Consider the following 121678-nt stretch of genomic DNA (forward strand, 5'->3'; position numbering starts at 1 on the left):
CATAACTCCCCACTCCTCAGACCTGGCAGTGATGTCAAAGCAGAGCACGGCTGCAGTAATACTACTGCCAAATTAGTGCTGAGCCAGAGAGATATAATCAAATTCTAGGTGATCAATTCATTCTCAAAGACAGTGAGAGACCAAAGGGAAACTCATATTTTTTGATTGCTAAAAATGTTTAGAAGTTATTTTACTGACATTTCAGAATGACAAATGTGGCTATAACCTGATAAAGTAATAACTACCGAAGTTCTCAAAGGGCCAGATGGATGAATTTAGGAGTTGTTTTTGGCATGTATCCAGATATGAAATCTATTTACAATTTTACTTTTTCTTTATCCTTGACTGCATGAAATGCTTCTTTGTTGCATGTCAGCCTGTTGTCCTCAACTGTCAACAGCTCAGTGGCCACAAGCAGAGTAAGAAAACTGAGCTCCACAGGAACAGCAGGCCCACAATGGAGATCATTTTGGGTGCTGCCAGTGAATAACCCTCAGAAACACACACTCTTCCTTACAGTTTTACAGGCAACTGACTGCCCAAGGACCTGGCAAGAGTATTTTCTTCTCCCTGGTCAGCTTCTCTACTGCTTTTGCTCTGCTCTCCCTGGTCTCTGGAGCCACCAGTCAGGCTCAGGGGCTGGAAGAGATGGCCTTTGACCTCACTGGCAGTCAGGAGGGCACCACCATTTTCATTTTCTGCCATTTATTTTAATTCTGGAAGTTATACATGCTATCTCTAAGTTCTTGTACCATTGTCATTAATTCAGAATTTTGGTCTGTAGTCCTAATTACATGAGTTTGATGTATCTTTTGAAAAGAGAAATTCATAGATGAGTTACATTTTCAGAGCAAAATTTTGGTCTTGAATTCTACTTACTATTACTCATTTTAATCCCTGTTTTATTTGAGGGTTTTTTATAAAACTTCTAACAACTAGTTTTGAAAAGCTTTGGTAGTGTCAAGTATGTCTACAACTCTGCTATCTGGCAACTTAATGGAAAATACATCAGGAAAATCTGAGATGAGCAGTCAGTGACAGATCACCCATATTGAGCATTACAGTGCTGGCTGATGGACTTCAATGGAATTCACATCAGGCCCTAAATGCTTGTATGCTCTTGGAAATATTTTTCATTCAATGCTAGGAGATTAAGTACAGATAAAGTAGTAAATATAAAATATTATTTTTTGAACAGTGATGAAATAATCATCTGAGGTAAAATGTCTGTTATGAGAAAAGAAATCACACCTAATAAAAAAAGGACTTTATTTTCTTCTGAGATATAACACAGAAGGAAAAAAAAGAGTATTTGGTTCTGCTTATACAGCTTTCTTCTAGCAGACTATGAGTTTATATGAAAATTCAATTCAAAGATTCCTACTGCATTGGTGAAAGAAGCTGAAATCAAAGTAGGAAAGGTCTAGTTTCTATTCCCAGTTTTGTCACAGAATTTTGCTTAGCCTTCAGCTTTTTTTTCTTTCTGTTAGTCATGCTGGTTTTTGAAAAGGGAGACTAAAGGAGTTTCATTATTTGAGGAGAAAAGGATCAAACATTTGTAAGACGTGGAGAGTATATTTGGGATGCCCTCTACAGAAAAAGATAAAATTACTGAAAGGAGTTGATTTTTATTCTACTTATACCAGTTTTGCAATGATACCAATCTCCCGATTTTAATGGAGTTACATATGTCAAGAAGTCAGTTTAGATGAACTTTTAGATGAACATACCTTGAATTATACATCTTTATAGGGAAACAAGAAATGGCTGTGTGAAGATTTATCATGCAATGTACACATTTATCTTGCTTATCTTTTGTTTTTACAGTCAGAAATTCTTTGCCCTGGAAAGCCCTCAAATATAAAATGCAAAGCCAGCATATAATAATCAGATGACCAAGCAGAAACTGAAATATGATAATCTGATGACCAAACAGCAACAGAAATAAGTTAATGATATGGGATGAAACTGCTCCTATAAGGAGGAACCAAGACACATTGCAGAACTGAGCAGAGTAAGGGAGAGTAGAGGGAGAGATAATGAAATTATTCCTTCATTCCTTCCATATAGACCATTATCAGGCCAATGGGAAAAGCATGTTTGTCAGTCTTTTATATGAGTCCCCTGGTTCCCGGAGCAAGAGTCCCCCTGTCCCAGCCACCACTTATCTCAAAGCATCCAAGAATTCCACACTCTCTTCTGTACAATTCCTCTGGATGGCTCACCTTTTGCAGAGCTACACAAAATTTCTAGTTTGGCCTTGCATTCGCCCATGTTCTGGGGACACAGCCATTTTCAAAAACAGGAATGTGCAGTGAAGTAACAAACTGCTTTCCTCTCCCTGTGTTTTTCCTGGCTGACATGCAGGTGATACCTATGTGTGGTAATTCACCCTCATTTCCCATTGCCTTCAACAGCAGCAACATATATTATCCAAGAGTCTATTTCTGGCACCTACAACCTAAGGCAGATTTCCAAAAGACTGGGCGTGACTGATGGATTCTTTAACCATGCTGATCTGGAATTGCTGGGAAGCTGATTCTTTGAAAATAGTCATTTGTGGGTCTGCTGTAACTGCTGGTCTTAACCTTGTCCAGGAAGACTTTTGGGCCAGGGTCAGAGGATCTGGTGCCTGGGAGGTGTGAGCAGGGATAGAAGCAACTTTCCACTCTTGCCCTGATATGCTGAGTGCTGCTGTATCTCCTGGGAGAAAGGAGAGGAATCACTGCAGCAGCTTTGCTGCTCCCAGAAATTCTTCTCAAGAAACAGTGGCATCCTTCAGATGGTTAGCCAAGCATTAGGACTGGGCTGAAAGATTAATGCTATCTATGTAGGCAGGCCTAGGCTTGAGAGAAATATCTTGTCTTTGCTAGAGTTAAGCAACAGCATACTTGCTACTCCTGAGACTTGGTCATTTTGCATAATACTGCAATAAACTTTCTGGGTACTTGCACATATCATGAAAAAAAACCCCTCTCTGTAGGAATATATTCTGACCAACCCTGCCTCTGACTTGTAAGAGAGTAGTTACATAGCAATAAGAATGATGGTTGATTCCTATGTGGAGATAAATTGTAAGTTTACCTGGGGCGAAATCATGTACATTCAATGGAAATAATTAGTCATTGCTAATTAGGATAAGTGCCATGCACCTCATCCTTAAATAACCTTCTAAATAGCTAAATTGTGCCTGTTTCAGCTTCCTCTGAGAGGGATCCCAGTGTAAGATATGTATGTAATGCATGGTTAGCCTATGCATATGGGGTTAAGGTCTTCTCTCTTCTCCCCAGTTAACATTTTGCTGTGGAAAAGTTTGCTTATTTCATTCTTTCATTTGTTTTCTTATTTCAGTTATTTTTCAAGCTATGCTAAGCTTTGCTTTTCACTTTAGTAGTTTCTGAAATACTCATCAATGGTCCCTCAAAAAGCTAACCTGTGTTCTGAGCCCATCAAAGGATGCCATTTCTGGCAGGGTGGAGCTGTACCTGAGCAAACTTGCTGCTGCCTTGGGTACTCAATTACATGGCATTGTTGCATCAGGGTATCCTGTGCAGAAAGTTCGGTGGGATAGGGCATCCATGTTCTTGGCATTTTCTTAGCTTTCCAGTCGTTCTCATGTTCTGTTTCCAGGAACTGATTTACCATGGTTACTGGTAAAGCTTTTGTAATTACAGTTTAGATTGAGCCAACAGTAGCAAAGTCTCTGATCTTTTTCTCCTTTTAGAGCCCTGGGTGCTGGCATCATTCTGGCTGTGTGATGGGAAAAAGACTTTAAATATTTGATATCCAGAAAAAAGTCGTTTACTTAATCTTTGCTTTGCAAATAACTCTTATTTGCCCTGTTTAATCTTTACCAGTGGACATTTACTTAATACTAGAAAGTGAATGAATGAGGGAAGAAGCACTGTGAAAGGAAAGTCCAGCACAGTAAGTACCACACTATACTTTCTTAGAAGTCTTTGAATATATGCTGTGTGTGATCCCTGCTATTTACTGCTAAGATTAATTTGTTTTGTACAGTAATTGGAAATTATTTTAGCTTCTGAAAGCATTTTCTGAATGTTTGAAACAAAATTCATTCATTGATCCGGCTCCTAGCTATAGTGACAGGATGACAGGGATTTGAAGTCCAAAATGAATATCCAACAATCAGTACCAAGATGAAGAACAAAACCTTGTCTCTGCTCCCAGAGGAATAAATTTAGTCAGAATCTCAATGTCCCAACTATTCCAGGCTGATGCAGGGCTAATGAGAGTAGCTTCATTTCTGTCTAGTGTGCTCAAAGACCAGGCTACTTGCAGTCAAGTGGCCTGCAAGAAAAATAAGTCTCTCTCAAAGGCAGATTTGGGGAATTACGAAATTAATTGTTACCAGAACAAAATTAATTATCGAGAGCTAGAATGCCTTTTTTTTCCCAAGTCAGTGTTTATACCTAGCATTTTAGACATGCTGAGCATAGCTCCCATACTCAGCACTTCAACAGCTTGTATCTCCACGTTTTCATAATGGGCATCCAGAAAAGGGATAATAAAATAAAAACTCCCCATAATGAGTCTGGTGCAAGACCTGAACCTGACATTAGACACACACCCTGAGGCAGATTTGGGGCAGAATCTCATTCTCCAGAATAAGTATACAGCTGCTATGAACAGTATTTAGACCATCTCTATTTCCCTAAGGGCTGCTTCTTGCTTCATGGGTTTGAGTTTCTGTCATTTGAGATAATTTAGATGAGGCACTATATGGAGAGCATTCTTCTCCAATATGTCACAGGATTCTTCCCCCAAAAGGACAGAAGAGAGACTGTGGGGTTATGTAGAATTTGCTTATGCCAATTGACGGAAAAGAAAAGTTGTCATATTACATATACACAGCAAGGCAGATTCCACTGAAGCTTTTCCTAAGCTCTTGAGTCTTGAGCTTTGCAACTTTATGGATAGCTGATGTGCAATATAGAGTGTCAAAAAACTTTCTCGATTTAGCCTCAATTTGCTGAAACACTTAAGGTAAAATCTGGAAATAATATAGGTCTTGAGTCAGAGTTGTTATGTAAGAGGCAGAAATATATAAACAGTTTAAGGGCTGATAATTTAGGTGGATTTTATACACTGCCTTAACTATCTGCAATTCTTGAAAACCAAAGTCATAACAGGATCATGGGTACCACAAAAACATATTAGCAAAAGTTGGTCCCTCGCCAAAGTACTCACCAGATAGATGGATGCAAATACATGAATTCAGCCATGTACCCCAAGGCACTTAGGAATGCACTGAGGCCATGCTAGTCAGAAGCAAGAACTATTTCACACATAATACCTCTGGAAAGCTGATTCTTCCCTGGTAATACCTCGTTATTGTCTTATTTCCTTTGCTCCTTGGTCACAAACTAAGAGAACTGACTAGAAATAAACTGTAGGCCAGAGGCTGAGTAGAAGAGTATTTCCAAAAAGAATAGTAATTCTAATGACTGACATCTGAAAATCAGTGTCTAGAATACAAAATCTTTTTATCCACTAAAGAAAAATTTCTCTAGATCTAAAAGCTGCCCTGTTCTTTCTTAACAGAACTGTTCAGGACAATGAAGACTGCATTGTATTTGTGTTTGCTGCTTCTTGGACTTCAAGTCCAGGGTGAAGAGCAGGAAAAACAAATACACCATTCCCCAGAAGACCAGTCCCAGGCTGATTATGAAAACTTGCCTCATGTAAAGCTGGCTCCCAGCAATGCTGACTTTGCATTTAAGCTTTACAAGCAGATCAGTGATGAGGTGGGCAACGGGAACATTTTCTTCTCTCCTTTGAGTATCTCCACTGCCTTTGCAATACTCACCCTGGGGGCCAGATCAAACACGCTCAGAGAGCTGCAGAAAGGCCTTGCCTTCAACCTGACACGGATGGAGGAGCATGAGATCCATGAGGGATTTCAGCACGTCCTCCAGCTGCTGAACGACCCTCACCGAGAAGACCAACTGAACATGGGCAATGCCCTCTTCATAGATAACAAAGTGGAATTGCTTCAAAACTTTTTGGATCGTGTCACAAATTTTTATTATGCTGAACCTGTTTCTAGTAACTTCCAGAATCTTCCACAGGCTATAAAGGAAATCAATATGTATGTGGAAACAAAAACACATGGCAAAATTGTTGATTTAGTCAAAGATCTTGATTCAGAAACCATGATGGTTCTCATTAACTACGTTTTCTTTAAAGGTGAGTGACAGACATGGGTAGCAACTATACAAATAAACTCTGGAAGTTCTAAGAAACAAAACTTTTTCACATTGTGAACACATAATCTAATTTAAAACACATCTTCATGTTCTTAAATTACACAGGAAAATATCTGAAAGACAGGTGTGAAGAATCATTTTCTATATGAGAAATTTTTAAAAAATGAAAAATTAACAGAACCAGCAGAAGTACTGTCCAATGCCATATAAATTTTAAACCAGGTTCAGAGCTGAAGATACTCAGAACTTATTTGTTGAAAGGCACAGGTATTTGGCTGTGCAGGACATGGTCAAACACAGATGACACTTGCATGAAAGGCTTATTAGCTTGAAGCTTGTATAATTGGAGTCTGTGAAAGGTTTATCATTATCTGAACAGGCAAAGATTCATCTCTTTTCCACTGCAAGCTTCAACTTGTGGGATTTTTATTAAAACCATTGAAAACAGGTTAAGCTTCTTTCCATGACCAGGCAACAAGAATCCTTAAATTGAGATAGGCTTGTTGCTGTCTCTACAGTTCAAGTATATTATTTTAAGCATCAGTTAATGTGACATGCCTTTATTAGTCCCTTTTTTATTCAATTCTATACTCATTCTTTTTTTTCAAAGGTGCCTGGGAAAGACCTTTCAACAGTTTAAACACTAGAGATGATGACTTCTTTTTGGATGCCAAGAATTCTGTTAAGGTCAAAATGATGCATCAAAACAAGGTCTTTAATGTCCACAGGGATGAGAAATTGTCTTGCTGGGTAGTAGAAATTCCATACAAAGGAAATGTTACTTCATTGTTTGTTCTGCCTGATAAAGAGACAATGAAACAGGTGGAAGATGCTCTGCTAAAAGAAACGGTGTCTAACTGGTTGAGAGGACTTGAAAAAAGGTAATATTGTAATTGTGGCTTTGTTTAAATACTGAATGGGCTAAAACTACTCATCCAGGAAAGGTAAAGCTGAGGATACCATAATGAGTTGCTAAGTACAGTTCAGAAGCACTACCCAGCTTTTTTAACTCAGACAAGCTATCAAATTATTTCATATCAAAAAGGAACCCTCTCAGCTCCCCCAGACACAGCTCCCAGTTGGAGGATCCTGCACACGGGTAGATTGCCCTCAGGAACCTGCCTTCAGTAGGAGGAATCCAGTTAAAAAGAAAATACTACTTCTTTTTCTCCAGTCTGGATGATACTTTCCAGTCAGTCACTTTCATAAACCATCACTCTGCCCCTGCACCACGGATCAGCCTGTGGCTGGTGGGACAAGTACCTCAGTTTTTGCTTCTCTAACATGAGATTTATCACTGCCTTAGAAAGCCAAGCCTTAGCTTCATGGGTATTTGTGATGGATATATATCTGCAACAGATACAGCTTCAAGGGATCTTGCAATAACAAACTCACATTTTTATTTATTTTTTAAAAAGAAAAATCTACTTGGATCTTCCAAAATTCTCTATCTCCGGTTACTATAATGTTAAGAGCCTGTTTGAGAAAATGGGAGTGACTGAGGTGTTCAGTGATGAGGCTGATCTCTCTGGAGTGGCAAAAAATCTTCGTCTGAAGGTTTCCAAAGTAAGTATGCAAGCAGGGATGGTAATCAAGAGATTTTTCTGCCTTGTTTGTATGCAGGTTTAATCCTACAAATAGGCTGATCCTACCCCTGGAGTGTAGTCATTGTTTAATAGTGGTAATAAAGGAAGGAAAAGGTTAGGCATCAAATGGCTGTTGTTCCTACAGTTTAATATAAATTGTTTACTGCACAGTGATCCTACAAACTTAGCTGAAAGTCTCTGAAAAAGAAAACAACTAGAAAGCATAGCAGGAATAATTTCACAAAAAGCTGGTGTTAAAGCAGTAATGCATGACAAGAATCATAGTTACTACATAAGTCTGGGAATAGTTATTCTTATACCATGTATAAACCTTTCATTATTACATTGTCTGAGCACTTCAGAATGTATATGGACAACAGACTTGTGGGACAGGGATAGCCCCATTTCACAAGCAAGAAATAAGGAAACAGACAAACAAAATGATTTCTCTAGAGTCCCAAGGCGTATATGCCTTGTGTCATGAGGGAGGTGAGCCTTCCCTCTATCTCTCACTTGTGAGACTGCCTCTGGAGTTCAACACATCTGGGGCTCCCAAGGGACACATGGACACCCTGGAGCAGAGTGAGTCCAGAGGAGGGTGAGCAGCATGGCTGTGTGGCTGGAGCACTGGATATATGAGGAGAGGCTGGGAGAGCTGGAGCTGCCAGTCAGGAGAAGGGAGGGTGAACAGGGGGTTCTTAGCATTGTCTACAGATATTTATAGAAAGGTAGACACAAGATGGACACAGACTCTTCTTGCAGGTGAACTGTGATACATCAAGGGACTACAGACAAAAGATAGAAAATGGGATATTCGGATTGGGTTTTATGTTAAAAAATTCACCATGAGCGTCATCAAAAACTAGTATGGGTTACTTATGAAATTTCTGTCCTTTGAAATATTCAAATCCTGACTGGATTAAATCCTGAGTAACCTCATCTGGCGTCAGAGGTGACACAGTGCAGGAGGGTTGGTGGCATTCAATGGCCTCTAGAGGTCCTTCCATCATACGTTATTTGTGACTTCTCACATTCCTCCCTATGTCATGTGGAAACACCTGGATTGTAGATATGGGATTGATGCTTGGAAAGCCAAGTAAATTGGTGAAGGGTAAGCAGAGACTCATGACAGGAAATTTTAGATGTGCTGCAGACAATGAAGGAAGCAAACAGAGGGCTGTCCAAAACCAATGAAATAGCTCATGTGAATTCCTAAACATGAATTTGCTACACCTACCACAGAAAGTCCTGAAAAATCTTATCTGTGGGCTGTGTTAGATAAAGACACTCTATAAAGCTTGTCACTATTGTTTTTGCATAGAGAACTATTTTGCTAACACAGAAATTGATGCAAAATGAAAAATTTATTCTTTTGTTTTCAGTATTAGGGACAAAATTTACCCTGAGAAACAACAGGATAATAAATATCCTCTATTTTGCTCAGTGTCTGCAAGCAGGCATGTTTGACTCTTGACTGTTGAAGAAAACTTTTCCTGAACTCAGAGCAAACTTTGCTTGTCTTGGAAAGGCTGGACACTAGTATTTTTTCACACAAGTTCTACATTCATTCTACGTTTTCCTTTAAGAATTACCTTCCCCCAGTGTTAAAGCAAGCAAATTTTCCCCCAGCTGTTTCTCTCTCTTCTGCACCTAGATTATAATCTCTGTTTCCTTTCAGGCAATTCACAAGGCCACGGTGGATGTCAGAGAGAATGGCACAGAGGCTGCTGCAGTGACTGCGTTAGAAATTGTTCCAATGAGTCTACCATTTCCTCCTCCTCCTCACATCACCTACAACAGGCCCTTCTTGATGATGATTATTGACAAAACCACTGATGGCCTGCTCTTCCTGGGGAAAATTTTCAACCCAACTGCTCAGGAAAACTAGGCCAGAGCACTTAAACTCTCCAGTGCAGAGAGGAGAGCTTGTGCACATCCCAGGAATTTCTTTGCAAAGTAGAACTAGAACTGATCCGATGCATAATTAACAAAAAAATAAATAAATCTTCTGTCAAGTTCTTGTTTACTTTAAAGCAGACATTTGAGTGCAAGCATTATAGGCCATTTTTACAAAATTACTCAGCCCAAGTAGGCAGCCATAGGATCTTGAACAGACACACATTTTCTGTGTAGTTATCATGATGTCGGGGTTTTCTGTGTGCAGATACAATTTCCTGCTGTTGGTTGAGAAACTTCTTGTATCTCCCATTTCCTGTCCTCGCCTCACAAACCTCAAGTCTATCCCTTTCAGCCAGGGAACCCTTCTCTCCCTCCCTCTTGTTCCACCATGAATCCCAGGAGAAGTCTCCCTCCTCTTTGAAGTCCTTCCATGGGAATGGAAACAGAGACACAGAGTTGTTATACCTTTCCTCTCCCAGATGGTGGATGCTCCTTGGTACAGAATAATCCTTTTCCTTCTAGCTTGACAGCTGCCTTCTACCAGCTTTAAAACTTGCTCCCTTCTGCGCTTCTCATTATTTGCCCCAGAATAAGGGGCCCAACACTTCTGGCAAGGCAAGAATTTAGCTTTTGTGTCTGTGAAAGCTGCACATCATTGCACAAACTATCATCTTTAATAGTCTTGTGCATGCACAGTAAAGCACAGGATCCCTAGGAGAACCAAATGTGGCAAAACCCATCCTCTGGTTCCAGAAACTGGTGACTGCATCTGAAGGTCATGTCTCTGTTGTCCACATGCCAGCTGATCATATTGACCTCTATGTGCTCCAGCAAGCTCAGGCTGCTGAGTGCCTCCAAGAGGATTCTCTCCATGAAGCTGATGTTCAGGATGCAGAGAGGTGACTTGGGCACCTTCCTGAGTACTGCGTAGGCAGAAGCCAACATTACCAACAGCACCATGTGAAAGTCATGCTGCAGCAGGTTAATTTCATTAACTGGCAATTAAAAATAGAGTAGGATAGTAGTAAAGGCATAGCTGAAAACACCTTCCCCCCAACCCCTTCCTTCTGCCAGGCTCAATTTCACTCCTAACTCCTCAACTCCTCTCTCTGAGTGGTGCAGGAAAGCAGACACAGGGCCAGAGGAGTCAAGGTCCGTTTATAATGCTTCGTCTCTGCCACTCCTTCCTATTCCTGCTCTTCTGCTCCAGCATGACAGTGCTTCAGGAACTGCTCTGCCATGGGTCTTTCTGGCAGGATCCAATCTACCCGGAACAGACTGTTCCAGTGTGGTCTTTTCTCCATGGGGTTGCATGTCCTGCCAGGACTCTGCTCCAGGGCAGGCTGTCCACAAGCTGCAGCTTCCTTCTCAGCCGTATCCACTTGCTCTGGCATGGAGTCCTCAGGCAGCGTGGGCCTCTGCTCCACCCCAGTCCTCCACGGGCTGCCCCTAGGGACACAGCTGCCTCACCAGGGGCTTCTCCAGAGCCTGCAGGGAATCTCTGCTCCAGAGGCTGGAGCACCTCCTGCCTCTTCTCCTGCATTGATCTGAATGTCTGTGGGGCTGCTTCTCGCATTTGTTATTTTAGTCCTCCCTCTCACCCCTGCTACAAAATGTGTTTTCCTTTTTCTAAAATGCATTCCCCAGACTGAAGGGCTCAGATGGTGTGGTAGATCTGCTGGAACCCTCTGGAATGGGCTGGAACTGGTCATGTCCAGCACAGGACAGCCCTGACTTCTCCTCACAGAGGCTGCCCTGCAGCTCCCTCTGCCAGCACCTCTGCACAACCACCAGATACACAGAGCCCAGTCTTCAGCTGGGGTTCACAAGGGTAATGCCATTTAATGGATGAGTAGAACACTTTGATGGTGCTAATGAACTGCCAGCAGCTCCTTCAGAGTGTCCTCTCAGCTCCAACAGCTGGAGGGCACTTCTCCAGCACAGCCTGAGCTGAGCCTCAGGACAGCTCAGGACACTGCTCCTTGCCTGGGTATCCCACCTCAGCTCTGCCCTTCTCCTCAGGAGGAGCTGGAATCAAAGAGTCCACTGAAGGGGCCTGGGGCTCCCTGACACTGCTGGAGGGCTTTGGCCTCTGGCTAGGCTGGGTCAGAGCTGCTAAATGCTTCTGCAATGTGGTTTGGTTTGGGAGAGCCCTGGCAGGTCATGTGGTGGAGAGAAAACCATACCAGAGTGTGCAGTTTTGCAGTGAGAGATAATAAAGCCTTTCATGTGAGCAAGCACAGACCTTTCCACAGTCGTATGGGAAAAAAACCACCCAACCTCTAGCCAACCTATTCACACAGACCTAGACTTGCTTAATGCAAAATATTTTCTCTATAATCATCCCCTTATATCCCCCATCTCCAGAGTTTAAAGACAGAAAACTAGCAATGCTCCATGGAAAATCTGAGTCAGCCATACCTGTCTAACACATTTTCTCTCTCGGGAAAATAAAATCATTTCAGCATTGCTCGAAGGGGCAAACGTCTGCTGTTGGAGACAAGCCAAGGATTTTAGCTTTGCACAGGGCTGCCAAGCTACAAGTCTCTTCATCCACAGCTACTAATACAACTTGCTCAGTCATTGCTCCCCTGCTTTGGGAGTGGTGAGGTTTAGGAGAGCAGTTAACTGTGCACTACTTAAGACATTAAAGGCAAGGCAAGAAAAAAAGTAAACAGGAAACTGTTCATATTGCCTCATTTCTTCCCTTCCCCTCTGCCCAATTCTGCAAAATGAAACCCAGAAGCAATGCCAGTTTTATTGTTTACTAGTAAATACTAGATAAAAGAAATAAAAATATTTGTAAAAATTCTTAATTATCTTCTTAGATAATTAAGAGGGGAAGAGCAGCCCAGAGGAGATAATTAAGAACTGTGAGATTTTCTTATGGAAAATAGTGCAAGTTCACTTGGTGTCTAATGGGTTAAATGCATTTTTTTGAGGGTGGACAAATTATTTCAGCTGAGAGGATACTTCCCAGTTATGCTTTTGTAACTTCCCTGCAATTGCAAATAAGAACAATTTAAAAAAAAAGTTTTAAAAGGCAGACCAGTGATTTCTCAAATCAGCAGTTAAGTTCAAAGACTTTGTTGGAAACTTAGATGGGTTTTGGAAAGGAGCTTAAAGAATTGAAAGAGAACAGGAGTGTTGAGCTGATTTGTTTAGTTATTTTAACTCCATGGTGGAGCTAGGGGGAATGTAGCAAGAACATGATGATTTATCAGAAAAAGTGAAAGCTTTACAGATGTTCAGAAAATCTGCCTTAAAACCAAAGGCAACACATTGGCCCAGCTGTAGATTTCCTGAATCAGCTCTGGCTGAAACTGAAATGCTACTGAGAGGAAAACACATCACCCTGAGCCTAGGTAACTCCAGCAGACTGAGAAACTTCACGTTTTCAGGAGCAACATGGAAAGAAGTGGGAGTGTAAAATTTCTCTAGAGTGTAAGGAACCCTTGGCCACACTTCAATGTACCAACACTTCAGACACACTGACCCAAGGGACAGAAAATGTGGTGCCAGCACATGGAGTGGGCTGCCCATGTGTCGTGGCCTGGTGTTAACAGGGATAACTACCCTCACCTCAACCTCCACCAGCACAGCACCTACAGGTCACTAGCTAAACTCTCAAGGCTCTGCATTTTGATCCTTGATGACTTCCCTTGTTAACTAAAAAAGTCGCATCTACCCCTACCATACTGGAATATTGGGCATACAGGATGCATAATAAGGGGTAAAACTAGACTGCATTTACTTTGCAATGTTTGACCTCCATTTTGCACAGACAGGTCTCTCTGTGCCTTCATTAGTCATCTGTCTCTGATGTTTTTTGGTGTCAAGGCCCGACTTGAGAAAAAATGCATTTCTGAAGCATTTAAGAGACAGCAGTACTGTAGCTGCAGTCACAGGAGTCCTGACCTAAAACTCCCCACAGTCATCCCTAAGTGGAGATGGAGATTATCTGAGCAGTGTTTTTGTTTTGTATTTCCAAGCAGTCTGACCTGACATTCAGCAAAATTGAGGCTTTTGAGAAACATTAGGGAATGTTGTAGGCAGCAAGCTGTCATATTTGAAAAGTAACATATTGCACTTCAAAGTTATTGTGAACTGTCTTCATTTGTCTGAAATGCACGTATTGATGTAAGAACCATAAATATTCACCAAATCAGAAAAAGTCTGAAGCAAAACCACCACAATTTGCCCTTGGCTAACATAAAATAATATATTGAAAATGTACTACAACAGCTTGTTATGTTGAATTATTTTTCTGCTCTAGGTCTATTCAAGCCCCTCTTTTTCTTTTTTTTTTTTTTTTTAGGGTTAAAGTGCCTTCCAGTTTACTGAAGTATCACTTTTACAACTACCTTGAAAGGAAGGAAATGCATCTGGGGGTCTCAGTCCTATGCATTAAAGGAATTCCACAAGACTGTGGAGAAGGACAATGCCCTTCACTTCTCTTGGTTAGAGAACCAGGTACTGCTACCCCACTTGGCATGCATTATTTTAGTAAATCTGGAGCTCCTTGATGACTGAAAATTCAAGCAAAGAATTTCTCATGAGCCTTTGGGAGAACTGCCAGCTTAACCAATGTCTATTACATGCACAATCATGTGGATATTCTTGCCAGCTATATTTCTTTGAAGATGTGCCAGCACAGACAGTATTAAAGGGGCACATCAGGTTTTAGTCTTTTAACTCCTGCTAGCTCTGTTAATGTTTTCCATGGAAATTGTTAGTCCTCATTTGTAAATCTGTGAGTCCTTAGGCAAGTACATCACATTTACAGCAAAATTTTGCATGCCCACATGCTGTGTGGATGTCAATGGGAGCTGTAGCCAGCTGTATTGATTGTGTGTACTGCAGGTAGGATTGACTTTAGCATTTAAACATGGCCCTGAAACAGAAACAGAAAACCACAACTTCTGTCTAATTTAGAAATACAGCCGCTCCTTCCAAATCTGTGCAGGGTCCGTGGCACTCACTCATGCACAGTGCATTTACACTTTGTTCAACTCTTATTCAAGAATGAAGTGCCCAAAACTGAGCACTGTCTATTCTGTTCTGTGAGGGACCCTCTGCCCCCCTGAACATTCACCTTCAGACCTGAAAATTCAATACCTGAAGTGCTGTGGAAGTGTTGTGGAAGTCCAGAAAGTGGTCAAGCTGACCCTAATAGAGCAGTTGATATGGAAGAACAAGGTCCCCAAAAAAAGCAGATGGCTTTAGCTCAAGAGCGAGATGCAGATTTCCTTGCTGAGGCCCACATGTGCATATGGATGTGAAAGTGAGAAAGCAGTATCAGGATTTCTTCTCCCTGAGTGCATCCAATTTTGAGCAATTTAATTTCCCATCTTGCAGGCTGTTAGGTGTGAGAATTTTTGGTAGCCTGTAAGGGTTGTAGGTGGGGAGTAGGTTGTGTAAATGTCCTCTCATAACTTTTAAATTAGTTGGATGATATCAACAATTCCAAACTAAAAAAAACCCAACCACTTATCTTAAATAAAATTCTGAGTGCTGTCACTTTTCCATCTACGTCCCTATCTCTTGCACTCCCTGTGGTATTACAGAAGGAAAGTAAATTAGATAAAAGCTAAACATGAGCCAACTCTCTGACTCAGCCACTGAACCACATGTTGTAAGGATTCAGGGGAAGAATTCTCTGTTGTACCAAGAAAAGAGAGGGTTTATTAGTTTCTACAGGTTTCCAAAAATGAGACAGCTTGATCTGGAACTGATCTGAAACTCATACAAGGGCCTCAGCAAAATTACAGAACAACTAGAAAAATAATTTAGAAAACTTGCTTTCCTAAAACTGCAGACTTAAAGAAAATAATTTTCTATGCCTTTCACCAGAAATATTATTAGCTAGTAAAACTTTCAGAGCACCAGTAATTATGAGTACTGCTTGGTGAATCCAACAATCTGGTCCCAGGATAAATATGCCATTGCAGAAATAAGATTTCTGTGGTCAAGAAAACCCTAAAACAAACCTGGATAAACAGAGGTTCGTTGAATATTTCCTAATGATTCCTTTTTTTCTTTGTTTAGCTTCATTTTCCACTGTTTCTCAAAGGTCTCATGAACAAAGAATTTCATTATAAAATTACCCAGGATCATGGCAAAATATCAGTTAAAGCCCAAATGAAGACCAAACTAAGTAAATATTATAGTTAGCCTCATGAGCACTGAGTGGCTGCCTGCCTGGGTGGTGAAATCCCATAGACATAGTAAATCTCTTGTTTATCTTACAGAAATGAAAATGTAAGAGGAATAGAAGGCCCTTTGGAATTACATGCTATAAAAACTCAGAAAAAATTCATTGGAATACAAATTTTTATTGGTTGCTATGTTTACATACACTGGAGGCCAGAAGAGGACAAATGCCTTAACAATACAAATGTAGTCTGGTCCCTTGTTTTTCACACAATACTACAAGGGCAACACATCACTCACTCTTCTTGAAAAAAGCCCTTTTGCCTCTAAAGGTCTACTCTGAAAGGAAGAAGTTCTTCTTCCCTAGTTTTACTTCAAGTAAATGGCATATAATTACTGAATTGCCTATACAGAATGGAAGCTTTTTCTTCTGGAGTATTTCTCCCCTTGTGCTGTGACATCAAGGTTTACAATTCCCTCAAACGTGGTACTTCAGCATGTTGCAGAATTGGTGGGAAGGGGCAGGGTGAATCATCCTTTCAGCATTTTCCCCAGAGTGGTCATGTTCAAGGAGCCATTATACCCCAACTGAAATAAGACAATTTCCCTCTCTTCTTACCAGAACAGAGCCTGATAATTCCTACTCCACTATGGAAAAATATTAATCCCCCTACTTAACTCCTTCAACACTCTAAGGAGTCGTTTAATTGTGAAATAGTAGTGTGTGGGGGGAGTTGTGTTCAAGAGAGATTTTGAAAGAATAACAGAGAGATTATCTTAAAATAAGTTTGTGAATCAATGAATAAGGGGTGAAAAATAAAGTAATTGTCTGGCAGTACAAACTGAAATTATCATAATAGGTGAATAAAAAGTGTGAGTTGATCTCTTCATATGAAGTAGGAGACAATAGAAAAGTCAGAGTTTGGAAACAAAAATAAGCAATCACCAGTGCAGTAATCACAAAGAAAAGCCAGTGAAATCTTCAAAGGGTGAAAAAACCCTTGGGTCTGAAGGGGTAAAAATGTATTTCTGAAGCCCAGGCAATGTGCCCCTCATATTCTGTTGACTTACTCATTTTCTCAACAGCCTGGCTGCTCCCAGAGGCAGTGCTGGTCTGGGCCCCAGAGGGGCTGACACAGGCACAGAGGTCACCAGAGCAGCGAGCATCTACCGTGGTGGTCAGGGCTGGAAACACACGGCTCTGTGTGCTAGATCACACTGTTCAGACAGCTGAACTCACAATTCCTCCTGCACGTGGACACCCAGGTTTCCCAGTCACATACTGGATCACTCTAAATAACCACTCTGTGCTCTCCTAACACAGTGCCTGATTTAAAGCTCTTTGCATTGCACTTTGTTCTTAACCAGTAAGTACCATCCTGGCTAGCAGTTACTGTGTCTGCTCCTCTGGGCTGCTCTTCCCCAGCTGGTCTCCAAGAGTTTTTACCAGACCATGCACATAGTTTTGCTCTCTGGGAGCTCTGGGCTGTTTCCTTGTAGTCTTCATCATGCTAAGCCCTACAGGATATAGGAAGCAAAATTCTTAGGGATGCTTTTGAGTGGGCATAGATTAAGTAACTCTAGCAATATTCAGGGTACAAACACCTCCATCAATGTATCACTTAGAGGCTTCCTATTTAGCCTTAACTGCAGAGCATCTCATCATGACACCTTTGGCCTAAAGGCTTAATTAGTCTTAAAACCACAAACTAGGAAGTTGTTCAACACTCAGATAGAAAATAAAATAGGCGTGATTTGTTATTTGTGATCAACTTAGTGTCTGTCATTATGTTAATTCAAAGTACCACATAAATGATGGCTTCAACTTTGTCATTATTATTTTAATTAATCCTAATATTTCTCTATATTTGGAAATGTAACTGAGTGATATTATCTTTATAGTACTCAGACATGGGGAAGAGAATAAAAGTGACACAGCTTCAAAGGAGAGGTTGATTTTTCAAGCTGAAATGCAATTTAGAAAAGATGTCTCAAGAAGAAATGTTGCATTTGTAACATGCAACTTGCACTATAGTTTGTCAGGATTTATGAAGAAAACAACTTTATTTGATATGTCTGAACTTGGAGCCATGCTGCTGTTGGCTTTCCTCTGAAGACTTTGAATCAGAAAAGCAGGGGAAGGAAAGAATTTGCTACATGCTATCAGCCTTTTGCTGGAGAAGCTCTGTGAAAATCCCTTCACCCTTCATTTCTGGCATGAACCTTAGGAGACAGCAAGAAACAGCAGAGCCATTGGGACCCAGGAGCACTCAGTGTTATTTTTGTTCTCTTGTGCTGGCATGCAGCTGTGCCCAGAAGAGCAATGCCACTGCTTGCTCTACAGCTACTGTATAAACTTTATTTGCTGTTTAATGTATAACAGTGTGTTCACTGTGTAAGCCTGTTCAAACAATATAAAGACAGCACAAAAAGCAATAAAGGTCAGATGAATGTGATGGAGTCCTTCTGAAAGTGCCATGGATACCATTAGGTTTTAGTAGCTAAGGACATTAAACTCACATTAGCGATCTGTGTCACAGATTAATTCACTCAATTAATTAATTCATACCCAGCTGAAGTTCATTAGGGCAATGACAGTCTACTCTGTACAAAGAAGCTCTTTTTTATCCAGCTAAGAAGGCAGATTACTTTTCACTACCATGAAGATGATTTTTAAATTAAACTTTTAAAGCAATAAGGCAAATATGGATCACTGAACACAAATTATAGAAAGATATAGTATTTTTGGGAAGGTCTAATTCCCATCATTAGTAGATAACTAGGGTATCTAATTCTTTGGTACCCAGATGGCTTCCACAGACTTCAGCTGGTCAGAACAGAGGCATTCATGCAGCATGAAAAAGATCCAGGAAATCTCATATCAGAAATCCTGAACGGAGAATCAGAAAACTCAAAAGCAAATCTGCAGCTTCCAATGAATGGACATCCTACCTCTTGCTGATTTGGGGTCAGAGAGCAGGGGTCTGAGGGGCATGAAAGAGTTTGTGCCAATGTGGAAAATTATCATCAGGGCCTTTTCTGTGAAGGTGGGGAGGAAAAGGAGGGGTGGAGGGAAGATGGAAATGTTTAAGGGATAAAGATGCTTTGCCACCTCTGAGCCCATTTAACCCTTCCCAGGAAGATCATCTAACCTTCAGGGACAGCTCAGGTAAGGGAGGAGAGAGTTTCTTCCCCTGGGACACCTTCCTAAGGTTTCTGCTGCAGCTAAAGACTCCTGCCACAGTGCAACTTTCACCTGCTGCCTATCTGTCCAAAGTCACACACACAGATGCTCACACTGCTCTTCTTAAAACTTCCTTGTTGGGTTCAGACCCACCAGCTAAATCAATCTTCCTTCTGACCACATCTCCCAGCTCCCTTCTTATGCCCAGCTCAGAAGTGTCCGTCCTAAGACTCATCCTCTTCAGGATGAAAAAGAAAAAGTTGCTTAGCAATAACTGCATTTTTCTGGAAGAATGATGTATATAAATATCCACTTTCCACTCTCTTTTTTTTTCATCATGTATCATCTGAATTTCGGATCACAGGCTGAGAAGAACTGGGAGCATATGGTGGGATTCCTGACTGTATATAAACTCATGATACATACGGGGCACTGCCAAGACAAAGGTCTTGACAGATTCTATGATTGTTGCACTACTGGTAGCTGCTTCCTTTGCTGTTGCTATCTGATCACCTGTAGGTAACTTCCCATTTTGTGCAACTCCACATAACCCTTCTACTGCAGGAATTATTATCTACATTTGGACCCAGAGTCCTTCACAATCACCTTTGCCTAAAGAAGCTCCTATCCCCAACACCTGTGCAGTAGTGTGCTGACTGGTCAAAACATAGAATATCTAGATAGCTGATCTGCAAATATTAAAGAATAGAGAGAAAATAGAAAAGAACAGAGGGAGCCCTCACTGGCGTCACAACATGCCAGAACAAACACATGGAGTTCAAGGTGAAAAGTTTGACTTAGTGGTATCCTCAATACTTGTAAACAATACTAGAATGTTGCGCTTTGCAATTAATCCTTACATCTTGTGATTCTGGTGGGGAATAGAGTCCAGGTGAGCAAACACCACCTGCAGAAGAAAGAGGGGTTTGTAGCTGACCGGTCAGAAGGTTGCCAGGTAAGAAGGCTCAAGAGGTCCAACATGCTTCTACTACAAGGGCAAGGCAGCACTGCATGAATTACAGTTCCACTGGTCCTTCTCTTTCTCTTTGCTCACAACCAACTGCAGGAGCACTACCAGCTGGTTATTGCCAGGGATAAGATGGGAACTATAAAAAAAGTGTTATGTTTCATGTCTAAGGACAAAAAAGGATATAAATTACATGCTTTAGACACCTACAGGTTCCACACTGCAGTCCATCATCTTACAGGCTATCTCTGGTTTCTTGTTGGTTTTCTTCCATTTCAGTTTTACTGCAAATTTCCCTTCTTGATCCTAACCAGAAACACAGCATTCTTCCTGCACTGTTTTTTTACCAAATGTGAATTTAATTTATTGAGCAAACAACTGCACATTTCACATTACTAGATCACCTGCCTCTGCTTATATTGCCTGAATCCAAAAGACATGGGGCCTCCTCTGACTGAGGTGATTGATTTCTATCTTGTAGCTGGGACCAGCTTCTCTCTCACACCCATCAATATTGTTCTCCTTAAACACACCTGAAGATAATAGAAAAAAATACCCCAAAATGCTAATGGGTTTCATAAGAACACTATTAAAAATATTTCATAGCAATTGATTACTGCAATATTACATGCATCAATTGTGTCAACCATTCCTTGTACTTCCATGGCATTCAGGAGTTTCAGTCACCAGAAGCAGGACTCAGCTCAGCTGAAGTGAGTGTGCGTGGGATGGGAGCCTTTCCCTTGGAGGCAGGCTGGTGCCTGTACATAGTCCTCCACACCCTTCCTTAATTCCCACTGGTCTCATCCCCAAATCTGCTTCCGAGAGAATGAAACACCACACCAGAGCAGTTCTAACAACTAGTTTCAGATTTGCCCTTTGGATGAAAAACATTGTCAGAAAACCACTTTTCATTTTCTGAGTAAACGAGCTGAAAGATTCTCCAAGAGATCAGCAGGTTTTGTCTGATCCCAGCTGCAAAGCAGCAAATTACTGAGCTGAGGGAGGTATTGTAAAAGTCAGACAACATTTTAAAGAAGTTTCTAAAATACTGTTCCAGTTCAGAAACTATCAAAATTAAATGCTGTATTTTTTCACCTAAAAAGTATTAGGGAAGAAACTATTCAGCAGATTCAGCAAAAGCTTCAGAAGTTGCTCTGGGCAACCTGACATGTCTGGATGAAGATGAGTTTTGACATGAGTATTTCACCATGTTAGAGGCTCTTCCCTCTTCACCATGCAGCTGACCTTCCCCTAACTAGAAATTCTCTTTTGTAAAAAAAGAAAGGCAGGCAATATCTACATTATTTGCTATTCCTCAGGAATGATTATTTGTCCCTGATCTGGTTAACGTTTATCGTAGAGTCTGGGTTTATAACACTGTTCAACAGCTGAAATAATATAAACAGGATAGACTCTGTGCTTTGGAGAAAATTGACTAGAGCAGGAATAAATGTCTCCAAAATACAGCAATATTTAGAAACAGCTACTGAGCATCAGATCTTTCACAAACTGAAACCTTCAAAACCCCAAAACCCTGGCTTTTCCTTTGAGCTTGACATCTCCAGTCACCTCCATGGCCACCATCTCCCAAAAGCCAAGTGAGCTTCTGAGGAGTAATACAGAAGGTAGAAGTAAAAATAAAACCATACAAGTCTTCTCATCATAAGCAAAACAAGACTAGCAATGAAACTCATCATGAAAATGCGTTTTTACTGTGTAAGAGATGTTTCAAGTAATTTTTCTTCACCAAAAGTCATAGGGTAACTCCTGTCTGCTACTATCAGTGCACTATTTGGCCAGATTGTGTCGGATGTATCTGTACATGCCCAGGTTACTTGTGATGGTCAAGACTCGCTCGATGTGTTTGCTACATGTCCATGATCACCATCATGTAAATAATTGCAAAGTATACTCAATGTCAGCTAAAAACTGAGCTAAATCAGTGCTGAATTTGCACAGCTGTCTGTTTAAGTATTAGGAAATACAGAAATTCATATGGTACTGAAAAATACATCTCAAGACCCTCTGTGCAGATATCTTTATATTTTCCTTCAGGAAAAGCACCTTGTTGAAGAAAATGTTGGATATTGCTTCTTTCAAGTAAATGAATATCTGTGATTGGAAGTAACACTGAGGCCTCAGAGTTTTACCTCTGGAGAAATGTCATGTCAAATCACTGTCAGTGGAGCAGGACTCCACCAATCCCATCCCTCACCAAAAAGCACAGCACAGCCACCTGCATCCTGGCATTTCCTAATTGCAGGAGTTTGCAGTTAATGTGTGCTCCTGAGGGCCCTGGCATGTGACAGCCCTTCCAAGAGTTCCAGGTTTTATCACCCACAGTGTCCCATTTCTGAGGTGTCTAAGTGCCTAATAATCACTACATATGGAAGATGAGACCAAAAAATGATATTCTGGGGGTAAGAGAAGACAGTGCAAATGCTGGATCAATCAGCCTAACACACAAGAGATGGTAGACTTATGGGGTTCAAAATCAATGTTTTCCATCTGCTGGGTATTTGTGTGTCCCCAATTTCTGTAAATCTCCAATTTCCATAAATCTCCAATTTCCTAGCCATTTCAGAGAAATCTAAAGGTATCTGAGCAGAGGTGATGTGCTTTTTAAGGAGGATTTGAAAGCAGAAAGCATTTCCACATGACATGTACAGATGTTGATAACCCCTGAGCAGCTTCCAGAGTCTAAGTCTCTTATGGATCACATCTCACAGCTCAGGGCAAGAGGTCTGCAGACATTTTAAACCTGCAGAAACCTAGGACCTTCCTTCAGTGAAAGAAGGAACCATTACTAAATTAAAGATCTAACAGTGGGTATGTTCAGACCACATATTTTAGAGCACAGAAGCAACAGGTTCACTGAATCTTCCTCTTTCCTATGATTCTCCATAGGGATCCAATTGCAAAGAGACACAGAGAGGAAGGAGATTTGTCCACGTGAAAGGTAAAGAACTGTCACCATTTGTTCTCAGACGCACTCACATATATTTTGTATTCATGGCTCAAGAAAGAAGAACATAAATCTACTCAATAATAAATGTATGTGTTCAAGACAAATGAGTGTGTACTTGAACATTTTCCAAACTGTGTTTCCCTGTGCTGAAGGATTTTATCAGAGATAGCTCTCCCCACTGCAATCACACAACTTCATCTTGGGAGATGCTTTAGCTTGTCCTAAGAGAAGACAGCAACCAATCAGATTTGTTGAGACACTTGCAGTTAAGCTTTTTGCACACTTAGAAAGTAAATGGAATTAAATCCCAACTTCTTGAGCCCCCCCACTAAGGACACATCCAAAAACTTACCATCGTAACAGACATATGTGAAAGAAAATGGCCATATCAAATATTTCTTTCATAACAACTTTTTAAAGTAGCCCATTCAAGCTCACCTGTTCCAAGGTTCACCAGTTTCCACCTCTCCATCACGTAGGCTACAGAAAGTGTATCATTAGCAGGCCTGAATTACTGGCAGGTCTAGGGAAATCAAGGCAGCTACATGGATTCCTACTGGGATTCAGTCAGTACTGGGAACTGTCAAAGTCTCTGAGGAGGGGAGCCCAGTCCTGTGCAGTGCTGCAAGTCTGAGCCCAGGCAGCACCATGGAGGGGTGTGTGCCATGGCTGGGGCGTGCTGGGAGCACGGCAGATGGCCCACCAGATTTGTTTGTTCTCAGTGTGCATTTTGTGTGCTGTGCTCTGGCAGAGCCTGTGTCTGGGCAGCCAGGAGGGAGCCTGCCTGCTTCCCTGGTGCTGGCTGTGCTGGGGCATGCCTGAGGACCAGGGACAGGACACCTTCCCAGGAGATGAGTGTTTCAGGGAAAAGCCTCTGGACTCATGTGGTGAGAAGCAGAGGGGAGTTTCCCTGCACGATGAAATGCAAACCTGCAGTGCAACTGGAGACAGGGACTCCTGAGAATATGGTTTCACAGTAATTTCTTGCTAAAAAAGTTGAATAATTTATGTTGGAAGGCACCTCCAATGTTGGAAGGTCATCCAATCCCACCACCTGCTCACAGCAGCACCAGCTTGGAATCTAGCTCAGGTTGCTCCGGGCCATGTCCAGCAGGTTTTGGATGTCTTCAAGGACAGCAGTTTCATGGCCTCACACAGAGATGTGCCCTTGTATTTCACCTCCCTGTGAACACTCCTTTCCAGAGACCTCATTGGTGTTTCCCTTGCTACAGCTTGCATCCCACACCCTGCTCCCTAGCACTGAGCACCTCTGGCTCCATCTGCTCTCTAGCACAGCCTGTTATGTGGAAGAGAACAGCAAGTTCAGTCTCTCCCTTGGCCTTCTCTTCTCCAGGCTGGAAAAGATCTGTTCCTCCAGCCTCTCCCCATTGTCCTGGGCTCCAGCCCCCAGAAACCATCAGCCATCCTGGAAAGATGGAACGGATGCAGGGAGATGTCTCATCTCTGGCAGCAGCATCCTGTACTTTGGTCAGGTTAAAGCAACTGTGCAGCCCCAGACTAAGAGAAGGAAGCAGACTCCAAGCCAGATTTTGGAAGTGATAGAACATAACTCTCCTCAGGACCCAGAAGGTCTTGACTTCATTGCAGAAAGAAACTGATGCTGGACTGGCAATAAGGGAAGGGACTCACTGCAGGGGCCCAGGGGACAGTACTGCATGTGCCTTCCCTCACTGGAACTGGAATTCATGTACGAGCAAGACATTCCCCCTTGGAGTGAGCCCAGAACTACTGTGTGGGGCAGGCAGGCAAAGAAGAAGGAATTTGAAGGTGAAGGTCTGTGGTATTCTCACTTGGAAGCGCTGGAGAAGGCATTTGACACAAATGTACCAGATCTGTATTGGCACCTGTTCCAGCAGGTCACTACTGACCTGTTTCATGTAACCACGGGTGCCTTTCCTCTGGAAACACAGAGCTCCACAAATTAAATACAGCCTGGCTGGGGAGGGTGGGATGCAGCTTTCACCAGCTCCACGCTGACATTTACTCTCAGCACTCTCATAGGAAGGACTCTGTGCTCTCTGTACTCCAGAGGGCATCAGCAGAACAGCAACAACACATTGTGTTTTAAAATGGCTGTTAGGGAAATTAGTCAAATATTTAAAAATATGAAAGTGTTTCTCTACTACAGAAGTAAGCATACAGTTCTTCTAATTTAAATAATTAATTCTTTTTTACTACAGCCAGCCTGATTTCAAGGGAATTCATGCTGGATGACTTTTGTTAATGTTGTCAATTCACTAAAAAAAATGAAACAGTATTATTAAGATATTTCAATAATAATAATAATAATAATAATAATAATAAATTTAAAACTTTAGAGGAGCTTGGTGTTCTAAGTAATAAGACACCTAATATTGCAGACCAAGAGGATCAAATGGAAGGATTGCTATCTTTCAGAATACCAGAGCAGTGCCTATATGACCTTACTGCCTGCATATAAAGAGAGCTACAGGTTCCTATGCAACATATTCTGACATCAAATATTGAAACAGAGTCCCAGCAAATTTCAGGATGGCTTACATAATTGGATGAAACTGCTATATAGATGAGAAAAAAGAAAATAGGTATCACATTGGATATAACATTGGAGACTGATATAGATTACTTCATTTTCCCTCTTGCACTCCCATATGAATTTCAGCAGGTGAATGGCCTTCTGGTTGTAAGAATAAATTGCTCTTAAATAAAGTCATATTAAGTTGATTGGGTTTTCCTTCACTTTTTTTTTTGTAACTTTATTCATAGCTGAACTTTTGTGCTCTCATTTTTCTCTCACTATGTTACTCATCTTCAGTCTGAATATGTTTAAGGTAGCTTCTGTAAGCTGAGAGGCTATTGTTCATTTGTTTACAGAAAAACAGGCTTCATGTGCCCAGCTGCTTTTTTCAGTCACATTTGCTAGCAGTCTGGATCAAAACTTCTAATGAACTATTGTGCTTACCTTTGCACAGGTAAGAGGTAGAAGCCAGGAAGGAAAGGATTGGCAGAAGATCCAGCAGCTCTAAAAGCACAGAACCTTCCATGCTGTACCTACTGTAAGTTCACATGTGCAGGCATACAGGCTGGAGAAGAGAGGGGAAGAAATGCTTCCAGCCACTGCTAACCCCCGAGGAATGTCCCAGAGAAAAATCCTTGCAAAACTTTTATCCTGCTATTGTAAAGCTTTTCTTTTTGAAAGATTCCTTCTTCAACACTTCCTTAAGTGCACCACAATAAAAGGCATTCTTTTACAAGAAGTACATTGAGGTGGTTCAGCATGTCCAGAGAAAATCTGTTGATTTCTGGAGCTGGTGAAGGGTCTGGAGCACAAGTTTTATGAGGACCAGCTGGAGGAGCTAGGGTAGTTCATGCTGGGGAAAAGGAGGCTCAGGGAAGATCTAATCACTCTCCAGAACTACCTGAAAGGAAGTTGCATCAAGGTGGGTGCTGGTCTTTTCTCTCAAGTAACAAGTGACAGACAAACAGGCAATGGCCTCAAGTTGTTCCAGGACACGTTCAGATTGGATATTGGGAAAAATTTCTTCACCAAAAGGATTATGAGCACTGGAACAGGCTGCCCAGGGAAGTGGTGGCATTACCATCCTTGGAGGTATTTAACAACTGTGTCGATCTGGTCCTTAACCTCAACGTTTAGTATGGAGTTCTCAGTGCTGGGTTAATGGTTGGAATTTATAGTCTTGGATTTATTTACCAACCTAAATGATTCTATGAGGTACAGCACCTTTCCTCCTTGAATCCCCTACCTCCCAAGGGTGTGATCCTCCTGGATGGAAGGTGTTCACTGACCTGTGAGTTTTCCAAACCCTCAGTCATACCCACATCAGCACAGTTCCTGTGGCTGCCCCTCCCTGGGTGCTGCAGGAGCACACCCTCACAGGGGTCATGTAAAACACAGGTAGCCTGACCACATAAACCCAGCACTGTGTGGAAGCAATCTCTGGTGTCCTGGCCTGCCCTTCCCTGTCTGCCTTTGGCAGTGCTTGCACTTTGTGCCAGCCCACACTGTGAGTGCAAGGCAGCAGTTTGTCCTTCAATCCATTGCTGGACGAGGCATCAGGTGACACGACTCTGCCTGAGGTGTGCTGAGTGCCACAGGGTCCTGGATGCACATCCCTGCCATCATCCTGCCATCCCTACAGCAGCCCCCAGCCACTACAAATGTCAGTACTGCAGCCTTAACTTTAAAAGGGATGTCCCCAGAAACTGGTCCTTATTAATGGCAATGTGGGTAATTAAGAAATAGTGTATCATTTAAAACAAATATGCAAAAAAAAAATATTTAAAAGTCTGGTATACAGGAAGCAAAATACCTCATTGAAAAATACTGAATTGAGTTCTGGCTGCAGCATGCATCCACAGTTGTCTTTTCCTTTGACTCATGTCTACTATTATGTATATGTTTCATTTCACTCACTTCAGTTACTTCTACTGTATGAACTCATGCAGTTTACAGAAGTTAATGATGCATGTGAAGCATTTCCCAAAGTGAGTAGCTAGATTCCCATTAGGAGGATGTGTAGAAATGTGGGTGACTCTTACGAGTGTTCTAAGAAAAGGTCAGGTCTGGCCATGCATATACAGCAAAAACCAGGTGCCTGCCCAGAAAAATTGTCTTCACTGTTTACTCTTCACCATTCCTAAAGTAATAACGCTTGTCTGTCCTGGTTAATGTTTTCTAGAGGACGTTTTGCTTTCATAATGTTATTCAACTGTATAAATAAGAGAGGGAGCTGCAGAGTAGTCCTGGTGAAGACAGCAGGATCCTAGGGAGCTGCTGTAAGTAGTGATTTTTTTGCTTCCTAAAGAGACTTTAAAAGTGTCTCCTCTTGTTGAAGGCAATCAATTTTAAATCTTTTCTAGGGTTGTATCTTATACTGAAATTTGTCCTATATAATGAGGTTTTTATTGTGTCACCTGGATATAAAGGACATAGGCATCACAATTGAGGGAATGAGTTGCCTACACATTGTCAGGTTATTGGAAGAAGGATTGAAAATCTAAAAGCAGAGCAGAGTGTCTTGCCAGAAAGCGAGGTGGTCTCTGGAGCCAAGAAATCCTAAAAGGAGGACTTTCCCTCATGTACCTCCTGATTCATTAAGAGTCTGAGGATGGGTGCTTAGAACTCTTTTTTTAATATATTGGTGCTTCTTTTTAAGTAATTCTGGTTATTTTTATACTGAAGTTCTACAAAAAATACCATTGCTTAGGGAATGGTGTATCTAAAGTCTGCTTCTGTTTTAGACAATACATTATTGAGGTAATCATCAGGCCCATTGAGATGGAAGTGGAGAAATTGGTGATTTTCACATGTTCAGATCACAGTGAGGTCGAGGTTTTTAATGAGCCAGAAACCAGCCTGTGATCAGACGTACAGTGGAATGTAGAAACTGAGAACCTGGTTTGATCTGTTCTTGCAGAGAGAAGAAAATCTCCTCTATCCTAACCACTGCACTCATTCTTTTTTGTCTACTTTTTATTCTTTTGGCATCAGTTATGCTTCATCCCTGGGTGTGTGCAGTAACTCTGGTTCAACAGCAAATACTCATGGTGGCCTGGTAGAAGAGTGAGAGCTCATGTTCACCTGTTTCCAGGTAAAAGGAGCCTTAGAGGTGGGTGATGCCACTTTTTGGGTGAGTTCTCCAAAGCTAAGCTGGCTCAGAGAAGATAGAAAAAACACAAATCAGCCCTGAGAATGAACAGTCACATACATTTCTAAAGGATAATGTAAACTAGGCTTCCACATTTCTGCTGCAAAAGGAATTACTTTTAATGAAATATTCACTGTGGATGGATTCTCTGAACAGTCCAATTGCCTTGGCTTGTGTTTGCAATCTCCTCAGGGGCTCAGGCATAGAGGTATTGAAACTCTGAATGACAAGAGAAGAGAATGTCTAGATGATCACCTGGAACAGGCCTTGAACCTGTTCAGGTGCATATGATTAAATAAGTACAGCTTTCTGGCCAGGCAGGAAAGCACAGGTGAGTTTGTGGTGCTCCTTTGAGTAGTGGTCCTGGACCTATGAAGCTTCATGACCTCAGAGGCCTGACCTGGCTTCTGAGGTCATGTTCTCACACACAGTTATGGCTAGTCAAGTCTTTCTTTTGTGATTTTTTTTTGTGTGTTTGGGTGATTCTTTTTACAAGTCTCTAAATAGCTGATATTTAGTTCAGCATACACCACTGGTGGTTGTGGTGCTGTGACTTGACGTGCCTAGTGCCCCTACAGTGTTGCTTTCAGGAAACAAATTTCTCAGATTCCATTCTTCAGAAACAATCAGGAGGGAAGTAGCACCATCTGGTGAGCAAACAGCTTTTCTATTTATGCCTTCATATGTTTTTGAGTAGTAGAAATTTTCATGTTGCCTGAAATGAGATTATCAGTGAGGACCCCTTATGGGAGTAGTATGGGATGAATATTCATCTCCTGGAATATTGTATGGGACTCTAAAGGCAGAAAGTTTTCTCCAGAATCTTTTCAAATCATAGAGACAGAAATCAGCCCTAAAATGGACAAAATACCTATACCCATAAAGAAGCAAGTTCTGTCAGACAGAAAACTCAGTCCAGCCCATTCCCTGGTTTTCTGGTGGAATTATTCTAAGGTAACTTCAGCTAATCCCAGTCTTCTCCATTTTCTTTCTGAATTACATGGTAAGGAATATTGTGTGCTAGGGAAGAGGTAATATATTGAGCAAATGTTATCACCAAATCTATTACAGATAAATTGCTGCAAACACTGTCTTCCAAGTGCTGGCATGCTCTTGTATCATTGTCTGACTTGACTGAAAGCCCTTCTTTAAAGACACCTATTCTTGAACACCACAAAGAAAATGTCACTGTGTAACACACACAAAGAAAAGAGGCAGAGGTTAACGTGTTTCCTGCCAGGCTATTCAACAAGCCAGGCTAGATTTGGAACTAGAATTGAAGTGCTTTCCATTCCAACTGCCATGTTGATGGATAAACTGTTTTTTTTCTGGAAATTATAAAGGTCTTAAAGAGCTTTCTGCAAACTTAACTCCTCCAGTCTGGGAATTTCCTAAAGGCTTTACAGTACAGGTTCTCAGCCCTTTGCTTTTTAATAAATCATTAGCAACTATGCTCCATAGGAAAATCCATCAGTCTTTAGGACCATATGAGAATCTGCATCTTCTATTTCCTGCTGAAATGGTGTCGGTTGTCAATTTGTCAGTAGTTGATCACTTGCTAACCCAGAAGCCACAATAACGTGAAATGAAATAGTAAGTATCAAATATGAAATAAAAATGCATAATCATATTCTGAAGGTTGAGAAGGTGCAAATTTTATTATAAAAGTACCTTTAGGTTTCAAAACAGGGACTAATGAAGAGAACCACTTCTATCTTGAAAGCTTAAACAACAAAAAAAAGACCTCTACAAATCACAGCTGCTAAGTCTTTTATAATCTTATGCCTTTAAAACTAACCATTATCAAGATTTTTGTGAGGTCTGACTCATGAGTCTTGACTGTTTGTGATTGGCCAGTATTGAGTAACAGATGGATGATTCAGATTGTATTTAATTATCTGTGAATTCAGAGCTGTAATAAAATGAAATTAATTCCATGAAAGTACATAAATTAACCACAAAATGTGAACATGTTGTAACTACATAGAGAAAAAAATATCAGGATAGGGAAAATTACCTTCAAAAAACTGTAATTAATATTTTACAGAGTCCTTATAGCAAAACTATTCTATATCCTTTTTACCATAATTTTGAGATCAAGCCAGTTAAAATCTCTCTCTGCTTTGCATTCCAAATAAATATAATTGGCAGTTTGAGGCGTACATAGAAAAGCCAATCTATCACATGTCATATTTTGTAATAAATATTAAATGTGATGAGATAGAGAACAGGTGGTAACTTATGTTTAAAATGAAATGTTTCTCTTTTTTGGTATTCATGTTATTCTTAATAAATTATGACTGCAGCTGAGTAAATAGTTCATAGTAAATAATTTATCCACAGGCAACTTCTGAATCAGCCTGCTGGATATGTGGAAAAAGATTAGACTTAGCTCTGATGCTTTTGTTTGGGAGTTGATTTCTCTTCAAAGTCTGACTAATACACTGGCTCACTGATAGCAGTTCTAAAAACTCAGAACAGGAGCTCTTGTGTTGAGTTAAAAGTATCTAGATACATCAAGAATTATTTCAATGTCAAAATCAGAAGAGACCAAACTATAATTTAAAACTACTGTGTACAGTAATTGAAAATGTAGCTGCCAAGAACCCAACCCTTATAGTTCTTACACTTGTCAGTAATGCTGTTATTGCAAATAGGCCTGCTTTTTAAAATTACTTATAACAAACATATAAATGTTTGAATATTTGATTATAGCTTGAAAATGTTTTGTTGTTCTCATGAGTCTATCTGTAAGTGATATTGAACTACTAATACAAATTGCTCCCTCTGATGATACAGAGAAAGCAGGACCATAAGCACAGCACTTGCTGATGAGTCTCTCAAGTTGAGTCATGCCAGAGATGAAAGGTGCAATTGGTGTAACACGTCTCTCTGTGCACAATTTTAGCAAATCTGGCTCATTATCTCCTCAAACCCTGTGCAACTCTTGCACCATTTCTTTGCCCTAGATTCCTCCTCAGAAATGAGGCCTATTGGGACATTCATATCCCCATTTCCAAGGTCTCTTTTCAAGAGCTTATCCAGTGCAGAGTGTCAGCCCTGCAATGAAACGTGGCTACCACAGCCAAGTGTAACACATTGATAAACACTTTGCCCTTTGACCAGTGGAGCAGCTGATAAAAATAAGGCCTTGTTCTTTGTTAATGGCATTGACTGCTTCTGCTGTGCTGAAAATGAACCCTCTCCAACAGTTTTGTGTAAGAGACAGCACATTGTTTCAGGTTCTTATTTAAAATATTACATTATTTCTATTTAGAAAAAAACCCATCTATTCCTTAGAGAGGCAGGTGTTTATATCTGGTTTGCTATTGAAGAACAGCCCCCATTATTTGCCCTTTCTTTAAACCGGACACCTTATCAACCTGATCAAAAGTTTACTTAAAGACCTCCTGCCTGCCTGTTTGCTCAGAGTCTGTTTCCATGTAGCTACTGATTGCTGCTCACTTGCACAAATGTCCTCTTTCTCCCCTAAACAAGACACCAGACTTCTATGATGAAATTTTAAGGAATTATTCAGACCATTAGTGTCAAAAGCAGAGTTGCACCACAGCCTTTCAGCTATTAGCTAAGAGGTGTTTTGTGATGGGATATGCTCCATTCTCCAGCCTGCTGAGGGTGCTGTGTATTCAAATAATCCATGCTGAATTTTGTCTTTGCAGGTATTTAGGGTGGGGGTGGCAGAAAGAGTTGGCGGAGACTTGCCAGGAGGCCTGGGAAAATTTAAAAAAAAATTCTGGCAAGAATTGGAGAACATGGAAACTGAGGACAAAAGAAAGAGATAAGACTTTTCAATTCAGTGGTAATGACAGAATAACTCTTTCTACTCAATTAATTTACTTATCTCAGTAACATCATCTCCTATTTTTTTTTTCTTTAGGATTTTAATACAAGAACATGAAGACCACATTCTACCTAAGTTTGCTACTGGCTGGGTTTCACACTGTTGCCCACAGCCAGCTCCCACCCAGTGACCACAATGGACACGACCCAAATGACCCTAAACACCACATACATCACGGAGGTGAAGCGATGGCTTGCCTCAAACTTGTGCCAAACAATGCTGACTTTGCATTCCAGTTTTTTAGGGAGGTTACCCAGGAGGCACCGAATAAGAACATTTTCTTCTCCCCTGTGAGCATCTCCACTGCCTTTGCAATGCTGGCCCTTGGGGCCAGATCAGCCACACAGGCTCAGATCCTGGAAGGACTCGCCTTCAACACTACAGAGATTCAGGAGAAAGAGATACATGAAGGCTTCCACAACCTAATCCACATGCTGAACCATCCTGAGGGTGGAGTCCAGCTCAACATGGGCAATGCCATCTTTGTAACAGAGAAGCTGAAACTCCTAAAAGAGTTTTTAGATGATGCCAAAGCTCTGTACCAGCTGGAGGCTTTTGCAACTGACTTTAACAAACCCACAGAAGCTGAACAGCAGATCAATGATTATATAGAGAAGAAAACACATGGGAAAATTACTAATTTGGTCAAGGACATGGACCCACAAACTGTAATGCTTCTGGCTAGCTTTGTTTTCTTTAAAGGTAAGTCTCTCCTCTAGGGTTCACATTCTCACTATTCATGCTTATCAACAAATCTAATGTCACCTACCTCAACTAAAAACTGGTCTAGGGGAAGTTTCCAATGCTCCTTGCTGGGCCAGAAGATCCCCTAAAGGCATAGGGGAGGTGGTGGAGAGGTAACAGGAGGCAGGTAACGGGGAGGCAGCTGGAGGCCACACAGTCTTGTTTCTCTTTGTGACAGCTCTAGGAGCTCTGTTCAAAGCCACAGCCTTCCATGCAGCCTGAGCTGGTGTTCCTGGGTTTGACCATAACTCCAATTGTCCCATATTCTTCTAATTTTCAGTGAAGACACTGAGACTTACATATGATCTAATGCCTCTTTTTAAATTATGCATAATTCAATAGCCTAAATTACTACATACTCCTTTTTTTTTCCCCTGTCAGAGTCCTTTATACATGCACACTAACATTTATATATGGGAGAAGCTAGTGATGAATAGGGGAGAAAATTTTAAGGAACAAAGCAGAAACAATGGACATTTCTGAAGTGGGTTAGATGTGCCCTTAAGCCTGACATAACACCACTCAGATATGAGATCCTACATTATTTCATCTACAAATTGAGGCTTATGATTAAAGTCAATAGAACTTAATTGTATGAAGTATGTGAGTACACAGATGATGTTTACATAAAGGCCACTTAGATCTCCTAAACAGAAAAGCAGTGGTACGTACCAAAAAAACCCACCTAATTATTTAATTACTGGCATCTGAAACATAAATTGAAAGTGGAATACAATGCACTCTTTTGAACAGGTAAAAGGTCATTGCATTACTGTGATATACATTCTAAACTGAATTTGAAAATTCAGTATTTAACACATGGAGAAACAGGTGAATATTACTACTAGCTATAAAAAGTTTAGTCTATGATGAGATAGAAGATTGGATGTTCAGTTATATTCTCCTTCTCTCTATCAGGCAGCTGGGAAAAGCCTTTTAAAGCAGAGCATACTGAAGAAAGGGAGTTCTTTGTGGATGCTGAAACGACTGTGAAAGTCCCTATGATGTACCAGATGGGCACATTTGACTTCTACTTTGATGAGGAGCTGTCATGCACAGTGGTACGGCTGCACTATAATGGCAGTGCTACTGCATTTCTGGTTCTGCCAGCAAAAGGGAAAATGAAGCGGTTAGAGCAAATTCTGGACAAGGAAATCATCCAGAAATGGTCAGACCATCTCTTCCAGAGGTAATCTTCTGGCAGTCAGCTGTAGTGGCACCTAATTTATAGTATCTTTTTCTTTTTGGGGAATGCAAACACTGTGAGTGTGGTGATTCTGGGAACTGAGTGGGTTATTTTTGGCTCATGTGCCCTAGTTGTAAAAATCTTGCAGCTGGTTGGTATTTAACTATTCTTTTGTTGGTGGCTGAGTGACTTGCTGCTCTCCTAATCAGAGCAGAGACCATCCTATTCCTCTCTAAGGAACAGCAAGCCTAGATTGGTGTTTCTAAAATACTCCATGAACTGAGAGGAATGGTTGCAATTTTAAGCCAAATCTTCTTATGTCACTGATACACTGTGACTCAGGCATAAGTCTGAACCTTAAATAAAGCATAACTTACACAGTTTGTAGTAGTATTTACAGGTATGATATGTCCTACACAATTATCCTGCAGCATTCAGTTGTTAGAACAGGCAACTGATTAACTGTGGATGTCCTGATTTTCTGGCATTTTGTTTTGAAACTATAAATATCTAATGAGTTTCTGTTAGCTTCAACCATTGACACCAACATCAGCTAATGCATTTTACAACCTTGTTTGTCTGGGAGAGATTTCAGCAACAGTAGATGAGTAATATCAAGTTCATACATGCCTAATTTACCAAGCACTACACTGCCCTAATTCACAACTAATAAGGCTGTGCAGTTCACACCCATATATCTCAGTGCATCATCACAGAAATACCAACACAGTTAGTAAAAACATAATGGGTAGCAAACTGGATATGAGCTAATAATCTGATACCTCAGATATCAAAATTAAAATGTATCATTCTCAGCTGCAATATCAGGAAAACCCTTATCTAAATGAATTTGTGGTGCAAGGTCATTTAGGATCAATATAGGAATAAGCTCTTCATGAGAGAAACTGGGAGAACCAAATGGCAATTTTTGTTCTACTGTTTTGTTGCAAGACAGCAAAAAACTTAAGCTACCTAAAGGGTAATTGCTGCTGTGGGTGACTGAGGACCCCTACGCACAGTGTGAAAAGAAACCCAACAGAAATCACACTTAGCAGGGGCTGCCTACAGACAGCTCACAGTCAAAGGCAAACTTGATCATGGCCAGCCCAGAGGAGGAAGACAATTAGAGGACATGGAAACCAAATGTGCAGGCAGCAGGAAGCAGACCTTTCCTGGGGCCATGCCAAATGACCCAGTTATGCCAAAAATACTTATTTGATTCAAAACGCTGGGATTTGCCACACTTCTCCCCAGGCAGACTTTGTCAGGACTTCTCTTCAGCTCTTCACCTTCTTGAGCAACATATCCTTTGTCTCTGCCTGTAAAGAGGGGCTCTTGCTACTGTCGAGTGCTCTCAGATTTCCTGGAACAAAACACCAGATATATACTACTATGATTGCTGTTTTTATTACTAAGTATTTTAGTGCTTGTATCACCATGAAAAGCACCAGCAATTGAATTGGTGCGCACTGTACATTCAGGGTCCAAACCCCTGGAATTTGATGCTCATGGGAATTAAACAGATTTCTCACCATTGTTTATATTGCTGAAAAATCCTTCTCACCACCTTCCATGTTTCTCTTCCACCTAACAGCTTTATGAACCTCTACTTCCCCAAATTTTCTATTTCTGGGAGCTATGAAATAAGTAACACCCTAAGGAAGATGGGAATTGTGGATGTGTTCACCAACCAGGCAGATCTCTCTGGCATCACTGGCACCCCAGATCTGAAGGTTTCCAAAGTAAGTATTTTCCTTCTTTCACAAACATGCAGGAAAATCCATCAGTGGTAGCATCCAGAAACACCAGGTATATACAGCTCCCAGCTTCCCAACATGCCTGCAGCTGGGTCACCAGCTTACAAAAGGAGATTGGCTCTTGGTGGCACTGGAGATCAGATTAGATTTCTGCATGTCTGTTTTTTACCAAGAATGGTATTGGCCAAGATTTTTTGGGGCAGTATCTGAAACATGAGAGGAGCATCAACTCCCGATTCCTCAAGGAAAACCACTAATGCTCCCAGGCACAGCACAACCTGAACTTCTCACCCTGGAGGCTCAGTTTTGGAGGCACAGATACACAATTACAGGCGGAGCCTCTATTCTTCATCCAGTATTTTGGACTTTTTTTAGGAGATTTCCTTAGCTCCACCCTAACCCTCATTCAAGCAGCCATGACTACAACAATAGAGCTCTTCTGCCTCTACTCACTTTTCAGTGGATCCCCCAAAGCAGGGCTGCTTTAAAACTACTCTGATTAATTTCTCAAGAGGCTGTTGACTGCCCAGAGTGACTCTATTTTCTTTTTTCCTAGGTTGTCCACAAGGCTTCTCTGGATGTTGATGAGAAAGGTACTGAGGCAGCAGCAGCAACTGCTGTTGAAATAATGCCAATGGCTTTTCCTCCAACCATTGAATTCAGCCATCCCTTCCTCATGCTGATTTTTGACAGAGATACAAACAGTACACTCTTCATAGGAAAAATAGTTAACCCAACTATCACTAGCTGAAGTGACATGAATTTTGTTTACTACTACTAATTAAAGATGTGAAAATGCATGACATGATTTATTTCCATTTGTACCAGCTCACATATGGTTCTTTGTTGGTAACAGTTTTTATTTTATGTCATCATCAAAAACTATTGGTATTGACCATGACATTTGTTGAAGAGGAGGAAAGAAATTCTTTTAAGTTAAGTTCAGCTAGAAAATAATCCCTTTTTTACCTGGCTGAAAGACAAGGAAAGACCTAATCTTTGCCAGCATTTGGAAAGAAATGTTTATTTACCATGGAAGACCCCTCCTTAATACAAGGTAGTCAGCAGGTAAAATTATGAACATTATTGCAAACAAAGCAGAAGTGGTTGCAATTTACCAGAAGTAAATCTGAGATGAGAACAATGGGATCCACATTGCAGGATCACAGAAACCTGAAGCTTCTAATGGAGACAGCACTGGGAATGTGAAAAGCTGTCTTCAACAGTCTTCTGTACCAGAAACCTTTTATCATTCTTAGTATCAATCTAGAAGCAAATCTTCCTCACTATCTGGCAGCTTAAAAGGGAGCAGGAGGATCAAATTTGCCTTGAATCTGATGTTCACCACGTGTTACCAATTTCACAGATTTAGATGGAGTTACTGACTCCTCACATATGTATCCATAAGTGGTGAGAAGGAGGACGTAGCTGAATAGGAAGGTGAAGTATGTGGATCTCAATTACTCAAGCATACTGTCAGCCCAGATTTGTGAAAAACAGAAAAGGAGACTCTGGAAAACCAGACATCTTTCAAATGCTTTTGTCCTTTTACAGCCAAAAATGTAAGCAAGGAGCATGCAATAAGCAAATCATCTGACCCAGGTGGGGATGACAAGCACATAGGTAGAACATAGGGCAGCCTGAAGAGTGGCTGGGAACCACCTTCAATGGACTTGCCTTGGCAACTGGTATCAGAATGAGTACAATTGGGTCTGTTTTCCCTAAAGCTGTGGGGTTTGGGAAGAGATGAAATGGTGTCATGTCATTGCCAATGATGCTGGGAGCAGTCAAAGGCTTGGGAAGCAAACACAACCTCAGCAAGTTCTTGTGCACTCTGCGAAATTAAGAGAAAGCGTGATTTTATTAATGTGGTGCAAAGCTTGACTCCCCTATTGCAATCTAAAGAAAAGCCCCCTTTCTGCTCTGTGTTCCTAGTAAATACCCTCTGTTAACAGGATGCTTGAAGGTGTTTTTTGACTAAATAGTCTCAGTATAGAAGAATATATCAACAATCCATAGCATTGAAGGCAGAACTCACTTTGACAAAGATACAAGTACTTTTCTGGCACATTCCTCCATATTCCTCTATCTGTTTGGGTGCCTTTGTAGCCCAATGCCCACACAGCAGTAATTAATGAGGCCCCCCACCTGACTGCAGGCTTTTCATCTCCCTTAAATACAGTTGGAGGGCCCAGCCTCTGTGGGGTCAGTTTGAGCTCTTATCACTCCTACAACAGGCATCCAGTAAAACAACAGGAAAACCTTTAAGGGGTAGAGAGCTCAAAGAGGCGAGATCCTTAGTTATGAACTGAATTGCCTAGAGTTGCAGTTAAAAAATGGAAATAATTGATTTTAGTAGGGCGATCCTCAGTTTACATCAAGAAGGGTGGAAAAAACAGAGGTCACAGATGAATTAAGTATTCCTTGCTCCCTTGTAAAGCACTTTGAAGTGGATGGAGACATAAACATAGAAATACAGCATAGTAGGAGGAAAGTTGTCCCCATGTGGTTCTGGGAGAGAATTGAAGAGAATTTCCCACCTAAGCTCAACCAGCTTTTGCAGGCTGAGATTTCTTCCTTTCCTACCATCAGTGCCTTGGTGCCCTCACAGACATGCCCCCTTCACAAGCAGGATGCCGGAATTATGTTTCCTCACCTATTCCAGGCAGAAGAGCCCAGGGGGCAGTAGGAGGGAGGCTTCTCAGTTTGTGCTTCTCCTCTCACTGCATCTCTTACCCAATCCCTCCATGCCTGTGAAATGTTTCGGGGAGGTTTTGGGGCACAGAGCGGTGCCAGCCGCGGGAGGGGCGCTGGGGAGGGGCTCCCACGCGGGATTTCCTGCCCATCCATCGGTGCCCACGAGCCGTTTGCGAGACTCGCTTCATCAGGCAGTAGCTCCTGCTGCACTGGCAGCATGCTGTGATTTTCCACTGCAGGATTTGCCAGAGACAGTGCTAAGAAGAGGCAGGCACCACATGGAGCACAAAAGAGCAGCAGACAGCTTGCTCCCTGCCCACACCCGTGCTGTGCTGGAGGTGATGCGGCCCCTTCTCATCTCTCCCCCATCCACCAAGCCCTGCTCTCTTAATCCTGCTCTCGTCTGCAAGCAACAAAACAGGTTTTCCTCATTACACTCGCTCTTCCCATTTCCCCTCTGGACCAGCTCTTTTTCGCAGCCTCCCACTCTCCCTCCTGTAGTCCAGCATTGCTCTCTCCCACTCGCCACGCCGTTTGTTCACGCAGGACGGGAATGCTGCCAGCTCGGCCGCGGCCTGCTCCGCCAGCAGGTCCTCCTCTCCTTCCCAAAAAATGGAGGGAAGGAAGAAGCAGGGTTCCCTGCCTTCCACAAAACATCTCCAGGGCACTTTCAGCACAGTGAGGAAGGCTGAGCAGAAAGGCAGGGCCTCAGGTCACTAGGCTATTGGCATTTGCTGTGATGGGCAATGCAGGAATATAAATTAGCCAGAGACATCTCAGGGACAATTAATGACCAGGTTTGTTAGCCATTGAAACAGCTGATACAGCTGTAGAGTGTGAGAATGGAAGTGACAGCTGTGCCTGTGGTCATCCCAGGTTTGGGTGACCTGCCTGTCTCTTGGCCAGGTCTCAGTCCTGTTTCAGTGACTGCACCCCTCGGCAGCAGCCTCCAGGTGCTCCGGATAGCCCATCCCGAACCTGCATCAGCCTCTTGGGCTCTCACACTGTTTGTTGAAGCAGACATTCAGGGTTCTGCTCTTCTCTCACCATCACTGAGGCTGTACCTGGAGGAAGGGAACAAAAAGTCCCCTCACTTCCCACCCCACACCTTGCAGCCTCCCTCTGAAGAGGAGCCAAGGGAAAGATGCCCTATTTATGGAGCAGGCAGGTGCGATGTGAGAGCTCTTGCTCAGCAGGAGGAAAGACACGGGTCAATAAAACCTCTGACTTTGCAAATACAGCATTGTTGCTTCTTGTAACACAGTGGCCTGCTTTTTGTTAAACTAACAGCACAAGCCTTGATTCTTTGCACTTGCCAGGCTTTGCTTGGACCTGCCCAGGCCTGCCTGGGGTTTTGTTTTAGCTACTTTTTCTGTAACAGTAACTATCCAGCAATTAGGCACTATTACCCACTTTGTTCAAATATTTCTTTAGCTTTGGATGATTGTATACAGATTTTTATGTTACCAGGAGATATTAAGAACAAGGAGTTCTGCACAGAATGAAGTGTCTGTGGCCCTAGAATGAAAAATGAAGGCATACAGACATGGTGGGATGATAGCAGGGGACTGGAGAGTACAAGCAGAGGATGATGCTGGACACCACAGAGCTGAAATCATCTCACCAGTGCTCAGTCACTGATCATCAAACCTTTACAGACCTGGGAGCTGGGTGAAAACAGTTTGGGGCATAACTAGTAACTACAAGAATAGAGATTGAGAACACAATGTATGTGAAACACAGCACAGGGACAGCGTCCAAGTGTACTGTGGACCTGTGAAACACTGAAGAAAATCAAGGGGAAGAACAGGTAAGAAAATGTGCAACAGTGATCCCAAGCAGAGCACAGAGGTTACATCTGCTCCTTGTACTCCTCCTGGCAAGGATGTGGCCATCCCTTTCCTTAGGTTGGTGGTAGATAAAAAACTGATGTTTTGGAAAGAAAACACCCCCCCAAAACACCCCTTTGTAGTCAGTCAGTGAGCCCTGCCAAGTGCTTCAAACCTTGTGGATCAATGTCGGACAAAAAGCAAAAGTTGGTGCAAGAGGGGCAAGAGGAATCAGAGCCAGCCCTGGGTGGCAGCCCTGTTGTCCCCCAAAGACCCTGCCCTGGCCTGCCCTCCCACCAAGCCTGCTGCTGCCTGTTGGGCCACAGGACACTGGGCAGCAAGGCCATGAGCAGGGCTGGCAGAGGCCACATCACAGAGGGACAAGGGGACACCCCCAGGCAGGAGGCTGTGCCCAAGGACCTTCTGGGTGACCACTCTGTGGCCAACGGGCACAGAGCTCTGTCCAGGAGATCTGTCGACAGACAGAATTTCACACTGCTGTCCTTCTTAGTCCAGAAACCGATGAGAGCAGTACAACAGGCATCAGTAGGACTTCTTTTTCTGTGCCTCCTTATCTTATCTATTATGCTGATACTCTGTTATTCAGTCACTAGATGTTTAGCAACTTGACCAAAAGCACCTTTTTTTTTTTTTTTTTTTTTTTTTTTTTTTCCCCTGGATAGCTACAAGAAATAAGATGTCATCATCATTTATTCTGTTTTATCTTCAAGAGCTGAGCCAGTCAGCTACAGATTACTGGAAGGCATGAGCATGACTCTACCCATTGACAAAAGAAAGGAGCTGACTGAGAAGAGGTGAAATCACAGCTTAAAACTCTAGTAGGTTGCTTTCTTCATGGTTACACAGAAAAACTATTTTAAAACAATTCTTCAAGCTGTAAATGACTGGCAGTCCTGTGACAGCAACACAGAAGCTGCTGTGGCAAAACCCCTGTGTGCCCATTCACGTGTCAAGAGTTCCCAGCCTCTGACCAGAACTGATGCTGAGACATCCAGTGTTGTTGGTGCTGGGGCACTGAAAACAGCCAGCATTTCTAAGGACACATGGGAATGTGGTTGTGCATTTACTGGTTGTGGGAGACAAGCATGAGAATCTGGTTTTGTTTGTCATTGCTCCCTAGGCTATTTGGGTAACATTACAGCTTGATCTAGTTGTAGCCATTATTTTACGTCCCTGGGTTGGCTATGTTAATTTACACAGAGAAGCTATTTGCCTGGTAAATGGTACAGCTGAGAGATTATCAGACTACCTACTGTGTTGAAATAGCTGGCTTCAAAGCAGGGGAAATAACTGTTTAATCAATTTCACATGTTTGGCCACAGGTAAAAGTCTAGCATGACTTAATAATTGTATAACATTTAAAACTTTAACAAAAGCTTGGGGGATTTATTTTGTTTTATTTCATTTCATTTCATTTCTTGGTGGATTTAATTTTCAATATTCTCAAAATATATCCTCAATCCTTTATACAGTCATGGGGAAAAGACACACAACCGGGGTGGCTCTGCAGTGGAAATGAGCTCAGCCTGTCATGCTGGGCAGTGAGGGTGATGCCATCCCATGGAGCTCAGCAGCATCAGCCAAGAAAACCTGTCTGAATCAGCAGTCTTCCCAAACAGGCAGATTTTGTGTGCATGTTTCTTTGTCAAACTTGCATCCTTTGAAGAAAACAGAAGAAAAACTTCCTAATGATTCCAGACTTTAGTAAGATATAAATGCAAAGTTCAAGGATGTGTTTAAGCTGGTGGCTGCAGAAAAGCTCAGGCTCTTTGGATAGCACAGGAGGTCATCTCACTCTGCTTCTGCCCATGGCCATCATAATTGGCAGTGCTGGGGCTCAGCCTGGCCATGTGTGAGGACACTTGGGCAGAAAAAATGGGGGTATCCCTACAGGGGGGCTGATGATAAGCAGGAGTTGAGGTGAAAGGAGCCTTGGGGTTGTAGCTCTCAGCCTCACTGCCAGGCAGAGAGCCACTGACCATGATACAGAATGCCAGTGTCATCCACGGGGTGTCCATGAGTGTGCTGTCCTTCCTTGGGTAGGACAAGGGCATGAGGGGAAAGGAAAGATTTCCATGAAGCTGGAAGTTTGAAGTCAGGAATGTGTTTTTGCTGTCATAACTGTAGGGATGAACTTCCCTGCAGAAAAAACGCCAATTTCCAAAGGTGCCCTTTAACATGACACAAGGAAACCCCACAATTTTTAGGATATGACAGCCGAGATCACCTTATCACTGCAGAATCAAGAATAGACACTTGAAGACAGCCAGTGCATTTTGTTTCAGCTCAGCTCTGCCTACCATGTGTATCATGTTGTAACCCATGCAGGCCACATTTACCAACACAGGGCATATCTCCACAGCTCCCAAAGTGCATCAAGAAGAGATGAGTCTCAGACCTCATGCAGCTGGGGAAGTGAACAAAACCACACATCAAGATGGCACAAAATCTGGACATTTTTGAAATTACTAGGAGACTGTGATGACAGCACTTTATAATACAGATTTATCCCCAGTGCAAATGCATCACTGTTGAGATGATAAAAGCACACCACTGAGCAGTGCTGGGGCTGCTTGACATGCCAGCAGGGCTCCTGATGTGGGCTGTGCTCCAGCAAGGCATGCTGTCTTCTCAGATTCCTTCCCAAATCTGCTCTCAGGGTGACTGCAATTTGCCATTATTCCTAAGCAAACCCTGGCTAATGGACAGAGAGACACAGCCCAGGTCCTCCCAGCTCTGCATCAGTTTGCTTCAGTTCTGGAACTCTGGCTCAGGGTCCTATTTCTGTCCTGCAGATGTACCCACACACAGACACACTGGCACACACTGGCACACACTGATCTTTACTGTATGGTTTGGGGACATCAAAGTGTTAACCACTGTTAGTACAATTAAACCACATTACTCTAAAGGAGATGATGGCTAAGGTACTCAGAGCACAGAGTAGGTTCCATGAGAAAATGCTTTGCTAGCTTACACCTCTCTTTTCTGCTCTCTCAGGGCAAATTTAAGATAACGCTCATGTTTGCTTTGCAGTGAGCATGCTGACATTGCATTGTTCTTCCACCCCGACTCCCTGTTGCTTGATTTTAAACTAGGAGATAAAACTCTGGGCAAAGACTCCATTGCACAGCTCATTTTTCTTTTCAGCAGAGCTGAAAAGAGATGAGGCATTTGCATTTCATATGTGCTTAGGACAAAATTTCTAGCCTGGCTTCAACTCTTGCTTTTGCAACCTCATCTGTCAGAGCTTGTTTGCTTGCAGGCTCTCAGTGTCCTGCTGTGGACTGGCCTCATCAGCTGAATCTATCACAACTTCTTGAACTAGACCCGTTGTTACCAACATAAACTGCAGCATGTGCATAATTAATTACTGAAATGGTCCTTGCCTGAGCAAGGGCAGTTAAACCCAGAGCCTGCTCAGTGGAGTAATGGAGTTATGTCATGATAGCACTGTCTCATGGGGAGACTGTTTATGTCACCCCCCAGAGTGCATGAGCTGTACTGCTACAGGCACAGCTATATTGGTGTGATTGCTCCTACAGGGAGCCTCCCACTGGCTCAGCTCTCAGTGAGAACTCAAAACACCACGGCAGGTCTGGGCATGCCAAGAGTAAGAGCTGCTGGGCAAGTCAGCTGAGTATGGGAGTCACAGAGGGACAACAGCTAATCCTGTGATGCTAGGTAGCAGTGGAAGAGTGAGTTTTACAAGGCTTCACATGTTGAATTTTGGTCAAAAAGGCAGAAAGAGTTAAATCAATTTCCCAAAATTATATTCAGTGATGTGCTGAATCATTCCATCTTCCATTACACTAGATGCATACAAAACCAAGGTTCTGCTATCATCTAAAGGGTTGGTTTAAAATAATATGGTTTTAGATTGAAAATTTTCTGTACAGAAACTTTTGTTCTGACATAAGAAATCTTTATTTGTCATCTGCTGAAGAGTTTGAGAGTTTAAGCTCACCCAAGAAGTCACTCAAGCTACAACAGAAGTTCACACAAGGCTTTAGTAACACTTTCTCATCACAGTTCCACTGCATTATTTCCTCAGGTAAACAGCTCAATAATGTCAGTTAAAATTTACTGATGTAACAATAAAACATCCACACAAAAAGCACTGGTATTTTTTCTCCCCTTACTATAGGAACTTATATGTTCCTTTTGTATCTTTTATGTTCCATATGTATCTCATATATTTCTTTTTCATATGAAGAATATCAGTTCTCTGGTTTTGATCCTCTGCTTCGTGCTCCTGATCTGCTGCAGCCCATGGTGTTACACTTACCTGGGAGGAGCAATTTGATCTGGTACACAGCAGCAGGAGGCTGAGCATCTGAGCACATTGTCACACTCGATCCATGTTGCTCATACACAAGTCTAAGAAGGAGTTGAGACAGGATGTCTGCAGCAGGTAAAAGCAAAGATGCTTGCCAGATCAACCTATATGGAGTGCAGGCAGGGTGGGTTATCCTTGGGTCTGACCTCCCACAAGCATCACAGTAAAATGCAATGACTATATTCTGCATTTAGAATGGAGCATCTTTGTTTCCAAGCTTAGATCTTCCAACACCTACCATGGCTACCTTGTGCCTAAGCTGTAAGATAACTACAGTCAAGTGAAAGATACAGGTTTGGGTGGCAAGTGTATGAATCATGATTTTAAAAAGTCTGTTATCTTTCAGTCTCTTGTTAGAGTCCTCAATTCTTTGCTATTACTGCACTGTGTGTTCACAAGAGCACTTGTTTGCTTTTTGGTCAGAGAGAGCAAAGTCTTGTTAAATATAGCCACTTGCTCAATAATATGTAGCTGAAATATCATATTCACCCCACGCTTATCTTCTACTGAACAGAAATGTTGGCTGACAAGAAGTCTGACCACAGGACTGGCTGTCCTTTGGAAGGACAGTGACTGGAACTTGAAGACACCACTGCTCACTGAAGAAGAATGGGTGGTGGCTTGTAATTTAAGCCTCCTGTCAATGCAAATGCTTCCCTGCTCATTACAATGCCAAAAAGAAAAATGAATACCTCCATCAAAAGCAAATTATATGATGCAAAAATCTTGCATTCATTCTATAATCACATGCTGACCAAGGTTACTATCATTTACTATAGAGTGACTTCAGTGGGATCCAAAAATTGTTTCATTATATAGGGAGCAAAATAGGTGCTTTCAATCAAAAATGCCTAAGAAGGAACAAGTAAAGATGCTAGATGAGGCCTTCTGGGAGGTAAGAATGATGTCTTGGATGTGTTCAGTCACTTATTCTGATCTGGCCACAGCCCCAGGAAGTGTCTGAAGTAAAACTGCTCCCACACTAGAGATACCACTCTCTTTAAAGGAATATATAATACAGTGTATTATAGGCTTTTAAATGCTTCAGTTTGGCACAAAATCCTGACTGTAGGAGGCTAGGAATCTTTCCAAAAAAAGGCATAAAGAACAGTGCTGATACTGTAGTTGTGCCTGTAGCACAGAAAAGCAAGACTGACCCACAGCTGAATTGCCACCGGGGTCCTGACAGTGAAGTGCTTTGAGCTGACCCATGATTCACATCCTATGGGATCACAACTTTCTACTCCAAGTGACCCAGAGAGGTCCCTAGGAGACTGCATTGTCCATGCCAACCTCCTGGGAACACACTGGTACTAGCCAAGGAACAGACCTCGAACAGCCAGTTGTGTTTCATGGATTGGTGGAATCTTGGGCCAGGTTTTGAGTGCCTATAAGGTTACTTTTTCTGAGCTCTCTTTGATAAAGTCTCAGCTTTCTGCAACCTTGATTGTCATCCTTTTTTTCTCCTCCTTCCAGCTGTCCTATCACCCTATAGGAATGGATACTTATACAACAACTGTTAATTGTGATCATATCTCACTACTCTTTTTTAATCCCGGAAGTGAATATTAAGATTTTATCTACCTCTGACACATTGATGGCATTGATTTACCAGCATAAAAATAATTATCTGAAAGCAAATGTATTTTCACTTTTTTGGTACATACAAAGAGTTATCTGGCCTGCAGATTCAGTGAAACCTGGAAGTTATCCCATAACTTCTCTAGTGTGGATTATCTGATGTCTGGCAAAGATGAGCTCACCACTTCCTCCCACAGTACAGGCTGTAAAAATGTCTACCCTGGATCAGGTCATTCAGCTACATGAATTTGGTATGTTTCAGACCTTTATAATTTTGTCATGGTGGATGCAAAAAAGAATATTTTCAAAATACCTAAAATGCAATTGAGAGAAAGCAAGAGAGAGAGAGAGAATGAGATAAAGAAAATATAACCTAAATCTCAAAAAACCCAAGCAGAAAATTTATTGACTCAAAGTTCAGAATTGGATGGCATTTTAACCAGAAAATATCAGGAACTGGGAAGAGCAGTTCTGGGAAGAATAGTGGACTAAAAGAAGCCTCTCAAAAGAGCTTTAAACTTAGCACCCAATTTCCATCAGGACTGTAAGCAGTTAATACATTTGCTCCATTTGCCAATTTTTTTTTCCAATACAAATGATCTTCTACTAGCAATGTATGTGCATCCTTAAGAAGTTCCATTTCAAAGACGAGTAAGGTTGCTAAGAGACATTAGCGCCTAAATCAAGGAAGTGAAAAATTAACACCTCACATCTGGCACTGCCCACATATTAAATGCAACATTCTTATGAAACGTAAAGGCATATTTGAGTACTTTTACAGCTCATAGACAGAGGATGTTGTCCACTTAATTATTTATCTGTCTAAATAATTTTCCTTTTGAGAAAGAAAATGGAAATGTAGATACTGTTCATACTGTCTTCAAAATAGATCATAGATCTGTTACATAGATCACATAGATACTGTCTTTGAAAACATCAGGAAGGGCCTGGTCACAGACCAGCAAGTAGAAATGAGTAGAACCAGAGAGGCATGGACATGTCTTATTGAAGAACAGGTGGTGTAAAGTGCTGGAGCAGCTTAAATTAAGTGACCAAGTCCTGTATGAAAACTAATTCCTGCTGAAATACTCCATGAGAGCAGAGCCAGGTAGATATAAACTTTCTTGAGGAAGTAGTGTTGCTTATGAATCCATGCATCCTCCAACAGGAAGAGCACACTCAGTGCCAGGCCTGCACTGGTTGCTGCATTGATATTTCTGGTCAAATGGAAAAACCCCTGAGAAGCACAAGTACCCAAGCCCACAATGCAGAGCTCTTTGCCATCACTGGAAAATGCAGGTAGCACTAACTTGCACTCACTTGGTACTTAGTAATCCTCAGCACATTTCACAGGTGCCAGAGGGCACCTTTTGCACGTCTGCTACAGAGGCCACAATGCAGAGATTTCTTCATTACATCAGGTAATTGCTTCAGGCCAGACAGTCAAACATTGCAAGTCCCAGGGATTTAGATTGATTAACACAGCAGTAAGGAGATGCATGTGCAGTGCATGTAAATATAGAATGTGGATAAGAAATAGTGGACAAATATATAATTTTTCAAGTTCAGGTCATCAGAGGTTATTGATTGTAAAATTTTCTGCCATTCTGAAGGTGCAAGAAAAGGTTTTTTCCCCTTAGACATGCCAATCTCTTACACACTTTGTCATTCCTGCCTTTCGAGTTGAATTTTTTCCAGGAATTTAAAATAGATATGCACTTGCATTTCACATCTACTGGAGAAACTTTGAAATGCCCTCACTGGAGAACAGAAATATCTACCAGTGCCATTTTCTTAAGTTTGTGTCTCCTGCCTGCTCAAGTCCTGTCTCAATGACAAAAGCTTAGTAAGGCACAGGGAAGGGCAGCTGTCCAAACACACAGAATTATCCTTCTTCCCATCTGAGAACTAAAGGTTGTGATGACACCTGCTGGCTCCATGGGGACTCAACAAACACCAGCCAGCCCCTTCTAGAGCTCTTCAATACTTGCAGGTAAAAATGGAGGATAAATAAATAATTGTGAATTAATACTTTTCATTGCTTCAAGTCAGAAAATTACAGGAAACAAGGCTAGGCTAACTTTAAAAGGTCATTTACTCCATTTCCTGGAAAAAAACAGGGTTTGTGCTACTTCCATCACACATCATAGATGACTGTTTCACTCTTTACTGAAAATTGATAGTACTTCTCTGGACACAGTGTTACAGTGTTTCATCATTTTTGCATTTCCTATAAAAGATTCCACAGTAAGATGTGTTATTAACAGACAATTATACTTTCATTTGTGTGTTCAAAGACAGTTAGACAGCACTTGACTGTGAGGTTTAAAGCATAATGGAGATACTTCTGCCCTATTTATGAGCTACTACAGCTTTACTGCTCTGTCCACCTTGCACAGTAGTACACGCATCCCACCCAGGGTGACATGCAGGAATAGGTGCCCTCCAAAGAGGCTTTCACTACAGGAATCCTGTCACATGAACAGTGGCATAATTGTACAGAAGAGGTCAAGCTTATGAACAGCCTGTGGGCCTGGAGCCACAGCTGCATCCTGATGACTTCAATTATTATTGTGTTTCTTGGAGTGGGAGAAGCAGCAGCCACCTTGATGAATCAGCTCATTAACAAACTATGTTCAGAAGACTGTATAAGGAGCTGTTTTATAGCTGTTGGAGCATGTTAGTTTATGTGTTATGAGTAATTTCACAGTGAGACTTCAGAAGAACAGATCCCTGCAAACCATCCATTCCCTGCACTATTCCTGGGATTTTGTTTAGTCTAAGAAATGTGGAAGAGGTTAGGTCACATTCAGCCTACATATTTTCCTGAACTGACACTTTTTACTTTCTCATCGGTCTCTAGAATGGTTAGTATTTCTGACTGATTTCACCTAGATCCCTCAAGACAGTTGCAAATACCCTGTGTCTGCCCTTGAGAACCACATGGGTAGCCACTAGCTGGGACAGAAATTTGCAGGGCCTTGAGTGATATGTATCTGTTTAGTTACTACCTTGTTTGAGCAAGGCAAGAAATTCAGTTCCAAAAAGTCTCTCACTGGGAAGCTGGTACAGACAAGTAATTAAACCACCTGTCTCCTTCCTGGAACCTGCTCTCAGTAGTGCAATCATGCCCACCATATCTCATAGCCCACTTTGAATCTCAGCTGTGGTCGAGTTACAAGCTGCTAAAATGGGTCATGGAATGTGGAACAGAGGCATTACACAGTCAAGAACTATTGCTGTTCCAAGGAGATCATAACTGGGAGGAATCACACTCAGCACAGGGAATCTAAGCCCCCAGACCCCCAATATTAGGATGACTGGTTTCTTCGTGGTCACAGAAGGTTTCCTAAAACTGACTGAGGAAATTAAGTAAGAGGAAGAGCAGTCACTGAAATAGCAGTGTTGCCAGCCCCACAAGAACTGCAAAAGGAAGAATTCTGTCTTATAACACAAACTCTCTGACTATTTGGAACAAGCAGCTGAATCTGCCTCTGCAATATCTACCCCCAGGTACTCAGGAGTCACAGGGCTTTGTCAAACAGATTGGTGAGAACCTGGACTACATCATCACCGCCAAGTTTTTCAGAGCTGAAAATGCATCCAAAAACAGTTGTCTATTAGAGAACAGTCTTTAACTCAGCTGCTGCCCAGCCTCAGCACTGGCACAAGCTCCCAGCAGAGACACGACTGGGCAGCAGTGCACTTGTATTGGCCTTGCTTGTTCTGGTTTCAGAGGTGGTTCTGTCCTGAACTGTGGAAAAGTGCAATTCCGCCAGACTCACACACTGGCAATCCTCTCCCAGTAAATCGCTCTGAGCATGTATAGTTTAGCAGAGTGTTGCCCATATGTTGTGTGGAGTTTAACTGCTCAGAAAGCTCTGTTGAATCCAAAGGGCAACTGACAATATAAATAGGAGTTGGTGGGAGGAATACATTACTCCTGATAGTGCATAGTGGATACACTCAGCAAGGTGTTACCTGGCATAAAAACCTAGCTAGGGCTTTGTGAGTAACTAGAGAGGAAGACAATTTTCTCAGATCTCTGTACACAGCCAATACATCTCATAACAGCCTGCTTTTTCCTCTGGGTAAAACAGGATTGATACGGGCTTTGTGGTCCAGCAAAGATTTAGCCTAGAGATTCAAAGACTTTAAGATTTCTTCAAACTCTCTTTTCAGTACCATCTATAAACTATCTTAACCTTTTGAATATTGAACATCAATATTGAGTCTCTCAGCCTCCAGCAGTGACCAGCATGTGTCAGCATCCTGGTGTGAGGAGGAAGAGGCTTGTTTGCTACTCTCATTGCAAATAACTGCTGATTTTGCTGAGCACAAAAGCTGGGATCTGCGTCCATCAGGTTTTCCTTGTGTTTTCTTTTGGGCCACAACCACAGCATCACGGCCTCCAGTAGACACAGAGATTCAGAGGCACACCACATTAATGCAGCTTTCTTCAACCATGTCAGATGCAAATGTCTTCCATGTGATAAGAAGACATTTGAATTTGAAATCCAACTGAATTAACCACAAATACATAAAGAATAGGAAATAGAGAAAAAAAGTCAAATCACATGGACAGAGAACAGAAGTTCTGAAGTCACTGGGGCATCCACAGTAGAGCTTTTTCATGTTTAGGGACTAGAGTGCCTGACATTACAGGGCCTTCAGTTCATAACCCCATCTTATTTTCCCATGTTCTGTAATACACTGCCTCCACTGGGGGCTTATTATGACTGGCATTACTTCTAAAAGGAAGAATATTTAAAATTAATTTAAACAAACTAGATTTTAAGAAGCTAGAGCCTGTGACCCCTCTGTTGAACTCCTTAAAAGCATAAACCCCACAACTGCCCTCCAGTATGGTATGCTTGCAACAAGGATACAGATCTGGTTAGACAACAGAGGGGCTACATTCAGTTCTTAAGCCCTTCCTAATGAAATCTTGCATCTTGTAAGCAAACACACTTATAGAAGCAATACGCATCAGCAACAAACAAAAGCCTTGTTTAAACTGAGTTCTGGATGCCCTAATTCTTTATGGGATTTCTAAAATATCTAATACATCCACTTAGACTGCATGTAGCATTTATTTTTTTCATTTCAGTGGAAAATTAGAGACTAGCACCCTTATCTCACAGTTGAAAGCCAAACTATTTTTCTTTTAGAATCCAAATCAAAATTAAGTGTTCTATTTCATTTGGGAGTATTTTTGAAAACAATTTAGGAGCATGAGGGGAAGATAGGGAATTCCAAGTGTATGTTTTATCTGGAATTAGGCCAACAATCAAAACAGTGAAGAGTTTAGACTATCCCACACTAGAGGAATTGTTGAATGAACTATCTGTCTTAAAGAATGTGTCTTGCCCAACTAATAAGGCTCAAGACCCAAATCAGTTGAAGCAAGACCAAATAAAAATTCAAAAAATTTATTAATGCCTCCCATAGCTCTGTATAACTTTTGCAGGGGTATCAGCTTGGCCCACTTTGTATTTTATGGGAGAACATCCCTCTATGGTTATCAGGCAGCTGATGTCAGCAGACTGATATGTTACTGAATACCTGGCATGCTCTTCAAAGAGGGAGTGGAGCCCTGGCCTCTCCTCTCAAAGCGTGGCCAAATTGCAGGGCAAGGGAGCTGGTAACACCCCTACCAATGTTCTGTACCTTCTCCCTCTCTCCCTGCCTCGTGCTCCCCCTGCCTTGGTGAATATTGACATTTTCTTTTATGTAAGGGGGTAATTTAAGCAGGATTCAATACTCTATTGAGTAGCTCAGAGCCTGCCTGAAAAATAATTCTCATGAGCTATTGGATGTAGGGGCCATATCCTGATAGGGTGCTGAGGGGCTAAATGCAAAGAATTTGCTGTTCTCTTGTTTCTCATGAAAGACAGGACATATTTACTGGAATATAACCCTCCCTTATTATGCCATTTATAGGAAACACGTATTCAGTGTTTATAAAGCAGTTAATTTATAACAGACAAAACCACATTATCTGTCATTGGAAGAGCAAATATTTGTTCAAAAACTTCTAAATGGGAGAGACATCTTCATCTCATTTTTAAACATAACTGACTGAGAAACGTAACAGAAGAGCTACCTAACAGGTAAGATAAGATTTATATGAAGAATTTAGATTGTAAAGGAAAGATTATTACATCTTTTATTTATATATATATATATAATGCAATTTTACATATTTATCAGTGATTCTCTTGATGTGATGTTTTAAATGGTTGTAGACCTTAATCAGCTTCTAATGGATTTTTGTGTTGCTATAAAGCTTTCAGAAAAAAAAAGGCATTTGCACAAGCAGCTTTTTTCTTTGATATTGATATTACTAGAAATAAATATTTCTTAAAATGAAAATAATGTTCACTTTGCTCTAACACGCATTTATTAATGAACTGTCTGCTCTACAAATAAAGTGAGTTGTCTAAAATTAACAATAAGCTTCACTCAGGTCTAAAAATACAAGTCTATAATATACATAAACTCTACTTTATTGTTCCCAGAACTGCTTTTCCTATAGTTCTAGAGGACATGCTCTATTTCTAACTAGTAAAGGTGAATGATACAGCTGCTTTAATGTTAACTTTAAATGTTTGCAATCTCAGATTTGCAGTGATTACTTAGTGCAACTGCAAGGTTTTTATTCCCACATTCTTTGCACCCATATCAGTAGCAGATGTGTATGTGTTTGCCTGAGGATTCAGGAATGTTTTCTTGAGTGTTGAATAGTTTGTGATAAACCTGTAAAGAAGAGCTCCTGCGTTTGTCCTGCCCTTTCTGTCCAAAACCTCTCTGTGCTGGGAAGGCAGGGCCCTCTGGAAGGCAGCAGTGCTTTGCCCAATCTGTCCCTTCCCATCTCCTGGGGGAAGCTGGTGGCCACTGGAGCCAAGTCTGTCCCCAGCCCCCTGAGAGAGATGCAGCAGTGACGTCTGCCAAATGCAGCGCTGTGTGCAAGAATTGCACCCTGCCCAGAAAAGATGAGGAAGGGCTTGTGCTCTGCAATACCTGGTGAGCAGTTAGGCCTGATGCTGCATTTAGAGGAGGAACTGCTGCTGCAGAAAATCCTTTCCCTGTGATTGAATATGATCAAAAGCAAAATTTTCCAATCCCTGCCTCTTCGCTAGAGCTGACACTGCAGTGTCCAAGGATGCTTCTTCAAAGTAGGGATGACTCCCAGAGGAAAGAATCTCCTTCTTTGCTGCCAGGGCAGGTGCAGCACTGCGGCAGGAACAGGATCTCTGTGCCTGTGCTTCCTCCACAGAAGTGGGTCGCTACATAAGCAGAAGGAATGCTCAGCAGTTCCTGCACTAGCTCTGAACTGCACTGCTTCAGCCTGCCAGGGGACAGTGAGTATCCCAGCACTCCAGGTGTCACAGGCACTGCCTGACCAGCAAGGCAGGAGCTGAAGTCAAGTCATCCCCTTCCCTACTCCAATCCTGAAAATCCAGACACTGGGAATCTCATTTAAAAAAATCAAGGGTTAATGGGAAAGAAAAATAAATTTTAAAATATTCACAACATGTTTGCTGCATATTTTGCTCTGTTCTCTGTCTGCCATGCACTCGAGAGCAGGCATAACATTCATCGAATTCACTGCCTCCCCATTAAGTCATGACAGCCCATCTGTGTTGCAGCAAGTACAGAACGTGACCTATTATCTCAAAAGAAAATAGCACACCACCTGACTGCCAAAAGCACCTCGTGACTTGGCACCCAAATGCCTCAGTACTCACATCAACATACCTTTTCAGGACTAACTCCCACAGCCTGAATCAGCCAACTGTGAAATTCAGCTGAACTCTGAATAAACCGGATAAAACCAGCTTTTCCATATGCCAAATCACAAATTATACAATGACCGTAATTTGCTGTTACAGATCCTTAGCTTAAAAGGAGTAGTTAACAATTGCCACGTGATTCTAGACTTTTGAATCCCTTACTACTTTATTGAGGGACCATATAATCCAGTTTTTAATCTCATTTATCCCTTTGCCCACTGCTATACAAAGGGAATCTGTGCAGGTTTGGTGGTCTTGAACATTCCATTTAATTTATAATGGGAAAATGCATCTCCAAAGATAGTAGCCATTACAAATTTTTTCATAAGGTGCAATTCAATACTGCTGTATGGGAGAAAATTCATATATTGATTTATGGAAAAATGGATGATAATAATATTTCCACTTTATGCTTGCAAAGTGTATTTCATTTGCAAATTTACACAATGTCTGATGCTAAGGTTTGCCTAAGGTGTCCTGTAAGATCTGCCTGGTCTTCTCTGAATATTTTGGAGCGTATACCCTGAAGATGCAGAAAGACCACTTCATTACATCTATGACCTTCTGCATTGTAAATGGAAGAATAAACTAAAAAGTCATTTTGTTGTCTTTCTTTTTTGCTAGGGAAAAAAACATCTCTAAAGAGCTCATTATTGGATGCCAATATGAAAACAGGAATCTACATACTTCTCTTAAGTGGAATATGTTTTGAATTCATTCAGGCTGGTATCAAACCTAAATTTCCAAAGGAGGAAAAAGAGAGTAATTTCTTGGAAAGATATAACATCAGTATTTCCAAAGAGTGGTACCATCACAAAAATATCTCTAAGCCTTTTGAACACCAAGGTTTTGAAGACCAAGGTCTTGAAGACTTCACTCTTCACAACTTCACTGAAAAGACTGCAAATTTCGGATTTAACCTCTACAGAAAAATTGCAATGACACATGATAACAATGTAATCATCTCTCCATTTTCTGTGTCAGCTCTCATGAGTGTCTATATGATGGCAGCCAAAGGAGAAACACACAGACAAATTGTAAAAGGTCTAAACCTCCATGCTGTGAAGGACAGAGTGGATCACCAACATTTACCAGCTCTGTTTAAACAACTGATAGGTAACATCACAATGAATGAAGAATTTCTCCTCATGCAAGGTGTTCTTTCTTTTATTCAAAAGGACTTCAGACTCAAAGAGTCCTTCCTGAATTTATCTAAGCAGTACTTTGATATGGAATTCCTGAAAGTGGACTTTGAAAACTTAACACAGGCAAAATTTTTCATCAATCAAAACATTAACAAAATGACCAAAGGAAAAATCCCAGGGCTTTTTGAAGAGCTGGACCGCCATAATAAACTGGTGCTTGTGGACTACATTTTCTTTAAAGGTAATTGCTGTTTTTATTTTGCAGAATAATTATTTATTAGGAGAATCAAGACTCTAACTTAAGCTACATTAGGGGGAGTTTCAGTGAATTTAGATGTCCTGTTTTCTCTATATCTTTGTCTAAGATGACTTTTTTCTATTAAGCTCATTTATTAGGAAATTATTTTTCATTATAGGAAACCACAACTCTTCTATGCTTTTTCCACACAATGAGTCTCAAAGAGAACCAAAAACCCTGTATCAAACTATCTCAGTCCATCTCCAAATTATCCCTCTTTATGACATGAAACAATGTTTTATTTTCATTCACCCATTAAAATGAAAAAATCTTAATCACAATAGTCTTAAATGCTGAATACTGGGCATAAAATCATGGACTGATTTAACATAGTAAACAAAATCATTGAAACAAAAATAATTTCTCTATTTCCATCAAGAATCATCTGCCCCAGAGGAACCCAAGTGCCCTATTATTTTACCTTACAGAGGGAGGGAAAGAAATACTAGTGATGGGCAGAAACCATTCCATGGAGAAGTCAGGGAATCCCCATTCGAAATATTGGATAATTAAATTAAATACAGGATACTGAACAGCTGATAGAGAATTTCAGAGAAGATTACATGTTAGGAAAGGTCAGATGCTCACCAGGCACTGATAAAACAAAGATAACATAAATTCTGAACTTGAGTGGCAACTAACCAGGCTTAGAAAAATATTTCCCTTCTTTCTGTGCAAATGAAGTAGTTTATTTTGTGGATTACTTTGGGTTTTTTTCTGTAAAAAAATTCATATACAATAAACATAAAATATAATGAAATTGTCATCCACTTATCCCAAACACAACTGACAGCCACTTCGACTATATTCAGAAATTATCCTATAGCTTTTTTAACTTTTTAGATAATTTTTCTGAACAAATCTAAACATATATAATTATTTAATTTTTTTTCTTTCCTTAGGCAAGTGGGTCTATCCATTTAATTCCAAATTCACGGAAATTGAGACTTTCCACATAAACAAATACAGAAGCGTACAGGTACCCATGATGTTCAAGTCAGACAAAATTAATTCCACTTTTGATGAGAACTTAAGATGCACTGTGATAAAGATACCTTACAAAGGGAATGCCCACATGCTGATTGTTATCCCAGAAAAAGAGGGAGACTACATTTCAATTGAAGACCATTTGACTACAGAGCTTGTGGAATCCTGGCTTGGAAACATGAAAACCAGGTATTTCTTTGACACCCATGGGGCCCTAATGTTTTTGATGTCTACTGCAGCAGAGCAACAAAACCCAGCAAAGTTCAGCTGGTCTTCCTAAGTCTTTTCCCATGGTAGCATCTCTGTGGCAAGAGGTATCTACAGAGTAGAGGTCCTTTAATGGCCTATGCACAGCCCAAGTGGCATGTGAAAGTTTTGACTCAAGAGGCAACAAAACTTTGGCTTATCTCAGTTAAAAATGTCTCTCTCTGTGAGAGAAGGCATGAGTTTTTCCATATTCTTCCTTAGGTCTTCTATCTCCTTAAATTTAGTACTGCCAAGCAAAAACCACTATAAATCTAGACATTTATTAAACATTTCTTACCAGGGGAAACCCAGAGGAAATTTATAAATTTGAATATAAACATGTAAACCCCGATGATTCCTGTGAAATGTAGTTCCTGAAGTGAAAATTCTTTTCACCAGTCAATAAATGAGTGTGTCATCCTGGTATCAGGACACTGTAACTGCTGGTGGAAGTATTTATCTAGAGAAGGAAATTATTTCTAGCATCACTGGCAGCCAAGAGGTTAGAAATTATTTTCTGCCAACCTAAATGCCAGGAGAGACTCTCCAGTTTTTGGCCCTTCTTTTTCTGTGTAAAGCTTAATTCCTGAGTAGTGTGCATTTCAGCAGTCAAGTGACTGTTTGCATTGATTTTTTTTTTTTAACAGAAAAGTGGATATTTCATTTCCAAAGTTTAAACTAGAACAAAAATACAAAATGAAGAAACTGCTTCAAAGTCTTGGAATTAAAAAGCTCTTTACACGTTCAGCAGATCTTACTCATCTGACAGATGATGAGTATGTAGCAGTTTCACAGGTAAGCACTAAAATTATTTGCTGTTTGGATTATGATAGTATATAAACAGCCCAGCCAAGATGGTCATATAAATGTATAGGGACATTAATAACAAAGCACCTCATCTGCCAGGTATGTGCAATCTACACATCTTAATCAGGATGGATCCCACTTCAAGTATGAGGTGTGTAGGGGAAAGGGGTAGTGACATCTCATAGGCACTCAACACCTCCCAAAGCTAACCCATTACAAGAGAAAAGCTCTGCCTCCAGAGGAATATGGTTGGCAGGGAATGAGCACAATTTCACAAAAACTGTGAACAAGAAAGACTATGTAAATGACAGTGAAATGGCAAAAGCCAGGGCAAGGAAGGACATTCAAGGAAAGAACTCCTCATACACAGTCCAGAGACTTCTCAAAAAATAAAGAACCAAAAAGGTAACAGTGAGGAAGAGAAGTCAAAGCTCTCCTGTTTTTCCCTCTATACACTATTGAAGAGAAAAAACAGAATCTCACAGGAAAGGACTGGCACAATATAGTTGCACTCCAACCCATACAGATGTTCCACTTTGTATGCTGAAACTTTCAAAGAACCTTTAAGCAGGTAAAGGCAAGGGCAGTGAATGGCCAAGAAGACAGGAACACAGCCCCATGTAAAAAGAGGAGCAGGAAGAGAGACTTTGCACCACTGTTTAAGGGAGGGCACAGATGAAATTCAGAAGACTGATGGAAAACAGAGGAAGAATGAGAAGCAGAAGAGTATGGAAGACAAAGGATTTGTCAATCACATCAATATCATGAGGTCTATGTGACCAGGGATGTCTTATGAAAAAGAAAGGTAGTCTACAAGAAGAAAAATTTGCTGAAAATAGAAAATTAAAATGCATGGTCAAAGAAAGGAGATGAAAAGACAAAACACACAGAGATACTTGTGCCCACAAGATTGGAGTGTGTGGAACAAGATGAAAAGCAATGAATTCTAAATACAAATTCATACATTATAACAAAAGTTAAAAAAAATCTGAAACAAGATTAATTTATAAACAAGATCTAAATAAAATTACTCTGGCACAGGATTTAAAAATGTAGCTTTATAAACTTATGTAAGGAAGTTGTAGCATGCAACTGCTCGTGGTTGTGGAGGGTTGTATGGCACACACAATCCAGGACCACAACTCCAGGAGAGGCTTCCCACGATCACAGAATGGTTAAGGTTGGAAGGGACCTCTGGAGGTCACCTGGTCCAACTCCTCTGCTCAAGCAAGGTCACCTTGAGCAAGTTTCTGAGGTCCATGTCCAGACAGCTTTTATATTTTTTTTTTAATATCTCCAAAGAGGAAGAATCCACAGTGTGCCAGTGCTCAGTCAGCCTCACATGAAAAAGCATTTCCCAGTGTTCAGAGGGAACCTCCTCTGTTGAAACCTCCTGTGTTTCAGTTGGTGCCCACTGCCTCTGGTGCTGTCACTGGGCACCACTGACGAGCCTGGCTCACCTTCTTTGCAGGATCCCTTTGGGTACTTGTACCCTACGAGAAAGAATCCTTCTGGTGCTGCTCTCACAAGTCTCCCCACACCAAATCCTTATGGAAGCCTTTGTGATTAGCCAATTAACAGGGTGGGATAATAAACACTTCTCTACAAGTTTCAAAAACTCTCACGCTTGAGCTACAGGTTTTCAAAATTGCAGTGGCTTAACAAAACAACCTTTCTGGGAAGATGTAACATCCCAAGAATAAATATTTAATGGATAAAATTGCAGTGATTTTTGGTTTGGTATGAACTATTTCACTGTTGGGAAATGGCAATCTGCAGCACTTTTCTCCCTTCCTCTTGATCACGTAACTTTCATGCTGATTCTCAGCAGTTAACTCTATTGTGTTATGAAAAAATCACACTTTAACAGGAACTGCTAACTGATATTAGAAGCAATATGTGCATCAGCTACAAAGTGCCAGAGGAGCATTCTGTCCCTGGGAATTGTGAAAGACAAAAATATTATTTAATAATATGTAGCAGAAACCTCAACACTGGTGAAGTCCTTCAACTGTTTTCACATAAGTAATTCCTAGAATTAGGAGTTCAGAAGCTGTAAATCCACTAGATGACCAGGTAGTTCACCAGTACAGACACTAACACAGCAGAAGCACTCATAGGTATAAGCAGGCAGAAAGAACAAAAAGGAAAAGATGACAAAATGAAAAATATTCTGCCAGGCTGCAATTTCATTAGGAGTGGAAAATATTCAAACCAATCCAGGACTGTACCTCATTGCTCTACATATTTAGTCTGTGCTACCAAAAGTACAAAGAAGAAATATACAGGGGAAAAAACAATGATTGGTACATTTCCCTAAGCTCTCACAACATTAGCTGCCAATGACATATGCAGGCAGTCAGTGTTTGTGACTGGTGAAAACACATTTCCTACAATTGAGAAACGCCTTTGCACAGTTAGGTGTCAAAGAGGGGCACTCTACACAAATGCAATTGCTGTTTCATGCAAAAACTCCAATCTCCAAGTGAGATCTATGCTCAGAAATGTGGAAAAGTGCAATGACCCCTGTACTGGCATCCACACTGTGAGCCTTGTGGGCATAGTGGTTGTGCTGTCTCCTCTACCCGTCTAACAGAGGTAACTGCACTGAGCTGTTCATTTTAATCCTTAACAGAAGCCTACTTCAACTAAATGCCTCCAGCTGGAAAAATACTCTTCATGTTAGTATTTACTTCTGTCACATACTTATTTCTGCCTTGCATTTCAGGTTGTCCAAAATGCAGTTATTGAAGTGGATGAAGAAGGAACTGAGGCTGCAGCAGCAAGTGGCTCAGAAATAACTGCATTCACAGTGCCTCCTGTCATCAAAGTGGACCGGCCATTCCTCTTCATGATTTTTGAAGAAACTTTTAAAACATTACTGTTCATTGGCAGGGTGGTTGATCCAACAGAAAGGTGAATAAAGGTAACAGTTTCTATTCTTTGGTATGTAAGAAGCTTTATTTTTAATAATTTATTTTATAATAAAAAGACACTGAAATATGAAATGTGAAAACATGTTCTGTCTCTCCTAGCTAGCACTAGGTCACATCCTAGCAATATTTTATTAATGCCACACAACAAGCTAACTTCATTAAGACTCAAAACAACAAAATTGTGACTTGTAAAATCTACCTCCGGTAAAAGACAACCTAACAACAACAGAAGTAAAATTACAAAAATCAGTATTTTAGTGATAAATCTGAAAACCCCAGACATTCAAATGCCAAAATATTCAGGAAGCTCACTGCCAAACACTGCATATACCTCAATGCTATCTTCTGTTACAAAGAAACTGAAGAGCCCAGTGACCTCAACGTTAGCAGAATTTTGCCAGTTATAAGAACAGAAGCAGTATCAAGGCCTAAAAGAGAATTTATAAGCTTTGTGTAGAGATCTTTATTTTATTACTGTAGAAAATAAGTCTGTCATGAAGTCTACCTTGTGTGACCTCTTTCAAAGCATTTATGCAGACTGTCAAATCACCTTATTTTCTCAGAGTACATGCTGTGCCTTAAAATTTAATTCTTTGAATTAAAAACAAAATAGTTCTGAAAAACAGGTATTCTGATTTTGGAAAATCCTGCCTGTACTATTTCATAGCACAAAGCTAGCCCTCTCCTAACCCCAGAATTTCTACCTGTAGTATCACCTAGACACCAGGGTGAACTATGTAACAGGACTCTATAACTGAAATAAAGCAGACTTTGGTAGGAAAAAACATACCTGCATTAAAGTGGAATAAATCTTTTCACAGAGTTGATCCTAAAATCCAAAAGGTGTTGCAAAGATGTTTCAGAAAAATATTTCAGAAATATTTTCAGAAAACTATTTCCATGATCTAACCACAATTTCCTTTATTCAAGTAGAGCAGAATGCATCCAACAGAATGACAGGATCTTAAGATTTAATAGATTTTAATTAGCAGAGTCCTATATATAAAGTACAAAACAATGCAAAAAGCTACTTTTTGGTTTATGTAACTAACAGATGTCAGCATTATTCTGCTTGCTCATACAACCTTCACAAAATAATTGCCCAAAAAGGAGCAGAAGACTTTTCAAAATCATTTGGCAAGGAACTTCACAGGTGTCTATCAGTACACATTCACAGATACCTCTGCTAGAGGAGATACAGAAGATACATTATGGGATAAAGCTGGTAAATCTCAAAAAATCCCCTCAGTTACCCTTTGGTGTCTGCCCACAGCAGCCCAGACACTGATGTACCCCACCCACACAAGGACTTAGGAGGCAGGCTCTGCTATCTGACTAGACTACGAAGGTGCATCTAAGCTAACTCCAGACTGCACTACAAATGTACCCAGAAAGAGAATCACTCCCTCCTGCCACCGATCTATATGAAAACCAACAAATGCCACTGCACAGTTGACCTTCAGCTGTTGTTCCAGAGCTACAGCTGACCAGCAGGTACAAACAGTGCTCTGAAGGGTTCAAATGCATTGGTGCTGTTTAACAGAACTAACCCAGAAGTAAGTGGCCCCTAAAAAGACTCTTGGATGGAGGTCGGTAGTGCAGAGGACTGATAAAAGCATGCACAAGACACCAGAGGTAGTGCACAAGGAAAATGTCCAGTCCAAAAATGTCTAAACAGAGCATTTAAAGATTACATTGAAGGAATTTTTGATTATTGACTAGAGCACGTGTTTTCAGCATTAAATAAATTAATCTTTTTAAAATGACAGACTCTGACAGCCAAGAAGGAACAAAAGACAGACTGTTTACAGAACTCATTACCTGCTTATTAAGGGGAGAAAGAGCTCCGATTTTCTGAACTTACTGGTTGTTCTGCATTGCTCTGCAAGGCATCAAAAGGGCCAACACAGTTTTGAGTCCTGTTTTACAGCTGGCTACTGATGATGTGAGTTGGTCCCTGCCAAAGGTCAGACTAAGAGCAGCCTGAGCAGTCTCCTGTGGCCCACAGCTGTAGCTGCACCTGATTCAGCTGTGCCTGGGGAACTGGGAGAATCTACTTGCATTAATGAACCAAAAGCAGAACCCAGGAGGAGCCAGCCCAGGTCATCTGGACACCTCTATCAATACTAAACATTAAACACCATAAAACTCAAAGAAGCTTTTAAAGAAATCTGTGGTTTACAACATCCTATGTCAAGCTGCAGAACAAACTGAAAAATTAAGTGTTTCCACAGAACTCAAACAATGCCTGTGGCTTAAGACAGAGGACACTGCTAAATCTAATTGAGGTGTAGGAAGCTTAAGCATTTGGACAGTGCTTAATGCAAAGAAACATTCTGTACTTCACACAAGACAGCATACATTCAGCATTATTAGCATTTTAAATAAATACCCTCCATAGGTAATTGTTTTTATTTATTTTAATTATAAAAGATGCCCTGAGAATTATTTTCAAGAACATGCATGTACAGCATTGTCCTATGTTTTATTTTGAGTAAATCATTATTCATGTTCTTACATTATAAAAAGTAACCACACTCACATATGCATACACAGACCAGATCATCTTTATCATACACCAATGAATTTTAAAAACCATATATTTCTGATATCAATATATTTATGCTGCCTCCATTTTGAAGAGAAGCTGACAATAGCTTCATAATCTCTTTGAAGTATTGGCATAAATAGAACTTTTCAAAATATGATTTCATGTTTTTCCACATACATTTTGATAGAAACATTAGCATTAATGCAACCAAATGCAGATGACATCACTGAAACATGGCAGCTTGCAATAGCAGCTGATTAAAAACTAGATTCATTATTATAAATTATTAAAGTGAAAATACAATTTGAAATACTAAAATTAAAACAAGTATTTATACAACCAAATGTACGAAATAAAACTTTTTTTTTACATCATCTGGAGACATTTGTTTTTAGATTGCTTTGAAACTTATACAGGATTTTTATGAACTTGGAACTTGTAAAAACGTTAATTCCAAATTCACAGCACAATGCTTCAAAAGTCTATGGTTTTTTTAATAGACTGATCAATGGTTCTGGACTTTGGTCTTAAATTAGGCTTGCAGGTTCTTTAAAATGTGGGATTCCTTTTTCATATTCATAAAAATTCCTTCTATTTCTACCTTAAAATATGGCAGCTAAGGGTTGCTGAGATGTTAAAGAAGCCAATTAAATAATGGGTATGTACATTGTAAATCCAAGACTTCAAACTACAAAGGCATAACTGAAGAAAACAAAAATCTTTTCCTTAGCTGCAGCAGTTAAGAGCACATAGCTGAAGTTATGGTTCATATCATTTCACTACATGTTAGAATACTGCAACCATTACATTGTTTATCAGAAAATATTTTACAGTTTGGAATTTTATTTAAAATATTTATTTTAAATTTTTTAACATTGCAGGATGCATTTTACTCAGTCCAGGCATTATAGAGTCCCATCTGCTACTCCCACCTTATCCCACCAGAACATTGCTTCCTTCAGTCTCTGGTTGCCTCCTTTTTCAGATGATCTAGGAGTTTGATTTTCTGTTTTTTCTTCATACAAAAGAAGAAACACATACAATATGTTGTTACTATATTGTTAAATTGCATAGCATATTAAACTGCTATTATGCAGAACATTTTAACATAACTCTTGCTGTACTTTAAAAATTATTAGCTGTTCTATTGCACCCAGTGAAAAACCCAAATGGATGTATTCTGAGGGCATTCTTCTCAAAAAGGTTGAAGTTCTCCATTCAGGTGTCTACAGAAGTTCTTGCAGAGATCCATCTGAGTGAGATGGTTAAGGTGGTACAAGCAGTCTACTCATGGTTACAAAAAGTGCCAAAAGTCTGGCATGTTGCACTGTGATTTCTAGGTGTTCTGCTGACCACAAGGTCATTTGGGTAATTTCTGGATTTTTCATGCCTTAACTTTTAAATCTTTAGATATACTGTTTATAAGTTTCAAACAGCTGTAGCTGTCAATTAACTATTTGTATCAGACAGAATTATTTACAAGATGGGGTGTAACTTTTAGAACTCTTGGAATACTAATTTGCATCTATATTTTACAGTATCATTTACATATAACACTATATATTGTTCTGTTTCATTCTTTTAAAACTGCTGAATATTTAAAAACTGCATATATTATATGATAATATATCAGTGTCAGGATACCTACTATCTTCATCACAGAAATGGGACACAAAACACAAGCCAGTCCCACTGGAACTTGGAACTCCCAGCATCTTAAATGTCATGATGAAAACATGATTAAAAGCTGTAAGTAACCAACTCCAAATGTAGTAGAAGAGTGCCAGAACTATTTCATCTTGTGCTTAACTTTCTAAGCAATTATATGACTGGATGAAATACATTACTTTAAGATACTTATCTTAAACATATAACTGATACATGCACCAAACTAGATGTCTTATAGGTCAGTTGTGGGCATCTTATAAAACACTGATATTTATTTAGATTTATTGCTGCATAAAAAATATCTTTCTAATTAGAAATTAGAAATTTCTAATAATAAATTAGAAAATTAATTTTTATGCAACAATAAATCTACACCCTGTTTTTACAAGATGGAAAACCTGTACCACACATCCTTGAAGAAAGTTTTGAGTCAAAGTGAAATAAAATCAGCCAATATCTGTATGTCTATAATCAAGATGCAAAATACTTAAATGCCATCTATGAAGTGGATATATTAATTGACAAATCTATAAAGTTTCTAAATAGTTTCAAACAACTGCATGTTGAACATTTGCAGTCATACTACAGCACTATAAACTCAAGAAAAACATATCTAACAATCTCATAAAGCTGACAACATTCAAAATAATATAATAAAGCTACATAGCCTAATGATACAAGATCAGACTGCTTGATAGAACACAGTGTTCATGCTTTATGTCAATGTCTGCACTAGGATGATTCATGATCTAACTGGCAACTCTTCAACAGGAAGTGAGAAAAACTCTGCTCTGCATGTGAAATCTCTTGTGGGACAAAGTATCCAACCAATGCTCTTTCTGATTCTTTCCTATTCCATCAGGTATTTAAAGCAGGTAGTCTTCTCTTTTGTAATTCTCTCATTAATTATATGGGTGCTCCTTTAGCATAATTCTGGCATTTTCTATGGCCTAAGTATTACCTAAGACCTAGCAACTGACACCTACACTAAAACAATTCTTGTCACCTGCTTGTGAGCACTGGATCATGATTTACTATTTTTTTCCCTTGCATCTATTCTATTTTCAAAAATAGATAAAACTTTAATTGGCACGTACTTATAAGTTAGTTCAAACTGAATGTTTGAATGCATGCGTGTGGTAAGAAAAGACTTAAGTTCTCCACCAAAGTAACTCTGAATTTTGAAATATTCGTGGAGCACTATTATATATGAAATCAGAAATTCTTCATCCCTGCAAACTGCACTATATTGTCAAAAGTGAACATCTGCCAATATAATGTAGAGAACTTTTATACAAAATATTAGGCTTAAGCAATTAAACAATATTTTATCCAACCATATACCACTTCAAATTAAGAATAATTGATTTTATCTGCTTATACTCTGATTATTGTGTTAGTGCCCACATATTTACTTAGAAAAAGAAACATTAGAAGTTACCCTACTTAAGTTGCAGAGCCAGCAAACTAAAAGTTGGGTTTTGCCAGAATTGAGATGATCAGTGGAAATTTTAACCAGCACATATGTAAATCTGCATGATGATACAGTCTTAAAAAAACACCCAATTATTATTTTCTCACCTTAGTGAGTTTTCCGCCTTAGTCAGTCCACCAAAAGTGATGCTCATTGATGAGCATCTATTAAACTGTACCTCTCACTGTACAATTGTCATAGAGTGATTTCTGTCAGCTGCTTATATATTTGGATATCAATTTTTTTCATCATTAAAATTAGAAAATAATGCTTCCTTGAAACTGACATTTCTAGTTGGGTTGTTTGGTTTTTTTTTTACTTTAAGTGTGCATATATTTAGCACCAGGCCTGACTTCCTGAGTAAAAGAAAGATAAAAAGTACAGCTAAACATATCTGTGATCGAATGCATTTACCACCAGACATTCCTGTATTTCTTAGTATCTCCTTATAGAGCTGTTTCATTTTCTTATGAAAACAGTTAATTATTGGGTCAGTTTATAAACAAGAGATTTAATCTACAGCACAGCAGACATTAGACCAACTTGAGAGATGTCTTTTCCTATAAGAACACAGAACACTAAAACTCTTATTCAGAACTAAATTTAGGACATCTTAAGCTTCCTCTTCCTAAAAATGAATGTTTTTCTTCCCCTGATACATCCTCTTTAGCTTGTGACCCTATGCAGTTCAGGGACTTTCTGAACCAGATAAAGCACCCAGATCATTGTGTTTGATCAGAATCCTACTTTCAAATACTCTGCTCTTAGGGCATTCATTTGGGAATGGTACACAGAGACTCGAAGCTGTGTTTCTGACATTCCACTCTCCTGCCTGAAGACAAAAGTGCAAACTGCTCTGTGTGAGTCTTTTCCTGTCCCTCTGTATTTAAACAAAAGATATCAGTTTTATTTTAAAAGAAAGATAGAAAAACCTTTGAAATTTGGAAATATTTCATGTGATAAAAAATATGTCTAGCTAATCTTTGCACCTCACTGCTTTGTGAATATTAATCCATTCATTTTCTCCAAATCCTTGTGGGACACCAAGTAATTGAAATTTCTACAGATTGCTAAAAATATTTACAACATTTGAACTAATTTTCTGGTTTTAAAGTGAGGAAAAGAGGCATACCATAATTAGGGTGAAAGAAAATGAGGTTTTGAGCACACCTAATTTTTTTAAACTATGTAGCACTCCATTACATTTTATGTTCTCAAGATAAATGCCCCATTTACTTAAGAGATAGCTGAAAATGTCACCATGTCTACTAATCTAACTGCTGACTTTGAAATGGTGCACTTTGAAATAAGTGACCCCCTAATGATCTGTAACTGTCTGAAGTACTGTGGGTGGTATTAAGAGAAGCCATTAGACACTGGCAAAGACAGGGACAGAGGGCAAAGTGATCTGGCACCTTAAAGTACTATTCCTGTGAAGCCACTTACTCAACAGAGGCCATCTGCATTCACAACTTACCTTCTAACCTTCTCTACAAAATAAAAGCTATAGGTCACTATGCAAGCTTGGGTTCATTCTAGAAAACAATTTATCTTGTACAGTGAAGACGGTAGAATTCCAGCAAAACAATCAAGTACACAAGGAGCTAAATTAATATTGTTTGTTAAACTTTTTAGTGTTTTATTTTACAATTTATTAGTTTTATTAACTTAAAATCCTGACTAAAGCTGGGGAGATGTTTTGGTTTGTTTTTTAAAGGAAACTGGAAATATGTTGTGGAAAAATATGTTCATACAGATGTTTAATTCACCAAAACACACCATCACTATCATGTCCTCTCTTTACCTAGCAAACCAGTATGTTTTCTCTTTCCTATCTTAGCTTTCAGTTGTGGTTTCTGTTAGATTGAAGTCTACTTTCCCAGACTCCTTTCTTGCTGTTGCTGACTCCTTCCCTTTCTCCATTCTGCCTTGGCTAAGAATGCAAATCTCTGCTAGCAAAGAAAAATCTCAGTTGGAGCCCACAAAATTACAGTTAGTCCAGTGATGGTAATTTAGTTATAGTGTAAAAGGAATCTGCAGGGAATTTGCTGCTAGAGTCTACAGAGATTTGGGTGAGTGTATGTCACAGTGATTTTCTATGATTTACAGTTTTAGCACAGGAGCAAAAAATACATCTTTGATTTTGTTCTTGCAAAATGCTGAACAGCATTGGCTGGTGTTTAAAGGCAAGCAGCCCAAGGGAGATGCCTAGCATTGAATTTTTGTTTTTTTGTAAATGGTAAGGCAAAGGCAGCATTAATAGCAAATACCAGTACCAGTTCATCCTAAGTCTCAAGATTCATGACAGAATTGTTACATAATGATAAAACATATACAAGTTCACAAAAAGAAGGAAAAGTAGAAACTAAGTAGTCTAAAAATACTTGTATTTCTCCAACTACAGGCAGCTAAATCACTGTGACTGTAGTTATTACACAGCAAAGGCACTAACCTTCACTTTTTCCCATTCCACCCTCTCAATTATACACCAGCTGAATGCAAATATGTGCAGAAGAAACAATGTGAAAGACTAATTAGAAGGTAATGCCATCTTAGAAACACTTACAATTGCATACCACATTTCTACCCTGCTATTTTAGTATTTCAAAATCTGTGAGCAGAAGTATAATAAATTCAGGCCTAATTTGACATGGCTCTTTTGAGTTCCCTTTGAAAACATTACCCCTAGGTTCAGTTTAACATCTTGTCAACAACTTACATGCTCATCTTTCGGGACAGACTCTCCTTATTTGCATTGCTCTTTTGGTCAGCTGAGTTAAATAAGCTGCGAGAAGAACTGGAAGGGAAGGCAGCATTCCCACTGTTGCCAGCAGCATGAGCCCGGAATGAATCATCTGAAACACAGAGGTGCAGCTCAGACAAAGAACTTTGGTTGAAAACACTTCACAGAAAGTAAACAGAATGAGCTGTTTTTCCTGTGACAACAGTGGCATATTTCTTATGGCACTAATCCAAATTTTAATGGAATGGTTTCTACTGAAAATTTCTTCAAGTATTTTTATTAAAAAGTCCCACTAAATAACTGGAATTCACATTTTCAAATAAAATATTCATACATTTAATGTATGCAAGAGTGTGATTTCTTGGGCCAATCTTTAGCTGCTTAAAATTTAGCTATTTAATGTAATTTAATTGCCTAGTGCCTAATGGTGGTGAATTTAAAGACAGGTTTCTCTAGGAAACCATTCATCTCACTCTTATCTTTAATCATCCAAACTCTTTAAAATTTAGTGATCAGAAACGTAAACAGTTTCTCTCTCTTAATTCAGTTGAAGTTTTACATAAAACTCATTCTCCTCATGTAAAATTGGTGGAGAAAAACTCCAAACCCAACCTTTTGATGATACCTGAAATTCCAAAGAGGACATGACAAACTCAGTTTATTTTTACTACTTTTAAATGTAAATTAAAACAAAAGTGTAGGGGAAAAAAAAAAAAAATCTGAAAAATACACTTACTAGACTAACACTTATATGCCCAAATGTATTGGATATCTATTATTCTGCTTTCTTTAGAAGAATGGCATCTTAGAGTATGCCTGCCTAACTGGGCCCATATATTCAACACCCACACAAAAAAACTGAAGTAACACACATTACAATAAGCACTTACCACTAAAGGATAACATACAACTCTTTCCTATTCCTGGTACTGAAGATGTATATCCTGTAGCAGAACTTTTACTTTAAAAAATCAAACAAAACAAAACCAAGTTGGTTACTTCCAAAAGTGCTCCTCTTAATTGTGTCATCACGCTGTTTAATAGTATTGGAGGCTATTTCTGAGTTTATATTAAAATTAAATGAGAAAGTTATGCTAAAATGTCTTTAAGAAATGTATGAAATTAGATTTAGCAATTCATATTGAAAATTGCTTTTAATATATGATAAAAGGTGACGTTTATTAACTTAAAAGAAATTCATAACCATTTCTAGGCTTCAGCATGCCTTAGATGTTTCTTTCCTCAGTTAATCAATTAAACAGAAAGCTGAAAATGTAAGTCACAGTTCAGTGAGCACATCACTATTTTCAGAGATCCATGAGTATTAATTTCATAAGAGCTGTCTATTAGCAAACATCTGCCTATGAGGTAAGCAATGAAGATTATAAAGATACTTAGGACACTTGTCTATGTTGCTGTATTTTGGGTGCAGTACTTGAGTACTGAAAGATTGGCTTCGAACCAGCTTGGATTTTTTTTCTTCTTTGCCTAAAAATATAGAGAACATTTTTTAATATGAATACTGCTTTTCCTCAATAATTAAGAACACTTTAAAATACATTTTTCTGTCAATCTCTGGTAAATGAAGGAATGAGATTATTTAAATACTTCAATTAAAAAAAATAAACCTTAGGTCATTATTTATATACTACAGAGTTAAACAAAACTAAAAACCATAGAAAATACATTAAGTTCTAGGAGAAGTATCTTTTCCACTGTGCAGTAGGTGTAACTTGGGTCCACAGATGTCAACAGCAGCTTTGCTGGGGTTTAACCTGATGATGTGAGATCAAAGTGTTCCAGGTGAGTTTTTGAACTCTTCTTACCTGCTGAGGTACCAGAAGAGCTTCCAGAAATAGAGAGATTGATACTTTTTGCCAACACTGATGATGTTTTACTGTCTCTACCTAAAAAAAAAAATAAAATAAATCAAATCAAATCAAATAAAAAGTCCAGTATAATCCCTTCCCTCTTAAAACTTGAATTTTTATAAAAGAGAGGACATAACATATCACAGTCCTGGAGCAAACAGTAATAATATCTAATCCACTGGTAATAGCACTTCAGAAATACCACAGAAAAGTACTTACACTATATCCCAAAATGAAAAATAACAGAGAACTAAAACTGTAATGTATTTTATTAATAAACCCAAAATAAAACATATTATTATATATAAAATAAAATATGAGGCAATGTTTCATAAGTAACTTCAGAAATAGATAGAAACAATTTTTATATGTAATTTCTAAATCTATTTATTGTATCAAGTGTCTCTTCTGTGCTCCTTCCTCTATTACCTTTGTAGAAGTGCAAAGCATGCATAAACATGTACACAAATAAACAAACTTACGTTTCTTTTCAAACATTTTATCATTAATATTTGTAGATCTTCCTTCATTTTTCTGCTTCTCTTTTTCTAATTGTTCCTAAAACAAAAAGAATTAATAAAAGAATGAATAGTTTTCTTAGATATTATTCAGGTAAAAGTAAATAAATTGTGTTTCCAAATAACAGTTCATTTTAACTCTCCTGCTAGTAGTACAATCCCTGATGAATATTCAGAGAGCCAATTAAGTAGTTCAGAAAGAAATCAGGGTACATATCTCGTTTAAAAACAGCAATCTGAAGAAAGCTCAGAGCTGAAGTTCACATCTGTAACTCATAATTGAAATTATGCCTGGCTTTTGGGGGTTTTTTTAACTTCAAAAAGATACAGACATTTTTGCATTGACAGCTGGCAATGCAAAACTTTTCTGTAACAGACACTCTGAAAATAGAACAGGCAACACTTATTTCATAGAATTCAATGAAAATGGTTTTATAAATTTTAAGGTGTGTCACATATATTCAACTTTATAAAGATCTAAAATGAACATTCACAGTTGATGAATTTTTATGAAAAATAAAATCAACTATGTAAAATTCTTCAGGTTCATGGAATTTGTTTGCCCTTCTGTAATACTATCCAGCCTAAAAGTATATTCCATTTTGTGAGTAGATATCACTCCAGCTTCAAGAAACTATACAAGAGTAGCATACTTTCTATACAATTTTCACAATAAAAATAGTTAAGTAAACCATAATTGCTCTAATCTACATTTTTCATGTAGTTCTAATTACTACCTAATCAAGAAAAGAAAGAGGTAATTAATTCAGGTCAGGGTTGCTGGAAAATAGTTTCTATAAAGTCCACTACTAAAATTAAGGAAATTTGCTAACACATTCAGTATTAAAATCTTAACAGTCTGATACATTTAAGTGGGTTGAATGGCTCTTCATCTGTTTGGGACTGCAACATGTCACAATTCACTGTGTCCCTCTCAGGCTCCCCAAAAGCATGTCATTCACAGACAGTGCTAATGAGACCTTTGTGATACAGAAGGGTGGCACAGATCAGTGGCCTATACCATAAAAATTCAGGTGCTTTTCTAAAGCATAGCTGTGGAAACAGGGTAAAAATTGATATCATCATACAACACACAGTAGCACTGGAGGCTCTTTTGCAATATGAAACCCTTTCAGTATAAAAGCATTGGCTGTATCTACCTGCAGACTGCTCGAGCTCAGCTCAAGACTGTGAGTTGTGTGCATGCAGGTCTGAGAACCCAGAGCTCGAGCTGCCTGGGGACAGTGAAGTGGCAGAACTCTGTGGCTCAGGTGTATTTGCTCATACTGACCTGCAATACCCACTGACATCAAAGTGGACCACAAAGGTAGGAAACAAGGACATTTTTGGGACACTCCTGAATCTCTTCTGACTCACTACAAAGAAGTTTATTTACTCCAAGTCACAGGAATCATGCTAACAATTTTAGGATCTTCTGAATCCTGTCAGCTGCTCAGCTTCTCCCACCTGAGTCTGGAGGGGAGGCAGCAGACAGGAGGACTGCAGTGGTCTGACCTAGGCTTTGTGGAGATGTGGTGAAGATACAAGCTGTGTGCTGAAGTGCTTACTGCAACTTTTACTTTTGTCTCTTTCCTGGCTAATTGGAAAGCCTGTAACACAGAGCATTCTTCAGCTTCCTTGGGACAAAAGAAGTTAAGAAGTTATAAGATCAATTTCTTTGCCTAGGGAAGCTGTATGTGAATTCTGAGGTGTTTCATTGCAGTTTATCATGTTATACATGGTATTTCTCAGATACAGCAAAAGTTAGGTAGTAAAGAAAAAATGTTACACATTACTTTGAAGGACTTAACTCTATTACAAAGTGTAAAATGAAACCACACACAGATAATGAACCTATCAGGTCTCTCCAAAATACACATTTCCCCTACCTTAAAACTACTGCCTCATTAATATGGAGCTACAATCTGTTTAAAATAATGGCAGTGTACTGATAAAATATGCCATTTCTAAAAGGAGATGTTGTCTCTCTTTTTCTTGATCCAATAGATAATTTTCATAAAATCTTTTCTGAAACTTCAAAATAAAATAAATAAAAATAAAAAATCACTACATGAAATTGGAAACTAACAGTAAATATTAAAGTTAGTAAGTACTTACAGCATCTACAGAGATCTCCATTCTGTCCAATTCTAACACTGTCTATAAAGAAAATTAAAACATTATTTATTATTACTCTATGGCATGCCACACTATAAAGTACAAAATTGTCTTTTCTTCCTATATATTTGAAACCTATGCTTTTATTTTTGTGGTACAAATGCAGTTTAAAAGTGTCAGAGAGTATTCTCAGAGACCTGCTGAGACTCACAATGAATAGATTCACAGAATATTTATATGGAAATCAAAATACACTCAAGGAAGCACCTCAGCAAGAATAGCTACAGCACAGGCTTAGGAACCAGGAGTGAAAAAAGCAACTCAGGAACCTGTGTCTGACTCAGAAGGTTCCACACAAGTGCTCACTCAGTCTCTCTCCTGCAGACTGGCCCTGTGAGGAAGCCACCTACTTGAGCTATTTCACTTCAGGGTTTCTGAATTTGAAACTAAGCATGAACATTCCTTAAAGATGTACTTTTTTGCGTATCCACATTAAAAACACATTTGTAACATTTTAAAATCAATGCTTTGTCTGTATATTGTAAAATATATAGTCTAACAAAATATCTCTGTCCCACAAACCTGATGGGTTTTACTAAAATCAACATTCAATCATTCTCTAGTCTTTTTTTTTTCATAAATGGTCATTGAACCAAAATTCTGAATTTGAATCACTACAAAATAACTGCAATATAAGTAACCAGGGAAACATTAACACTCCTAAATTTCACAGAACATATTATACTACACCATCTTTTAATTGTTCAAAATTGCATAATAGAGAATGGAATTTTTTAATCTCCTGTTCTTACATTGAGAAAATCCATAGGAAGCATAACATTAGTGATAAACGCGAGATTAAATGCTGCTTAAAAAGAAAAATGCTTACTCTTTTCACAATAGTCAAGACATCTTTGTCTTTCTCTTGACACAGAAGTTTCCTTATACATAATTCCAACTGCTGAAGTAAATGTTTATCAGTGGGAATCTTCAGAGTAGATTTCACTTTTGGCAACAAACAGCATAACTTCATTCTATTAAAAAAATCCCAAACAAACAACCCAAATATTCACCTTTTGATGCAGATGCTTAATATATATCATTAATTCTCAATGTATTGCATGCTAGCATTTGACACAAAATAATTAAGCGGTCTTATTTTTCAGAACTGATTTTTGCTTACGTGTTGATTCCAGACATACCGTTTTCAAAAAGGGTCTATAGATCATGAATACAGTCCATAAACATCTTTGGTTTGTCTGGGTTTTTCTAAAATCTAGAAAAATAAGGAGACCTCTGGATTTCCCAAGTGATATGCACACCTAACTTTATCAGTTACCGACTGACCTGCTCCTGGGATTTTCTAGCACCATTCCCATGCTTCCCTGCATCTTTAATACTGGTCATTCTGAAGGCTCTTTATGGTTTTACTCAAGTTCCATTATTTAAGCAAAACATAAAACTTTTAACAGTATTTCTTAATATATTATTTAAGGCTTTTTTTTCTGTACACTGCTACATATTGTACATACCTGACATTTGCCACTGGGTCATGTGTAAGTTCAAGCACAGGTAAAAAGAAGTATTTACAGAAGAATGATTTTGAAAACAGTTCCATAATGAATTCACAAGTATCTAAAAAACGAAGTCTGTTCCAGTAACTTTTTCCTTGGCCCAATTCTGAAAAATAAAAATTTGCAGATATTATCTACAATGTCAGATAAAAAACATTTCATGGGCTGACCTTTGAGTTAAAAGATGATAATCGCAGGCATCAAAAGACATATTTTCAGCCTGTCTCAATTCTTTCTTTTAGTAAAAAACTAACATTCCGAATTTAATTAATTCTGTCAGTGAGCACTTGAAAAAGCAAAAGAGCAAGTGAACTAAATACAGTGTTAAACAGTATGCCTTTCAAACCATGTCACAGGAGTATCAAAATTCCTGTGTAAACATCAAGGAATGTTAATGAGAACTGTTAAAACTCCTAAACTATCTTTAAAGCACATAGCATACAGCAAAACGTCAAATTCAGGTGACTGATTAATAAATTAATTTCTGAGATTTATTATGCTGAAGTCTCTAGAGAATTTTACTTCTACAGTGGAACTCTGTTTTTTATATTGCTGCACCCACAACTTAGTAATTTCGGCTAAAAGAAGTAGGGTTGGAAGGGTCTTGGCACATTATCAGTTTCTGCATTGCCTCTTCCCCAATCCCTTTATATAAACTTATATAAACTCCAGCTCATACGCACTGTACATTTTGCTGGTGATAATATGAGCAACTGAACGTCTTCCAAGCGTAGTCTCTCCAATTATGGAAGGAAATTACACTGAATAAATGCAACTGTAAATAGATCTTCAGCCAAAACTAACTTTCATTTCTCAGTAATGGAGGAAAGATCCTCTTACGTTCAATCAGTTTCTGAATAACCTCGTGTCTCTGTTCTTGTTTGCGATTGTAACGCAAATAAACGCAGAGAGTCCGAGCAGCTGCTTTTTGGACTGGCAGGACATTCTTGAAAGAAATAAAGGGAACACAGTTAAACATATCTGCAGAAGTATGACTAAAAGCATATATAGAATTAGAAAAAAATTAGCGAAAAAGTGCCTAACTTTATAAATTTTTTAATAAATGTCATAACATAAGAAAGAATTATGAAGTTTGGCCAGTTCATGAGACACCTGCTTCTTTATTCCTTCTGACCAACTAGATTTAACTATTTCATAAGCACCTTAAAATATTCCATGTTTGCAAGGCACCTTCTGTAATGCAGGTGTTAGAAACAAAATTTACATCATCTTCTCTCACAAGAGTTTTATTCTTGAATTAACTCAGTAAAATTTCAGACTAGTAGCTCTAAATGATAATTTATTTTAGAATTTCAGAGTCCTTTCATAAAGAATAAAAGAATAAATAAAAGAATAAATAAAAGAATAAATAAAGAATAATGTATGGAATCAGGAAAAAGAAGGCATATTTCAGAGGAAAAAGTTTTGATTTAACTAGAAACAAACTGACGACGAGCACAAGGAAAGGAAGAAGTATTGGGTAGGAGGAAAACTGTCAATCCAAATTTTGCTCCTCAAATGGGGGCAAGTTTTCAGCAAAAATTGTCATAGAAAAAATGACAGCGCTTGATATACCATATGAAAGTGATAGGACTTTAAGATTAATGTAACACAGGAAGTACTACACAAAGCAAATATCCATTGGTCTAACTTGCATTTACAAACAAAAGCAAATGAGAAAGTGACAGGTGAGCTCACATTTGTTAAAATGATTGTCAACATCCTGTGAAGAAAACGGTAATAGATCTGATCACTTGATATGATATGAGGGAGACATGCATATTTTTGTAGTAACTTCTCATGTGTTCTCCATTTTAAAGATGTCGCTGCTCTCTGTTCTGCTGTTGTTAATGCAGGAATCAAGTCAGGAATAGAGAGTAACTAGAAACAGAAAGATAAACAATAATTTTACATTTTCAAGCTGTGTGTTTTGTCACTATGCTTAAAAAGTAAATCACAACAATATAAGAAGGGAAGACTAATCTGAAAGCTATTTCAGTACCTAGCTAAATACACTTTCATCTCCAATCCCTTCTCCTGACAAAGGAAAACTAAACACTGTTCTCTTTGTAACACCCTTTTACAGATATTAAAACCATTACGCCAACTCTCCTCAGTATTCTCTCTCTCAAACCAAATGAATCCCATTTCTCTTTTATCCTCTTCATCTTCGCAGTTATTGTTCTCAATCCCCTAATTAGTTCTAGTAGGAATTAATTTTAGTAGGAATTGTACACCTTTTCTCAGTAGAAGGCAAAGAATTTTTAGTATCCAAGCTAAATTCCCTTTAATATTAAGAAAAATTAAACAGACCGCCACACGTGACATTGCATTTGCTGTATGTTATATATATTTATAGCTGTAAACAACTAACAAATTCAAATTTTTAAATTACACTGTCAACTTCTTTACGCACAAGAAAATTAATTTCTTCAGTTCTTATACACCTGCAATATCTCAATTTATCATACATTTAGGAAGTATGCTCAAAAACAGCATCCTTTCTGTTCCATCTTAGAGGTGAGGAGTCATGGAATAAACCATCATTCAGAGCCACACACAATTAAACTAGAAAAGGTGGGAGCTGAGTACTGATCTCTTAATTCAGTGTCTTCACTTCAGGAAATGGATTTCCTTCTAGCAGAAGCCTTAAAATGGCACCCATGAGCAATTGGTACATCAATATGAAAAAATTTAAAATAGGTATTAGCTATTAATCCTTAACACAAAATCAAGTTTTGTTTTCACTTATCTGTGGTTAATTAGAAAAATAACATGTTCATAAACTGTTCATTTTAATATTAACTCTAATATTTCCAAATTTTTTTTTAATGTTGAAGCTTATAATGTCAACAATAAAAAAAAAGCAAACTAACAAATGGAAACTTCGTATCTCTCCAAAGCAGAAACTAATCATGAAAACCTCTTCCTACAAAATTTGTCTGAAATTTCTTACTACCCTCATTTAGAAAGAAAATGTTAAAAACCCCATGAGAATACCCACCTTGCTTTCTGATCCATTGTTTTCTCCTCCATTAGTCATTAGTTCAAGGATTTCAGGAAGGTGACCTACTAGGGCATCTAACACCTATTTAAAGAAAGGCTGAATGAAAGAGGTCTCATGAAAGAGTAAATTAACTCAGCTCCTTTTTTAACTCTCACCAACATATCCCTGCTGACACCTTTCAAGTTACTGCTCTCTCATATTGAAAAAAAAAAGGAGATTAATTGCAATGATTAGCTGCATTGATGACGGATTACAGGTCTCAGTTTCTATTTATGTGATCAGACTAGTTTTACAACTGGAGTAGTCTAACTTACTACTGGAGTATCTGGTATCAGAGGAAATGGTGATTTTTTTGTTGAATATGTCTCTTTTTTCCATCCTAAAAAGCCTCACTGTGTTAACTGCAATATAACTGATTCATGTTCTATGCAAGTTACCATGGACCAAATCTCTTTCTGTAAATCTTGATCTTCGAACCATACACAACTTTATCTCCTCCTCAACTGGACAATAAAAATGAAACAAAGCAAAAGACCTTGAATCCTATCAACTATTATTTTAATATAGTACCAAACCCACAGCTTTTTAGAGTTTGTAAGGTAATAAATAATACAGCAATTAAAACTAGTCTTTTAAAAGTGAATAAATTTAGTGTGGGTTTACTAAATCCAAACACCTTCCTATTTTCCTCCTTTTTATTCACAGGAGGCTGGGGTCTTTATGCAGAGTCTGTGCAATAGAAGTAAAAGCTGTTAATCATTTCAAATTGTTACTCTACTGTGCTAGTGAAGAGTTATTAAACATGAAGATAATCTGCCTTGATGTAACAAGCAAAAAAAAGTTTCAATAAAAGTGTATTACCTCCAGTGACTCATCCTGTAATAGTGTAACCAGTTCTTTATGTATTGTATACACATCAGAATTTAAAAGCTTAGCAACCTAAAAAATGACAGTAAGATAGCAAGGTGAAACATTCTTTAGTTCTATGGCACAACACTGCTTTCTTACTTTACAGCAAGCATGAAGAGACACAGAAAAAAGTGTTTAATATCAGTTTTCTAAAGCTGTGTACTTTCCCACTGATCACATTAAAAATATGCTTATAGAAAGAACATGAGACAAGAAACAGGTCTATTATCTAACTATGAAACATGTTTCTGGAATTAACTCTATTTCACATTTAACAAGAATTTTTTAGGCTGCACTGCAAGGCTAGAAATTTCCTTGAGGAATATTCAAATGCTGTAAATTAGGAGAGTTAAGAGTCAGCCTGCTGTATAATTTACAGAAGATGAAATGCAAAATTTTCTTATCCTGTGCTGGATTTTACGTTTCCCCAACCTTCCACCCAAATTTTCCACTCCTTACTCCTTTTGGTTTTTGACTGTGACTCATGTGATTCATAAGTCTCATGTAAATTTTAAAAAAAACACCAGCAGTCCATCTCCATGCTATTAAAAAGCTTTTATAGCAAGCATAACACAAACTCAATGAATGAGAATTTTTTGCCACAAGAAATATTTAGATGATGTTTTTTAATGTTCCTTTAAGCCAAGTGAAAATAAGAGCTTACTTTCAATCAAGATTGAAAGGAAATAGCTACAAGGACTTTTATTTTTTGGAAAGTAATCCAGCTAGCAGGGAATGCCATAAACTACTCATTTTTGCCTGTCGCGTGGTTGCCTAGTTAAACTGTTAAAATTAAATCAACAAGAACTAAATGTACATTTAGACCAAGGTATAATTTTACAGTTTTTTTTTTTTTTAATGAGCTAAAATACTTTCCTCATATTCAGGCAGTACCTTAATAGTGCTATACAGCTAAAACAAAATATTATGTAGAATTGATGCTAATTTTACAATTTCAATAATTATGTTGGACTATTATTCATTAAAACAATACATCAATAGGTAATGAGAACTGGAAATCCATACATCTTTCTTACAATGGTGGAAGTAAAGCCATTTTTCCCTCTACTATTCATTTAAAAGTTTTCAGCAAATTGCTTAATTTACCAATTTCCCCAGAAAAAAAATGGGATCAAAGACTGAAACACAAGAGTGTTATGAAACACATTTTAATTTCTGGAATTCACTCCATATAGTTAATAATACCTATGCATTTGTACATTTTTTTTCATTGCTCCTTACAATCTGACCTAGCAGTAATCTCTTGTAGACAAATGTCACACAACTTAAATAAAATAATGTGTATATGGGCTATAGCTACAGAGGTTAGAAGGAACCGAACACCCTTGAAAAACTAAATAATTTCAATACATTTTCTTATGTCTTTTTATGTTGGTTGGCCACAAATGTAAGCTTGACAAAAAAGCAAAATAAAATAAAACCATGTGAGCAGTAACAAAGAACCATTGTAGACTTACTTCAAAGAAACTTATGGCCATGGTATATCTGACAGAAACTTCGGGGTCATGACAAAGGCAGAAGAATATAGAATAAAGTTCTAAATGGAAGTTCTTTGGATCCACAAAAACAATCATGGCCTGTGGAAGGATAAAGTCCTTTTTTAACTACACAGCTAAAGGATGACACTAGCAGAGATTATCAGATAACTTAAGAGGTAACAGGTTGTTATTTTACAGAGGAAGTGTGGAGGTTTTGCTGGCCTTGTTAAAACACAGGCACCAGACAAAATCCAGAACTGAGAACTAAACTGAATTTATTTATCTTCCAGACATGCTGCAGGCTGTTTTTTTGAAGATAAAGACTAAAACCATGAGATATAAAACTTAAGATTTCTAATATTGTTCATGTTTCTGTACTCTAGCAAAAATTGCAAATGGATACTTCAAAAACAAAGAACATTTTAGCGAGCAGCAGTGCAAGAATCTGAATTTCAATATGATTGTGTTTGTACATACCTTGGTTTTGCTCAAATAAACCAATAGATGTCTACCTACAGTGTGTTTGCCTTTAAAAGGCAGAAGAAGAAATATCTGTCTACTGGCTCTTGGTGCAAACATGTTTTCATTGAATACAAATGCAGCAAGTCAAAATACAAAGTAGATTTACAGAAATATGACTGGTGTATTTAAAGACCTCACATAAAATTGAAAAGACTTTCTGTACTCAGGCAGGACCATGACTAAAACATCAACCTGAGCATTCAGTTTCAATCTCCAACTCCCTAGAATGATGTGACACACAATGAATGTGAAAGTGTGGATTCAACTGGTTTGAAACTGGGGACTCTGTTTCACAGACATTTCCCCAAACACTTTGTGCTAAGCGTTTGGAGAAAATGTGTAAGAAAGAATAGGACCAGTAAACTCTTAGAACACCATTTCCTCAGTCCAAATTTGCCAATAATTTTCTGAGGCTCTGCAGAGTAGTATTTCCTGCTAACTCTTTTGCACAACCTCACTAACTGAAACTTTGCATGAAAGAGCTAAAATCTAGATAATAATGAACAATTTGGGAATAACTCCTCTACCACTTCTATAGTCCTATTTACAGAATTACATGCACAACACAAATTAAGATTAAACCTTAAATTAATATTACTTACTGGAAAATTGTAAGCACAGTTTTTCCTCACTGAAATATACTTCTTTTCCTGTTCCAGAGTTTGCAAATGTAGTTGGTTATCATTATGCCCATTTTCCTGCTGTAAACCCAGTGTGGAAAGCTTCTTATAAAATTCCAAAAATCGCAAGTGCTGTTCAGGAGTAAAAATGCCTCAAAAAAAGAAAAAAAAAAACCAAACAAAACAACAAACTTTCCTCATTACAAATGCTATTAATAATGTACCCAAACAAATATTATTTTAAAATCCATCAAATATCTTGATTTTATCTCTCCTCTTCCTTCTACCTGCCTTAAATCCAGCAGAGTATATTCACTACACACAATTACTCAAAACAAACGGGAATGTATCTAGCAAGAAGAATTTAAAAACTACAAGTGCATTAATAATAAGAGAATAACCAAGAAAAGGCTCAATTTTCTATTCCAGAGAGCAAGAAAAAGCTACCACTGATTGGTATCAAGAAGGCTGAAATTTTTAAGAATTTTTTTAAATTCCACTAATATCATTAGGCTGAATACAATTAATAAGTCTGACAAAAATTCAAGCTTTAAGTAGAGAAACAACAGATCAGTGGGTCTTAAACAAAAGGTTTTCAAAATGTGCAGTCAGATGTGCTTCGTTCCAGTACTCAAAGTACTAGCTGTTGAAATCTTAAATAATAGAATAGAAAAGGGCTGAAGTGGTACTTATATTTAATAACTGGAGAGGGAAAGGACAAGCCATATAATTACAAAAGTCAGGTTCCTTTCACATGTTTGAAAAAATTGAAACAAACAAAGAAAAAGTCTACTACTAAATACCAACATATATTCCCCCCCAAAAAATAGCAGTAGCCAACATGGCAAAAGGAAAACTTGTCAAACTGATTCAATTTCCTTCTAGTATGGGATAACAGGACCTGTGAAACAAAAGCGGCAATAAGGGTCATGACTTTCATAACAGGGGAACAGGAATGATAGATTAAAAACTATAAAAGTGCTCCAAAACTGCTTGGAAAAACAACTAAGAGAAAACTACCCACATACAAGATAGGCAATTGTATAAAGTAAGTTCTATCCTAGTTGTAGTACTTATTCAGTATTTTTATTCATCTTCTGGATGCTAAACAAGATACTTTGCTTACTCAGCATTCTGAAAGCATCAAAAAAGGACAGAGAAAGTTCATTCTTCAGGAAGACATTTAAAATGGTGTTCAGTAACTGGACATATGGTCTTAAAACTTTAGGCTATTATTCCATTAGAATAGCAGTAAGGTACCATGCTTAGCCTGATCTGCATCACCTGTACAAGGCCAGGAAAGAGAAAGACTAACTAGCTGCTAGATTTTTTTTAAAAGGCAATTTTTCATACTGAAAAATGTGAACAGCAATATATTTGGCAAGACATGTGAAGCAATCCTTTCACTTCATTCAACTGTCCTAAGGCATAACACTTCAAGAAAAATATCAACTTGTCAGAGTTCAGAGGTGAAGAAAGATCAGGAGTTAGTCATTCAACCTCGAGAAAAGAAGACTCGAAAAACATGATAAACACAGGATGGACTGTCCTAGCTCTCTGTTTCTGAAAATAACATTTTGACACTGTGGAACAGCCATTTCAAGTAATCTGTAGTGAAGCAAAGGACACTTTGATCACCTTAAGCATAATCATGAAGGTTTATTTTAAAGAGCTGTAGGAAAGATCAAAGGTTTTAAGAGTCTAGGGGGAAATTATAATGTAAAGCCACGATTCTGTGCTCTTCCTCCACAGGTAAAATATGGTGGGCAGAATCAAGGAAAGTTGTGCTCAAGTGAAAATTCAAGCACAGATTATGGGTACAAAAGTAATGAGTACAGATTTGGCCCAGCGGCAACTGGGGAATGCAAGTGGCATCCCCTTTCTCCCCTGAAGTTCCTCTGCACAGTGCCGTACAAAGGAGATCAAGCACAGAAAATAACAAAGTTGACATCATAATGTTTTCAAAGATTTCTAATTTCAAAAATTCAATCATCCAAATCACAAGCTCCAGAATATCCAAAAAAAAATCAGTCAAACCAATAAAGATGAAACACCATGTTTTCATCTTTGACCCTGTCTAAAGAAAACAAAAACAACAATAAACAATATGCAGATGGTCACCCTAAGAGGAAAATTCCAAAATCTAAATAACTACCATTTCATTCTTCCCCCATTCCAAAGGGTTCAAATTCTCCAATCTTTCCTCATGTTTAAGATTTTTAAAAAGAAATTAAATCATACCATATAATCCATTACACAGTTTCCCTAAATGGAAAGATAAAGAAACTAGGATAGATTCATCTGTTTTGAAGGATTTTTCACAGAACGATTTCACTAATGGGAGAACAGTTTGACTCCGATCATCTGAAAAACAAAAGAAATTTTTAGAGTTAGCCATTTGTCAACATTTTAAAAAGAGCACAGAGACTGAACTTCTGTAATAAATTGAGAAAAATTTAATTTAACATTCTCAGGATTACTTCTAGCAGGCACTCACTGCAGGTACAAAGCAAGAGGTAGAGAGAATGATCCTAAATTTAGTACCTTTCTTATTAAGTTCATTTTGTTGTTACTGTTAGTGAAAAGGCATCCCCCAGTAAAGTATGAAGCAGAGAATAATCAGTCACTACCTTCTCCATTCACCAAGAATACAGAGAGAGAAAGAATATTGCAGTACTCCTACAACAGTAGGAATACAGGGAGATCAAGACTGAACATGTCTGTGACAGTAAATAGAAAAATCAGGATATTCTGTAAGTTAATTTTTCAAACCTACTGAGAAGTGTTTCAAAATCTTTTGGTATATGATAAATTCACAGAGAAACAAAATAATTAAGGACACAGGGAATAAATTAAATAATTTAGAAATTAAAGCCAAATCCAAACATTTTGTGTCCTTATAAAATAAATGAGCAAATGTTTGAAGAAATTTATATCTTTGGACTTTTTTTAAATAAAATCTTTGTGTTAAAATGTTTGAGTTTTAAAGGTATAATGATTTTTTAATGGTAGATCAACAGCAACATTCAGCAACTAATTGTGGCAATAATTGTGGGTGAACAAACTGTGGCAAATTAGATTGGGCTGAAGAAATACTTTGATATTGTGGGGAGAGAAACTCTAGAATGTCATTTTGGGTCATCTACATTCAAAAGTGTTCATTTTCTAGTTCAGCCGTGAAAGCAAAACCCACACAAACCCAACTTCTAGAAACTTTCCTTAAAAATCTGTAAATAACCCCTTATTGCTTTCTCTAAGCTTCTTACAGTGACTCAAAGCAGTAGTTACAGCAGGGGGGTGGGGGAGGAGGAGTGAAGAGTGAGAGGTGCAAACAGAGGCACAAACTTGGTAGCATCAATACAGAGGCTCAAGAATCAGAAAATTATCCTACTATCATACTTACTTATAAAAACACTCACTGCTAAAAAGTCTATTTACAGTATTCTCCCCAAAATGATACTATTTTTTTCTTTTGCTTATCCACTCCTCTGTATGGCTTCAATACAATCATATACTGTAGTAATTCATCACCAAGTTGCTGTACAGTACATTTTTGTTGAGCTAACACATTGTATTGTGTGTACTGATTGCACTACATTAATTCATTAAATACTAGCAAGACAATATTCCCATAATTTATGCAGTAATTCTACTCATTCCATTTAGGCATTTTATATTAAAATTTTGGAATATGGTAATTGATTTCATGGACAACTTGCTCCCTTAAAATTTCTGCATATAAAGCACTGCAAGACATGAAATAAAAGGAAATACAAAGGACAAAGCAATGAACAAAATAAAATCAGAAATGTCTGAATAATGCAGTCGGAAAAAAAAGCATTTACACACAATTATAAGATGCACTAGAGGATTAAAAATTGGGCTAGGAAGCCTAAATTAGATTCTTACCTGCATCAAACATATCGAGCAGGTTCACCAAGGTCTCAAAAGCTGCCAGGCGTACACTGCTGCCCTCATCTCTTGCCAGCTCCACTAACTCAGGAAGCACCACAGTTTTTGTTAGTTCTGTCCTGCAACGTGAAGCAAGCAGTCAAAAGAAAACCTACAATGAAACAATACTGCCACTGCAAAACTGAATTCTGCCTTGAAATACTTGTTTAGATATTTTTTTGGGTAGTCAAGGAAAAAAAAAGAGACAAAGTTCTAAGAAAATTAATGTTAAATAAAAAACCTCCAATCAATCTCAGAACTTTTCTTCTTTGTCAGCCAAGGAAACATGCAAACTTTACACACAGAACTTCATCATTAAAAAGGCATTCAAATTAGCTCAAAATAAATTAGAGAAAATGTAGTCTGAAAAAAAATCAAAGGACTCCAGCTATTTCACTGTATCACTAAGAAACTTCTTATGATCAAATATGCTCAATATGATGGTCCAAAATCAACATTTAATAAGTATGAGCCATGTTGGATTGACGTGTCTGGAAATCTTATACATCAAAGATGAGCCCTCTTTACAGAGAACATCTACTGCTCAGAGAAAATGCCATTTCCCAACTAGTCTAAACACTGACTTTTGGCCTTCGTAAAGAAAGGGTTCTGCTTGTCCTTTTTTGCCTTGGTACATACTCACCTACTAACATACTGCTAATACTTAACTCCATGATGCTGAAATAAAAATGCTTAAAACATCCCTTCCATTCAGACTAAAGCAGTAACAGCTTCCCCTTTGGTAAGTCAATATAAACAATAATCCTTTTAAATGTTTATAATCAGCATCAAAGTGATTTGCACCTTACAGAGTTTATTATACCTATTACACCAGCAAATCAAGAGGTGTTAACAGTATTCTTTCAAGCAAATGATTAAACATTCAAATAAAATTATGAGAAAATGATAGCTCATGTAGTGGCAATAACACCAACTAGTAAAAATAAAGTATTTGGACTGTTGTCACATTATACCTTCAATATTTACCTGAAAATTTGCTGCTCATGTCTGCTTAGTTATTTTTTTATTTACTTACTACCTATTCTTCCTCAACATGACACATGGAATAGCTTCCTTACTGAAAACACTCAATGTTTACCATTTCTCATGAGATTAAATCATTTAAAGCACTGAGAATGAATTAAGCAAAAACTTCTGAGACAGAACAGTCTATATGAATACATTAATGCTAAAAATAAAAGCTGGTGAGGAAAGAATCAAATCAAAATACACAGGACAGATCACTAATTGACAACAAAGTATTTAGCCCTATTAAACCCACTATTCTAAGGTGAGGTAAACTACCAGTAATGCTTTTTTTCCCACTGCATAATACCTGTGATTTTTTTAAACTTTCAACTCCTAGATAGAATAAGTGAAAATTAGTTCATTTTGAAGACACTAAACAGAATTTAGAAAATTTCCTTGCCAGTATGGTTACTTTTAGTATAAGATGTAATCTATCTCTGCTGTCTAGCACTGGGTAAGGAATCTGTAAAAAAAGTTACTGCTTTTTTTCCTCCTTGACAAAATAACAGGTACAGAGACCTCGAAATTAAAAGTATTTGTTCACTAAGATACCAATCCTGTATGTAATTAACATTTTCTTTTATTAAAGTTCCAGACTTTTTCAATCCTATGTGTGAATATTGAAGGCCTTCAAGCTTCGAGTAAAGTTGATACTGAGCTGAAATTTGTTTACAAAAGCCATTTAGCATTCTTTCTCAAAACTCTGTAAAATAATTATTAAAACTACTAATAGTTGTCAGAATTTTTAAATAAGACACATACTACCAATGGATAACTGAGATAATTTCAAGAAGCTATAGATGAAGTCATTATTCAAAAGATCTGCTGGGTTTATGGTTCAGCAATTTTAATATAAAAGAGAAAGAAAAATCTAAAAGTGGAAAAGAGACAACTGCCAACAGCCAACTACTAAGAGCACATCTGTACATTCCAAATTCATTATTGAGTATGCATGAATTCAGCAATTTTAAAAAGTGTTTAGGTTAACGCTTCAGAGAAATATTTTGCGTTTAAGATCAGTCAGGCAAATTGCACTCACCCTATTCCACGAGCTATATGTTCCAGCTGCCGACACATGCAAGCTCTAACTTCAAATTCCACATCTTGGCACAGTGATTTTACCAATGGAAGAACCTCTCTTTTAACACTAAAAATGCGAAGATTTTTTTATTAATATATAGAACAAGAATATATAAAATCTACTGAGTAGTACTTAACTGTACTCACATATTATTTGTTTATCCCATATAAAAAGTTACTAATTTATCACAGACAGTAAAGTATTTTTCTGATAATCAGCAATTAGAAAAGAATATTGTACATTGGATGCAAATGTGTTACAAAGAGACAGGAAAAGGAATATTTCCTGTCCTTATAATTTGCTCATATTCATCTATTATTTCTTATAAACTACAAAAACAGTAGTTAGGCTACTTCAGTAGAATTCTGTCCCCAATTAATAACTTCCAATCTTTAGTACAATTTCTGAACAGCCACTGAAAGAATAAAAAGATTATATAAATGGAAATGCAAATCCCAATTAAATGTCTGTAATACCTCATCTTTGATATGCAGGTATTATCACCCAAGATATAATTAGGAAGAAAGGAGAAAAAGAATTTAAGATTAAAAGCTTGAATACTGCAATGCCTTCAGGCAAGTAGGACAAGTATTCATGTAACTCAATGGCAGATACAAAATAAAAATTTTGATTCCTATTTCAGTAAAAACACATATTACAACTTGGCAGAATCAGCCATTGTGTTTCCTTTCACTGCCCAAGTGTAACTTCTGTCATAAAGTATTCATAAAATATCTCTATAAAAATCCTTATGTTATTGCAAAACTCAAGATAAATAATATGTTGACACTGACAAGCAAATTTTCAAGTCAGCTTGCACAGCCTCCATTCATTTCAGTGAAAACTAATTTACTTCTTACAGAAAAAATTGAGCCTCAAGTTTCAAAAATTGTACAGTCTTGGAAGTTCAGCATTTTAGAATACACTAAATTAAGGGCTACATAAAAAGAAAAAAAGACTTTTTAACTTGGAACATTGGAGGGTAGAAAAAATAATGTTCCATGACAAGGACAGGATATAAAAGAACCTGGGAGTAACATCAAATACAAAATAATTTAATTATAGTAAAAATTTTATGTGGAAAAACTGTGCTATTCTGCAGAAGAAAGTGAAGATATGCTTATATATTACGTACACCAGAGGATAGATATGTCTTCTGGGCCTGTACCAAGAGCCCTTCTGAAAGTGGAATGAGAGTGCATATCAAATTTTACTCAGTCTGCCACATTCTAAACCTGAGGACCCAGCTCTGAACTGCACTCAAGAGCTCTCTACCAGAAGAACAAGATATCCCAGAAAATTCTGAGTTATTGTCTTAAAATGTAGAGGCTGTGCAGAAAAGGTGCTAAGACCTGTTTACTCAAATGTGGGGATTCCTGCTTCTGAAGAGCAAGTAATCATGTTGAAGAAACAGCACAAAAGATGTGATTGTTATGGCTACTAATTAACACTACTATATTTCACATAAGATTCCAAGTGATCTGTAAAGTCACTTATTTCCATGAGAATGTAACATCAAATAAATAAATGCAACTGCTATTCTGACAGAGTCCTAGAGATTTAGAACATAAAGATTTGGTAACATTCTCAAAAAATACTACCATTTTCATTAAATTTTGAATGTCCAGCAAATGAAGATTTAGATAGTTTCCTTTTGGGTGCTTCTAGCTCTTTTTTATTGAAGAAAAAATAAACGTAATCTAAAGAAATTTATTCCTAAATGTCTTGTCACATTGTCCTGTTCTTCTTCTTTTCTGTTATGCTGAATTCTTACATTTTGGGGAAGATCAAAATCATTACTAGAGTGTGCTTCCTCAACTAGACAGTTCCTGGGCACTCAGTGGCCCACAGTGGATTTCTATTGTAATTCAAAGTCGTGTTGTGCTGGATTGCCTGGATACAAACACATTTAGGGAAGTGGCCCTGCTAGCACAGGCCTGGCTAAACTGACCAAGGAATGTACCACACCAGCTGCTTTGGGCAGATGAGTGACTCGGATTTACTTTCATCATTGCACCCTCTTCTGTCCAGGCTCACAGACACTGAATCTAAGGGCTGGATAATATCAGGGAACAACAGCAGTTCCTCATATATCTACATTTTAATGAAAAAAAAAAACCCAAAAAACAAAACCAGATCTACATGCTAAATTTGGTTACATAATAAAAAGTTATGAATGGAATTCCTCTTCCTATGACAAGAAACTCAAAGGAGATGAAGTTGTATTTTGTGCCTGTTAAGTTTGCAGAGAAATCCACTGTGTGGCTTATTTTCTAGTAAGAAAAACAATATGGAAGAATGGCCTGAAAATGGTATCCATTCAAATCTGTGAAAGAACATACAAACTCAAGTTATAAAATGATGAACATCAGCAAGTCTAAACATGCCAGTTAAGTAATGAAAAGATCTATGAAAAAAAAATCATTTTTGCAATAAAGTCTACTTTTCTTGCAGTAATTTTTGTCCACTAAGAAAAAAATACTGGTTTACACTGCAGAATGAAAATATATTGACAGTCTACTTACATATGAGCTTCAAATTTGTTAGCTACTTTTCCCATGATTTTACAACTAACTAAGCGGGACTGAAGTGTTTGAGAAAGCTGTGCTTTGGAAACAAGAGGATTCAGGATCTATGTGGGAAAAAAAGAAGAAATACGAGCGGAAAAATTGTGAGCATTAAATAAAGTATTCCTCTTCTAAAACAAATCTACAAAAACATATCCCAAATGTCATTAACCTTTTCACTGAATTAATCAGTATTAATAATGGCACCTATGCACACTAATAGTCAATTTTGTTTAAATGACATCTTTAAAATTACATTTAAATTAGATTTTGGAGGTGACTAGAATAATATCTCTGTGTTTCTTCCAACCTTATTTTTCTCCCCTTTAGAAGTTGAATTTTTAAACAGTTCTGGAGTTTACTCTCATTTCAATGAGAATGTTTATACTACACAAACAATCATATATTTAAATCTCCATATTGTTTTAAATTATAAACACAGTCAATATGTCTGTTGCAAAGCTTTTGAACTTAACAAAATATGAACATCTAAAAGTGAATAAATTATCTAACTAAAGGAGACTGGCATTATAAATTAGTGACAGATTTTGGTCTTCTTTCTTGAGCTACACAGTGAAAAATTAAGAGTGTTTGCAGTGCATTAGAGTTTTGGTACACCAAGAACTAAAGAAATTCACTAAGCAATGGATCTCCAGCATTCAGTTCCATTTAGCAGATATTGGAAGTTTAGTCCAACAGTGAACAAGATATAGTTTCTTCGTGAAGATATAGAGAGAGATACTAAGTTGTAAATCAAAACAGGATGCAGGAAAACATGTTACTGAAAGTACAAAGTGCAGTGGAAACGTTACAGTGGAGTGTAAATAAGTGTTGACTTTATTTGCTGAAGAACACTACTTTTTTTAAGGTGACCTTCCTGTCTCGCCTTTTTGCCCATTTGTCTCTTACAGTGTGTTCCACAACCATTACCATTTTCACAGGTATGGAACTGACACAAATCTGACTGAGGTGAATAAAACTTGCAGGGAAATACAATCTTGCGATCTTAATTTTTTGTTGTTAGCATGAGAGATAAGTATTACCTCGTGTCTGACAGTTTCTTTTGGTAGAGCTTCTATTACAGCAAGAAGAGTTTCTAACCATGCATTGCTGACACCTGTTTAAAAGATATGAGTTATATGTGATGTCTTATACTGTACATACACCAACTAAACCAAACATATACCAGTTTTACAAAATTTGCTCTAACTTTTTACACAAATCTGAAAGCCACTATATTAACATTCAAGGCTTCAGAGTATGAAGTAGGATAGGTAAGAAGCAAGGTCTGCCCCCATTTCTTTTCCCTTTCCAATTCCTATATAAAATTGATAACTGCTCTAATTGCTTTATAAAGCTAATTTCTCTCATTTAGAAGCATATTCTTTTCTTACCCCCATTGAAACTTTCTAGTTGCACAACAGGCCTTTTCTTTCTATCGTATTCTAAAATTAGTGTCAAAGAAATTAAGAAAAAATAATCAACACAGAAGAAATGTCAACCATCCTCCCTCCGCTTTCTCAGCCACAAAATGTTGGTACTTCAGGAGAAGCTCAGACTCAGAAACAACTTTGGGATTTAATCCTCCTGACAAAATGAGAGGGGTTTTTCTGCTTCAATCAGAATTACATTTAAATATCGGTATGAAAGTCATCATGCTGCAATCTTTCTATTCATCATGCAAGTCTAGATACAAAGTCACAGTGATCACATTCACTGTTGACAAAGCACTGTAGGGTCACTAAGAAAACAAAACATGTGGAGATCATCAGCCATGAGAGTAGCTGTGCAGCCCTGACCTGCATCTCTGTGTTCCAGGTTCTGGAGAATGATGTGTAGGAAGGAGTGGGAGTACGTATGGATGGACACCGACTCCTCTTGCAGAACAGTCAAAAAAGAAACAGCAGCTGTTAACTGCATTTCCACTCCTGCAACATGCAGAACCTCCTGTATAATTACAAATTGTAACAATTTAGAGAGTGAGGCGGAAATGTGCTGAAAGAACATCCAAATTTTTACATTCACTTTTAAAATTAATATGCAACAACTTGGAATTTGCTGTAAAATTATTTTCTCTTAATAGCAATTTATTGCAGAGATTAAATTTTCTTATGATATATCATGAATCTTCTAAGAAAAAAGAAGTTACTTTTTTAAAAAAAAGTTATATTCTTTTTGACTTGAAGTTTCATCAATGCAATGCGTGGATTTTTCTATAGAAACAGACCAACCAAGAATTGCACTCCTGTTGTTTATGCACATGAATTAAAAATAAGTATTTCATTCATTCATTCATTAAGAGATACTAAAATAGCAGAAGACAATTTAAATTTCATCCCTTGACTAACAATGGAATGCAAATGAAAAGTACATACATATTGTCTTAAGAATAAATCAAGATACATTAGAATATTTATCTAGCTAACTAAACATTTTTATTTCTGAGCTCTGACACACAAAAATGTTATGAATTAGGCTGTCTTTAAAATCATCCATTCAAAAGTTAAACAAATTTAGTGTGTTGAAGTGAAATGAAATATTACTATTTTTTTTAAGTTTAGAAACAGGCAATTTAAATTTTAAATTTCAGATTTATGCACAGACCTTGCAGGATGCAATCTTTGACACAGCATTCATTGTAAGTATTAGTAATTGTAAATATCTATCAACTAAATGAACATTCTATTTGTTTACTTTTCTAAGTGTGCCTTTCTATTTCCCAAGAAAATAAAAAGTTCATTATTCTTCTACTAAAGCATTACACTTATTTTACAAATTACTGCAAATTCAGTAGGAGTCTAAAGCCCATACTTCCTACTTAGCATTTTATATATGTAGTTTTGTTTCTTTTTTAAACTGCTTGATATGAGTGGTTTCTCAGATCACTCACCTAAAATCAAAAATAAGCTGAAATTAATTGAAAAATAAAAATAAGCCTGGATCTGATTAAAAAAAAAAAATACATTTTGCAGCTAAGTGCACAGTTGCTTATGGATTACTGGGTTACAAACTGGCTGCATGGCCAGGTCCTGAGTGTTGGTGAATGGAATTACATCCAGCTGGCAGCCACTCACAAGTGGGGATTCCCAGGGCTCAGTGTTGGGTCCAGTCCTGTTTAATCTCTTAATTAATATCCTTAATGGCCTGAGGTTCAACAAAGGCAAGCACTGGGTCCTACACCTGGGTCACACAAACCCTGCAGCGCTACAGGCTGGGGAGAGAGTGGCTGGAGAGTGACTTTCCTCACTGAAAGCGTGGTCAGAAACTGGAACTGGCTGCCCGGGACATGGTGGAATCACCATTCCTGGAAGTGTTCAAAAGGCACCTGGATATGGAACTCAGGGCCATGGTGAAAATGGTGCTGCTGGCTAAACAACTGGACTCAATAATCTTAGGGTTTTTCCACATTTAACGATTCTATGACTCTAAGCATTGCATATCAGAGGAATTTTGCTGAGAAAATAGTTTGTAGAGAACATCTGAAAAATTACTATTTGACTTGGTATAAAACAAGTTCTCATTCTACAAATGTCAAACCATTTGTACATACAACTGTACGATTACTAGCTTATTTCAAGGAGAACAATAACTTATCTCTCAAGACCTGTCCCAGCTTACAACCACGTTTCTTTCTAAAAGGATCCTCTGTGACCTTGCTCCCGCAAATGAAAAAAAGAAACAGCACTGTGCTGCTTTCCAAGAAAATATTTGCATTCAACACCTACGGAAACTGCCTTCTTCTTATTTCCACAGACTCTGTCCTTGTTCCACCATTGCTGTTACAGCCACAGCCAAGAAAGGATAAGGACACCTACCAGTTTTGTATTTTGAATATTTTTGGGATCAGAATACCTGTCCAGACTTTTCTGGGACTCTGCCTTAACACTTGTTCAAAAAAACATCACTTAGCACAATACAACAACCAAAAGAACCAAGAGAACTATCCAACACTGTAGGTGCTAACACAGCAGTGCAGACCAGAAAATCATGGAGCAGTGCCAGGTTAACAATTGGTCTTGATGAACTTAAAGGTCTTTTCCAACCTAAATAATTCTGTGATTCTATGAATTCAGTTTTCCGTACATATTTACTTTGTACGCAATACAAACAGGGCTACTTACCAACAAACAAAGTTTCCAAATAGTCTCCTCCACTGATCCACATAACTCTGGATAGTCATGTGTGAGAACACATTCTCTGGATGTACCTCCTCATGGACCTCGGGAGACATTGAAATATAAATTTCTAGACTGCTTACACACCTGCCTGCACTGATGCTTACACTCAGAACTGTACAGTACTGCATTTGGAAAAGCATGGGTCTCCTCTTTCCATTTTCATAAAACTCAAGCTGAGTAATTTAAATTTACTTAATATAAATTTATTTATTTAGAAAGTAGTGTACTTTTCTATACATGGATACTCCACAAATTTTCACTCCAGACTACAAAAGCTCTCCCTGTCTATCTTATTCAGACAAGCATGACGTATTTAATGGAATTTAAGGTTATTAACATGTTCTTAAATATCCTAATGTCTACAAGTTAAACTCAGGCCTCAAAACTTAAAATTTAGAAAGCCTGGTTTATTCCATTAATTGGAAAAATGAAAATTCACCTCCAGTTTAAATGCACATTTTGTCCTGCAACAACAGAATTCTCTTGAATGAATGCTGCAAGCAGAGACATAGTTAATTCATTTTAGTGACTGCATTGGTATGATAGAAATTTTAGACTAAAAGACTAAAAGACACAGAAATAATGGAGATTACAGAAGGTGAAGGATATAATGAGAATGGACCTTAAAATTATTGCTCAGAATAAGGAAGGATAAAAATCACCCCACCTTTTCTTAAACTATAAAATCAGCTACAGAAAAGAAAAGTTTCAAGAGGAGACTGATATATTAGGAAAATAAGTAACTCTGAAAATTAATTTGGAACTAATCAGGCAACACTGAATAAAGCTTGATGTATACACAACAAGAAGAATAAGCATAGTTTGCTGCAATCACAGCATTTGGAAAAATGTCTTATTAGTCATTCAGATAGACACCTGCATCTCCCTCCATCACTTTCGGTTGCAGAGCCCAAAGATGGAAAGCAGGAAAAATACTATTAATGTCATTTGAAAAGAGCCATTTTGTGCACAAAGAGAAATGCCTGTAAGAATATCTAAGCTTTCCCTAAATCTGCATTTCAATGACTTCCAAGGTTCATGAGGAGGTGCATGCAGAAATCCAGAGTGGGCTTCTCTAAGCAGAAGAACACATACAAGGATGCAACTTCATTTTAACAGCAGAATTTTGAAAGAAAACTTCCTAATCTCACTCCTACATTAACATCTAAATTATATACTGTATGCTTGTTTGAATAGTATAACCAAAATACTGACACTGAAATCAATAATTACTTATGTATGTATGTCACATTAATTGATGTATTGATTTTACTCATCTCAAAGCTAAAACACTTAGGTTAAACATATAGTGTCTTTGACACAATTTTAACTATATTTCACAGAATGATAAGCAATTCACATACACCCATTTCTATATATCTAGAAGTAACCAGGTTTATCAATTTTTCACAAATGAAATACAAATTTGCAATGTATTCAGACTGAACATTCCTTGTATTTATTTCTTTCCTCATCTGCTTTACCCTCAGCTCTAATAAAAATGCTAATTTTGCTTTGGGTGTCTGCAAGTATACTAAATAAGTACACTGGTTTCCTTATGCAATTATATGGTAACAATACCTTCAAAGAAACAGCCCTCTGAAAGTACTGCACAATTCATTTTTCATGTGCCAATTTGATTTCACAAATGATTACTCTCAAGCTAAAGAAGTAGAACCAAGTGCAGCAATTTAAATCAGTTTATTTCCCTGCAATGGTAGATTACATTTGCAAGACTCTAATCACAGTGGAGTTCAATTATGCCTTTACAGACTATAAAAGTTTCCATTTAATGGTCAGGATGATTCCTCCAATAAAAAATAAGGCTAAGAAAAAAGAAATAGGTCAAGTTAATGATGTCAAATACTGTTTTGCAGTTGAAAGTGCAGTGCAAGTGGTTACAACATCACTTCTATTACAGATAAATATTAGATAACAGAACAGCATTGAAGAAGTGGCTTTATAAGAGCATTGCCACAGAAAGGAACTTACTGCATATACATTCCACAAACTTTCAGTTTATAAAGCTTAAACTTTAAAGGAACTCTTGGATTTTAATTTGGACCTCATTATATTTTACTTTTTTACCTCTGTCTGGAGCCCATTAACTTACATTTCATTTAATTTATCATCTAGGAAGACATCCAATTTGGGTTTAAATGATACTGTAAGATGAAAACCACACTACTTTTCTCACTAATTTGCTCAAAGATTGATTGCATTTATTATTAAAGTTGTCTGCTTCATTTCAAATATTTCTATCTTCACAGAAAGATGATATTTCTATAAGAAAAATACGGGTATCTTTCTAATAAGAAAGACATTTCTGCCTTTCATAGAAACTCCTAATGCTTCTTTCTTCATATACTGTTTTCAGTTGAATGTCTTCAATATTATAAAGGAAGATACTTTTACCAAGTAACTATGTACAGCCTGATCAAAGACCACACTAAGATCCAACTCCCACTGTACAAATACTTTCCTATTCATGCAAATGATCATTCTTCCAAATATTTTCTTCATCCCTGTATAAAAAACTTAAAACTAGAATCAAAAACTGTATTCCCATACTAGACTTTTTATTGAAGACAGGCCAAGACCAGCCCTTCTCCACAGTCTGAAAGAAAAGGGTAGAAAACCCAGGCATTTCTTATTCCTCCTTAATTTTAGGAAGAATTCTGCTCTCAAAGTAGAAAACCAGAGGCAAAAATGGATCCAGTATGATAAGCATAAAAAAACCAAACCAACCTTTCTTGAAGCCAGTAGGTTGGTTTAGAAAGACTGCATTACATATGTCAGATTAATGTGGTTGTAACAGCAGATATTTGGTGCAAGTTGAAGGGTTATCAGTTACTTTGCAACTTCAAATCATTCTTCTCAAAGCACTTTTACACTCACACATATTTAAGCAAAACGCCTATTGACCTGCATCTTATAGCACAAAATGCAAGCAGAAGCACTTTAATGTTTTCTAAACCAGCTGTGAGTCTATACAAGTCCTTAGTCCTGAGAAGAGCTATTTCTTGACCATTTACTGAATCTAAATAATCAGATAAAAGTTGAAACAGCTCCTTTTAAGAAACAGAAGTCTCCTGAGATCACAGACATTTCAGGACATATAATGAAGCTGAGAGGTGATGTGTGACATTCACAGAATGCTTGAAGGCTGGAAGGGTCTTCTGGAGGGCATTTTGTCCAATCCCCCTGCTCAAGCAGGGCCAGTTACTGCTAAGACATGCCCAAACTGCCTTTGAATACCTCCAAGGAGGAAGACAATAACTTCTCTAAGCAACTTTGGCCACTGCTTAGTCACCCTCACAGTGAAAAAGTGATTCCTGACGTGCAGAAGAAAGCTCCTGTGTTTCTGTTCGTGCGCATTGCAACAACAGCTGCAGCTCTGTCAGTGGGTACCATTGCAAAGAACCTGGCTCTGTCTTTGCTTTGTCAGGCATTTGTATACATTGATAAGGCCCTCTCCAACTCTCTTCTTCTGCAGGGGTCCTAGGGGTTATTAGCATTATTAAGTTTTGCATTTGCATTTGTGATTTAGTTTGCTCTTATTTGACCAAGGCTGCCCCTAAAACCACGCCTTAAATGAACTTGTACATTTCTTCTGAGCAAGGGTACATATCTGGGACAGAGCAGAAATACAGAGACAGGTATCTTCTTCACAATCACAAAATTATCGAATAGTTTGGTCTGGAAGGGAGCTTTAAAATTTAGGTATTCCACCCCCATAGCAATAACCAGGGACACCTTCCACTAGACCAGGTTGCTCACAGTCCCATCCAGTCTGACCCTGAACATTTCCAGAGATGGGCATCCATAACTTCTCTGGGTAATCTGTTCCATTGTTTTAGCATCCTCATGTCAAAGAATTTCTTCCTTATATCTGGTCTCAATCTATCCTTCTTTAATTCAACCTCATTGCCCCCTGTCATATCTCAAAAGGCACTGTCAAAAAGATTGTCCACATCTTTTTATAAGCCTCTTTTTAAGAACGGAAAAGTCAAAAAAGAAGTACGCAGAGCCTTGCCTTCTCCAGGTTAAGCAACCCAAACATCCTTTATAAAAACATATCTCTATATAAAATTACTGTACAACATTACCTGGTCAGCATGCATTTATCACAACTAGCAGTGACTTATTAAAAATGTGGTGGGCAGAATCTGAAATGCACAGATAGCTAAAAGCAAACTATACTCTTCTGGACAGCACCATAAAGATCTTAATGTTTGGATGAGAGGAGATTGAGAACATCAGAATCAACCATTATGACTGCATAGTCCTCAAAAAGAATTCTCAAAAAAGCTGTCAAAACACTGGTAAATCTTTTAGAATATTTAAGAAGTATTAATTCTGGGGTTTTTCCCCCCCCCCATTGCAGTAATTTTTAAAAAACTGTAATACCTGTAATGCTTTGTAAGTTCAGTGAATTAATGCAGAAGACCTACTGGACATACACCTCCTAGGTACTATGTTTGCAATAAAAGTGGGATTTTTTTTTTCCTTTGTTAAAATCATTAAACTGGCAGAAAAAAAATATACATTCAAACCTCAACACACAAAACTTACTCTGATTTTTGGTAAAACCCGACGAAGTGTTTCTGCAGGATTCTGTCGCATAAGGACTGGAAGATTTGCCACCACACTTGTTCCTTGGATATCCTGACCAGAACTTACAAAAACATAAACATACAATACATTACTCACTATGATGATTACAAGCTCATGGCTTTCATTAGAAAACAAAACAAAACCAAGAAGAACAAACCTACAATACTCAGGTTTTTCATGCAAGCAAAGAGAGGCTTTATTTTATAAAATATGTGGTAGAAGACCACATTTTAAAATATCAACCTATCAATTTCCTACATGGAATGTTTTAATTTTTAGTGTAGCTTTGCATAAAAATATTAAATTTTTGAAAGATCTTTTCAAACCAGATGATTAAGGCAGTGGTTTCATGGAATCTTTTGCCTTATGGCAATATAAATCATAGGAAGGGGGCAAATAGAAGATATACATGAAAACAACACACAGTGTACAGTATTTTAACAGAAATTACCATTATTTTCTTTTTGTAAGGACAGCAGTCAGATGTATAGTCATATGCACACAAACATGATTAAAAAAGGATGTAAAAAACTTGGTTAAATTAGAGATCTTGTACCTTTCTCCTCCTTCTGTCTCATTCGATGGTATCCCACAATTGAAAAAAGAAACAAAAGCAAAAGCAGGATGGGAAGGAAATGGTGGTAGGCAGCAATAAAAAAAGTATGAGGTGAAAATAAAAATTACTCAAGTAGATCAACTCCTAGAATAGAATGAGAAAGCAAGAGGGTCTGGATGCCAAATTAAAACTAAACATGAACACATCCTTTTCCTTTGGCAAGGCATGCATATCTCTGTGTTATTCAGTAGTAATGCAAAAAGCCAAGGTAGCTTGGAGAAGTTATTTAATTGAAATTTTATTAATTTTTTATCAAGATGGAAGAAACCCTAACTGCTAAAAAAAAAAATGCAAACAAAATGCTACCTTTATCCATCAAAATGTAAAGGAAAGGGAAACATTTCCCTTTAAACCAGAAATTCTTAGTATCTGGCCCACTGCCAATTAAGAAAGTGAAGCAGGAGGCATTTCAACACCTACACAAGTCTGTAATTTTCCAACTGCAGAAGATTTCTATTTCTACCAAATGAGCTGCACCATAGATTTTCTTTAAATATTGAAGACTCCAGAATTATAGTGAATTAGTGCTAAATGCTCAGATGTACACATTTTGGTACTAATAAACAAATTAAAATAAATGCTAAATCTTTTCTTCAGAGTCACAATAAGCTCAGTGTTTTGAAGGCACCATTCCTTCATTAACAGTGCTAACTATAGAAGAACACAACAGAGCCCTATACTTAGAAGCAATTTAGCTCAGCCTCTTTTGTGCTAGCAAAATCCACACACCATTTAAATATAAAACTTCAGGACTCATCTTCTGAGCTCATCCTACAGGAGATCCCAGTGACTTAGCAATGCTGGGAATCCTCCTGCAGGGAGGGAAGCTCTCAGGCCCTAACATTCCTGTCCTAATACTTCCTTCCTCCGTGACAGCAGCTGCTTGCTGCTGGCCAGTGGTACCAGACCTGGTCTAACATCAGGACCCCTTGTAAAGCACTTTTCAAACACTTCTCAAGCACAAGCACAGCACTAAGCCTTCTCCTTCTAGCCCCTGCATTTGCTTGTACTTGTTTCTTTTACCATCGTAAAATGAAGTCCACATAATTGTGATGCCTTGGGACTGAAGCAAATCCTCCTAGAAACCACCTGCAAACATATGAAGGACAGAAACGTGCCTGTGAGTAGTCAGCCTGGATTTGTGAAGGTGAAATCAATCCTGACCAGCCAACTTGACAACATGTGACTGGCTGAGACAGTGGAAGTCATTTAACTTATTTTAGCAAGGCTGTTGACATTGTCTCCCATCATATCACCACCATAGATAAACTGATGAAGGACAAGCTGGACAAATGGAAAATGATGTGGACCAAAAACTGAGTGAACTATTGAGCCTAAAGGGCTGTAATTAGTGGCAAGGAAGCCAGCCACAGGTGGTTTACTTCATGGTTTACCTTACTGGGGGCAATAAAGTTTTCATTAATGACCTGGGTGATGGGACAGAGTATGCACAAAACCAGGAGGAGGAGTTGACAGACCAAAGACTGGTGACTCAGCAAGCAGGAGAAACAAACCAACAGGGATCTTATGGAGTCCAGCAGGAAATGCAAGTTCTGTAGCTATGGCAGAACAGCTCCATGCACCAGTATGGTGGGGGGCCAGCCAGCTGGGAAATAGCCTGGCAGGAAAGGACCTAGAGGTCCCAGTGGACACAAAACTGACCCGGAGGGAAAGGTAGCTGATGGTATCCTGGGCTGCACTCAAGAGCATGACCAGCAGCTCAAGGAACAGGATTATTCTCTGTTCTTATAGTATGAACTCTGATGTGAGACAGTAAAGAAGACATAGGCAGATTCCCCACAGTGGTGCCCAGTGATAGGATGCAAAACAATGGCAACAAATTCAATACACAGGAAATTCCACTTAAACCTTAAAAAACCCACAAATTCTTCCATGTCAGAGTATCCAAATATTGGAAAGAGTTGCCCACACAGGTGGTGCAGTCTCCACCCACAGGATTTAAAATCCTGCGTTTAGGACAAGACTGAATATATTGCCACTAATTGACACTACTTTGAGCAGGAAGATAATCTCCAGAGATCCCTTCCCACAACTATACTATGATTTTATTCAGGGTATGTGTTGCCAATTTTGCAAACTTTCATGAAGCTCAAGGAAGACAATAGGATTTCTTACATTAATTTTTAAAGCATTTTTAAAAACAGATTCTACAAGATAAGAACAAAGAAAATTTTAAAAGTCCCTGGGTACTGAATTAGAAACATTTCTATCTGGAAATGGATGGAAGAACTACAACTCCTTCTGCAGCATGAAGAATGAAGATTAGTCACTGTATGCACTGCAACACAATATTACCATAAAGGATTTTTAAAGAGAAAAGACAGATTTACATTTCTCTCTCCTTCATTCACACGAGCCGACAAAACAGGATGGCAGGAGCAGAATACACTACTATAAAGAAGACTGAGGTACAATGTTTACCCAAGCTTTAACTGAAGCTCTGCTTGTGTGGAGGCTTTTCTTTCACCCTGTGGCTAACCAGTTTGGCAAAAATGATTTGTTAAATAGCTATTGTTGAATCAACCACTCAAGTCAGTGCTCTGTGTAAACAGAAGTTCTGATGAGTGGCTGCAGGGAATTAAAAGTGTTAACTCAACACCCCTTAAGTGACATTATTTCCAGTGCAAGATTCTATAACATTCTACATTGATCCAAATCTGAATTTGTTGAAGACAGAAGTAAAAATTTAGCAACTTCTATGAGTGAGGGATTAGAACACCACAATTAAAAAAAAAAATAAAGTATTCAGTTACTAACTGGGTATTAGGAAAATGAAATTCACAAACACTCAAAATTGAAAAAGGGTGTGGGATTCCCACATGGTTGTGGGAATCTTTGGACACATTCATAACTCATCTGGACAATGTCTTGAGCAACGTGACCTAACATCAAATGGCATCAGACTTGGAAGTTGGCTCTGCTTTAACCAGGGCATTGGACCAAATGACTTCCAGGGGTCCCCAACTACCTAAACTATTCTGTGACTGGGATTCATAAATCCTAGACTTAATTTCCTATTTGTATAAAAGCTCAGTATCTGACAGGATTTACCCTTTTCAGAATTATTCAACTTCAATTCTCCCCTCCAGGATTTCTGTTTTCCTGTACAATCTACAGTTGCCAAGGCAAACTAGAAATCCAGATAAATATTTCTGTCAATAACACAGAAGTGTGTGGCTCATAAGACCTCCTTCGAGAATCATCTTTAGTTTATTGTGAAAAACCTACATGGTCTTTATATTAAATAAGAAGAAACTAATCTCAATTTAATACATATCTGAACTGACACCACTACCAGTGAAACTTCTATTGTAATTAAATAAGAACCAAAACCCAAGATTTAGCTGCATAGTAGTTCTGTATTCATAGCAACCTTGTTTACCAGGATAGGTTTGGTCAACTGAAGTCTCTTATTTTGTTTGCCTGCTGAATATCTATCAAAGAGAGAAAGGAGTATTTCCAACTCATACAGATACCCCTTTCTGTTTCTGAACAAGATAAAATACATTATAATTACACAAAAATTTCTTTCTTCCTAATATCATCAGATCTATGAGTTTATACATTAATTATTATGAGTAAACATTGAGCTTTTCTTCCTTGAATTTTAAGAAAAGTTTCAAAAATATAAGTGCCTCAAAGGAACACATTTTTCCTCTCAAATATTATCTTAATATCAACATTACAATATTCTAGAAGATAAATGTTTCTTCTTCCTTAGAGGACTTATAACACATACTGCAATATGGATGGTTTCTGGGCAGAATTCGTTTTGGCATTTCTTATTTTGAGTCTGAATGTGAAAATCAAATGCAGTCTTTTTACTTCAAGATCGAGGTAATGCCATTCCCCATTCCTAGGTGATACAGCAAAAATGAGCTATGAGCTTGTATTATCTTTCATCCTGCCAGTCTTCATTCATTGACCCAAGAACTTGTAATTTTCACATTCAACAAGATTTGTCATGTTCACAGCATGCATTATGTGCTATAAGAAGTCTTCTGAAAAAGTACAACTCTAGTAATTTTTTCTAAACTGAAAATTAAAAAAAATCACAGACACTAAGTGAATTCTAGAAGGATAAATTACTTCTGTTGACCTAAATTTTTCTTATAGTCTAATTTAGAAACAGGATAACTTTTCATTTGCCAGTATTATTTTTCCTATCAGTATACTTCATTCACACAGAGAGGAAAACTTTAAATGACCTAATAAGTACTAAAATCTACTTAGAAGCTCCTTCAGTTTGTGGGTCTTACCTGTGTGGAGCATTATAAACAACAGATCCCAAAGCTTGCACTTTTTTACTGTGTGTATTTCTATCATGCCTTCTCAACCTTTCTGACTATAACATATTCCATCTTGACTCAACTCCATACTTATTTTTTCATAGCAACTCTAATCTAACAGTCATAGAAGCTGATGAAAATTGCTAAAAAAAAAGAAAGCTGTAGCTGTACATTTCAACCTCTCCCTTCTAAACTGACTCACAGATCTAAAAAAATTGTTTACTTTTTCAAGATTTATTGACAGCTCTAACAGAAGCTGCCACTTCACCTCAACCCTTGCTACGAGTCTCTTCAATCATTTAAAAACAAATTATGCTATGCTAAATCCACTTGCAATTCCTCTGCATGTTATTAAGAAAAGCACATTAAAGGTTAGGAAAGCAAATGTTAACTGTTAACTCTGCCTGTATCTGCTTGGCTTCATAAAAAAGACCTTTCTGTATATGCAAGAGTTGAAGACCATGCTAAAAGCCTGAATAACCCTGGCCTTTTAGAATTAAGGTACAAGTAGAAATTCGTATCTAGCTTTCAAAAAATTCAAACTTTTTAGAATAGGCTTATAATCCCCATAACAAAATCCTACTAACAGTAGAACACACACAAATGGTGAACAAAACATACTTTGTATATGAATTGACCAGCCTTTTTCAAAATCACAGGGACTGGATCAAAAGAAAATGCAAATATAAAAGAATCATAGAGACACCAGAAAAAAGCTGAGTACAGAATGAAAGTACAGGGTATTAGTACAGTGACTGAATGAATAGACACAAGAAAATAAAAATAGAAAAGGGTAAAGAAAGAGGGTTTGAAGCTTTTGATCACAGCATTTTCCTCAAATGCAAGAAAACCGTAACTTGATATATCTTAGATACATTTCCTATAGATACCTATACATTGTAAGTAGATAGGCATCATATCTAATAATATAAGCTAAGCTCATGTTCTAAATTGAAAAATATAGGAGTCAAATTGTGAGCACTGAAAAATATATCTAAAATTTTAGAAACAATCTGAAGTTTTAGCTGTAGAAGGAGCTTTATTGCCAGCCAAGGAAATCTAACTGTGGGCTCAGAATGACTTTCAAGAGTTCATATTAAATTTCTATCAAATTACTGCTGTTATACTCAAAGGGCCTGATGACTCAAAAGCAAAAAATAATTAGGAAATGAACATGAGCAGTGAACTTACTCCATATGAGAGCTAGATTTTAGACAAGTTAGAAGTGGAAAGCTTTGCTGGTTCACATTCTATTCATTATTCAAGGAGTATACATAGCTTCAGTACTCACACTTTCAAGTAATTTGGACTCATATTTTCAAGTATACTCATATTTTCAAGTGTATTGGACAGCCACTTCAGACTGATGCAGCTCCACACATCAGCAATACAACCTCAAACAGCTGACTCTAGTGCTGCTTTCTCATGTATCAAAAGCAACCATAGATCGAAGGCAGCTTTCTGAGGCAAATACACAAATAACTAAAAACTGCTTCAATTTCAAGCTGTTCCTGATTCATGTTCTGTCAAACAAAAAAATGTGTTTTACTTGCTTTATGTTCACTTTGGAAAGTAGGATAAATTCAGCTACTTAATTAAATAGAGTCATGTCTCTCAAACAAACATAACATTTGTTCCATGTTGGAGTGGACAAACAAACCAGATAAGACAATTAACATAATAAATAAATTGAAGCAATGACACAAATCTTTCAAATTTCCAGCTCTCTGACAAAATAATTTCAAACAGATAGATAAAAACGAGCATTACATATACAGATAATTAATCCACTTCTGCATTCTTTATAAAACCATTGCCAGCACACCATAAGAATCCTCCTACCTACCTATGTTGGTTTGGCCTGGAGTAGAGTTACTTTCTCTCTAGTGGCTGGTATAGGGCTGTGTTTTGGATTTGTGCTGAAGACAGTGTAGATAATAAAGAGATGTTTTTGTTATTGCTGAGCATGAGCCAAAGCTTTTTCTGCTCCACATTAGGGAGGAGACAGGGGGTGCATGGGAGACTGGGGGGAGACACAGCCAGGACAGGTGATCCAAACTGCCTGAAGGCATATTCCAGACCATATGGCATCATGCTCAGTGTATAAAGTGGGGGGGAAAAGGAGGAAGGGGAGACGTTTAGAATGATGGTGTTCCACTTTCCAAGTCACCATTACACATGACAGGGCCATGCTCTCCTGGAGCTGGCTGAACACCTGTCTGCCTGTGGGAAGCAGTGAATTTGCTTTGCTCTGCTTGTGAGCATGGCTTTTGCTTTCCCCATTAAATTGTTTTTATCTCAGCCCACAAGCTTTCCAGCTTTTACCCTTCTGATTCTCCCCCAGTGAGTGAGTGGCTGCGTGGGGCTTGGCAGCTGTGTGGGGTTAATCCAAGACACTACTCAATTATGTTTAGGTAACTGTAGTAGTCCTAGTAACATTCCCTATCTTCAAAATCAGTACAATAATCTTAAATAGCCTTTTGCTACACTATTTTTTCCTCATATAGTCATATTAACTTATTTCTAGTGGTACAATTGTCCCAGAAAGAGTTTGATGTTCTGCAATGGAAAGAATAAACAAAGACATTTACCAGTAATTCCACCCACATTTACTAAAATTAGTCCAGAACCATCTCCAAAGAAAATAATATCTCTTTCCTTTGAATGCATATCAAATATGCTCAGTTGCATAGATCCTTCACAGCATATATTCAGTGTTAACCACCAGAATTTCTGGCTTATGTATTTACTATGTTGATATCAATATCATTCTATGAAAGAAAAAGTAACACAGAAAAAGAAAAATTACGTTAAAAAGCATCCATTGATGCAATACTATTTGCTTGCCATTCCCCTGCCCTCCTCCCTATGGTTTGTTTGTTACTGAAAAAGAACTTTAAACTGATCACTGAAAGGTTTGGAAGAACAAATTTTTAGTCTAAGCTCATGGTGTAGTATTAACACGACATATTACTTTCACGAACAATACTTTTATTAGCTCTGTGAAGAGGCATCCATGCAAATGGATATTGAGTGGCAGAATTTACCATAAACACAGCCCACAGTGCTTAAGCTATCAATGTTATTCTAGTGCATAAAGAACTCCAAAGTTCTATACAACTTCCACTGGGCCAACAGAGTCTGTCACATAAACCATCTCAGCTGGTATTTCCTGTGCAGTCCCCTGAAAATAATGAGCTTAAGGCAAACTCTCGGTCACAGCAATGCGGGCAAACAAAATTAAAGTGAAAAAGGGGAAGGAATAACACTTGGGGAAAGGTACACACATCCTTTACCAAAAAGCAGGTAAAGTGAGTCATGAACATCTCAAATGACTTATCAAGTACTAAACTCTAGTTAGAATCTTTTTCAGCTCGTGGGTTTTACAGGTGTGGGATATTATACCCAACAGATCCAAAAGCTGCCATGCTCCAACTGTTCATTTAAAAACACCAAAACCAACTTCTTCATTTAATAAGGAAGGCGAGACACTGAAGAAATGTTTACTTAATGCCCTCAGAATTTCCAATAAATATAAGTAATAATGTAAGATTCAAAGGTCTGTATATTAATTTTATTGATCTATCTACCCTCTACACATCACTCTCAAATAGGTGGGACAGTTTAAGTGATCAAAGCACAAGTGTATTTATCCACAATAGGAGTTGATTTTTACATACCAGTATGCATCCAATGATTTATTACAAACTCATGGTGCAAGTATATTCTTGCAATACAACAAGCATGCAGGGTTCAAAAGAATTTACAAGTAACCCTTAAAATACACCTAAGTTTGTTTTACATGGTGATAAAAACAAGAAGAAATAGACATGCTCTTGGGTTAAAACCTGTATTAAGGAAGCAGCTTAATTTTTAAGTAGCTATCATTCTTTTCTCCATTGATTTAGTGACTATCAATTGCTGCAGTTGGAAAAAAAAAAAAATAAAATTAAATCTTGCCCTGAATCTAACTAACTTCTACTTCCCAAAATGGCAGAGAAATAGGTATCCTAATCCTGAGCTTTGAAATGAAATTACGTAGAAGAGTTTAACTGTTTGCAACAGAAGAATTTTGGTGCGAGAAGCAATCAGGCAATGACTCATGTTTTGCTATTTAATATGGACATAAATCCTCCCCCTCAAAAAGCTCAATTACAATTTCAGCAGTGAAAATGGCATCTTTTCTGTTTCTCCCTTTAAAGACAGGATTTTTATCTCCAAGCCTGCCCAATGTAAGTAATATTATCATACAAAAAAGTGTATTAAAGTAGATGCCTTTCACATTTCTCTTTTACATATGTTTTTTCTGCTAGAAACAATACAATCAATCCCTATTTACAACAAAAATATAATTAGTATGTTTAAAGCATTTTCTGTCTGTTCCTAGTTGAGACTTCTCAATATACTCTTGGTAACAGAAGTTACCAAGCAATTTCACTAAGGAGGAAGGGGAAAAAAGCCAGTACATACACTTTAGAAAATCTGACCACAAGCTGGTCAGCTGCATTTCTCATGCAGCACAGACAGTAAATCATCACATTTTGTAGGCATGAACTACTGCAAGTAAAATGCAATGGTTCTGTTGAGTGCAACATCACTTTTGCGGTGTAGCTCTGTTAATATCAATTGTATTATCAAATGCATTGGTCCACCTGGAATCCAGCTTTCCTGGTCTATTCCAGCTGGTAAAGAGAAATGCTTTGGAATTAAACAAGCAGCTTTGAACAGCCTTTATTTAATCGTAGCATAAACTGGTGGCTCCAGTGCTTAATGTTGTTCTTTGTTGTTCAACAATAGCCATGGGGAGGCAGCAGGGGTGGGAAGAGGGAGAAGCAAATTGATACCTACCTAAATTAATTTACTGGTTTTACTTCAAAAAATGTTGAATTTTTACTAGATGCATAATTGACAATTGGGACGCAAAGCTACTCCAATAAACAAAAAAACTCTCAAGATTTTCTGCTTATACCTCTTCTCTTGGACTATCACATAAAAGCCTGTGGAAACTTACGCAATTTTATTTAAAGTTGCATTGCTTTGCCATTAAAAAAGTTTAAAAAATTATATCATTCTAATTTAAGATAGACTGGGGAAAGAAAAAAATACTTTTTGTTTTCTCCCAACAATCAAATAGGAGATTTAACTCTAAAAATTTATGAGAAAAATGCCCTAGGAAAAAATACCGTATTAGTTTATTTCCAAAGTTAGAAGTATTCTCTTAAACTGGATGAGTCTTGAAAAATTGATAAGGAAAAGAAGAATACATAAATTAATATTTTCCCTATTAGAAAGAATGTAAGACTATGCTCTTTGAGACTGCAGCCTTTCTTCACCACTACACGTTATACTGACTTAGCAATGTGGGTCATCTTCATTCATAGAATCTTACAAACATTGTCAGTTTAAAAAAAATATATCTGAAGTCTTACAACAAACCTCTGTTACTATACTCAGCTTGGACTCACACACACTTAAAATGATGCAATTCCATTCATGCCAGTTCATCTATCCCTGCTTACACACAACCTACATCTGACTTTCTTATAGTAAATTCAAGAACAAGTAGAAGAACGTGAAAGTAGGCATCACATAGAAACACTGAGGCTAAATTTACACCATAGCATGCTTCTGTAAACAAAGCAACTGCAATTTTGGAATCATGCAACGACTAAGAAGGACTGTCTATGTGTAGTCTGTTAGGAAAGGTAATATATAAGGGATAGATGGGCAAGACGTTTCCAACAACAGTTAATGAGTTCAGCAAAGCAGAACAATTACACTTGGTCCTGCTCTGAATTGATACAACTGACAAGGAATGACTCAGCCACACTGTACATGAGAATTGTACACATTCTCACAACCCACAGTCATGTAACATGGAATAAACAAAACTGCTGCTGGAACAACTGCTGCCAAGATACAGGGACATATCCCAAGCCTGATATTTTTATTTCTTAACATTAACCCCTCACAGGGTAATGTTTTGCAAAGAGAAACATGCAGGAACATTTATTTGTATTTAAAAGAAGCTAAATAGAATAATTAAAATAAGAATACCTCCATCATCCATTCAAATTTGAAGAGTCCATTCAAATAATAACATGGATGTGAAACACCTGGTACCTTCTGCTTGTGTAAAAGTACCAGGCAGCAGACAGATGTATCCGGGAGATCTAGCAAAAGTTTTCAAGTGGTCCCTTTCTTCACTCCGTTTAATTATCACTCTTACACCAGAAAGACTATTTTCTTCTGTATACAAGGGTGGATAGGCTATGGGGAATTAGCATTCAAGGGCAAAGATTTCATCCTGTCAAAGTCTGGTTTTCAAAGCCTGCAAAGGATAGTTACTATTCAGACTGCAAAGACACAGCCACAACCTGATCCAGGAAGGTAAAGATTCACTGGGGGGAAGGAGAGGAGACTCAAGATGTAAGAATGCCAGTGACACATTAATTCTCAAAGGGTGAATTTCAAGAAAACCTCAGTTACGAACAATTTCCATCAATGTGCTTTGTATTACTGGTGCTTTTTAAAAAATCTTTGCCTGAGGACATAACTGTCTTTGGCTAGAGCTTTTGCCAGTTCTGGCCTTAGTTTTTGAATCTTAAGTGACCTTCTTATTCAGGTACAGAGTCCTATAATTGTGTATCATTAAAACAGTTGGTTCTTTAGCTGTAATATCGGTTTTACCAGACTATGTCAATGGAAGCCCTTGCTATAGAAATCACTTCAGTTTCCTTTTCTGTTTGTCCTCAAAAACTAAACAGAACTTCTCTTATACAAAAAACTGCCCCCAGAAGATTAAATAAGATGTTCCTACCAACGCTGGAGAACTTCTCCGTGAATAATGTAGACCTCTGATTTGCTTAGTCTCAAGGACTGTCTACATTCCCATTCTGTCTTCACTATGAAAAAATTTCTGTCTAAGTGATTAAATGATCCTGGTTTTGTTTCCTGTGACATAAAGCTTTGGGCTCCAAGGCTTGACAAAACCCAGAGTTGGCATTTAGAGCACCAGCTGGTGGAACAAGGAAAAAAACATTAATATTACTAAAGTTAACTTTAAAAATAGCTAAATGAACTATTATACAAGTTTACCCCAGAGAGCAGGATTAATTTTAAATCTCAACAAAGCTATTTCTTGTCTCGTTCCAAATTCTTCTGTCACAGCATATCTGCAAAGGCACAGATACAGCCCAAGACTGCAGTCCTAGTTCCTGAAATCCAAAAATTACAATCAGAATTTCACCTCAGTAAAACAACTTCACATAAAGTTTACAGTGTAGCAATATGAACCAATATATAGTGGAGTTCTATCCACCTTGCTTTGCAGAGATTCAGAAAAGCTTTCAAATAGCCCTGAATGCAAAAATACAGAGTGTATCAGCATATCAGCACTAAGGGTCACTCTTCTGAAGAGTCTCAGAATACTCAGACGTTTTGGGACAGGTAATGGTGCATGCTGGATATTCCTATATTGAACATTTCTAGGAAAGGACGATAAGATTTTCCTAGGACAACAGAACTATTTTAGAAGTTAAGAAAACCCACAGATTTTTCAACTGTGCTCAATATTCAAAAATATATCTAGTTTCTCCTTATTATGTCATGAGCAAAGTTGCTCTGAAACACAAATATAATTGACATCTCCAGAGAAGAATCTGACAGCACTTAAGGAAGAGCTACCTGGTCTCACACACCACAGCTCAGGCAGACTTCCAAATCTCACACAGACCTGATCTCCCTTTCATGACCAGGTGAGCCATGCAGGGGCAATGCAGGGTGTGGCTATAAGCTACAGGGACTTCAGCAAAGTGTTTGACACTGCTTCCCACATCTTTCTCCTGGAGAAGTTGACAGCTTACCACTTGGATGAGTGTACTGTTGGCTGGGTTAAAAACTGGCTGGAAGGCTGGATGCAGAGAGGGGTGGTGAATGGTGCTGCATTCAGTTGGCAGATGGTCACTAGTGGTGTCCCCCAGGGCTCAGTGTTAGTGACAGCTCAGTTTGACAACTTCATCAATGATCTGGACAAGGGCATCAAGGGCACCCTTGGTCTGTTTGCAGATGACACCAAGATCAGTGGGAATGCCACTACGCTGGAGGGTAGGAAGGTTCTGCAGGGAGATCTGGACAAGCTGGATCCACGGGCTGAGGCTGGTGATATGAGGTTCAACAAGTCCAAGGGTCAGGTTCTGCACTGGGGTCACAGCAACCCCACACAGCACTAAAGGCTGGGGGCAGAATGGCTGGAAAGATGCCTGGTGGAAAAGGACCTGGGACTGCAGGTTGACAGTGGCTGAACATGAGCCAGCTGTGCCCAGGTGGCCAAGAAGGCCAATGGCATCCTGGCCTGTGTCAGCAGTAGTGTGAGCAGCAGGACCAGGGCAGGGATTGCCCCCTGTACTCAGCACTGGTGAGGGGCTGGAGCATTGAGGGCAGCAGAGCTGGGGAAGGGTCCAGAACACAAGACTTGTAAAGAGCAGCTGAGGGAACTGGGGGTGTTTAGCCTGGAGAAGAGGAGGCTCAGGGATGAACTTATTACTCTCTACAGCCACCTGAAAGGGGTTTGGAGCCAGGTGGGGATCAGACTCTTCACTCAGGCAACAAGTGGCAGGACCAGATGAAATGGTCTCAAGCTGTGTCAGGGGATGTTCAAATTGAAGATCAGGAAGAATTTTCCTTACTTAAGGCTGCTCAGAGCAGCAATGGATTCTCCATCCCTGGAAGAGTTCAAAAAATGACTGGGTATTGCACTTAGTGCTATAGTTTATTTTACATGGTGGTGTTAATTCAAAGGTTGGACTCAATGACCTTAGAGGTCTTTTCCAACTTAAAAATAATTAAAGTCCATTTTATGTCAAAGGTCTTGTTATACAAACAACAGCTGATACTTTCTATCTTCTGCTCATGTAAACCAGTACTTAACTTCACTGATTCGAAGTATACATTCAAAATTAGAGTAACAAGAACTAAATCTGGTTTGCTATTGATAGGAGAGTCATCTACCAGCTGTGACTTCTTGTTTATGCTCCCATTTATAGCAGCATGAGCAGTTGCATTTTATTGCACACTTCGTTGGAAGCAAGCATCTGAAAATTTTGTTAGAATTAGAATGCATTGAATTAGAATGCATTCCCTAATCTGACTGTGAGATTGCATGGCTGTACCACCAGTGCTGGTAGACAAAACTTACCAGTAATATGCAGTCACATAATGAAAGGAGAGGTGAGCTCCTCTCTGATATCAGGAAAGTTTCTTTCAGCTTAACTTGACTGTGAAACCAGACACCAGGAAAATGTAGCTTCATAAATACCAAAGCCAGCCAAAGTTTCAGGCATTTCATCCCCTTCCCAAGCACTGTTCCCATGCTGCTATTCAATTCCTTTGTGCTGGCACAGGTCTTCTTTAAAGTATACAATGTCCTGGACCACACAGTTGATCAGTTTTAAAATTAAGCATCATTTTCAGGGTTTGCCTCAGGTAAAGTCCTCAGTGTGCTGTGCAGGCAAAAGGGCAAACATAGTTCAAACACTAGACTAGGGAGAGGACTGGCACTGCCACCTTTCTGCACTGCAGCCTGAGAAAGAAAACTGAAATTTTTCTCTCCTTTTTTTTTTAAATGCTTCTCAATGCACTACATTAACTCTGCTCTATATATTTACAGCTGGCTCCTCAGCTGCAGTTTCAACTCAGCAAATATGATTAACAAAAGTATTTGCACCAATCTAAATTTAAATAAAAGCATGTGACTTAGCAACACTTTAGGAGTCTACAGGTACACCTTTTACTTTAAGGTGAAAGAATCAATTTTATACTCATTAGTTTATTTGTATAACACATTTAAGGTCAAACAAATTGTTCATCTGTCCAATTAGGTGAATCAGAATTAAACTTTTATAAAAAGTTGCAATTTGAAAACTAAAGGATGAGGAAAATGAAGAAATACTTTTTACGTTGATATCTACAGCTTGACAGGACAGATGGAAGAACTATTTTCCAATATGCTGAGCACTACACCTGGATTGTTCAGTATACCATCAGAACCATAAACTGTGTAACTGGAATAGAGTAGCCAGTTTTCATGATTATGTAGCACATACAAAAAAATTGATACTATGCAGAAAATTGGCTCCTAAAGTTACACGTAAATGAAAGCTTTAATTTAAAATCAAAGTGATTTGCCTGCACCTACAGAAAAATTCAAACTTTCCAAAATTAACACCACCACTAAAAACCAGACCAAAAAAAACCCAAACTTTCAAAAAGTAGGTTTTAACATTCACAATCAACAACATATAATGCATTAAAATATGTTCAGAATTTGAGAATGCTCTAGCTAATCAAGGGTAGCTTGCACAATAAAGTACAACTTTTTCTTGTTGCCTTTTTAAGTCACCGTAACTTTAGAGGCATTGAATTTTTTCCAGTCTAGATAGAGTATCTATTGTGTCTTCAAAAACTGTGTTAAATGTTTTAGAAAGGGGTTGTGTTGTTTTCTACACTGACAGGATCTCTCCAAAAACAATGGTTTTGTTCCCAAAAGGGTGAATAATTCAGTCTTCCACCTTGATAACTCATTATTACCGTGTTATTTTGAGTAAGACACAAATGTCAAGGTCTAAAAGCTTTAACACTAAGCAGGCACAAATGAGAAAAAAAAAATAGCTGAATACAAAATCATACAGTACACACAACAATGTAAAAGCCCTAGGGAGATATATCAGAAAAGTCCTCAGAAAACAAACCACCCTTCAGTGCACATGCCAGTAAGCACCCAGAACCAGATTCTCATCAGGCAAAGAATACCTACTTTGAGCTGTATACCATAAAAGAGTGAGCTATGGTAAGACAAATTAATATAAGTAATAACACCAATTAAGCATCAGAAAACATGGAAACTAATTACAGGCAAAAATTCACAGCATGAATAAAAAATATTGTCCCTGAGCTGCTTATTGCCACTGTCCTGATAGAGGTCACGATGCCCTGAGGTGGAATGCAAACTATTCAGCTGCTTCAGTGTGTTCCAGCAGCTTCTCTTAATCTGCTGATGGTTTTATGATAAGCCATCAATCTTGACACTGACTTGGTTGAGACACACAGCTATTTTGCTGTCTTTTCTGTTGGGCCAGCATCATGCAAAGTACAGACAGAATACAACTCTTCAGTGATTCCTGTTAGAGGCTCCAGAAACCACCGAACACACAAGTTGAAGCTCTAATACATAGATCTGAGATACCCAAATGCCTCTCCCTCCCTAAATCCCTAAACCCATTAGGTTTCAATGAGAAGTTCATAAACATCCCTGACAGTCTGGTCTAAGGAAGCCCAGTTCCTCTATCAGAAGCAAGGTTAAATGAGATTAAAATAAATTACAGTCCACTTTATTACCACATTCTTATTAAATTAGAACTTGGTCAGTCTAATTGCAGAATGTTACCTAATTAAAACTGAGTATTCTGGGCATCAGTGATTTAAAGCAGAAGTTCACTTCTACTCAAATCATATTAAAATAATCCTAGCCGCCAGGAGAGCTACTACATCCTCTCCTTTTGCTTGCAGAACTGTTTCTATATTCACATGATGTAGCAAATCAAAGAGTTACTTTATCTGAAAATCAATGCTACTAGAAATTATCAGCTTTAGCTAGATCTTCTTATCAATCTACCTCATTACATAGTTATGTGAAAAATACTAGCACAAAAGGGGAGACTGAAAGCAAAGACATTCACTAGAAATAATAATAAAAGAGATTAACTTTTCAGGATTATCAAAATTACAATTATCACTTTAAAATGTGAAATTAAATTATGATAGGCAACAACAAAAAACAATTACAATGAAATCATGTCTCTATGGAACTGAGACCTCACACAAGATCAATCTATCAACGTACTCACCACATGCTAAAAACATTTGTAGGTATATAATTACATCATACTTAAGAGAACACAATGAACAGAAATTTACAAAATCTGTGACCATACATCATGGCTAGACATATAGAAGACACTGTGGAAATACAAAATAATCATTACATGGTTACAAATACATACCAGATGAGCAAAGCAAACTTTACAATTAATTAAATTAATTTTACAATAACAAGTAAAGTCCACACCAGAAACTCTATGGTACTACTAGCAATTGAGAAGTGAAGAACACAAGAAGTGAAAACAGAAGAACAATTGATGAAACTCTGAGAGTTGGAAAATTAATACCTTCTCACATATACAGTAAGCAAGAATCAGTCAGTAGAGAAAAAAAACAAAATATATCCTCTCCAGCTTGGATCACAATGTAGCCATTTTCAGACTACTATAGTAAAGACTTCAGGAGCAGAAATCTTCTAAAAACAAGTATCTAACAAACATACAACAACTCTGCATATAAGCAAATCCAAGTTCAAGAGTGGGGAGGAGAAACTGGGGACAGGTTTTCGACGGAAAGGATGTGAAAAGAGAAAAAAGTGATTGAGTTTTTGTTCAGAATGAAAGCCTTTAAAATGTGAAGACTCTTTCTGAACTTTCCCAGAAGATCACTAGTAAACATCAGCTTAGCTGTAGCATACAAAGGTTTTACCCATTATTAATCAGCTCCATTGCACTGTACAAGAAACACTGAAGATACTCACCTCAGTAAATTGAAAATCTTCAACTTGCAGGTTAGGGTGAAATAAGTAAATGACAATACAAAAGACATTGTGACAAAAATAATACTTTGATGTTACCTGTAGATATTTAAGGTGCAAGACCTGCTTTCTATTACTGTATATTTTTAATGTATATGGAGATAACACCTTCCTTTCCAAACGGGATACAACAGAGGTGTCATTAACAATTTGTCTCAATCTCAGCCAAGCTATTTCTACAGACAGATTTTCAGAAAAGGCAGTGGCTTTTTGGATAAGATCAAGATTAGTCCCACGTAAGGAACAACCTGAAGGAGAGTGAATAATGCATCTGTGTGAGAAGATGAGGCATGGAAAGACTGGACTGACACTACTATCAAACAGCAACAGGCAGGTATATTGTATTACAATAGATGAAAAATTCCTGACAAGCCAAAAGTACATACTCTTGTACATTATATAAAAGGTACTACTAGGTTACAGGCAGAGTTTCAACTCTGTTTTTACTCCACTCAGTACAATGACAGCAAGATGCTATTCAACAGCACCAGCTTCCATGGATGACTGTATTAACATACATGCACAGTAAGACTAGCTCACAAAAAGCCTATTAAGCAGAGTTGAAGGTACCTTTCAGCAATGAGAACAATGCAGAAGGAAAAATGAATGCTTCATTAAAAGAAAAAGAAAGTTATGTCTCAAACAGCTGCTTGAGTAGAGAAAATCAGATAAAGATGTCAGGAGAAGGTCAAGGCCAGGTTGAAAAGCAATTGATAAGATGAAAGACATGAAGTGGAACCTTTTGCCCTTTAAAAAGGTAATTATCTAGTTAGGACATATATGCTGGAAATGTGATGTTTAACTGGAAAAAGAGCAAATAAATTTGCTGCCACATTGGAAAAGAAAAAAAAAATGACCTATGCTGGTTTTTGTGAGGTAAAACTCAGAATGGATACACATCCTTTTGGTGATATGTACCACAGGCAAACCATTTCCTCCAAATTTCTCTACAGTCAACAGACTGCTTTGATTACAGCAACTAAGAGCAAAGCAAGTTTTAAAATCCTCTAGTTAGTAAATTTCAGCATAAAAAAAAATACCCAAAACATAAACAGAAGTCAGTATCAAAAGCAGTGGACAAAATGATAACTTAAATATTATGCCATGCACCCTACAAAGAGAAAACTGTATCACCAAGAATATATATTCTAAATACTGAGCGCAGGCATAGACTAGAAAAGCACTTAAAATAGCAGAATAAGCAAACTGAGAGGGAGCTGCAGCTGGTTCTCCAATTACTAGGTATTGTTTAAAAATGCATATTCATCTCAAAATTCCTCAGAACATTTGTACTCTCAAAGAGTACTTTCAACACAGTAGTTGAAAGATTCATACTTTAAACTACCAAATTTAAATTATTCAAATAGCTGCAAATAAATACTTTCAACAAGAAGAAGGAGGTAAGATGATGAAAACCAGAACAGAGGGAAGTATTAACACCGTATTTTCTACAGTAATTTCTAAGGACTATAGAACTAATCTCTGAATTTTTCTCATCTGAAAGTTCAAACACATGCAGGATGCTAGAACAGCTCTGTTACCAGCCTGTGTTAACTGCCCATGAGAGAATATTTGCTTGGAGTGAGTACTAACTCCCTGAATTATTGGTACTAATAACATTAGCACTCAGGGAATCTTGCAAAATCAACTGCAGGGGAAAAGATGATTAAGTACAACTCTGTGCTGGTGAGAAACATATTAAAAACTCAGAAATTCTTAATACATATACACAGATACCCCATTATAGGGTGATTTTTTTGTAAATTACAGCACCTAATTTCATCTTGCCTATATGCTTAACATAGTTGAAGGTAAAAGAACTACTAATAGACAGAAAATTAAAGGAGTGAAGAGTAAAACACTAAAAAAGCTGTATGTAAACACAATGGTCAGCAATGTTTCACAGCAACATTTTAGGAAATACCTGAGTAGATAAACAGCTCTTTCAATATCACTGAGTTCTTCATCAACTGTCAATCTTTCTATTTCTTCTGGTGTCTGTCAAGTGTGAAATAGAGATTATGAGTTTACAATGCCTGACTACTTCACTGTTTTAATCTTAAAACAACCCGTTTCTCCCCACACATACAGGGTTAGCTTCATGAGTAATTTGAATTTATTCATGAAACCTCTAGCCAACATTTCAAATTAAATCAAAAAAATCTTTCACCAGGAAAAGATGGAATGTCAGAAAAGTAGTTTCAAGTCAGACACTATCACTATTGAACATGTGGCATATAATTTAATCTAAAGACCCAAGCTAGGCTATTTGTTCCCATCTTCATATTCTTATGCTGAAAACATCAAATCCCTGATATATAGAATTCGAGATTGTTTATTCTAAAATTACTGACACCAATGTTTCTTATCCTGGTGCTATTAAAAAAAAAAAAAAAACCAAAAAAAAAACAATCAGACAAATAGACAAATCAACACAAACAAACGCCAGAAAAACGGTCTATTCACTTATTTTCCATAATTAAAACAGACCAAATTTTAAATGGATTTTAAAGCATCGTTCTTTTCCGAGGTATATACCTTCAGGCTCCTGCGTACTGGCCTCTCTATAATAGTTAGTTCCTGCAGGTCTTCTATGTATCCAAAAAGACTGCTATGACTAAAATCCATTTTGGAGAAGCTTATTGGGCGCATGTAACACCTAAAGCCTTCGGCAGCCGCCGCTGTCCGCGAGCCTCACATCGCAGCGAGGGCGGCGGGAGCGGAGCCCGGGGCTCCCCCGGCCCGGCGCGCACACTGCGGCAGCGCCGCCGGCCGCCGCCCCCGCCCGGCCTCCCGCCGGCAAACTTTCCGCTCCGCCCGGGCGGGCAGGCGGCGGGGCCGGCGCCCGCAGCCCCGAGAGCCCGCTGCGGCCGCTGGTGCCCCGGCGGGCGGGAGTTTCGAGCCAAGTTTGCCCTGGTCGCTGGCCACCGCTGTCCGCAGCGAGGGCGAGGGGACCGGAGCGCCCCCGGGCGCCAGAAGGCTCGGCCGGAGCCCTGGGCTGCGGGCTCGCTGCTCACCGGCGGGGCAGGAGGGCAGGGCAGGGCGCGGAGCGCAGCGGAGCAGCCCCGCCGCGGTGCCCGGGTGCCGCCTCTCCGCCCGCCCGGGAGGAGGAGGGACGGTCGCCGTGGTGCAGTGACGCTCCCCGCCCCCGTCCCGCGGCGCAGCCCCTCGGCTCCCTCCGGGTGAGCGCCGCAGCCCCGGCCGGGCCAGCCCCAGCCCCAGCCCCGCCGAGCCGGTCTCCGGGGCAACGCGGCGCTACCGCGGCCTCCGCGGGCCGGGCAGGGCCGGGCAGGGCAGAGCAGAGCCGGGCGGTGAACGGGCGGGGGCGCGGCCCCCTCAGCGCGGCCCCGGGGCTCCCCTCGCACGGCGGCGGCGCCCCGGCCGCTGCTCCCCGACCCCTGCCCTGGGGGCGCCGCGTTCCGCGCCAGGGCGCTGGGACCCCACCTGTGTGGCCCGTCTCACAGCTGTGTCAAATCAAATTACACCGGGGAAACGGAAAACAAGTGCTGGTTTTAATGAAAAGTCCAAAACAGGTTCCTCCCCCCATGAACGCTTTTACATTAATGCTTAGAAGAAAAAAAAATTACTTATTTGGCAGTAAACTGTGAAAACTCTGACGAAGACATCACTTACACTCTTCATAAATTCTTATTCTTCACCTTTTGCATTCTAGATGCAGGCTACACACCACTCACACTCACAGCAGCAGCATAGATTCCCATACTGATAATTTTCCTGATATATGCAATTAGGCCTTGGATGCCTTTACCATTTTGGCTCACAAAGGATTGCCTTGGGGGTTGAAGAGAGAGTACTTTTTTCAAAATAAAAGTATGCTAATTACCTCTGATTCATATACAAATAAGCATGGATAATCTTTAAAAAATTAGTAAGAAAGCTTCTTTTGGGGATGCAAAATGCATACAGGACAAGAATCATCATACAGAGCTAGACTTGTCATTTACTGTCGTAAGTAATTCACCAGACCTCTAGACCGGCCTTTGCAGTGTTTATATGAACATATCAGTCACACTCAGACCAGGAATTAAAAAACCTGTAAATATTTGACAAGGCTTATTTAAGGGGATACAATGTCTTTTTCTTGTGAAATGCCCACGTGACCAAGTAAGTTTTATTGATAAAAGATTAGCATTAATTCCAGAAATCATAAAGATTATATGATACTATATAGTATATTGCCCAGAATTTTATCAGTTTTTATTCTGTATCTCAGCTTTTATCTAGCAAAAAATAACCATTGTCCCCTATGTCCCCTCTGTCTACCAGTTAGGCCAAATCCTGTGCTCAGATAAACTAGTAAAACATTAAAAAATTAGAGGATCTCCATTAATTTCAAATGTACAACAGAACTATTAGCAGGAAAATCTAATCCAATATACACATAAATAATTAAAGTGTTATGTAATAGAAAATAAAACCATTTGGAATTTTCAAGGCATGATGATGAATTAAAATGAGAAACACTTTTTTGAACATTGTTTAACCAAGGAGCATTAGACAAGAAATACAATAAATAGCTGTAACTGAACCTAAGTCCTCCTGGAGTAGGTAAGGAACTAGCCCTATGAGAGGAAATTAAAAAAGGAGTTTTAGACAATGTTCCCTCCTGAAATATAGAATCCTGACATGGAGGCTTTTGCCAGTGAAAAG

General features: G+C 38.5%; 4 protein-coding genes across 7 annotated transcripts; 3 read left to right on the forward strand and 1 right to left on the reverse strand.

Moving 5' to 3' along the window:
- Positions 1 to 5567: 5567 nt before the first annotated feature.
- On the forward strand, positions 5568 to 9785 carry LOC135302076 (alpha-1-antitrypsin-like). The gene is made up of 4 exons (XM_064422610.1): positions 5568 to 6210; positions 6841 to 7111; positions 7649 to 7796; positions 9495 to 9785. Exons 1-4 carry the CDS (start codon positions 5580 to 5582, stop codon positions 9702 to 9704), a joined length of 1260 nt encoding a protein of 419 aa, XP_064278680.1. The 5' UTR covers positions 5568 to 5579; the 3' UTR covers positions 9705 to 9785.
- Positions 9786 to 27634: 17849 nt separating this feature from the next.
- Positions 27635 to 37006, forward strand: LOC135302693 (alpha-1-antitrypsin-like). Of its 3 annotated transcripts, none has more exons than XM_064423492.1 (6): positions 27635 to 27787; positions 28503 to 28620; positions 32558 to 33223; positions 34184 to 34454; positions 36046 to 36193; positions 36765 to 37006. In XM_064423492.1, the coding sequence occupies exons 3-6, from the start codon at positions 32575 to 32577 to the stop codon at positions 36957 to 36959; spliced, it is 1263 nt and encodes a 420-aa protein (XP_064279562.1). In that variant the 5' UTR covers positions 27635 to 27787; positions 28503 to 28620; positions 32558 to 32574; the 3' UTR covers positions 36960 to 37006. The 3 variants fall into 3 exon arrangements, with proteins under 3 accessions (XP_064279562.1, XP_064279563.1, XP_064279564.1); XM_064423493.1 differs by having other exon boundaries at positions 28503 to 28602; XM_064423494.1 differs by lacking the exon at positions 28503 to 28620.
- A 15799-nt stretch (positions 37007 to 52805) lies between these two features.
- On the forward strand, positions 52806 to 61361 carry SERPINA10 (serpin family A member 10). Its single transcript, XM_064423501.1, has 5 exons — positions 52806 to 54039; positions 55096 to 55857; positions 56817 to 57090; positions 57795 to 57942; positions 60683 to 61361. The coding sequence occupies exons 1-5, from the start codon at positions 53982 to 53984 to the stop codon at positions 60872 to 60874; spliced, it is 1434 nt and encodes a 477-aa protein (XP_064279571.1). The 5' UTR covers positions 52806 to 53981; the 3' UTR covers positions 60875 to 61361.
- Positions 61362 to 63295: 1934 nt separating this feature from the next.
- PPP4R4 (protein phosphatase 4 regulatory subunit 4) lies at positions 63296 to 120082 on the reverse strand. 2 transcript variants are annotated; one of them, XM_064423495.1, is made up of 24 exons: positions 119546 to 120082; positions 118932 to 119005; positions 99346 to 99448; positions 92392 to 92539; positions 91636 to 91709; positions 90551 to 90657; positions 87984 to 88091; positions 85874 to 85995; positions 84206 to 84328; positions 81947 to 82116; positions 80802 to 80921; positions 79276 to 79353; positions 78412 to 78495; positions 77106 to 77288; positions 76248 to 76353; positions 75366 to 75513; positions 74723 to 74867; positions 73834 to 73875; positions 71680 to 71755; positions 71153 to 71233; positions 70721 to 70814; positions 70217 to 70287; positions 69303 to 69438; positions 63296 to 64456 (listed from the first exon to the last, which is right to left on the reverse strand). In XM_064423495.1, exons 1-24 carry the CDS (start codon positions 119657 to 119659, stop codon positions 64432 to 64434), a joined length of 2532 nt encoding a protein of 843 aa, XP_064279565.1. In that variant the 5' UTR covers positions 119660 to 120082; the 3' UTR covers positions 63296 to 64431. The 2 variants fall into 2 exon arrangements, with proteins under 2 accessions (XP_064279565.1, XP_064279566.1); XM_064423496.1 differs by lacking the exons at positions 118932 to 119005; positions 119546 to 120082 and adding an exon at positions 94714 to 94811 and having other exon boundaries at positions 99346 to 99364.
- Positions 120083 to 121678: the final 1596 nt, after the last annotated feature.

Source organism: Passer domesticus, chromosome 6, assembly GCF_036417665.1.
Source record: "Passer domesticus isolate bPasDom1 chromosome 6, bPasDom1.hap1, whole genome shotgun sequence".
NCBI lineage: Eukaryota > Metazoa > Chordata > Aves > Passeriformes > Passeridae > Passer > Passer domesticus.

Bases quoted from the DNA above. Each gene is read 5' to 3' on its own strand.
- LOC135302076 (XM_064422610.1), top strand. From the start codon at position 5,580: ATGAAGACTGCATTGTATTTGTGTTTGCTGCTTCTTGGACTTCAAGTC. The intron at 6,211-6,840 runs GTGAGTGACAGA...TTTTTTTCAAAG, and splicing joins TAACTACGTTTTCTTTAAAG to GTGCCTGGGAAAGACCTTTC. The intron at 7,112-7,648 runs GTAATATTGTAA...TTTTTTAAAAAG, and splicing joins TTGAGAGGACTTGAAAAAAG to AAAAATCTACTTGGATCTTC.
- LOC135302693 (XM_064423492.1), top strand. From the start codon at position 32,575: ATGAAGACCACATTCTACCTAAGTTTGCTACTGGCTGGGTTTCACACT. The intron at 33,224-34,183 runs GTAAGTCTCTCC...TCTCTCTATCAG, and splicing joins TAGCTTTGTTTTCTTTAAAG to GCAGCTGGGAAAAGCCTTTT. The intron at 36,194-36,764 runs GTAAGTATTTTC...CTTTTTTCCTAG, and splicing joins CAGATCTGAAGGTTTCCAAA to GTTGTCCACAAGGCTTCTCT.
- SERPINA10 (XM_064423501.1), top strand. From the start codon at position 53,982: ATGCTCAGCAGTTCCTGCACTAGCTCTGAACTGCACTGCTTCAGCCTG. The intron at 55,858-56,816 runs GTAATTGCTGTT...TTCTTTCCTTAG, and splicing joins GGACTACATTTTCTTTAAAG to GCAAGTGGGTCTATCCATTT. The intron at 57,091-57,794 runs GTATTTCTTTGA...TTTTTTTAACAG, and splicing joins CTTGGAAACATGAAAACCAG to AAAAGTGGATATTTCATTTC.
- PPP4R4 (XM_064423495.1), bottom strand. From the start codon at position 119,659: ATGCGCCCAATAAGCTTCTCCAAAATGGATTTTAGTCATAGCAGTCTT. The intron at 88,092-90,550 runs GTAAGTAGACTG...TCGCATTTTTAG, and splicing joins AACAAATTTGAAGCTCATAT to TGTTAAAAGAGAGGTTCTTC. The intron at 74,868-75,365 runs GTATGTACAATA...TTTTTTTAATAG, and splicing joins GACCCAGTGGCAAATGTCAG to AATGAAGTTATGCTGTTTGT.